The following is a 129,319-nucleotide window of genomic DNA, read 5'->3' on the forward strand; positions in this document are numbered from 1 at the left end:
TCCAAAGTATGTGAGACAAAGTCTCGCCACCCTAGCTTCTAATGAGCATTCCAGCTGTATTTCTTCCAAGACAGATTTGTTTGTTCTTCTGGCAGTCCATGGTATATTCAATATTCTTTGCCAACACCATAATGCAAAGGGTATCAGTTCTTTGGAATTTTTATTCATTGTCCAGCTTTCACATGCATATGAGGTGATTGAAAACACTATGGCTTGGGTCAGTCAACCTTAGTCCTCAAAGTGACATCTTTGCTTTTTAACACTTTAGAGAGATCTTTTGCAGCAGATTTGCCCAATGCAATGCGTTGTTTGATTTCTTGACTGCTGCTTCCATGGGCGTTGATTATGGATTCAAGTAAAATGAGCTCCTTAACAACTTCAATCTTTTCTCCATTTATCATGATGTTGCTTATTGGTCCAATATAGATAGTTCTTAAAAGAGTATAACGCTCATGGCAAACCTTTTTTACTAGTTAAGCTAAACTATTGTTCCGTTTTAAGGTTACTTCAGGAGATATTTTTGGTTGAAGGTTTAAAGATTATCTCAGGGCAATAGTTTCAGGGGTTCATCCAGCCTCCATGGCTCTAGAAAGTCTAGAGTCCATGAGAATTTGAAATTCTGTTCTACATTTTCCCCCTTTTGATCAGGATTCTACTACAGAATCTTTGATCAAAATGTTGTTCAGAAATGGTAGCCAGACACCATCCAGTTCTTCTGGTCTCATGGCAAAAGACGTAGTTGTTCATGAAGGCAATTAGCCACAATTCCGTATTCTCCTCTTATTCCTGACTCTCCTTCTGACTCTGTTGCTCCAGGTGAATAGGTCATTGTGGTTTTGGTTTGCATTTCCCTAGTGACTAATAACGTGGAACATCTTTTCATGTGTTTATTAGCTATTTGTACATCTACTTTGGAAAAATGCTTATTCAAGTCCTTTGCCCATTTCTTAATTAGGTTGTTTGGCTTTTTGTTGTTGAGTTGTTGTTTATATATTTTGGATACAACACATTTTTTTAGAGGGTCACCCTGAGTCTTGTGTTGACAATACTGAATGCTATTGGGGTAAGAGCAGAAGCAGGGAGACCTGTTAGGAGGTTTTTGCAGCAATCCAGGCAAGAGATGTAGTGGCTCAACCAGTGTGGCATAAGAGGTGGTGAGAAGTGATTAGAGGCTGGATATACCTGAAGGTAGAGTTAACTGGGTTTCCTGGAGGACTGGTTGTGAAATGAGAAAGAGAGGAGTCAAGAATGACTTTAAGGGTCTTGACTTGAGCCACTGGAAGGATGGAGTTACCATCAACTGAGATGAGGAAGGCTTGCAAGAGGAGCAGTTTTGGGGTTGAGGGTGGGTAAAGGTCAGGAGTTCAGTTTTTGACCAATTTGTTTAAGATTACTATAATACATCCAAGAGGAAATGTCAAATAGGCAGTTGGATAGAGTGATTGGGGTTGGAGATACAAAATGGCGAGTTACAGGTATATTGACACTGTTTACGGCCACGGAAAGAGATGAGATCTGCAAGGGAGGAGAGACCTGAGGACTGAGTCTGGGCCACTCCCAGAATCAGGGGCAAGGGTAACCAGTTGCTGTCGAGTTGATTCTGACTCATGATAACTCCATGTATGTCAGTAGAACTGTGCTGCATAGAGGTTTCAATGGCTCATTTTTTGGAAGTAGGTCACCAGGCCTTTCTTCTGAGGCACCTCCGAGTGGACTGAAGCCTCCAACCTTTGGGTTAATAGTTGAGCATGTTAACTGTTTGTACCACCCAAGGACTCTGAGGGAAGAGGAGGGTCCAGCACAGGTGACTGAGAAAGAGCTCACAGTGAGGTCGGAGGAAGCCCTGGAGGGGGTGGTGTCCTGCAATCCAAGTGAAGAAACACACTCCAAGGAGGAGGGGTGGTCAGTTGTGTCAAACGCTGCTGTTAGGTCAAGTAGGACAAGGCCCAAGAAGCCATCACGGGATTTAACAACATGAGGGTCACTGTTTCTCTTGCTGTGAAGAGCAGATTATTCGGTGGAGTGGTGGGATGAAGTCCTGGTAGGAACTGGCATATAAGAGAGCAACTGTAAACTACTTATTTAAGGAGTTTTGGTACAGAGAAGTGGGGCAGTGTCTGGCAGAGGAATTGGGCTGAAGAAAAGGTTTTTGCTTGTTTGTTTAAGATTGGAGAATTAACAGCATATTTGTGTGTTGATGGGAATGATTAGAGATTGAAAAATTGATGATGGGGAGGAGAGAGGGGAGTTACTGGAGCGATATTTGGAGAAAGAATGAGATCTAGGGTACAAGTGTTGTTGTTAGGTGCCACCGAGTGGACTCTAACTCATGGCAACCCCATGCACAACAGAGTGAAATATTGCCTGGTTCTGTGCCATCTTCACAATGGCTGGTATGCTCGAGTCTATTGTTGTGACCACTGTACACTTTGAGTGCCTTCCAACCTAAGGAGCTCTTCTTCCAACACTGTAATGGGTAATGTTCTGTTGTGATCCATAAGGTTTTCACCAACTAGATTGCCAGGCATTTCTTCCCAGTCTGTCTTAGTCTGGAAGCTCCACTGAAACCTGTCCACTATGGGTGACCCTGCTGGTGTTTGAAATACTGCTGGCATAGCTTCCAGCATCACAGCAACACACAAGCCACCACAGTACGACAGACTGACAGATGGGTGGTGAATACAAGTGTAGGGGCTATTATTTTCCTTAATTTATAGAAAAGGAAAATTAAAACAGGGAGAATAAGGCCTTTGACCAAAGTCAGCCCAAGCGACTGGGCAGGACTGAAAGCCTGTCCCCTTGGCTGCAGAGCCCAGGGCCTTCACTCCTGAGCTGTGCTGGGTGTGAGGTATATTAGGGATAAAGGCTGGCATATTGCTCATTCTTTTTGAGCTGATAATCTCACTTCTGGGAACCAGTTCTAAGAAAATAATTTGAAATACGGAGGCCGCTTAGGCCCAACATTGTGTTTTTTAAGGACAAAAAGTAAACAGTCTTAATACCAAGGGGCAGTGGGATGGCAAGTTAAGCTGGTGCCACTCAGCCTCACTTGCTGGTGGGAAACAAACCCTGGAGGGAGGCAAACGGGGGATGACACACACTGAAATGGCCTCATCTTTTTGGGACTGATCCGGGCCCTTCTTCCATGGTTGGCTCATCCAGAGGTTTCGGTGAAGCAGACAGCCTGATGGAGCTCAGAACAATGAATTCTCTCACAGCTGCAGTTTCTCTGATGGGAAGAAGAGAATGTTTAAGATCTCTGGACACCCCCTCGGGAAGCTGGAAATGGTCAGATACCGCCACCTGCTGGCAGATTCCAGTTCTGCCCGGCATCCCTCAGGGAGAGACTGTGAAACGTTGTGCCTTCCCTTCCCAGAGATGATTCTCCCTTCAGTCACACAGGAGGAGGGAGCCACAGGGCTTATTGTTCACATGACTGCCAGGAAGATCCCCTTCCTCCACAAAAACTCCCCTTAAGTCCTGTCACAGTGCCTGATATTCCTCCATTAAGAGTTGAGGATTGCTCACATTTTAAAAAGCAAATATCCACAGGAAAGAAAACGAGCTTCTAATCCCTTGGTTTGCAGCAGATTATTTTCTGCTACGGGGTCTCAGAGGAGTCCTGGTTGCGCAGTGGTTAAAGCATTTGGCTGCTAACAGGTCAGTGGTTTGAACTGACCAGCTGCTCTGTGGGAGAAAGATGTGGCAGTCTGCTTCTGTAAAGATTAAAAAAAAAAAAAAAGATTACAGCCTTGGAAACCCTATGGGGCAGTTCTACTCTGTCCTATAGGGTCGCTACGGGTCGGAATTGACTCGACAGCACGGGGTATGGGGTCTTAGCAACGTGGGGACACTGGGTTTTGGACAAGAAGTTCACTTAGAAGGCAGAGATTAAGGAGCAGCATACAGGGGTTGGAGGGATGTACATGACAGATCGCAGAACCACTTTCTCATGATTTTTATTGTTCATTTTATTGCAAAAAATAGGTGTTTATTATAGGCAATTAAAATATGAAAAAAAATTAAACCTGTAATCCTACCATCCAGGGATAGCTTACATGAACACATGTTAATACATCATTGTTTTATATAATAATAATCAATAATGATGATAATAATAACAATATAAAGCAACATTTACTGAGCACTTATATGAGACATGCTTACACTTTTGTTTGCCAAAAAATTGTAATTTATTATAAATACTATTTTATCTTTTTCAAAACTTAATGATTGCCAACATCTATGTAATTAAATTCTTCTTTAAGACTTATTTTAAATACCTGCATCAAATCTCATTATATGGTAATAAAAAACAAGCTGCCATTGAGTAGATTCCAACTCATAGCAACTCTATACGACAAAGTAGAACTGCCCCAGAGAGGTTCCAAGGAGTGCCTGGTGGATTCGAATGCCAGTCTTTTGATTAGCAGGTGTAGCTCTTAACCACTATGCCACCAGGGTTTCCACCTGGTAGTAGTGTAATGTATTTATCTAATTACCTACTGTTGGACATTTAGATTGTTTCTAATTTTTGGAATTGTTGGCTTCAGGATCGTTGTCTAAAACTTGAATACCAAATTAAAGGGCAATCATATTTTTAAGGCTTTTGATAAATATTGCCAAATTACCCTCCACTGAGAGGAAATCAAGTCACATTCTCACTAGTAAAACCAAACCAAAAAAACCCGTTGCTGTTGAGTCAATTCCGACTCATAGCGACCCTGTAGAACAGAGCAGAACTGCCCCATAGGATTTCCAAGGAGCAGCTTGTTGGATTTGAACTGCTGACCTTTTTGGCTAGCAGCTGTAGCTCTTAACCCCTTTGCCACCAGGGTTTCCATATAGTAGTAGTGTAACGTATTTATCTAATTGCCTATTGTTGGACATTTAGATTCTAATTTTCGGGATTGTTGGTTTTGGGATTGTTTTCTAAAACTTGAATACCAGATTAAAATTAATGCATATTTTTAAGGCTCTTGATAAATATTACCAAATTACCCTCCACTGAGAGGAAATCAGCCACATCTTTACTAGTAAAACCAAAAGAAAAAAACCCGTTGCTATTGAGTCAATACCGACTCATAGTGATCCTAAAAGACAGAGTAGAACTGCCCCATAGAGTTTCCAAGGAGCAGCTTGTGAATTTGAACTGCTGACCTTTTTGGTTAGCAGCCGAGCTCTAGCAAGGTAGGAGGGAAATCACTGAATCTTAGAATTATCACATATACCTCACAAGTCACGAAACACTTTTGAATCCATTACCTCTTCACAAAGCAGGAACAATAATTACACCTAAAAGACATGGGACCCGAGACCCAGGCAGGCTCATGGCTTGCCCTGGATGAACATAGCTATTTAGTGCCTGAACTCAGACTGACTCCTAACACCAGGCTGTTTCCTTGACCCCACACTATCTCTTGGATCCCATAAACAAACTCACTTCTTTTAGGTTTAACAGCACTTTACAGTCTTCAGAAGACATCTTTGAAAGTATGTGAATTGCTGATCTCCCATGCAGCCCATTACCCACAGCAAAGCTGAGCCAAGACATTACTTTGACCCCTAAGGGGAAAGTTACAGGAAGACTGTGGTCACTGTGAAAACGGTAGGTCTAGAAACAGCTGTAATTGGAAAAACCAGTGTAGTACTGTGGTACTCTAAAAGGGGCGAGGTGGGCAAGCCCCACCTTTATCACTAACTGCGTGGCAAAGATGACATGAATCCAGTTCCCACCTAGAAGTGGTCCCAGGCTTCACCCTTCCACATCTCCATTTCTCACCACCAGCTGCCGCTTCTATTGCACTTCTCTCACTCTAACCTCCCAGAGTTAGATCAAAACGTCCCTGGCCACCTGGGGCTAGATCATCAGGTAACAGCCCCAGGCCTCAAAAGGTCAGTATTTCAAACCCACCAGCTGCTCAGAGGGAGGAAAGACCTGGAGATCTGCTTTCATAAAGATTACAGCCTTGGAGTCCCAATGAGGCTGTTCTAACTCTGTCCTATAGGGTTGCTATGAGTTGGAATCGACTTGAGAGCAACAGGTTTGGTTTTATTACCTATACTTACAGTTACCCATTTATCATAACCAGAAAGAATACAAGCAAAGAAACACATCAGGCAAGGTTTGGGAGAGTTCCCAGCGTGGGGTCCCTATTCACCCATTCAGGGATGGTCTCACCAACCCAGGAGGATGCATATGCATGAATCAATGAATATGTACAGTGACTGCATTATGTCCCCCCCCCCTTCCTGAAAGTAGTCTGCCAGGTGTGGGGCCTGTGCAGCCCTTACTTGCCTAGCTGTTCTGGAAAACAAACCCAAAACCCCTTAGAGCATCTTAATTCCTCAGGCTGTTTTCAGAGACCAGAGGGAAAGGCCAAACCAAGCTCTTTGTCCCACATAAGTACAGTGCTTTGGAAGGCAGTCTTTTAAAGTAACAAACAAACAAAAGACCAGGTTTCTGGTTCCTCACCTTCCAGCCCAGTGGCCTTGAGCCATTCAATTATTTTTGTCTGAGCTTCGGTTTTCTCAGTTATACTATATGGGGATTATAAAAGTATCTACCTCACAAGTTTGTTGTTGGAATTCACTGAGATAATGATATAAATTACTTAGCAGCATCTGGTGCATAGAAAGAGCACTCTATAACTGAGGTGCTTGACATAACTAAAATGGCCGACAGGTCTGAATCAGACTCTATTTTGTCCTAGGCCCTTGCTCCTGCTTTTTAGAGTTACCTATGACCACATTCTTGACCAAAATAACTTGGTCTGCAACATTCTGAGGTGGCCCACTTAGATGATTGCAGGAACCAGGTAAATGAGTATTACAGAGCATGTTGAATGCTGACCAATCAAATGTACCCATGTACTCTTTCTCCACCCTGTACAGAGTTCTGAGGGAAGACATATGCTTACGCTGTCTTTTCAGGATGCTGTTTTGAAATTTCATTTTGGTGCTTCCTAATATGCAAATCTTTGAATCTGAATAGAACTGTCCTTTTATTTTACAGAAACTCTGTTTCATTTTTAACAGTAGTTGAGAGTCAATACATGTAAGTACTGTTTTTTTACTGTTATTATTATTTATTAAGCAGTGTCCTAGTCTGTTAATAATAAGACATAGGAGTTAGTTCTGGCTGAGTATACAACCTTGGGCTTCCGTTTAGTTTTGTAGATGTACAGTAGGAGAGAGAAGATTGGAATGGATTATCTCTTAAGATTCCCTTTGTTTTCATATGTGAATACTTTTTAATGTCTCAAAAATTCTAAGATTCCATTTACTAGTTGAAGAGTCTATGAGCATTTGTTTCAAGATTCTATGAGCTTAAAAATCTATAACTCTGAGATTTCTCCTTCTGGGATCCCCAAATCCTATGTTTCACTTAAAATTCTTTTGAAAGATTCCATTTGTACAAGCTCTTCTGTATGGAGTGAAAGCTCTTCCTCAGGGCTTTCCCTGACTTGCTACTACTGTATTTGTAAGCTGGTTTCTCCTTAAATAGCACTTCCTCGGAAATTCCTTCCTGACCCCCTCCAATGCCCTTTATGCGCTCCTCCCCATTGCCTCTCCTAGAATCCTGTTCTTTCACATCAATACAGGAAGCCCAATTTATAATTATGTATTTAATTGTGTGCCTTTGGTTAATGTCTTCTTCATGTCTCCAGTGCTTGGCATGGGCCTGATAGATAGTAAGTATTCGTCAAAAGAATACATAAATTCCACAATTCAAAGATTCTGTAGGTGTTTATTCTAAGACCTACTATCCACACTCGCCCCACCTGAGGGTTGACACCTGGGGAGAGTGTCATGAGTTTCTCTGAACCATTCGTGTCCTGCTTCTTCAGCCCCACCCCTCCATTATTTATCTCTTTGGGAGCTCTAGGATTAGAAGAGAAGGCTGAGCTATTGGTGTTAGTTGCCTTAAAATCAGCTCTCACTCTTGGGGACCTTATGTATACCAGAATGAAACATTGCCCAATCCTGCGCCATCTTCATGATCGTTGGTATCTTTGTGTTCATTGTTGTGACTACTATGTCAATCCATCTCATTGAGGGCTTCCCTCATTTTCACTGACCCTCAATTTTATGAAACATGATGTCCTTTTCTAGCAATTGGTCTTCCTGGTGACATGTCCAAAGTAAGCAAGCCAAAGTCTTGTTATCCTTGCTTCCAAGGAGAATTCTGGTTGTATTTCTCCTATAACTAGTTTGTTTTTCCTTCTGGCAGTCCATGATATATTAAATATTCTTCACCAGCACCACAGTTCAAATGGATCAGTTCTTCTGCCTTCCTTTTTCACTGTCCAGCTTCTACATGCATATGAGGTATTAAAACAAAATCACATTAAGCCAATAATAGAAATTGATTGAAGTTATTTTATTGTGCTTTAAGTGAAAGTTTACAGTTAAAGTTAGTTTCTTATAAAAAGATTTATACACACATTGATATGTGACCCTAGTTGCTGTCCCTATAATGTGACAACACACTCATCCTTTTCACCCCGGATTTCCCATGTCCATTCAACCAGCTTCTGTCTCTTTTTGCCTTCTCATCTCTCCTCTGGACAGAAGCTGCCCATTTAGTGTCATGTATCTACTTGAGCTAAGAAGCACTCTCTTCACGAGTATCATTTTTATGTCTCATAGACCAGTCTGATCTTTGTCGGAAGAGTTGGATCCAGGAATGGCTTCAGTTCTGGGCTGACAGAGTCTGAGGGCCATGTCTTCTGCGGTCCCGCCAGTCTCAGTCAGACCATTAAGTCTGATTGAAGTTTGTTTAACATATGATTTGCAAGTTGGGGTACATTTCAACCAGGGAGTCAAAAATGTTGTGAAGATGAGTGAACCTCCAAAGAGTCTTACATCCCATCTTATCGACATTACCATGGAAGAAGGGCTGGAACAAAACTGAGAATATAATTTGAAATCAGGAAAGATTTCATACAACATTGTCTTGAAGAACAATTAAAAAATTACTGACTTGGGGGCCAAGATGACTGACTAGGTAGACGCTACCTTGGATCCGTCTTGCAACAAAGACTTGGAAAAACAAGTGAATCAATCACATATATAACAATCTACGAACCCTGAACATCAAACACAGATTTAAAGAGTTGACCTGAGTGACCAGTGAGCGAAAAGCTGTGCCTTGAACCAGCGACCACTTCTGGAACCAGTGACCCGCTCCACAGCCTTGAGCCCTTGTGGTTCCCTGGTGCCAAGTGGAGGGGCTGATAGTGGCTTGCTGAGGTGGGGCAGGCATGGGACACAGTCCTAACTCCTAGCCCCCTGGGGTAACCTCCATAGAGACTCAGCCAGCTCAAGCAGGCTGCACACTGACACGGCTAACGAGAGAACGAGCAACCACGGGGAAGCAGCGACTGTTTTCTGAGCCTGGAGCCAGGATCCCAGTCAGAAAACCTTGGCACCGGGCTTTGGAGTGGATGCAGGGGAGCTGAGCACGGCATCCTGAGACGACGCAAACACGGGATGCAGCCCTAACCCCCAGAAGTGACCTCAGGGGAAGCCTAGCCAGTGCACGCAGGCAGCGCAGCGACGCAGCTGACAGGAGGAGAAGTCACCGGGAGGCAGCGACTGGTTTTGGAGCCTGGAGTGTGGCATCCCAGCCGGGGAACCTTGGCGCTGGGCTTTGGACTGGGAGCGGAGGAACTGACCACGCTTCTGAGACAGCACAAGCAAGGGACGTGGGCCTGACCCTCGGGGGGCAATCTCTACCCAGCCAGCGCACACAGTCGACGTGCCCCTCAGGAATCTCAGATAAAACAGTCCTCACCAAGCAAGATAAGTAACTTTGTCTATATTCCTGGGTGCTACTCTCTCCTATCTATCTGATCCCTCCCCTCCCCTTCCCAGGTGGCTTCATTAACATTGGAATTTCCTGGGCCAGAGACTGAAGTTTGTTTGTTTGCTAGTTTTGTCTTTTCCTAACCCATTCTCCTGGCCTGAGAGAAGAAGCTACAAAAAAACCCAGGGACCAAGAATCCTTCTCTGACTTCCCAAAATTGGGCTAAAAATACAGAACCAGCTCCAGCAAAGCATATGAGATCCACAGTCTTGGGCTTTCATCCCTGCAGGGAACAAGGTGGCTATTATAATGCAAAGGCAATTCTGATAGTGATCTGACTGTAATTGTTTTAGGGGATTACTGGAAAGACAAGTTTCCCAGGTCTGACATCTCTACCTATTAAACAGAGCCCTCACTAACCCACAACAGGGAACTGAGGGCTGAAGCTCCACCCAAACCACCTAACCTCCTGCCACAGGGGTCTGAGGATAGTGACATCTAACAATCTGTAGAGGTACACGCATTGGGTGCCTAAGGTACAGAAGCAGAGCCCACCCACCAAAGTGCTTTAGGAATAGAGACACACCTACCTCACTGGCACTTGGGGGAAGCCTGTCAGCATCCTGCCCCCCCTGAAATGTGACCCCCTGCTGCTACCAGAATCTGGTGCACACAACTATCACCACTACTCCTCTAAATGAATAGGTGACAGCCTACCCCGCACACTTGGTGACCCGAAATCAGATTCTACTCAAGAATAGTGAATGGACTCTTAGGTTTATATTTCTGGTAACAGCCCAAACCAGCTGGTAATAGCACATAAGTGATTCAAAGGCTACAACAATCAAGATAGCGCAATCTAGTAGCCCATCTATGTATACTGAAAGAAAACAAAACAAGATAAGACTCAGTGAGCAAATATAAAACAAATCATTACAATATCTTATAGATGGCTCGGAGATAGCAGTCGATATCAAACTACATAAAGAAGCAGACCATGATTGCTTCTACAACTTCCCAAATTAAAGAATCAAAATCATTCCCAAATGAAGATACAATCCTGGAATTGCCAGATGCAGAATATAAAAAACTAATTTACAGAATGCTTCAAGACATCAGGGATGACCTCAAAAATGAAATAAGGCAATCTACAGAAAAAGCCAAGGAACACACTGATAAAGCAGGTGAAGAAATCAAAAAGATTATTCAAGAACATAGTGGAAAAATTAATAAGCTGCAGGAATCCATAGAGAGACAGCATTCAGAAATCCAAAAGATTAACAGTAAAATTACAGAATTAGACAACTCAATAGGAAGTCAGAGGAGCAGAATCGAGGACTTGGAATGCAGAGTGGGGGAGTTAGTGGATAAGGCAATGGACACCAATATAGTTAAAGAAAAATCAGATAAAAGAATTAAAAAAAATGAATAAACCCTAAGAATTATGTGGGACTCTATCAAGAAGAATAACTTGCATGTGATTGGAGTTCTAGAACAAGGAGCGATAACAGAAAACACGAGAGAATAGTTGAAGATCTGTTGGCAGAAAACTTCCCTGACATCATGAAAGATGAAAGGATATCTATCCAAGATGCTCATCGAACCCCATATAAGATTGATCCAAAAAGAAAGTCACCAAGACATATTATCATCAAACTTGCCAAAACCAAAGATAAAGTGAAAATTTTAAAAGCAGCCAGAGAAAAAAGAAAGGTCTCCTACAAGGGAGAATCAATAAGAATAAGTTCAGACTATTCAGCAGAAACCATGCAGTCAAGAAGGCAATGGGATGACATATACAGAGCACTGAAGGAGAAAAACTGCCAGCCAAGGATCATTTATCCAGCAAAACTCTCTCTCAAATATGAAGGTGAAATTAAAACATTTACAGATAAACACAAGCTTAGAGAATTTGCAAAAACCAAACCAAAGCTACAAGAAATACTAAAGGAAATTGGTCAGAAAATCAATAACATCAGATAACAACACAACACTAAGTCACAGAACAGAACATCCTGATATCAACTCAAATAAAGAAATCACAAAAACAAATTAAGATTAATTTTAAAAAGAAAAAAAATGCTCAAAACAGGGAATCATGAAGTCATTATGTAAGAGATTACAATAATCAAAAAGAGGAACTAAAAACAGGAGGCATAGAACTGCCACATGGAGAGGAAAACAAGGCAATATAGGACAATACAAGTTAGGTTTTTACTTAGAAAAATAGGGGTAAATATTAAGGTGACCAAAAGAGGTCTAACAATTCCATAACTCAAAATAAAAACCAAGAAAAACATAATGACTCAGCAAACATAAAGTCAACTGCTATGAAAATAAGGAACACACAATTTACAAAGAAAACCGTCTCAGCACAAAAAAGTCAGTGGAAAAATGAAATTGTCAACAACACACACAAAAAGGCATCAAAATGACAGCACTAAACATATACTTATCTATAATTACACTGAATGTAAATGGACTAAATGCACCAGTAAAGAGACAGAGCATCTCAGACTGGATAAAGAAACACGATCCGTCTATATGCTGCCTACAAGAGACACACCTTAGACTTAGAGACACAAACTAAAACTCAAAGGTTGGAAAAAAATGTATCAAGCAAAAAACAATCAAAAAAGAAGAGGAGTAGCAATATTAATTTCTGACAAAATAGACTTTAAAGTTAAATCCACCACAAAGGATAAAGAAGGACACTACATAATGATTAAAGGGACAATTAACAAGGAAGATATAACCATATTAAATATTTATGCACCCAATGACAGGGCTGCAAGATACATAAAACAAACTTTAACAGAATTGAAAAGTGAGATAGACACCTCCACAATTATAGTAGGAGACTTCAACACACCACTTTCAGAGAAGAATAGGACTTCTAATAAGAAGCTCAATAGAGACACGGAAGACCTAATGGCTACAATCAACCGACTTGACCTTATAGACCTATACAGAACACTCCACCCAATAGCTGCAAAGTATACTTTTTTTTCTAGTGCACATGGAACATTCTCTAGAATAGATCACATATTAGGTCATAAAACAAACCTTTGCAGAATCCAAAACATCGAAATAATACAAAGCATCTTCTCAGACCACAAGGCCATAAAAGTAGAAATCAATAAGAGAAAAATCAGGGAAAAGAAATCAAATACTTGGAAACTGAACAATACCCTGCTCAAAAGAGACTGGGTTATAGAAGACATTAAGGAGGGAATAAAGAAATTCATAGAATGCAACGACAATGAAAACACTTCCTATCAAAACCTCTGGGACACAGCAAAAGCAGTGCTCAGAGGTCAATTCATATCGATAAATGCACACATAAAGAAAGAGCCAAAATCAGAGAACTGTCCCTACAACTTGAACAAATAGAAAGCAGGCAACAAAAGAATCCATCAAGCATCAGAAGAAAACAAATAATAAAAATTAGAGCTGAACTAAATGAAATAGAGAACAGAAAAACAATTGAAAGAATTAACAAAGCCAAAAGCTGGTTCTTTGAAAAAATTAACAAAATTGATAAACCAACCATTAGCCAGACTGACTAAAGAAATACAGGAAAGGAAACAAATAACCCGAATAAGAAAAGAGTTGGGCCATATCTCAACAGACCCAACTAAAATTAAAAGAATCATATCAGATTATTATGAAAAATTGTACTCTAACAAATTTGCAAACCTAGAAGAAATGGACGAATTCCTAGAAAAACACTACCTACCTAAACTAACACAATCAGAAGTAGAACAACTAAATAGACTCATAACAAAAAAAGAGATAGAAAAGGTAATCAAAAAACTCCCAACAAAAAAATAGCCCTTGCCCAGACAGCTTCACTGTAGAGTTCTATCAAACTTTCAGAGAAGAGTTAACACCACTCTTGCTAAAGGTATTTCAAAGCATAGAAAATGATGGACTACTACCTAATTCATTCTATGACGCCACCATATCCCTGATACCAAAACCAGGTAAAGACATTACAAAAAAAGAAAATTACAGACCTATATCCCTCATGATCATAGATGCAAAAATCCTCAACAAAATTCTAGCCAATAGAATTCAACGACATATGAAAAAAAATAATCCACCATGACCAAGTGGGATTTATACCAGGTATGCAAGGTTGGTTTAATATTAGAAAAACCATTTTACCATATAAATAAAAAAAAGACAAAAACCACATGATCTTATCAATTGATGCAGAAAAGGCATTTGACAAAGTCCAACACCCATTCATGATAAAAACTGTGAGAAAAATAGGAATTAAAGGAAAATTCCTCAACATAATAAAGGGCATCTATACAAAGCCAACAGCCAGCATCATTCTAAATGGAGAGAGCCTGAAAGCATTTCCCTTGAGAACGGGAACCAGACAAGGATGCCCTTTATCACCGCTCTTATTCAACATTGTGGTAGAGGTCCTAGCCAGAGCAATTAGGCTAGACAAAGAAAGAAAGCCCATCTGGATTGGCAAGGAAGAAGTAAAATTATCTCTATTTGCAGATGACATGATCTTATACACAGAAAACCCTAAGGAATCCTCCAGAAAACTACTGACAGAGTCTCAGGTTACAAGGTAAACATACAAAAATCACTTGGATTCCTCTACATCAACAAAAAGAACATCGAAGAGGAAATCACCAAATCAGTACCATTCACAGTAGCCCCCAAGAAGATAAAATACTTAGGAATAAATCTTACCAAAGATGTAAAAGACCTATACAAAGAAAACTACAAAGTACTAGTGCAAGAAACTAAAAGGGGCCTACATAAGTGGAAAAACATAGCTTGCTCATGGATAGGAAGACTTAACATAGTAAAAATGTCTATTCTACCAAAAGCCATCTATACATACAATGCACTTCCAATCCAAATTCCAATGACATTTTTTAATGCCATGGAGAAACAAATCACCAACTTCATGTGGAAGGGAAAGAAGCCCTGCATAAGCAAAGCATTACTGAAAAAGAAGAAGAAAGTGGGAGGCCTCACTCTACCTGATTTTAGAACCTATTATACAGCCACAGTAGTCAAAACAGCCTGGCACTGGTACAATAACAGGCACATAGACCAATGGAACAGAATTGAGAACCCAGATATAAATCCATCCACATATGAGCAGCTGATATTTGACAAAGGCCCAGTGTCAGTTAACTGGGGAAAAGATAGTCTTTTTAACAAATGGTGCTGGCATAACTGGATATCCATTTGCAAAAAAAATGAAACAGGAGCCATACCTCACACCACGCACAAAAACTAACTCCAAGTGGACCAAAGACCTAAACATAAAGACTAAAACGATAAAGATCATGGAAGAAAAAATAGGGACAACGTTAGGAGCCCTAACACAAGGCATAAACAGAATACAAAACATTACTAAAAGTGACGGAGAGAAACCAGATAACTGGGAGCTCCTAAAAATCAAACACCTATGCTCATCTAAAGACTTCACCAAAAGAGTAAAAAGACCACCTACAGACTGGGAAAGAATTTCCAGCTATGACATCTCTGACCAGCGCCTGATCTCTAAAATCTATATGATTCTGTTAAAACTCAACCACAAAAAGACAAACAACCCAATCAAAAAGTAGGCAAAGGATATGAACACACACTTCACTAAAGAAGATATTCAGGCAGCTAACAGACACATGAGAAAATGCTCTCGATCGTTAGCCATTAGAGAAATGCAAATTAAAACTATGGTGAGATTCCATCTTACTCCAACAGGGCTGGCATTAATTCAAAAAACAAAATAATAACTGTTGGAGAGGCTGCGGAGAGATTGGAACTCTTATACACTGCTGGTGTGAATGTAAGATGGTACAACCACTTTGGAAATCTGTCTGGCGTTTTCTCTCTTTCTTTTTTTTTTTTTAAATAATTTTTATTGAGCTTTAAGTGAATGTTTACAAATCAAGTCAGTCTGTCATATATAAGCTTATATACACCTTACTCCATACTCCCACTTACTCTCCCCCTAATGAGTCAGCCCTTCCAGTCTCTCCTTTTGTGACAATTTTACCAGTTTCTAACCCTCTCTACCCTTCTATCTCCTCTATAGACAGGAGATGCCAACACAGCCTCAAGTGTCCACCTGATACAAGTAACTCACTCTTCATCAGCATCTCTCTCCTACCCACTGTCCAGTTCCTTTCATGTCTGATGAGTTGTCTTCGGGAATGGTTCCTGTCCTGGGCCAACAGAAGGTTTGGGGACCATGACTGCCGGGATTCCTCTAGTCTCAGTCAGACCATTAAGTGTGGTCTTTTTATGAGAATTTGGGGTCTGCATCCCACTGATCTCCTGCTCTCTCAGGGGTTCTCTGTTGAGCTCCCTGTCAGGGCAGTCATCGTTTGTGGCCGGGCACCATTTAGTTCCTCTGGTCTCAGGATGATGTAAGTCTCTGGTTCCTGTGGCCCTTTCTGGCGTTTTCTTAAAAAGTTAGAAATAGAACTACCATACAACCCAGAAATCCCACTCCTCGGAATATACCCTAGAGAAATAAGAGCCTTTACACAAACAGATATATGCACACCCATGTTTATTGCAGCTCTGTTTACAACAGCAAAAAGCTGGAAGCAACCAAGGTGTCCATCAACGCATGAATGGTTAAATAAATTGTGGTATATTCACACAATGGACTACTAAGCATCGATAAAGAACAGTGACGAATCTGTGAAACATTTCATAACATGGAGGAGCCTGGAAGACATTATGCTGAGTGAAATTAGTCAGATGCAAAAGGACAAATACTGTATAAGACCACTATTATAAGATCTTGAGAAATAGTATAAACTAAGAAGAACACATACTTTTGTGGTTACGAGGCGGGGAGGAAGGGAGGGTGGGAGAGGATTTTTTACTGATTAGTTAGTAGATAAGAACTACTTTAGGTGAAGAGAAGGACAATACTCAATACAGGGAAGGTCAGCTCAACTGGACTGGACCAAAAGCAAAGAAGTTTCCAGGATAAACTGAATGCTTCGAAGGTCAGCGGAGCAAGGGTGGGGGTTTGGGGACTATGGCTTGTATATTTTCACTGAATGGACACCACAGTGCAAATCCCTCCAAACACAGCCGTGAACCTCTTGCTCCCTAACACAGGGTTTTGTCTATATCCTAACTAGTGCTTGCAGCCACTAGAAACCCTCCTGGGCTCTGGTTAAAGCAGGCTTCTTGCTGTATAAAATCAATTGTCATTCATGGAGTGAGGGAGGTCTTGTGGTGGGGTTGAAAGCAGTGCAAAATTGGGGACCTTGGGGAAGCTGGGTTCCAGTTCGGGCTTTGTTGGTTGCTATGTGACCTTGAGCAGCCTCTTCTGCCTAGGCCCCAGTTCACCTGTTTGAAGAGGGTGTTGGCCGCCTAGGACTTTTGTCATTCAGGGCCTAACATTCTCTTTTCAGTGGATGAGTCTCTCAAGGAGGGAAAGTGTTCTGAGAGGTAACAGTTTATCTTCCAGCCTCATAGGCTCAGCACTCCCAAGGGAGGGTGCTGGGAGCTTGGCAGGTCACCACTTTGAACACAAGTTCTAGCTGATGATTTCCTAGTGGAGGGATTTCACAAGAAGAGTATACATGTGTCCCAGATAGTGGTGTATGGGCACAGCCCAAGACCCTGGAGAATGCCCCATGATGCTTCCTAGCCCAAGGCCCTGGGTCTAGACTGAAAGATGCTAAACACTCTCAGATCACTCTGTCACTCTCCTTCACTGCACCTACCACAGTTTGAAATTCTGTGAGAATTTGTGTGATTATGTCATGAAGGTCCAACTCTGCCTCCCTGGAATGTGAGCTTTCTGAAAGCTGAGGCCAGGTCTGCTTTATTCTCCCTTTACAAATATCTGCTGAATGAAGAACAGAATAAATGAATATATGAATGAGCTGCTCCAGCTTGTTTTCAATAGCAGAAACATAGCTCAGCTTTTTTCTCCTTGGAGAAGAAATTGTCAATGTTTTCATTCTACTTGGATCAACAATCAATGCCCACAGAAGCAGCGATCAAGAAGTCAAATAATGTATGGTATTGCATTGCCAAATCTGCTGCAAAAGATCTCCTCAAAGTTTTAAAAAGCAAAGGTATCACTCTGATGACTAAGGTGCACCTGACCCAAACCGTGGTCTTTTCAATCGCTTATGAGAAAGCTTTCATACTCCTGGAATCTAGATTTCTGGGGTCCATGGAATTGAGGTATCCCACCCAGACCATTGTCCTTAGATGTCCTTTTGAACCTCGAGCCTTGTAGAACCTCATTTCTAAAAGTCATCCTTGAGTGAAGCAATGGTCCAGATAAACTAGTAAAGACCATCTTGCCTTGGTTATTATGCTCTTTTGAAGAATTATCTATGTGTAGTCAGTTCCAAGAAACAGAGGCTCCAAAGGTCAGACTAGAGCTATGTTTTAGGGTAAGTCTGCATTGAATACCATTTTTTTGCTTAATAAACTTTCAAGGAAAATGTTGTCGTTATGGCTATGAAAGAAAAAAATTAAGAGCAGACACCTTACTTTGACTTTAAGAGATTTTTAAAACCAAAAATTAGCCATAAAAAAGCCTGGCCCACACTGCAAAAGTATTGACTTTTTTTTCCCCCCCACCAGAAACTGCTCTGCAGCATTGTAAAACTTACCTTTTCTGGCTAGGAAAAGTAGTCCATAATAAACCCATTACCTGTGACTTAATGAAAAAGATCATGTGCTTCCTTAATTTTAATTTTCAAATTTTCAGGAGTTAATTCTTAATGTTAATTCAGTAACCATTAAGTACTCAGTCACTATGGAAACTTGCATTCCTTAAGAAAAAAAAAAATTAAACTTCTGTGAAATTTCCAAACCTGGGGAACACTTTTCCCCCCTTTATTTCCTTCATGCAGGGAGACTCAAGCTCCTCTAATTTGCAAATTGTTTATTATGAAACAGCCAAATATTATGTTATTGTTTTGAGCTAATTCAAAAGTGTATTATTTTTTAACAGTTGTAACTAGCCTGCTTTGATTCACTCGTTTTTAGAAACAAAATGATCTCCCTGCATGCATTTATAATAACTGCTCAAAATAAGCCTTACGTTTTAACTTCTTTGTGTTTTGATTATTTTTAATAGGACCTTGGGATGCTAGTTCTTGCTTATTGCAGCATTGTTTCCAATAGCAAAAAGCTGGAAAAAACCTTTAGTAGGGGAATGGGTGAAATGTAGTAGAGTCAAACCATAGGATACTATCTAGCACTTAAAGAATAAAGGTAGGCCTCTGCAGGAGCCCTGATGGCACAGTGGTTAACTGTTCAGCTGCTAACCAAAAGGTCTGCAGTTCAAATCTACCAGCCACTCCTTAGAAACTCTGTGGGGCAGTTCTGCTCTCGTCCTGTAGGGTAGCTATGATTCTGAAATGGGTTTGTTTGTTTCGGTCATGGGTGGTTTAAAAAGTTTGTACTCAACTACTAACCAAAAGGTTGGCAATTTGGATCCACCCAGTAGAGCTGCAGAAGAAAGACCTGGAGATCTACTTCTTTAAGATTATCTGTTGCCATCAAGTGCACTCCAGTGGCTGTAATCTTATGGAAGTAGATCTCCAGGCCTTTCTTCTGTGGCCCCACTGGGTGTATTTGAACAGAAAACCTTTTGGTTAGTAGCCAAACACAAACCGTACCACCCAGGGAACGTTTCACAAGATTACAGACATTAAAACCCCATGGAGTGCAGTTCTACTCTGAAACAGGTGGGGTCACCATGAGTCGGAATCTACTTGACACCAACAGGTTTGGTTTTTTTAATATGTACTACCATGGACCCACAAAGCAGTATTGCACTTTTTCTATGGGTGTACATAAAAACCAAACCCATTGCTGTCAGGATGATTCTGACTCATAGCGACCCTATAGGACAGAGTAGTGCCTGGTGGTTTTTAACCACCTACCTTCTGCTTAGTGGTCTTAGCTCTTAACCACTATGCCACCAGGGTTTCCTGGGTATACATATACAAACACAGATGCAGAGAAAAGTCTGGAAAAATAACCCACAAAAGTGGTGGTTACCTCTGTCAAAGAGAAAAATTAATAACAGATATCTTACTTTGATTTTAGGGTTTTTCTTACCCATGAAACCAAGTATTAACTGTAAAAAAGTTCCTGACCAGAAATTAATCCCGCCAGTGGAGCGGCTGATGGGTTTGAACTGCCAATCTTTCTGTTAGCAGCCAAGCTTTCGGGGTGGATTATCCAATAGGCAAGGTAAGCACAGTGCTTACCTTGCTTACCAGATCACCTGTAGTGAACAATTTCACATTTTTTCACCACATCAAAGATTCTGCTTCTACCCAAAAGCAAAGAAGTTCCTTGAATAAACCGAATGCTTCAAAGGCCAGCATAGGGGACATCTAAGTCAATTGGCATAATAAAATCTATTATGAAAACACTCTGCATCCCACTTTGAAATGTGGCGTCTGGGGTCTTAAACGCTAACAAGTGGCCATCTAAGATGCATCAATTGGTCTCGACCCACCTGGATCAAAGGAGAATGAAGAACACCAAGGTCACACGATAACTACAAGCCCGAGGCAGAAAGGGCCACATGAACTAGAGACTTACATCATCCTGAGATCAGAAGAACTAGATGGTCCCCGGCCACAAACGATGGCTGCCCTGACAGGGAGCACAACAGAGAGCCCCTGAGGGAGCAGGAGAACAGTGGGACGCAGACCCCAAATTCTCATAAAAAGACCACACTTAATGGACTGACCGAGACTGGAAGAATCCCAGTGGTCATGGTCCCCAAACTTTCTGTTGGCCCAGGACAGGAACCATTCCCAAAGACAACTCATCAGACATGGAAGGGACTGGACAATGTGTTGGAGAGAGATACTGATGAAGGGTGAGCTACTTGTATCAGGTGGACACTTGAGACTGTGTTGGCATCTCCTGCCTGGAGGGGAGATGGGAGGGTAGAGAGGGTTAGAAACTGGCAAAATGGTCACGAAAGGAGAGAGCGGAGGGAGGGAGCAGGCTGTCTCATTAGGGGGAGAGTAATTGGGAGTATGTAACAAGGTGTATATGTTTTTGTGTGACAGACTGACTTGATTTGTAAAATTTCACTTAAAGCACAATAAAAATTATTTTAAAGAAAAGAAAAAAAAAGATTCTGCTTCTAGGTATGGGTGCTATCTGTCTCTCTCCCAACCTGTGAAAATGGTGTGGGGGTGGCATCTTACCTCCTCTAACTTCAGAAGGGGGAAGGAAAATCAAGATCAACAGCCCAGGGATGATCTGTACAAGGCAGATGTCAGATATGTCTCCTCTCTCCGCCACATTTACCAATTCTGATACCAACTGTCCCTCTCATGGCACTGTTTCTCTGCTGGGTTTGATAATTCATTGCAATGACCCCACAGAACTCACAGACAATACTCATGATTCTGGGGTTAATTAGGAAAGTAACAGGTTACAATTCAGGTTGAGGAACACTCAGGATACAATTCTTCCATCAGGACAGCTGCTTCCCAGCCACGCTGCCGCAGGCACACCTTTCTGCGGCCCTTGGCCTCTGACCTGCTCAGGCAAATGTTACGAAGCTCTTTTAGCTCTGCCAGTAAGTGCTCAGAGGCACCCTACTCCGCGGGTAAGCCTCCACCCAAAGGCACTCAGCTTTCTTGCCCCGTGGGCTGGAAGGCCTACTCTACCATCCCTTGCTGATCTCTCCTGCTGCCATTTCTCTGCCACTACTTCTTGCTGTCTTCAGTGTTACAGCTCAGTCTCCTGGTTCCAGGAGCTACTCAGTGCAGGGATCCTGGGCCCATAGGACAAGTTCCACTCTAGGCTATCCTTCCTCTGTGATGGTGGGATCCTCTCTTTCCTGACTCTGGGGTGGCTCATTTTAGGCCCAGAGGGTTGGCAAAGCTGGCCAGTCTCTTTGGTGGACCACAGTTACCCTATCCGCACAGTCCCACCCAATCACCTGGGTGGCACAACCTGCACAACCTCACAGCAACTTCCTGTCTCTTTTCAAATTTACAGTCCCTGACAGAGACGGATTACCCAGTGAGAAAGGTAAGCATGCGTTTACCTGTGCTTACTTACTAATCTGTAGTGAACAATATCATATGTTTTTCACCACATCAAAGATCAACCCTGTCATGGTATCACAAAGGCAATCATGAACAACATATAAACAAATGAGTGTGGCTGTGTTCCAATAAAACTTTATGGACACTGAAGTTCAACTTCCATGTGTCACCAAATATTATTTAAAAATTTTTTTTCAATCATTTACAAAAGCCATTCTTAGCTTGTGGGCTATGCAAAAACAGGCAGGTGGCCAGATTTGGCCCACAGACAGTAGCTGACCCCTGCTCCCTCCTAGCCACGTTCACCTATTTTGTCCTCAGATACTCCTGTCCCTCAACACCCCCACCCATGACCCTCTAATGGCCTCTCTAGCTGCCTCCCAGACCCACCTGTCTACCCTCGAGGACCCTCCTCCCCTGGTCACAGGACTGGTTTTTCCTGAGCGGGGCTCTGAATAGCTCCATTCACCTTGGCAGGAGGAACCCAGAGAAAGGAATTTTGTTTGGAGTCCTGGAGATGCCAGGACTCAGGACTGTGATTTACTTTTGGACTCAAGCCCTACCTCCCATCCCATTCCTGGTGGTCCCCATCACTTTCTTGCTCACTGTGTGCAACCCCTGCAGTCTCTCCCCTGTGGCCCCTGCCATAGCTGCAGCAGCATCTCAGCTCCAGGTCATTCTATCATGGACCCCAGAGCCCTCTGCTTCTTGGCCCATTGTCTGCTCATCTGTGTCATTTCAGGTATGGGCCTCTACTTACCTCTCTGGGGCAGTCCTGAGATCCCTCATCCCTGCCTCTCCCAGAAGTGCCCCGTTGATGACTAGGGGAAGGGTAATGGGTGCTGGGTTCTGAGCTCAGCTCCTTTGCTCTCTGTGTCTCTGGCTGAGACTTGTTGCCTCTCTGAACTCAGCTCCTCATCTGTACAATGACAAGGATGCACTGTATAATCTAAGCCCCTTCCATACCTAACTGGTCTCTCTGATCTGAAATTCAGAGGCTATCATTCTAAGTCTGCCAAGCTAGAATTCATGTTGTGGGTCAAAGTGTGTGGAACTCTGAGTCTGATAGAACAAACCCTGGCTCCTCCATTCACTGCCAAGATATAACAAAATGAGGACTCAGTTTATTCAGGGGTAAAATGGGGATAGCTATAGTCTCAAAATAATAGGGTGGTTTCAAAGATTAGATTTTGTAATGTATATGAATGTTTAGCTTACAGCCTGATACATAAACACTCAATAAATTGTGGCTGTTGTTGTTAGCTGTTGTTGAGTTGATTCCAACTCATGGCGACCCCATGTGTGTCAGAGTAGAACTGCTCCATAGCGTTTTCAAGGTTGTGACTTTTCAGAAGCAGATCACCAGGCCTTTCTTCCAAGGTGCCTCTGGGTGGGTTCAAACCACCAACCTTTTGGCAAGTGGTTGAGCACTTAACCATTTGCACCACCCAGGGACACCTCAATAAATCAAAGCAATGTTATTTTAATTTTAAAGTCTTGAGTTCATCATACCGAGATTATATCATGATCAGAGTTGGAATGTTTATTCCTAGATTCTTAGAATCTAAGAGTCTGATTTTTCTCACAAAGATCAACCATCTCAGGGCTCCATCAGGGGCAGGGCCTTTGAAGGATTTCCAGCCCAGTACTTGACAGGAGGCTGATCCCTGGAGAGGCTGAGATCCAGCTTCCCCTCCCTCCCAGGAAGAGGTGGGGCCACAATAATCTTTGCAGGAGCATGGGTAGTGTTTGGACCAGGATTTAGAGATTTGTTGTCATCCCAGCCTTCTTTCAGATACTGTCAGGCCATTGGCAGTATTGCCATTTGGTGCTATGAGATTGTCTTAAAACCCATTGCTGTCAAGTTGATTCCAACTCATAGTGACCATATAGGACAGAGTAGAACTGTCCTAAAGGGTTTCCAAGGCTGTAATCTTTATGGATGCAGACTGCTGCATCTTCCTCCTGTGGAGCAGTTGGTGGGCTTGAACCACTGGCCTTTCACTTATCACTAAGTGCTTAACCACTGTGTTACCAGAGCTCGTTGCACAGTGCCTGGGTGCCCAATAAGTTTTAGCTGTGACCATAATAATAACCATCACGGTCTGAAATCAAACCTGATACTACTCAAAAGTTTGCATAGAGGTCACAGGATAACTATGAGCCCAAGAGACAGAAAGGGCCACGTGAACTAGAGACTTACATCATCCTGAGATCAGAAGAACTAGATGGTGCCCGGCCACAACTGATGACTGCCCTGACGGGGAGCACAACAGAGAACCCCCAAGGGAGCAGGAGAACAGTGGGATGCAGACCCCAAATTCTCATAAAAAGACCACACTTAATGGTCTGACTGAGACTAGAAGAATCCCGGCAGTCATGGTCCCCAAATCTTCTGTTGGCCCAGGACAGGAACCATTCCCGAAGACAACTCATCAGACATGGAAGGGACTGGACAATGGGTTGGAGAGAGATGCTGATGAAGAGTGAGCTACTTGTATCAGGTGGACACTTGAGACTGTGTTGGCATCTCCTGTCTGGAGGGGAGATGGGAGGGTAGAGGGGGTTAGAAATTGGCAAAACGGTCATGAAAGGAGAGACTGGAAGGAGGGAGCAGGCTGACTCATTAGGGGGAGAGTAAATGGTAGTATATAGTAAGGTCTATATAAGTTTTTTTTTTTTTTATATATAGTAAGGTCTATATAAGTTTTTTTTTTTATATATAAGTTTATATGTGACAGACTGACTTGATTTGTAAACTTTCACTTAAAGCACAATAAAAATTATTAAAAAAAAAAAAGTTTGCATAGGTGACTTGTTAATTTGGCAGACTCAGAAAAACTTCAAGGCTGCAGGCATCTCATAATGGCTCCCAAAGAGGCCCCTTCCCCCAAAGCCTGGCAGCCACTCAGTCCCAGGAGGCAGAGCGTCCACTAATTAAGATGTATTTGCAGCCACCCTGTTATCAAGACTTGTTGAGGGCCCTGTCACAATCCACCAGCACAGCCCCAGTTCTGGGAGCCACAGACCCAAACAGGAAGGTGGCCAGAATCCAGAGACTTCCTCCTGTCAGCTGCTCTGACAACAGCCTTTCAATTACAGCAATCAAAAAACCAGTGGGGACTCCTGACCTCTCTCTTATCCTGTCCTCTGATTGGCTTGCTTCTGCTTGGTAGAAGGCTCCTATCCCTGAAAATCTGGCTACTAAAGCATAAGCTTTATATTTGGATTAAAAAAAAAAAAACCAAACACTATGATAGACAAATAAAAATGTCTCCCAAAGATGTCCACTTCCTAGTCCCCGAAATCTGTGAATATGTTAATTTACAGTGGCAAAGGGAGGTTAAGATTGCTAATTGATTAACATTAAAATGGGAGAGATTATCCTGGATCACCTGGGTAGCCCAATATCATCACAAGGGTGCCAAAAAGTGGAATTGGGAAACGGAAGAGAGAGCCAGAGAGATGGCAGCATGAGGAAGACTCAGCTTGATACTGGGGTTTTGAGGGCGGAGAAATGGAGCCATGAGCCGAGGCATGTGGGCAGCCCCTAGAAGCTGGAAAGAACAAGGAACTAGACTGCCCCTTAGAACCTCCAGAAGGAATACAGCTTTTCTGATAACCTTTATTTTTAGCCTAGGGAGACCTATTTTGGACTTTTGACTTCCAAACCACCCCCCGCGCCCTCAAAAAAAAAAAAAAAAAAAAAAAACCCCATTGCCATCAATGCTAACTCATAGCAGACCCTATAGGACAGAGTAGATCTGCCCAATGCGGTTTCCAGGGAATGCCTGGTGGATTAGAACTGCTGACCTTTTTGTTAGCAGCTGTAGCTCTTAATCACTATGCCACCAGGGTTTCCTTTGACTTCCAGGAGTGTAAAATAATAAATTTGTGTTGTTTTAAGCCACTAATTTGGTCGTAATTTGTTACAGCAGCCATCTTGTTGTTGTTAGGTGCCATCGAGTTGGTTCCGACTCATAGCGACCCTATATACAACAGAACGAAACACTCCTGGTCCGGCACCATCCCCATGATCCTTGTTATGCTTGAGCCGGTTGTTGCAGCCACTGTGTCAATCCATCTCATTGAGGGTGTTCCTCTTTTTTGCTGACCTTCTGCTTTACCAAATACGATGTCCTTTTTCAGGGATAGATCTCTCCTGATAACATGTCCTAAGAGTGTGAGACATAGTTTCGCCATCCTTGCATTCTGGTTGTACTTCTTCCAAGACAGATTTGTTCATTCTGGCAGTCCATGGTATATTTAGTATTCTTCACCAACACCACAATTCAAAGGAGTAAACTCTTCTTCCGTCTTCCTTATTCACTGTCCAGCTTTCATGTGCGTATGAGGAGATTGAAAACATCATGGATTTATTCAGGAGCACCTTAGTCTTCAAGGTGACATCTTCTTTTTAACACTTTAAAGAAGTCTTTTGCAGAAGATTTGCCCACTGCAATGCGTCCTTTGATTTCTTGGCTGCTGCTTCCATGGGTGTTGTGGATCCAAGTAAAATGAAATCCTCGACAACTCTCTTTATCATGATGTTACTTATTGGTCCAGTTGTGAGGATTTTTGTTTTCTCTATATTGAGGTGTAATCCATACTGAAGGCTGTGGTCTTTGATCTTCATCAGTAAGTGCTTCAAGTCCACTTTCAGCAAGCAAGGTTGTGTCATTTGCATAAAGCAGATTGTTAGAGTCTTCCTCCAATCCTGATGCTGCATTCTTTTCATATAGTCCAGCTTCTCAGATTATTTGCTCAGCATACAGATTGAATAAATATAGCGAAAGGATACAACTCCTGACTTTAAACCATGCAGTATTCCCTTGTTCTGTGCGAACAACTACCTCTTGGTCTATGTGCAGGTTCCTCATGAGCACAATTAAGTGTTCCGGAGTTCCCTTTCTTTGCAATGTTATCCATAATTTGTTATGATCCACACAGTCAAAAGCCTTGCATAGTCAGTAAAACACAGGTAAACCTCTTCCTGGTATTCTCTGCTTTCAGCCAGGATCCATCCAACATCACCATTGACATCCCTCATTCCACCTTCCCTTCTGAATTCAGTTGGATTTCCGGTGGTTCCCTGTCGACATACTGCTGCCGGTTGCTTTCGAATGATCTTTAGCAAAATTTTACTTGTGTGTGATATTAATGATATTGTTCAATAATTTCTGCATTTGGTTGGATCACTTTTCTTGGGAATAGGCATAAATAGGGATCTCTTCCAGTCGGTTGGCCAGGTAGCTGTCTTCCAAATTTCTTGGCATAGATGAGTGAGCACTTGGAGTGCTGCATCCGTTTGTTGGAGCCTTGCTTTTCATCAATGCCTTCAGTGCAGCTTGGACTTCTTCCTTCAGCACCATTGGTTCCAGCAGTAATAGGAAACTAATACACTATTTATAAGGACAACTGCTATTTATTGAGCTTCTATTACATATGGGGCACTGTGCTAAGTACATTATCTCATTTAATATTCATATTAGACTTGCACGGAAAGTACTCTCTTTCACATTTTCTAAATGAAGAAAATGAGGCTCGAGGAAATTAAATGATTTGGCCAATGTCACAAAACTAGTTTGTAGTAGAGCAAAGATCCGAAACCTAGCACATCTGGCTCTAAAATCCATATTCCTTTCACGGCCCCAGGCTCACCACCCCTTCTCAGGAACTGCCCGGCTGCCTCCTCAGAGTGTCCTTGTTTTTAATATTAGGCTGTGGTGTTCTAGGTCATGTTGTTAACACAGTAAGCCTAGCTGTTCTCTCTGCAGCTTAGTTTCTTGTCCTATAAAAAGAGGATAACTATGCTTGCTGGGCACCTTTTTTGGGGTTGTGGCAAGGATTGAACTGGAATGTAGATGGGAAAATTCTTTGTGAACTGTTAAGTGCTCTCCTCATGTAAGAGATTCACAATAAACTTCCCCAAACTACCCAAACCTCCCCAAATCCTACCATACCCTTTTCTTCCAAGGCCAGAGAGGGTCCCCAGGATAGATGACCCCAACAGGATGCTGGGGGAATCTTTTAGGGCATGAAAAACAGAGGATTAAGGTCTGAAGGTGGTGGCTTGGATGCTTTTTAAAATTTTTGTTTTGTTTTTGCTGATTTGGTACCTGTAGTTGTGGACTAGAGGGAATTGTGTGTGGGGGTGATAATGATTTGGGCCATAAAAAAAAAAAAATAGCTGCTAAATTCCATTGGGGCCTTTTCTATTACTGTTGACCAAACACTATACCAGCCCCCTTACTCCAATTGGCCTCTACTAACCCCACCAATAACGGGGTGGTCCAAGGTTTTTCTAACTGGAATTAACATGGCGTTTTAAGAAGTTGTATCTGATGCTGTGTGTTAGATAGGTTGAAGGTGAGAAGACTAGTCAGGGGCTACTACAATAGTCCAGAAATGATCTGATCAGGGCTTGGAGTCAGCGGTGTTGGCAGTGGGGGTGGAGAGAGAGTGGGAACTATTAGGAAAGAAAAGAGCCTCAAAGTTTGCTACAAATTGTGCTACCTTCTCTCTATGAAGAGAAGATTTGGAGCTGGAGTGGCTCGGAGGGACATGAAACAAATCTGTTCCCTCCTCCACAGGGAAGAAAAATTATATCAGTGGGTAATAGTTAAAGATAGCGGGGTCAATATCTGAAAGGACTTTCTATCAGTCAGAGCCATTCTGCACTGAGAACAGCTACTGGGGAATTCCCACAGGCTCTGGAGTCAGGCTGGCCTGGGTTTGAGTTCTGAGTCTCCTACTCCTTGGCACAGTATCTTGGGGAAGTTAACCTCTGGGGTCCTCAAGTTCCTCATCTGTAAATCAGAATAATACTTATTCTGCACTCATTAAACCAAACCCCTTGCTGTCAGTTCCAGCTCCTGGCGACCTCATGTGTGTCAGAGTAGAACTGCACTCCTCAGGGTTTTCAATGGCTACCATCTTATGGAAGTAAATCACCAGGCTTTTCTTTCACGGTGCTGCTGGGTGGATTTGAACTGCCAACCTTTTGGTTAGTAGCTGAGAGCAAACTGGTGGCACCTCCCAGGGACCTTTTGCATTCATTAAGTGGATAAAATAAGAAAATGTATATAAAGGTGATAGTACTGCTCCAAGAAGCCCTGGTGAAGCAGTAATTTACGTGTTCAACTGTGAACTGAAAGGTCGGTAGTTCGAACCCACCAGCTTCTCCACAGGAGAAAGTATAGAAAGCAGTCTGCTTCTGTAAAGATTTACAGCCTTAGAAACCCTATGGGGGAAGTTCTGCTCTGTTCTATAGGGTTGCTATGAGTTGGAACCAGCTTGAAGGCAATGAGTACGGGAGTCCCGTTCCAGGTGGCCCAAGTGGCTTGTGCTTGACTAGTAACCCAAAGTTAGCGGTTTGAATACACCCAGCAGCACCATGGAAGAACGGCCTGGCAACTTACTTCCCTAAAGATTACAACCAAGAAAACCCTATGGAGCAGTTCTATTTTGTAACAGAAGGGGTCACCATGAGTTGGAATCAACTCAATAGCAACAGGTGTTTTGTTTTTTTTTTGGTTTACTTTTTCAGAAAGGGGGCAGATGGCACAGGGCTGGGATATGTTTTGTTCTGTTGTACGTGGGGTTGCTATGAGTTGGAGCTGACTTGAGAGCAACTAACAACACTTTTTCCAAAACACTGTAGGCTCAATAAATGATAGCTATTAATATCGCCAAGTAGTGAGCTCCCCATCACCAGACATATCTAAGTGCAGGTTAAATGACCTCTTCTGGAGTGTGCTCTAGAAAGTATTGAAATATTGGTGGCAACTCTGATAAGGCAATGTATAAGATCCCTTCCATAGCCTACTAGCAATTCTACCTCTAAGGAATCGCATCTTAGGAAGCAATCTGTTTTAAGGTGAGAATACGGAAGTGTTTATTTTGGCTAAGAATGTGAAACGATCTAAAGACCCAACAATGAAGGAATCAGTCATGATTCATCTCTACCATGAAATACCATGCAAGTCATTAAACATGTTGGCACATATGTGTTTGTTGACCTGGAATGACAATCACAATATTACTAAGAAGAAAATGTGGATTATAAAGAAATGTATTGAATTGAATTGCTTCGTTTTTAATTTTTTACATAAAATATTTACTTTAAACATTTGCATAGAAAAACCTTGGAAGAATATGCTTCAAAATATTAATAGTGGTTATCTCTAGATGGTAAGATTTGGGGTGATTTTAATCCTTTTTCCTGATTTGTCTTTATTTTAGAATTTTTCTCTAATGAATGAGAATTACTTGTGTGGTAGTAATAAACATAAAAGGTGACAGAACTCTGAGGACTTGTCAACTGCTGGGGTGAGAAGAGGACAGAATTTGAGGTGAACAGTGAATGGTGAAGCCTGGTAATCCCAGATTCAGGCTGTTTTCTCTGCAGTTGAAATCCAGGACTGTGGTAGAACTCCAAGGGCTCAGAAAAAGAGGGGTCTCAAAACAGCCAGCCCTGGTGAGGTGAAGCCCTCGGGAACCCCAGGCTGGAGAAAGCCCAAATCAGAGGGGAACCAGAAGCCCCTGAGGATGAAGACCCCTGTGGAGGCTGCAGCTTCTGCAACTCCAAGCCCCCCATCCCCTTCCATCCTGACCCAGGTGTTATGGAGGAGCTAATTCCAGAAGGTGGGGGACTTTCTGAGCCTTTGGGCTGGGGAGACTGTGGAGCTGCACTGCTGGGGTAATGTGGTCCGCTGGCGGGTGCCTGTGTACCTGGAGGAGGAGGATGAGGGACGCCTGAAGTATGGGGCAAAGGGACTTCTGGGATAGTCTGCTGAGTGGGTCCAGGGGTGGATCAGAGGATGTTGGGGAGAAGTTCACTGATGATTATTTTTATAGGGATTAAAATGACTCAGAACTCACAATGGGGTGGCATCCTATTATATACAACTACAGGCACCTAAAAGAAATAGTAAGATGGGCTCACAGGACCCATCAGAGTCATAGCGATTTAACAGAGTGGGTGAAGAGCCTTCCCACAACCCCAGGGTTGCTCAGCTCCTGCAGGCAGCAGGATGCCTTTAGGAGAAAGAGGTAGCAATGATAAGACAAAAAAGACTGATTGTCCAGCGTATCTGTACTTGCCAGGGATGCCATCATGGGGAAGCCAGAAATAAAGGGAAAATCAACCCACCAGCATCATCCACCCCAGTCCAGAATAAAATCAGGTCAAGGGTGGGCTCAGAAAATATGCCTTTTTCAATTCAGCCTCCTAGGCTGGAATTTCCTGGGACTCTGCCTCTCTTTTGGAGCACTGGTGGTGGATTGGTTAAGAGCTCAGCTGCTAACCAAAAGGTCAGCAGTTGGAATCCACCAGCCCCTCCTTGGGACCCCTATAGGGCAGTTCTACTCTGTCCTATAGGGTCTCTATGAGACAGAATTGACTCCATGGCAACGGGTTTGGTTTCGTTCTGCCTCTCTTGGTAGGTGGTAGTGCTTAGAGAGTATTTGCTGGTCTGAACAGAGAGAGACAAGAAGAGCCAAGGCGAGCAAAGGAGTTTGGGGGATAACAGCTCCAGTGTGTGGGAGGGAACTCCTGGGTCAAAGGGGAGTAAAGGGGCCAATCAGAAGCTGTACCTGAAACCAGAGGGTTTAGGTGAGCCAATTACAAACTGTGGGTGGGATCAATACAAATCCTGGCAGCTCCCTAGGGAAAGTGGGAGGGGGAAGCGGTGAGAGGAGGAGGGCTGAAGAACCCAAATGCTGCCTACCAGGTCATCCCCATCACCTGCCCGTCCCTACCCTGTCCCTACTGACTGTCTTTCAGAATCAAGCACCTCAGTCAGCACAGTCAGCTGCTGGTGGTGAACTCCACAAGCACAGACATTGGGGAATACAGCTGCTGGGTTTGACGCTGCCAGGACAGTGCGTGTGCGGAAGGCGAGGACCGCCAGGGAAACACGTTTGTCTTCTTCACAGGTGGTCTTGAGTCAGGGTCTCAAAGAGCCTAAGTCAGGGAAAGCCCTCCAAACATAACTCTTAAGTCTTTCCCCTTAGACCCATCTGTAAAATGAGTGGGTTGGCCTCATGGTTCTCCAAGATCCTTCCTGTGACATTGTGGAATTCTATGGTTAGTTTCATGTAGAGTTGTGTAGTCACAGAGTTCAACTTTGTCTAAATGAAGACATACATGACTCTTCTAGACTCAGGATTGTCTCACTTACACATATCTATCGACAACAGGATAATTGTCTAGTCTAAAGGCTCTTGACTCTATCTGGGAATCCGTAAAAACCAGATTCGTGGCCCCACTCCTGGGAATTGTGCCCTATTATGTCCGGAGGCTAACAAGTCCTATAGGTGATGCCAATCTTCACCCAGGTTTGGGAACCACTAGCCCTGCATTTTCCAACTTTGGCTGTACCTTAGAATCACCTGCAGAGCTTTAAAAAATACTGATACCAACCTTCCCCTCCAGGACAGATTCTGACTTAATTGGTTTAGGGGTTGTTTTTTAAGTTGTTGTTGAGTCAGCCCCCGACTCATGGTGACCCCACGTATGCAGAGTAGAACTGTGCTCTGCAGAGTTTTCAAGACTGTGAACTTTCAGAAGCAGATTACCAGGTCTGTCTTCCTAAGTGCCTCTGATTGAGTTTGAACAGCCAACCTTTCAGGCGGTAGTTGAGCACTTACCCAATTGCACCGCCTAGGAACTCTTGGTCTGTGGGTGGTGCCCAGGAACTGTAAATTTTTTTTTTTTTTTAAAGGGCACCTCAGATGATTCTAATGGGCAGCCAGGGCCAAGAACATCTGCATTTGCCCAACTCTAGAGGTATTCCAGCTGATAGGGAGAAAACTAACCAGGTATGGCTATTTCAAACTAAAATTAAATTAGAAGTTCACTTTAGTCACACTAGCCACATTCCAAGTGCTCAATAGCCACATGAAGTTAGGGGTTACCATATTGGTCAACACAAACACAGAACATTTCCATTGTCATGGAAAGTTCTTGTAGATAGCACTGCACTGGAGAGACCTGGTCCCCAGATAGTTCCTGCTCATTTCACCGTTGTGCACCCAAAAACCTGACATGAAATTATGTTTTTAAAAGTACCTTGAAAGGGTTTGATGAATGTTTGTCTTCTACAGACCTGGTGCTTCAGATCCAATGTCTCATTTCCTTCATATCAGCTCTGAAAAGTAGGCCAGGTATATGATTAGTGTTCTCCTTGATATATGAGAAGAATCAAGGCCCAGAGGAAGAAAGTGATTCACTTACGATTCTACAACTAGTGGGTGGCAGAATTGGGAATCAAGCCAGAAATCTTGGTGTTCAGTCCAGTACCCTCTATAATATTTTTCACATATGAGGGCCCTGTTATGGATTGAATTGTGTCCTCCAAAAATATGTGTTATAAATCCTAATCCCTATACCGGTGGATGTAATCCCACTCGAGAACTGTATTTTCATTATGTTAATGAGGCTGTATCAGTGTTGGGTGTGTCTTAAACCATCACTTTTGAGATATAAAAGGAACAGATTAGGCACAGAAGGAAGCAAGCAGAGGTCGGGGAAGATAGATGCCATATGAAGATCAAATAGGAAACGAGGAACAGAAGCTGAAAAGAGACAGGGACCCTCCCCTAGAGCCAACCGAGGGAGAAAGCCTTCTCCTAGGGACCACGCCCTGAATTTGGACTTCTAGCCTCTTGTGAGAAAAAAAAAAAAAAAAAAATTCTGTTCATTAAAGCCACCTGCTTGTGGTATTTCTATTATGGTAGCACTAGAAAACTATGACAGTTCCTGAGAGATCAAGCAATCTGAACCCTTCATGGTACAGAAGAAGACACTGAAGACCAGAGACGAAAAGGGATTTAAGACACATGGCAAGCTAATGACAGAGCTAGAACTCGCAGGCTGGTCTTCAGCACCTCAGGCCAGGACCCCTTACAAGAGAAAGAGCACAGAGAATGAGGATGGGCAGAAGAAGTAAAGTTTTAAGTTCCCTCAAGGGATCTCATGTTCCTGGGTGATACCTCAAGCTCATTCTTCTCTCTCCTTCCTTCCCAGACCCAGAGCAGCTCTATGTCCCCACAAAGGATTACTATGAGGCGGTGCAGCTGCACACCCATCAGCCAGCCCTGCTTCCCTGTGAGGTGACCAACCCCCTGGCCCAGGTGACACTACACCAGGAGTTCCCCCTTGAGGAGGTTCCAGTGGATGGGACAGCCATCTTCTTTAATGTGAAGAAGGGCTTCACCATCCACCAGCCCCAAGCTTCCTTGGCTGGCTCCCTCTTCTGCATGGCCAGCCTAGGCCACATGAGACAAATCTCTACTAAGTACATGCTGGTCAACATCAACTGCATGCGGGCCTAGGGCTCTGGGTGGGCAGGGAAGGGGGGTATATGAGGAGAGATGCCTCCTTTGGGAGCCTTAGGTTTGGGGGTCTGTGGATTATGGAGCTCTAAACAACCAGCCTGGTTGGTGGAAACGGTAAATGCGCTTGGCTGCTAACAAAAAGGTTGATGGTTCAAGTCCACAAGAGGCGTGTTGGAAGAAAAGTCCTGGCAACCTACTGCTGAAAAATCAGCCATTGAAAACCCTGTGGAGGGCAGTTCTGCTCTGACAAGGGGTCGCCATGGGTCAGAAATGACTCAATAGCAACTGGTTTGGTTTTCTGAAAACAATAAACTAGCTTTCAATAACACTCCGTATTTTCACTCATTCTCTCCTAACAGCCATCCAATCAGTTCAGTTAGCCAAGAGGCTCAACTTTTCTATCCACCACCTTCATTCAATCAAGTCAAACTATTTCATTCACCTATTCTCTTTCAAATCAGCCATTCCATCCAGCCATCCTCCAACAGGTCAAGCATTCTATCATTCATCCATATACCCACTCATCCTCCATTAATTCAGTACAGCCATTTATACATCCACATATCCTCTATCAATTTAACAATTCCACCCACTCATTCCACCCCTCTCTCTCCATCTACTAACAATTCAATCATTCTAACATTTGCCCCCATTTCCCTCTCCCCTGTTACCTATGACAGACCCATCTTCCTCCCCCAAACCCACCATTCTAGCTTCAGCACTATCGATCCAACTGGGGGAGAACTTCAGTGTGACCTGCACAGTTCTGGGTGAGCCAGAGATTGCTGTGGACTTTAGTTGGGAATATCCAGGGCAGAAGGTAAGCGGAGGGTAAGAGGAGGCTGTGTGTAAATGGGGGACGGGATAGAATGAGGGATTAAGATGAGGGCCAGGAATGATCATGCAAAGTGGAACCACTGCTTGACTGGGAATCTGATGAGCCTGAATTACAGTCCCAATTCTGACACTGCCTCTCTGACTGACCTTGGGCAAGTCATTTCCCTTTTCTGAGCCTTGGTTTTCCCATTTGTCAAATAGAGCTACTTCTCATGTTACTGCACAAGAATGTCTAATTTATTCCTTTATTAATTTATCCAAAAGTAACTGAGCACCCACCATGTGCCAGGCACTGTACTAAGTGATAAGCCAAAGTTATGACTTCTGGTCTCTGCAAGCTTACAGACTAAGTGGGGAGGAGAAAGTGGGAAGGGGACATATATGATAATTTAGAGAATGTCATGTGCTACAGAGAGGACAAAACAAGGCAAAGTGACAGAGTCTACTTAAGATAGAGTGGTTGGGGAGTCATCTCTGAGGTGACATTCAAGCCAAGACCACATTGGCCCAAGCACACAAAAATGGAGCTTGAGCAAGTGTTCAGGCTCTATGGCATGTTAGAGAGAGAGAGAGAGAGAGAGGAAGAGAGAAAGAATACGATGAATGCATGGATATGAATGGATAGACCAAATACATAATACATTAGCAACTGTTTCCTGAGCATCCTCTGAGCCTAGCCCTTCCCTAGGTGTTGGAGAGATGGTGTTTGTTATGTTCTTTCCTCTCAAAGAATCTTACCCTCATAAACCTCAAGCATCTATAAAACAGCAGTGCCAAATAGTATGGTACCAACATTGAAGGCTTTAGGAATTCTGAAAAGGGCTTCCTGGAAAAGTTGGAATTTGAATTGAGCGTGGAGGGTAGGACTGAGGTGAGTGGAAGTCATTCCAGGCAAATCACAGCAGGAGTGACAACAAGGGTGGACACGTTACACACAGGAGCCACAAAGACTTACCTTCCCCGACTGCCACCTGCCCAGAATGCAGGGGAGCACTGGGCACAAAGGAACCCAAGAATCATTCTCCAGACTCCAGGGAGCCACCGAAGAAGTCTGAGCAGGGGAGCTGAGTTTGTGTAGATTGAAGGGGAAAGAGTTGGGCTAGAAAGACTCAGGAGGTGCTACTGCCCAGATGGGGAAAATGAGATGCTCTGTAGGTGCCATGACCTGTTGACGATATCCCCATTTCCTGCAGCCCAGGAGGGAGGCCTGTGGAACCTAGCCAATGTGTTCTGCTTCTTTCTGAATTTGAAGCACTCCGGGGCCACTTTGCACCAGTTATTTGGGTGGGTGGGACCAGTAGAGGAGCCCTGGTGGCACAGTGGTTAAGAGCTTGGCTGCTAAGCAAAAGGTAGGTACATGGCGATCTCCTTGAGCTCATCTCTGTATTCCCTGCATGGGCTAGCTGAGGGTTGGACCCAGCAAAGGAGTGATAAAGGTGAACCCTACAGAGGCCTCAGCAGGTAGAAATGGTGGGTGGTCATTCTCCCACTTGTCCAATGAGGAAACTGAGACCCAAGCCAGGGAAAGGATCACACAGATGGTTGGGCAACGTTGACTTTGCTAGCATTCCCCAAGACATGTCTTTCGATGTGGTAGAGTACCAACCCCCCACCCTGGCCCTAAAAAAGTGTTCTCGGGGAAATTCTGCCTCTTATAACCACTGCCCACCTTGGAGATTCAAATGCACTTCACACCACAGACTCAATGGTCTAAGCTTCACCAATTTAACTTTGCTTGACTCAGCTTCCCAAATATTTTTGATAATGCAATTCCCAAGTTTCCTTGCTTTGGGAAAGTGGTTTACCCCTACTAATATCCACAGAGAGCCAGTGTGCCACAGAATACACATTGGGAATGCTGCTCTGGATGGGTTGCTCTTGAACATTCCTTGAGTAGGAGAGACTCCAGTGTCTCACTTCTGACTTGAGAACCTTAAAGTTCTCCATAAAGAACTTGGCCTTTAAGGTGCTCTGACATTCAGCTGAAGTGTGACCTTGGATAAGTCACTTCCCTTTTCCATCTGTTGAAGGGATAATTGGTGCCCTCTTACCTACCCCCGGAAACCCTAGTGGTGTATCGGTTAAGAGCTACGGCTGCTAACTAAAAGATCAGCAGTTCAAATCCACCAGGTGCTCCTTGGAAACCCTATGGGGCAGTTCCACTCTGTCCTTTAGGGTCACTATGAGCCAGAATCAACTTGAGAGCAGCAGTTTGGAGTTTTTTTTTTTTTACCTACCCCCTGGTGCCTGAGTCAGAGGCAGCACTCAGGGAAGCTGGTAGTTATGTTTTTTGTCCCCTGCAGCTGGAGTGACCCCCATATATCAGCAAATGGGTCAGTGTGGTGCACCATGAAGGCCAGGTACAGCAGAAGGCAGAAAGTATCCTTCACATAGGGGAGACCTGGGTGGGGGATGCTGGTGTCTACACCAGCCGGGCCACCAACCTCCAGGGCACGGGGACTGCCACCACCCACATCCTAGTGATCTGAAGCCCTTGTATCTCCCCTGCCCCTTCCTAGCTCCCCCCCAGACTGTAGGTATCTGGGTATGGGGCAATTGGCAGAAACAGGTAGGTACCTGTGTGACCCTCAGTGTTTTTATGCAAAGGCGGGGGGCCCTGGCAGAACAAAGCACCTTCTCATTTACCCCTTACATGCCCCCACATCCTTAACACTGTTTTCTCCTCTCGCTTTACCCTCACAGCCTCGCTCCGAGGCCTGACATATTTTGAGGGCCTGCTTTCACCCCTAACCCCAGGCCCCACCTCTGAAGCTGGGGCAAGACTAGGGCCAGTCAGACTCCAGTCCCTGCAGAGGGAGCTCTGCCCACTTGTGAGTCACCAGGCTCCAGGGCTTATCCTTCAAAGACCCTTCTCCTCCCTCTCCCAGAAAGACACAGAGGCTAAATAAATAAGATACCGTGTGTTCTTTTTAGTTCCATAGCTTGTCCACCCAGGGATGGGGGTGTGATTAGTTCGTCTCCTCACATCCACCACAGACTATATGAGAGAACATGCCCTCACCCCGTACAACTTGCCCATTCTCAAGCCCTGCCCCTCACAATTAAAAAATGCTTCTAAAGTGCATTCTGCAGCCTGAAGTGCTCTCTGAGGGTGGGAGTAGAAACTTGGTCAAGGAAGGTTGGAAAACTCTAGATACTTTGTCTCCTTCTTGGACATTTGCAACTCCCCATATCATATAAAAGGTTCTGGGCCAACTCAAGGGAAGGCGCTTCTGGGACTTCAAGGCCCCATGGGTGGTTCCACTCAACCCAAGCCCCCCAGGGCTCACTGGGCACACACCCTGACTCCCCGTTCACTCCCACTGGCATTCCACCCTGGGAAAGGAACATGGAGAGGCTCCCACTGTCTTCTCAGGAAAGTCCTGAGCAGGAAGTGTGACCACGGGTGTCACAGCAGGCCCTGAGCCCTATGTGGCGAGGAAAGAGACCTCGGTGGGGGTGACAGAGGCCAGCGGGAACGCAGGGGAGGCATCAGCCCCGAGGACCCGGTACAGCAGCTCCTCCTTCTCCTGCTGGAGCTGTCGCCGTAACTGCAACTCCTTCTCCAGGGCCTCTCGGGCGAGCAGCAGATCCTCAGAGAGCTGCCTGTGGAATGCACACAGAGCTCAGGGCTGCCTACTGGGAGCAGCACCAGGGGGCCTCCAGCCAGGCCACAAACCCCTTCCTCCAGGAAGCCTTCCCTGGGTTGTACCAGCCTACTCCAGGGTCCCCACGGCCCTCTCCTTTGCCTGTATGCAAGAGACAGTTGGCTCTTTGACCAAGGAGCATAGCCTCGCAGACAGACAGCTCTGGGTTCAAATCTCTGACCCACTACTTAGCTGTATAATTTTAGACTAGTTATTAACTTTTGCTGAATTTCAGTAAATGGTCAAGTGCTCAGCTACTAACCAAAAGATTGGTGGTTCAAATCCACCCACGTGAGCCTCAAAAAAAAAAAAAAAAGCCCTGGTGATCTACTTCCAAAAGGTCACAGCCATGGAAAACCCTATAGAGTGCAATTTTATTATGACACACATGGGGTCACCACGAACCGGAATTGACTTAGTGGCAACTGGCTTTTTTTTTTTGTAAAATGAGAATAATAATAAATTATAGCATCCATCTCTTAGGGTAAGGATTAGATAATATGTATTCCATAAATTGGAAACCCCGGTGGTGTAGTGGTTAAATGCCACGGTTGCTAACCAAAGGGACGGCAGTTCGAATTCACCAGGCGCTCCTTGGAAACTCTGTGGGGGCAGTTCTACTCTGTTCAATAGGGACGCTATGAGTCGGAATCGACTCAACTGCACTGGGTTTGGTTTTTTGGTTTGGTGTTCAATAAATTATGTCTGACACATGATAACAGCTCTCATTTATTAAGCTCTCAGAACTGATTCATTCTACTCAGGCCTTGTGAGCTGTAAGTTTCCTGGTTTCCTGTTTGCTCTTCCCTGTATTGGGGTTTCTCAGGGAACCTACTCCGCCTGGGCCCCAGGGGATGGGAGAAAATAGATACTGGCCAGGGCCTTGGGACCCAGGGTTCTGGGCAAAGCTGGTCCCTAGGGATTCCTGACTCCCAAAGCAAGAGGAGCCATATTCCCAGGCAGACTCTGGTCTGCATGTCCATTCATTCCCCCAGGCTCCTCTGAGCCTCTCCCAACTGGACATAATGGCTAAAAGGGTGGGGACGGGAGGACAGGAGGCTGGGGGTGGCTACCTGGACATAACCACCTGGTTGCGGCCTCGGACGTGGAGGTCCTCATTCTCCTGTTGCAGGGTGGTGATTTTCTCCTCCAACATCAGGTTTTTTTCTTTCTGTAACAAATCAGGATGAGCTCAGCAAGCTGCTAGGCTCAACACAGCACAATGTGGACCTCACCTCCCCTTATCTGTGGTAACTGAAAGCACATTCTAGACCAGATGTTACAGTTCACGGAGCAATAAGATTACTTCAGAAAATAAAACGAAGACGTTAACATAGGGCTGCCAACTTTTAATTTTGCCGTGTGAGAGCATGAAAGGATAGCCACTACTGTCTAACATCACCAGCAGTTCATAAAAGAACGGATATTTTCTGTTCCCCAAAAGTCAGAGAATACGATCTATATAAATAAAATTAAGTTTGTTTCCTACCCTGTTCCATAAAAATGGGTGAACAAAATTTTATAGAGAACATTAGAGATGGTCAGATTAAAATACAGGTTCTATGACACACAGAGTTTATTCTGAAGAAGGCCAGGGAGGCTTCTGAGAGATTAGAGAGCAATGTAATCTCTGTTTGCATCAACTCTAGTCTTCTGAGGCCTCTGTTCTGCTGGAGACAAAGCTATCAGTGGTCTCACTGACCAGAGCTCACAGCCCTACCCTTGCTGACTCTGGCTCCCATTTTTGTTCAACCTTTCAGCCTGGCCTCCTTCCTCAGCCCCTGCCTGACCTGTGACATCTGCCAGCCCTTCCTTGTTAACCAGTCTCCTTGTACCATTGTCATGCAAGTTCCAGCAACATGAGTAGCCAAGAAAAGCACAGGACCCAGATGACCAGGAGCCCCTGCTTGGCCCAGAATGGCCACTGTGGGCATATGCCCACTGGTCAAATGCCAGCATGGGCAACAGATTAGAGCTGGTGTGGACCAGGCTGGGGCCTCCCCAAAGCACCTCCCTTCTCCACGCTTTAGAAAGGCAATGCCCAAGGAGCAGCAGCTTGAGGCTGTGTCTGCCACGCCACTCCCAGCCACAGACCACTGTTTCCATGTGGATCAGCCGCTTGTCCAGCTCACGAATACGCTCATTTTTCATCTCGATGACAAAGTGCAAGCTCTCCAGCTCCTGCTCCCAGAATGGGCTGGGACTCCCGTAATCCTATACAGGGACATAGAGTGACCTTGTGAGACCAGCAAGTAGAGAGGGGCATGGTCTCCTTCCTCCCCATTCTGCCACGAACTCACTACTGGACTTTCACAAGTCACCTGCCTCCCTCTCTTGGCACATAAAAAAATAATCAAATCAGTTGCTGTTGAGCTGATTTCGACTCATGGCGACCCATGTGTGTCAGAGTAGAACTACTCCATAGGGTTTTCAATGGCTGATTTTTATTTTTTGGAAGCAGATCACCAGGCCTTGCTTGGCACATGGTGAGTCCTTAATATGCTTTATTTCTTTTCACCCTAACAACACCCTTTGAGGCATGTACTAGTGCCATCACATGAGGAAATGGAGGTTCAGATGGGTGAAGTCACTTGCGGCAAGTGTAAGTTTGCAATTTGCACCTATTTCTCTTTGAATTCAGGGCCTGAGCACTTCACTACTATGCCATAGGCCTCTCTCTGAGCCTTGCGTCCCCTCAGTGAAATTGGACCCTGCTGCTTCCAGGGCCTGTGATGGTTAAGAGTGTCAGGTCTGAGCCCTACCTTTGGAGAGGTGCTAAGTTTTGCCTCAATGTCCTGGGTAGTACAAATGGTTTCCACTTGACTACTAACCTAAAGGAGCCCTAGTGGCACAATGGTTAAGAATTATGGCTGCTAGAGACTACATTAACCTGAGACCAGAATAACTAGATGGTGCCTGGCTTCAACTGATGACTGTCCTGACAGGGAACACAACAGAGAACCCCTGAGGGAGCAGGAGAGCAGTGGGATGCAGACCCCAAATTCTCAGAAAAAAGACCAGACATAATGGTCTGTCTGAGACTAGAATGACCCCGGAGGTCATGGTCCCCAGACTGTCTGTTAGCCCAAGACAGGAACCATACCCAAAGCCAACTCTTCAGACAGGGATTGGACTGGACTATGGGATAGACAATGATACTGGTGAAGGATGAGCTTCTTGGATCAAGTAGACACATGAGACTATATTGGCATCTTCTGTTTGAACGGGAGATGAGAGGGCAGAGGGGGTCAGAAGCTGGCCGAATGGACAGGAAAAGAGAGAGTAGAGGGAGGGAGTGTGCTGTCTCACTGCGGGAAGAGCAGTTGGGAGTATATGGCAAGGAGTTTATAAATTTTTGAATGAGAGTCCGATTTGATTTGTAAACTTTAAAGCACCAAAAAAAAAAAAAGAAGAAGAGTTATGGCCGCTAACCAAAAGGTCAGCAATTCGAATCTATCAGTCACTCCCTGGAAACCCTATGGGGCAGGTGTGCTTTGTCCTATAGGGTCCCTATGAGTTGGAATTGACCTGATGGCAACAGGCTTGGATTTTACTGGTTTACTAACCTAAAGGTTGGTGCTTTGAACCTACCCAGTGGTACCATGGAAGAAAGGCCTTGTAATCCACTTCTGTAAAGATTATAGCCAAGAAAACCCTATGGAGCATGGTCAAAATCAACTCAATGACAATGGGTATGTTTTGCCTCAAGGGACTGGCCTTTCCTGTTGCCCAGACCTGGTCTCCCTGGCTACTCTGGAAATTCAAGGAGAAAAAGCTTCCAGGTATACTGTCACCTACCTGGATGTGCTTCTTATAGTTTCGGCTCAGAATGGACTCTTCCACCCTTTTCATCTTGGCTTGGAAGGCCTGCAGCTGTGAGGTCAGTTCATCTATGGTCTCCTGGAGAAGGAAGCAGAAAGGAGACACTCAAAACCTGCTTCATCAAGGTTATCAGTGAAGTTCACACATCCCAGAGGGTGAACAGCTTTGGGTTCTTCCTGTTTATTTTTTGTCTGCCCTACACAACAACACGAGCTTAATCTACTTCAACCACTGCTTGAAGCATACCAGCCCCACTCTCTTGCTATAAAGTCTTCAATGAAAATGTCCTAGGATTCAAGGCCAGTTTTAGTCAGGCATTCAAAGCCTCAAAAACCAGGCTCAATGGACTTGCCCAGTCTCCTCACCCATTGCTCCCCTCCACATACCTCCTTCAGCCAAACAGGTCTCTTTATGTCACATTACTCTCCAAAGTGTAGTATCTCCATACTTTCCCCTACCAAGAATTTCCTTTACCTAAACCTTGGCAGTTGTCTCTAAGAGCATAGCCCCTTAACATGTCCCATGGGCTCCCACCTGCTCACCCCTTCCTACTTCTCCAGCCTCAGTCCTCTCTACCTCTCTCCCACTCATACCCTCTACCTCAGGCATCTTGGGCTTCTTTCAGTTTCTCAGGTCTTCCATGTTCTCCTCCTTTCTTCCATGCTTTTGCACATGCTGGTTTTTTCTGCCTAGAGCATCCTTCCTACTCTTCTTCAGCTGAAGAATTCCAGCCCATCCTTTAGGTTCTAGCTTCGATATCACTCCCTCTGGAAAATCTTCTTTGAGCAGGCAAATTGGGCGAGATTCCTTCTCACACGCTTCCACAGGTACATGTGTATCCATCTACCAGTTTAGTCACACTGTGACACCCAGCCCATGTAGTCTCCAAGGCTGTCCCAACAGTCCCTGGAAGAATGGGCTAAGCCCAATCTCAGACAAGGTCCTCTTGAGCTAATAGCCTGGCCGCTACACATGGAAGACAATTACTTCCAGCATACACCTACACAGAGGCTGTCAACTTTGGCTGCTTAGGACTCCATGCTGTTTTCATGCAGGCCGTCCCTTCCCTCCCCTCACCAGAGACTGACACAGCCCAGCCTCTCTCACCTGCAGGGCTGCCTTGGCCTCCTGGGAGGAGTGGATAAGGGCTTCTTTCTCTTGCTCATGTGAGGCTCGGAGGACTGTAGGGAAAGGAGACTTCTATAAGCTCAGGCACCCAGACACTTCTCCTAAAACCTTCTTCATCTAGAAGGCTTGACGCCAAGGCAGGCCCCACAGGGGCCAGAGAGGCCCAGGTGGTCACCTGGGGCCCACAGGAGCCAGAAATCTGGGAATGGTCTTAGTGGTCCTTCCATCTCCTGGGCTTGAGGCGGTGCCAGAGATATAGTAGGTATTTAATAAAAGCTCATAGAAATGAGAGCAAATTAGATCCTTGGAGGAACTGAGAACCCTACCAGATTGGGAGAGCTATTCACTTGCTAAGGCTAGGATCCAAAGATTGCCGTGTGGTAAGCTTGCTCATCTCAGACCACATCAAAGCATGAAAAAAATGCATTAGGACAAGTACTCTGTAAGTTGGGTCAGCCAAATCACTAGCTGTCTAATCATGGTGTGAAATTGTGGCAAGGACTTGGATTTGGTGCCAATCTACTTGGTCCTGGATTTGTTTCTTCAAGACTGAGAGACCCTGAGGTCACTTAAACCATCCAGAAGTTCTGTTGCCTCAACTGTAAAATGGGGTCAATAAGCCTGGTCTGGTTGTCTCAAAGGTGAGTGTTGAGGATTACATAAAAAAGGGATATGCAAGATCTTTCCAGACTGGGCAGTGGTGTACAGAGCTGGACTTGTTATCATTCTCCAAATCAACACAGTTATATTTATCATCCCGACTGCCCTGAAAAGGTCCTTTTGGAAAATTCCAACCTTGTCTTAGCTGAAAGAAGGCAAAAGGGAAATGAACAATCAATGGGAAGGATAAAAATAGAAGAGCGAAGACAGGAAAGTAAAGTTTAACACAGCTGAAGGGCCATGTATATGGCAGTGATGCACGCATTTCTGAGAATGTTCAGAATTATAGGTGTGTTAGAGTTGTCAAAAGCTGGTAAGTTCAGCTATATAAAAATCGCAGCATTAATCTTCTAAATTATGAGCCTAATTTGCCTACCAAGACAGGTTCTGGTTCCAGGTGAGATGGAGTAGAAGAACTGAACAACACTATCAACCGACTAGATCTAATCGATTTATTTATAAAATACTCCACCGGCAACAACATCATACACATTCTTTTCAAGTGCATGTGAAACATTCACCAAGATAGACCATATACTCTGGGTCATAAAACAAACCTTCACAAATTCAAAAGAATCAAAATACAAACTATGTTATCTGACCATAATGGAACCAGACTACAAGTCAGTAATAGAAAGATAACAGAAAAATCCCCCAAACACTTGGAAAGATACTGCTAAACATTCAAGGGATCAAAGACGAAGTCTCAAGGGACACTAGAATATTTTCAACTGAACAAAAATAAAATACAAAATGTCACCTTGTAGGATGCAGCTAAAGCAGTGCTTAGGAGGAGATTTATAGCAATAAATACTTATATAAGAAGAGAAGAAAGGTCTCCAAGCAATAATCTGAGCTTCTAGTTTAAGAAATTAGAAAAATAAGGGCTAAACACAAACAAGCAAGCAGAAGGAATGGAATAAAAGAAACAGAAATCAATGAGACTGAAAATGAAAAAAATAAGAAGTCAATGGAACAAAAATCTGATTCTTTGAAAAGACTAATTGGTAAACCTCTAGCAACACAACTTGGGGAAAAAAAAAAGAGAAGACACGAGTTACCAAAAACAGGAATGGACAAGTGGATATCATGACTGATGCAGCTGACATTTAAAATGATTTTAAGAGAATACTATGAACAAGTACCTGCACATACATTTGACAGTTTAGGTAAAATGCACCAATTCCTCAAAACCCACAAACTACCAAAATTAACCAAAGGTGAAATACGTAACTTGAACATTCCTGTAACTATTTTTTAAAAAATTGAATTTGTACTTAAACACTTTCTCTTCTGGAAAGAAATGTCCAAGCCCAGGCTGTTTCACTGGTAAATTTTACTAAATATTTAAAAAAGACATAACACCAATGGTATATGGTCTCTTCCAGGAACTGGAAAAGGAGGGAACACTTCCCAACTCATTCCATGAGGTACATTTTACCCTGATACCAAAATCAGACAAACAGTACAAGAAAAGAAAACTACAGACCAGTATCCTTCATGAACATAGACACAAACATCCTCAGCAAAATACTAGCAAAACAAATTCAGCAATATATAAAAAGAATAATATACCATGACCCAGGGCATACCCCAGGAATACAAGGCTAGTTCAATATTTGAAACTCAAATCAATGCAATCTACTATATTAACAGTCTGAAGAAGAAAATGACATGATTGCATAGGTCATAGACCTAAACGTAAAAACCTAACACCATAAGACTTTTCAAAGAAAACACAGGAGAACATGTTTGTGACCTGGAGTTTGGCAGAGAGTCCTGAGGCATGATGTAAAAAGCATGATCAATACAAGAAGAAAATAATAAATTGGGCTTTATCAAAATTAAACTTTTGATTTGTGGAAAACATTGTTAAGAGAATGAAAAACAGAGAGGGGAAGAAAATATTTGCATATACGAAGGGCTTGTGTTGAGATTATATAAAGATCTCTTAAAGCTCAACAGTAAAAATAAATAAGCCAGTTAAAAAATAGGCCCAAAAGATTTGAACAGACATTTGGACCAAAGAGGATAGACAGATGGTAAATATACATGGAAAGATGTCCAGTATCTCAGACATTAGTGAAATGCAAATTCAAACCACAGTGAGATATCACTACACATGCATTAGAACAGCTAAAATAAAAAATAGTGACAATAACAAGTGTTGAGAATACAGAACCACCGAACCTCTCATGCATTGCTGATTGGAATGTAAGATGGTAAAGTCACTCTGGAAAGTAGTTCAGCCATTTCTCATAAAGTTAAGCATACTTTTACTATATGACCTAGCAATCCCACTCCTATGTATTTCCCCCAGAGAAATAAAACCTACGTCCACACAAATACTTGTAACACGGATGTCTATAGCAGCTTTATTCATAATTGCCCCAAACTGGAAACAATTCAACTGTTCTTTCAACAGGTGAATGGATACATAATGAAATACAATTCAGCTATAAAAAAGAATGAACTCTTAATACACACAAGAACTTGGATGAATCACGAAGGCATCATGATGAAGGAAGCCAGTCTAGACGTCTTATCTTATGATCTCATTTATGACAACCTCGGAAAGACAAAACTATAGTGATGAAGAATAGATCAGTTGTTACCAAGGGTTGGGTTTGGAGAGGGTGTGAGCACAACGGGGTAGCCTGAGGGAGTTTTTTTTTGTGGGGCGGGGGAGGAGGGTGATGGAACTGTCATATATCCTGATTGTGGTGATGGTTACACCAATCTATACATACTTTAGCTCTCATGGAATTGTATACTCAAAAAGTCGCCTTTACTGTATAATAATTACAAAATGAAATACAAATAAAAAAACAGAAAATAAAAGACAAGCAAAGGTCATCCAAAGTGGGAACCCACCACTAGTCTCTCCCAGTTATCGTTGTACATCCCTTCCAACAAACAAAAAAACCCCGTATATTCCCTCCCATGCTACGCTTTCATTAACCCATTTAATAAACACTTATGTAGCTTTTTTTTTTATGTAGCACTTAATATGTGCAAGCAATTTAAAAATAACGGAAAGAATTCTGACTGGTAGGGAAGAACTCTAGACAGGGCAATTCCTTCCCCTCTGGGGTTTTTATAGTAAGAAATTTTTCTTATCATTATACTTTATTTATAATGCTAAAAATAGTATCAAAGCAAGGCTGGAGTATGAAGCTGCTTTTCCCTGTGAGACAGGGGAGGTAGATTTTACAGACATAGAAATGAAACCGAGGCTCAAGGACAGTAAGTGAGCAGCCCAGTTTAACAGCGTATATTAGGATTAAACCCCAGATTGCCAAATTCCCAGGCCAGGGCTTTAATTCCAGTTCAAAACAGACTGTGCTAGTGTTGTAATATGTTTCAAGGTACTTAAAATCGTTCAGATCTTTGTTCTAATGATTCAGTTTCTGGGAACCTAAGGACGTAATGTGAAATGTGGGCAGATCTTTATGTGAAAGATGTTTAGTGCAGTGTTATTTACAAACAGCTAAAATCCAGACGGCTGGATTCATAGGAAATAAGAAAAACCATGTACTCTATGGAGTATTAGCCATTTTAGAGGCCACATAATTACTTGGAAACATGTTAGATACAAGGTTCATGGAAGAGAACAGGATATAACTTTTTATATGTAAAATAATCATAACTGTGTTTTTAAAAGATAAATAATTCTGGGGCAAGGTCATGCAAACACTGATATGAAAGGAAAAACTGGCATAGTGGTCTGGAGGTCAACTCCAATTGCCTTGAAAATGTATGTAACCCTTGCCACACCAATTCAACAAGGATGTTATTCTATTTTTTCTTTTTTAATTGTGCTTTAGGTGAAGGTTTATGAGCAAATTAGTTCCCCATTCAAAATAGTTTATATACAAATTTTCCCATGACGTAGGTTGAATTCCCTGCCGTGTGTCAGCACTCTTCCCATTGCCACCCTGAGTCCCCCATTTCCATTCATCTGGTTTTCCTGCCCCTTCCTGCTTTCTTGTCTTGGGTTTTGGGTACGTATTGCCCTTTTGGTCTCACGTAGATGATCTAAGGAGCACTTTTCTCACGTGTTTTGTTTATTTATAGGTCTGTTATTTTTTTGTTATTTGGCTGAAAGGTGATCTCCAGGAACGGCTTTAGTTCCAAATTAGAAGGATGTCTAAGGGCTGTAGTCTTGGGGGTTTCTCCAGTCTATCAGACCAGTAAGTCTGGTCTTTTTTATGAATTTGAGCTTTGTTCTATATGTATACATTTTTTTTTCCCCACCCTAACTAGGACCTTCTATTATGATCCTGGTCAGAGCCATCAGAAGTGGTAGCTGGGTACCATCTAGTTCTTCTGATCTCAGGCTGTGGATGCTGTTGTTCCTGTGGTCCATTAAGTCTTTGGACTAATTGTTTCCTTGAGTCGTTACTTTTTTTTACACTCTTCTTTGCTCCGGACAGAAATAGACAAATAGTTGTATCTTACATGGCTACTCATGAGGTTTTAAGACCCCAGACATTACTCATCAAAGTAGGATGTAGAATGTTTTCTTTTTTTTCTGGACTTATACATTTTTTTATTATGGGAAATTTCACACATATACAAAAGTAGAAGGGATAGCATGACAAGCCCCCTGGTGCCTGGTACCTGCTTCAACAATGATTAATTCATGGCTGAGCTTTACTCTGAGGTGACTCCTGAATCATTCCATCTGTAAAGATTTCACTGCATATTTCTTTTTTTTTTATTATTAACTTTTCTGAGCTTCAAGTGAACGTTTACAAATCAAGTCAGACTGTCACATATAAGTTTATATACACCTTACTCTGTTCTCCCACTTGCTCTCCCCCTAATGAGTCAGCCCTTCCAGTCTCTCCTTTCGTGACAATTTTGCCAGCTTCCAACTCTGTCTATCCTCCCATCCCCCCTCCAGGCAGGAGATGCCAACACAGTCTCAAGTGTCCGCCTGATATCATTAGCTCACTCTTCATCAGCATCTCTCTACTACCCACTGTCCAGTCCCTTTCAAGTCTGCTGAGTTGTCTTCGGGAATGGTTCCTGTTCTGGGCCAACAGAAGGTTTGGGGACCATGACCACCGGGATTCCTCTAGTCTCAGTCAGACCATTAAGTATGGTCTTTTTGTGAGAATTTGGGGTCTGCATCCCACTGATCTCCTGCTCCCTCAGGGGTTCTCTGATGTGCTCCCTGCCAGGGCAGTCATCGGTTGTAGCCGGGCACCATCTAGTTCTTCTGGTCTCAGGATGATGTAAGTCTCTAGTTCATGTGGCCCTTTCTGTCTCTTGGGCTCTTAGTTATCGTGTGACCTTGGTGTTCTTCATTCTTCTTTGATCCTGGTGGGTTGAGACCAATTGATGCATCTTAGATGGCCGCTTGTTAGCATTTAAGACCCCAGACACCACATTTCAAAGTGGGATGCAGAATGTTTTCATAATAGAATTATTTTGCCAATTGACTTAGAAGTCCCCTTAAGCCATAGTCCCCAAACCCCCGCCCTTGCTCCGCTGACCTTTGAAGTATTCAGTTTATCCCGGAAACATCTTTGCTTCTGGTCCAGACCAGTCCAGTAGAGCTGACCTTCCATGTATTGAGTATTGTCCTTCCCTTCACCTAAAGCAGTTCTTATCTACTAATTAATCAGTAAAAAACCCCTCCCACCCTCCCTCCCTCCCCTCCTCGTAACCACAAAAGTATGTGTTCTTCTCAGTTTATACTCTTTCTCAAGATCTTATAATAGTGGTCTTATACAATATTTGTCCATTTGCCTCTGACTAATTTCGCTCAGCATAATGCCTTCCAGGTTCCTCCATGTTATGAAATGTTTCACAGATTCGTCACCGTTCTTTATCGATGCGTAGTATTCCATTGTGTGAATGTACCACAATTTATTTAACCATTCATCCGTTGATGGACACCTTGGTTGCTTCCAGCTTTTTGCTATTGTAAACAGAGCTGCAATAAACATGGGCGTGCATATATCTGTTTGTGTGAAGGCTCTTATTTCACTAGGGTATATTCCGAGGAGTAGGATTTCTGGGTTGTATGGCAGTTCTATTTCTAACTGTTTAAGATAACGCCAGATAGATTTCCAAAGTGGTTGTACCATTTTACATTCCCACCAGCAGTGTATAAGAGTTCCAATCTCTCCGCAACCTCTCCAACATTTATTATTAGAATGTTTTCTTTATGAACTGTTATACCAATTGACCTAGATGTCCCCTGGGACTATGGTCCTTAGCCTTCAAGCCCAGTAACTGAGTCCTGTGAGGTGTTTGGTTATGTCTAGGTTGTTTCCATGACTGTACCCCCTGTGTGCTCTATTATATATGTGAATACACATGCAGCACATATGAATACATGTGTAGAAATATCCACAGCCAACATATATATGCATGTGGCTGTACTCCCATACAGCCTCCCACACTATTCAGCATACCAACTAGGATGTTATTCTAAAGATAAATCACAAACATTGCAAAGATTTAACAAAATGGGGTTCACTGTAGAAGTATCATTGCTCTTATAAACAATGTCAGGTTTAAAATTACCTAAATGTCTAACCAAAGGGGCTCAGTTAGATAAATCTATAGTTATTAAAACTTTAATTAATAGAAGCATTTAATGACAAGATGTTAATGCAATTGAAAGTGAAAAAAATCAATTTACCTCCCTTCCCAAGTATGTGTGTATAGATGCATAGTCTATGTATATATAAAGACAAAGAAATTAAAAAGCCCTATGAAAATGAGGAAACCCTTAATGAGATGGATTGACACAAAAGCCACAGCAATGGACTCAAACATACCAATGATCATGAAGATGGTGCAGGACCAGGCAATGCTTTGTTTTATTATATACATAAGGCAGTCATGAGTCAGAGCCAACTCAATGGCAATTAACAAAAATAACGATAATATCAAAGGGGTAACAGTGGCTATCTCTGGGTGGAATTACACATGATTTTAATTTTCTCAATAATAAAATATCAAGTGCTAATAATTATTTGCTACGTGTCAGGTACTGTTTACACACACACACACACATTAAAACACTTAATTCTTAAAAGGAGTCTTTGAGGAACGTTAAGCAACTTTTTCAAGGTAACACACACAGTTGGTAAGTGGTAGAGCTCAGATTCAAACCCAGGGACTGTGACTCCAGAGTCTGAAATCAACCACTATGCTATACATTTTTTTTTTTAACTCACAGATTTTAAATATCTTATGATGATCACACTTGGTGATGTAAGAAGAAACGAAGTTTTATTTTAAAAACAATTCACCTCATCATAAATTTTAAGAATGGTCGTCATTGTGGGGAAGGAATATGAATATTGAAAAAATTCTATTTGTCTAGATTTTCCAATTTTCCTTTTAAAAATATGCATTGCTTTCAGAATGCAGAGAAAAGAAAAAAAAAGAAAACCTTTCAAATATGGCAAAACGAAGCATGTGCCAGACACGTAGAGCCATGCCCCAAAGGAAGAGCCTATCACCTTTCTGGGGCCAAAGAGCCTGTAGACTCCAACTCTAATGTGGGCAACTGCTTGAGTATCAGAGAAGCAGGGAGCGACCAGTGAGAGTCCCTGAGTGGATTCTGCAGGTGGGACCAGAAGGAAGAAACCCCTGCCTCCCTCCCCTGTGCAGCAGCTCCATCCTTACCTCTCAGGGCCTCCTCATGTTCTCCCTCCAGGACTAGGCGCTGCTCAGCCAGTTTCTCTCGAAGCTCCAGCTCCCTTTCCTTCTCCACCTGGGGGAAGGTTCAGGACAACATCACTTATCCACTCACTAGACCCTGGAGCTTTGCGGAGCTTGGTGGTCAGAGTCCCACCCTCTCATCTGAGTGATGGGAAATGACACAGGTACAAGGCCTCCAAGTCACACAGCAGTGTGGTGGACTCTGCCATCTTCAGGGCTTAGAAGGGGTTCTCAGGGACATCAGGTGGAAACGGTCCTTAGAGGTTGTCCTCTAGTCCTCATGTGGCTGTGTTTTCTCTGCTTGCATATAATGAACGAAAGCTCCTTAACTCTCAAGACTGCTTATTCTAACATGTGTAAGGCTTATTGTTACAAGTAGACTCTTTAACCTCTACCATCAGGTCCTAGCTCTGTCCTCTGGGGCCACACAGAACCAGTCTCTCCCTCAGCCCAGGCAGCCCTCAGAGTAGCTGTGTCCCCATAGTTATGCTTCTGAAGGTTGAACATGCCCAGCCATTTTCACGGTCCCCCACTTGAGATGTTTTCCAGTCCCTTTGCTACCTGTGAGGGTACAGCTGATGGGCACGCCCACTGGCAAGGTACATTTTAAAGAGGGTTCTAGCCCTAGCCTGCCACTGAGTACTTGTGTACTCTTGGACCACCCCGTTCTCTGCAGTGATGCTTAATTTATGGGTCAATTTGGTGAGGCTATTGTTACTAGGTGTTTGGCCAAACACTAGTTGCTGTTATGGAGTAGTTATATATGATTAAATCAATTGGCTTTAAGTAGATTACCTTTCACAATATAATATACTGTAATGCAATATAATGTAATTCAATTACCTTCCATAATCTAATACAATGTAATCAATCAATTAATCAGTCAAAGGCCTTAAGAGCAAAAAGTGAGCTTCTCCAGGCTGCACACTATAAATATCTTGGTAAACTCTCATCTTACTCTTCCTGCCCCCTGACCTATGGAGCTGGCAACATGAGCCTACAGGAGTCTCCAGCCTGTTGCCTGATCTATGGATTTTGGACTTGCCAGCCCCCACAACTTCATGAGCCAATTCCTTGGAGTAAAATCAATCAATTTCTTTCTCTCTCTCTCCCTATGTATCTATAATCACTGATTCTGTTTTTCTAGAGAACCCCGACTGACACCTCCCTCTGCACAATTAAGAGACTCAATTTGATGATCCCTAAGGCCCCTTACAGGAAACCCTGGTGGTGTAGTGGTTAAGTTCTACGGCTGCTAACCAAAAGGTCAGCAGTTCAAATCCACCAGGTGCTCCTTGGAAACTCTATGGGGCAGTTCTACTCTGTCCTATAGGGTCGCTATGAGTCAGAATCGACTCGATGGCAGTGGGTTTGGTTTTTTTGGTTTTAAGGCCCCTTACAGAGCCCTGGCAGAGCAGTGGTTAAGCGCTTGGCTGCTAATGGAAAGGTTGGTAATTTGAACCCACCAGCTGCCCTGTAGGAGAAGATGTGGCAGTCTGTTTCCGTAAAGATTACAGTCTTGGATACCCTATAGGGCAAACCTACTCTGTCCTATAGAGTTGCTATGAGTTAGAATCTACTCAACAGCAATGTTTTTGTTTTGTTTTGTTTTGTTTTGGTTTTAAGACCCCTTACGAGTCTCATCATTAAGGACTCCCCAGGTAAACATCAGGACCAGATGATATCAACACAGTTACTCTACCAAAACAGACTAGAGACCCACAGACATAATTAACCTACCTGTCATAAGAGGGGAAATCCTGGTGGTGTAGTGGTTAAGGGCCATGGCTGTAAACCAAAAGGTTGTCAGTTCGAATTCACCAGGCGCTCCTTGGAAACCCTGTGGGGCAGTTCTACTCCGTCCTATAGGGTCGCTAGAGTCGGACCTCGCTTGACGGCAGTGGGTTTGAATTATTTTATTTTTTTTTTTTTGGTCATAAGAAGTATGTTTCTGAAAAATGTGTCTAAGCAAAAAATGTTTTAAATGCGTTTAGGGTGCTCATTGCAGCCTACCATCTAATGAAGGCCTTGAGGACAGGCTCTGGATTTGATTCTTCCCTAGAGCTACGGCTGCCAACCAAAAGGTCAGCAGTTTGAATCCACCAGCCTCTCCTTGGAAACCCTATGGGGCAGTTCTACTCTGTCCTGTGGGATCGCTATGAGTCAGAATTGACTCGATGGCAGTGAATTTTTTTGGTTTTATGCTCCTCATAGCACCCCAGGCAGCACCCTGCACGCCGTGAGCCCTCAGCAAGTCTACAGAATGAACAGGATCCTTAGCAAAATCTTTTAGTAACAAACAGTCCAAAAATTTAATAGGCCAATTAGTTTATAGCTAGAGAGCACTTTTTTTTGGAAAAAAAAAAATTCAGAATTTTGAATATTTTATATTGTTTCAAAAAAAAATTTTTGTTTTTAAGTTTCATAGTTGCATTTTATAATAACCAATCAAAATTATTTAGAAAAAGCTTTTGGACATTCTTGTAGGAACTTTCAACTGCGCTGTAAGGGGAAAACTCCTCTCACAAGGAAGGAAACTGTGTCAGAGAGTGGGGAAGGGTTAGGCACCAAGGAGGAATCAGAAAAAGGAAATCCTGGGCCATGAGCTCCGTTCAGTTGTCATAGCTCTCTAGTTCCTTTACTCTGGATAGTTCCTCAGTCTTTCCCCATCTTTCATGACCTTGACATTTGATGAGTTCAGATCAGTCATTTTGCAAGCTGTTCTTCAATTTTCATTACCAATTAATTTTTAAAGCCTTGTCTTGAGTGTTCCTTCCTCAGAGAGGCCTTTTCTGGTTCCACAGACTTAGTTAAGAGCTTCTATCATGCATTTTCATTGCATTCTAGACTTTTTGGAGCACTTGGAACAGCTGATTCTGTGGAATTGTGTTTAACATCTAACTTCCTGTTTCAGTCAGAATACGTGAAATTATGCTGCGGCAACAACCAACCATAAAGTCTTAAAACGAAAAGTTTCTTTCTTGCTCACTACATGACCACCTTGTGTTGGCAGGCGGCTCTGCTTGTTGCAATCAGTCATGGGGCCCAGGGGAGTGGAATGGCTGTCGTTTTGAGCAAAGCCAGTCACTTCACTAGAAAGACTCTCCAGGTCCCCACTCTGGGATTTATCAAAGTTAGCTGACCAGGAAGAAAAGAGAGGGGTCTCCTGGTTTACCTGTTGTTGCCATTGTTTTTTTTCTTCTTCATGTTGCTGGAGAATTCTGGTTATATCCTTCTGCTGCTGCTCAGTCTCCTCACACTCACAGAGGTGGACAGTTGTGGCTATAGATGGGAAAACAAAACAATCACAGAGAGCAGAGGTGGGGCCTGGGCTCTGCAGAGAGGATGTGGGAGGACAGAAGGGGTGAGAACCCTGGCCTCCACTGCAAGAAGTATTTCAGTTGGGGAACAACCTCTAGAGGCAACAACCCAAATCTCGCTGGCTTTGGAGACCCTCCTTCAAGGCAGGAGCCAGGGGTCTGATATTGTCCCCTAGTATCTAAAGCAGAGCAGGTGGCTCACAGGACAGATGAAGCCCGTAGAAGTGTCCTACTTGCTCCATCCAATATTTAAATTAAAAAAAATTAGTTGCTGGTATTTAATAACTGGAAAACTTTTGCATAACAGTAGAGATTTCCAACTGTTCTAAAAGAACTGGCCCCTGAGCCAGTATGCCTTCAAGTCTACCAGAAGCCGGAGCTAAGGGGCAGCTGCTTCCTTTGGCCAGAGCATGGCTCTGCCATTTGCCACACTGCCCACCCCCCCGCCCCCACTGAGGGCACGGTGTAAGGGGCCACATCATCATCGGCTTTGCCAGCTGGGCCCCGTGAGCATCTGAGTGTGTGATTCCCTGAACTGCAGCATCTCCTCACCTAGAGGTGGAGAGGCTGCTTGTGAGCAGGAAGGCGACCCAGTGTGACCCATCCTCTCTGTACACCCAGTTACCCCAGGATAATAAAGGGACCTACCTCATGGGGCTATTGAAAGGATTCCATCAGAAAACAACGGCAATAATAATAATAAAAACAGGTAAAAAAAAAAAAAAAACAGGTAAAGAGCACTGAGAGCTTACCACATGGTCATGACTCACTTGATCCTCACAACAACTCATTGTGGTGGATACTATAACTATCGCCATCTCACAGATGAGGAAACTGAGGCACAGAGAAGTTATGCAACTTGCCCAAGATCACCCAGATCACCACTGGGAGAGCAGGGATATGAACCCACGCCATCTAATTCCACAGCAAACACTCCTAATGACCACCTTATTCTGCTTCCTTGTGCACAAAAATCAGTAAGTAGAATGCCAGGCACTTCGGAGGTGCTCCATATATGTCAGCTCTCAGTGCTCATGACAAGCGTTAGAGGTTAATACTAGTATTGTCAGCGTTATTATTACAGAACTCCATAGGCAGGGGCTAGCAGAGGTATGGCTAGAAATGTGAGGACCCTGAAAGGGGGCTGGTGAGGGAGAAGACAGCACTGTTGTCAGTTCCATTAGGATAGGACGAGGAGTGACCTGGTGCCCCTGAGTCCTGGACTCCCAAAAGCTGTGAGCAGGTAGGCAAGAGGTTACAAAATAGAGAAGAGGTTACAAGATAGCAACAGTCAAGGTCAGAGCACCTCAGACTCTCATGCATGATTTGGCTCAGGGTCCCAAACACTGGTCCATGAGACCAGCAGCAGGTTAAGACCAGCAGGAAAGAAGCTAATTAAAAAGATACGTTACTAAAAATGCAGATTCTTCATCCTCCCTCCTAGAGATTCTTATTCAGTTGGACTGGGGTCCGAGAATCTGTATCTGAAATTCTCTAGGCAATTATGTATGTATGGCCAAGTTGAAGAGCCTCTGAATTCTGGTCCATTTGCTTATCTGGTGCTTGCTCTTTATATATAATATCCCCAATACCTGGTGTTCCAACCTGTGCTTAAACACCTTTGGAGGTGGAGAACTCATTCTATTACTATGGGAGCTCAGATGGTTTTAAATCAACTAGCACACAAAAATCCTTTGAGATTGAATTGAATTCTGCCTGCCAGTTCCTGCTACCTTGAGGCCCTAGTTCTGCACTCTGAGTCACACAAACAAGGCTCATCTTTCTTCTCCATGAGTGCACTTCAGACACTTGGAGAGAACTGTCATGTTTTATTATGACATCTTCTTTCTAGGTGGAGCATTCTCTGTTCCTATAATCACTCCTTACAGGACATGGTTTCCAGATTTCTCACCAGCCTGAGCTTTCAACACTGCATACCTTCCAATGTTTCTGGATCCCTCTGAAAATGTACTTCACAGAAATAAACCCTTCATTCTAGATGTGGTATTGGCAGCCCAGAACAGGGAAGCACAGGTCAGGATTGTCACCTCCCTGATTTCACACATGATACTCCTGTTAATGTAACCTCCCTAATATCTCATGCAAATATCTATATTACCTTTGTTGATTATTTATAAGGTAAGAAATCTCATGGGTGTCACATCTCACGGGCATTTATGAGGCCGACCACTCACCTGTGTCCTCATTGAGGGGGCCTGGTTCTTGGGGTACTGAACTGCGTGGCTGTTCTTGTTCTTGGTGTCTCTGGAAGAAGTGAGACATCAATGAGGTGAGGGTAGAGGGGGGTGGATGCTAAGGTATGACTCTTCCAAAGGCAAGGTAGGACTTCTAGTTATGCCAGACCCTGCTCCATACCTGGTCCTGTAGCCCAAGGCAGCACTCCCTCTGCCTAGGGAAGGATTCCCAGAGACAAGGGGATTCCCTGAGCAGGTTTTTTTGTTTTTGTGCTTTAGGTGAAAGTTTACAGAGTACTCTGTCATTCAAAAGTTTATACATAAATTGTTTTGTGACATCGGTTGCAATTCCCACAATGTGGCAGCACTCTCTCTGTTTATACCCCAGGTTCTCTGTTTCCATTCATCTAGTTTTCCTGTCCCTTCCTGCCTTCTTGTCTTTGCTTTTGGGCAGGTGTTGTCCACTCAGTCTCGTATCTAAGAAGCATGTTTCTCACGTGTGTCATTGTTTCATAGGGCTGTCTAATCTTTGGCTGAAAGGTGGGCTTCGGGAGTGGCTTCAGTTCTGAGTTAGCAGGGTGTTCAGGGGTCATAGTCTTGGAGGTTCTTTGGTCCCTTTTAGACCAGAAAGTCTGGTCTTTTTTTGTGAATTTGAATTTTGTTCTAAATTTTTCTCCTGCTCTGTTCACAGCCCTGTTATTGTGATCCCTGTCAGAGCCGTCGGTGGTGGTAGTCGGGCCCCATCTAGTTCTTCTGGGCTCAAGCTGGTGGAGGCTGTGATTCATGTGGTGCGTTAGTCCTTTGGACTAATCTTTCTCTTGTGTCTTTGGTTTTATTTATTCTCCCTTGCTCGAGACAGTGTGGGACTAGTGGAGTATCTTAGATGGTCACTCACTATCTTTTAAGACCCCAGACACTACTTACCAAAGTAGGATGTAGAACATTTTCTTTATAAGCTATGTTATGCTGATTGAGCTAGATATCCCCTGAGACTATGGTCACTAGCCCTCAGCCCAATAATTCTGTCCCTCATGGAGTCTGGATGTGTCTATGAAGCTTCCATGACCTTGCCTTGGACAAGTTGTGCTGACTTCCCCAGTATTATGTACTGTCTTACCCTTCACCAAGGTTACCATTTATCTATTGTCTATTTAGTGTTTTTCCCTCCCCAACCATTCCCTCCCTAGTAACCATCGAAGATTTTTTCTTTCTGTGTGTAAACCTTTTCATGAGTTTTTATTTTTTCCTTTTTTTTTATTGTGCTTTAGGTGAAAGTTTATAGCTCAAGTTAATTTCTCATACAAAAATTTATACACATACTGTTATGTGACATTAGTTGCAATCCCTATAATGCGAAAGCACACTCCCCCTTTCTACCCAGGGTTTCTTGTGTCTGTTCAACCAGTTCCAGTCCCTTCCTGCCTTCTCATCCTGCCTCCAGACAGGAACCACCCAATTGGTCTCATGTATCTGCTTGAACTAAGAAACATACTCTTCATGAGTATTATTTTGTGTTCTATAGTCCAGTCTAATTTTTATCTAAAGAGTGGGCTTCGGGAATGGTTTTAGTTCTGGGCTAACAGAATGTCCGGGGCCATGGCTTTGGGGTTCCTCCAGTCTCAGTCAGACCATTAAGTCTGGTCTTTTTATTAGAATTTGAGTTCTGCACCCTACTTTTCTCCTGTTCTGTCAGGGACTCTCTGTTGTGTTCCCTCTCTGGGTGGTCATTGATGGTAGAAGAGCACCATCTAGTTCTTCTCGTCTTTTCCTTGTGTTTTTGGTGTTCTTCATTCTCCTTTGCTCCAAGTGGGTTGGGACCAATGGATGTATCCTAGGTGGCCTCTCGCAAGATTTTAAGACCCCAGACGCCACCCACCAAAGTGGGATGCAGAACATTTTCTTAATAAATTTTGTTATGCCAATTGACCTACATGTTCCCCAAAACCATGGTCCCCAGATCCCCACCCCTGCCACTCTGTCCCTCAAAGTGTTTGGCTGTGTTCAGGAAACTTCTTAGCTTTTGGTTTAGTCCAGTTGTGTGCTGACTTCCCCTGTATTTGTGTGTTGTCCTTCCCTTCACCTAAGATGACTCTTGTCTACTATCTAGTTAGTGAATTCCCCTCTCCCTCCCTCCTTACCCTCGCAACCGTCAAAGAATGTTTTCTTCTTTGTTTAAACCTCTCATTGAGGTCTTAAAATAGTGGTCTCATACAATATTTGTCCTTCTGTGACTGACTTATTTCACTCAGCATAATGCCCTCCAGATTCATCCATGTTGTAAGATGTTTCGAAGATTTAACATTGTTCTTTATTGTTATACAGTATGACATTGTGTGTACGTACCATAGTTTGTTTATCCATTTATCTGTTGATGGGCACTTGGTTTGTTTCCATCTTTTTGCTATTGTGAATAATGCTGCAGTGAACATGGGTGTGCATATGTCTATTTGTGTGATGGCTCTTATTTCTCTAGGATATATTCCTAGGAGTGGGATTGCTGGATCCTATGGTATTTCTTTTTCTAGCTTTTTAAGGAAGCGCCATATCATTTTACAAAGTGGTTGTACCACTTTGCGTTCCCACCAGCAGCGCATGAGAGCTCTGATCTCCCCGCAGCCTCTCCAACATTTGTTATTTTCTGTTTTTTGATTCATGCCAGTAATGTTGGGTGAGATGGTATTTCATTGTTGTTTTGATTTACATTTCTCTTTTTTTAATGGCCAGTGACCTTGAGCATTTCATCAAGTGTCTGTTAGCTGCTTGAATGTCTTCTTTGGTAAAGTGCCTATTCATGTCCTTTGCCTATTTTTTCATTGGATTATTTGTCTTTTTTGTCATAGAGGTGTTGGATTTCCCTATAGATTTTACAGATTAGATCTTTGTCGGATTTGTCATAGCCAAACCACAGACATAGGTTGCCTTTTTACTTTTTTGGTGAAGTCTTTTGATGAGCATAGGGTTTAATTTTTAGAAAATCCCAGTTATCTGGCTTATCTCCTGGTGTTTGTGGATTGTTAGTTATGGTTTGTATGCTATTTATGCCATGTATTAGGGCCTCTAATGTTGACCCTATTATGACTATTATTTCACAAAAGAAAGGGCATTTTGACTTTTCAAAACACAGTAAGGAGAAGTTCAAGAACAGTTCCTCCAGAAAAGAGTAACTGACAGACATCCTTACTCAAGATTACACTCACACCTGTATTTTTCTCATTTCACCCCAGATAGGTGGAAAGTTGGTCAAGGTCTAGCACTGGTTACTGGACCAGAATTTGTGGTGGAACAAAAAATTTAAGTCCTTTGTTCACTTTTCAAGATGCTCTAGACCCCAGTTTAAGAAACACTTAAGAAAATAAGTCAGCCTATGAAAATGCCGAAGAAATATCTGACTGTGAATGAAAAAAGAGAACTTTAGTTTTTACCATGGTGACAGATTTTTAAAAGGTAACTATTGAAATAAAATATATTAAAATTGTGCTGAACTCAAGAACCACTGAAATACTGTAGACAGCATACTTCTGACTGGGGAGGGAAGATGAGTCAGGGAAGTCTCCCAGGAGGAGTCTGCTCCTCCCCCACCGTGCCCAGCACAGAGCCTGACATACGTTAAGCCTCCCTGGTATCAGTAGCCTCCCCCAGGCCCTGTGCCCCATATCTGCTCAGGGGAGCTGGGCAAGCCTGACAATTTAGCTCTCCAAGCACCCTTCTGAAGACTCAGCCCTCCCTTCCCAGGGGAGAGGAGGAAGCCGGGGCCTGGCACAGTCCAGAGAAACTGTCAACACAGGAATCTAAGGAAGTGACAGGAGCCAGCCTCACTCCTGGGCTGGAGGCGGGACGGAGATAAAAAGCAAATGGATGTCTCTTCCCTGTTGCCAACACTGGTTACACTGAACCTGGGCAGTGTGGTTACGGGAAGGAGAATTCCTGGATCCCGGCCCTAGCTCTGCTGTAAACTTGGACAAGTCACTCCCCGCTAAGGGCTTCAGCTTCCTCCTCTGTGAGGTGGAAGGGGGAGGCCTGGGAGACCACCTCGATGATCCCATAGCATTCAACTTCTTAGCATCAGATCTCAGCTCCTCTCAACAGTGCTTGGAGGCAAGGCTTAGTATAGGCGAGGAAACAAACTCAGAGGGAACAACATGATCACACTCTTGCCCTAATGCCTAGTCAGCGTTAGAACTCAGGTCTCAGAACATTAGAGGCTGTAGAGCACTGTGGTTCAGACTCTGGAGTTCTAGAATCACTCAGATCTAAGTTCCAATCCTGGATCCAACACTGTGTGACTTTGTGATCTCTCCAAGCCTTCGTTCCCTCATCGGGTTGTTTTACCGGTTAAATGAGATAATGCACCTACACTGTCTGCCCTCACTAAGAGCTCAAATACTGCATAAGGTCATTATTGTATCTCTGAAGATCACGGCAAGAACAGAGATTCCACAGCACTTTGGTAGACCTCTGAGGCTGCCATGGGCTTCAGGTTTTGTCCTCTGAAATAAGATCATAAGCTCATGAAAAACTGTCTTCCCCCAAATAATAACAACTATAAACCAGTAGCCAGTTGCTGTTGAGTGAACTGACTCATGATGTCCCCAGGTGAATCAGAGTAGAACTGGGCTCCAAAGGGTTTTCAGTGTCTGATTTTTCAGAAGGAGATCTCCAGGACTCGCTTTTGAGGCACCTCTGGGTGGACTCAAACCTCCAACCTTTGGGTTAGCAGCTGAGCATGTTAACCATTTGTACTACCCAGGGACGCCAATAACCAAACCCAAACTCTCTGCCATCGAGTCCATTCCAATTCATAGTGGCCCTATAGGACAAAGTAGAACTGTCCCGCAGGGTCTCCCAGAAGCAGGTGGTAGATTTGAACTGCCAATCTTTTGGTTACCAGTGGTTTTCTTAACCACCGTGCCACCAGGGCTCCAGAGACTCCAATTGAAAGGTGGAAAACTCTTTTCCACTAACAGCTTCCAGGCCACCGGCAGAAATATAACCTTGCGCTTGAGTTCCCAGACTCTGACAAAACCATCCCCAGGATAACTCCTTTAGGATGACACTCAAGGCTCCTCACCATCTATTCCCAGTCTATTTTTTCCTCCATTTTCTTAACATTTAAATATCTGTAAACATCCTTTCCCACTTACGATAGTAGACAGCATCCACATGTATGGAAAATACAGGAAAGCATGAAAAGAAAACCCCGAAACCTAAAGATAACCTCTAGAATGTGGTGGTATATATTGTTCACATACATATACATGCTCAGTATCAGAAAGTTACACACACTTCCATATATATATATATATATATATATATATATATATATATATATATATATAATGAGCATTTACTACATGGCATTAGCCATTCTGTAAATATGTTCACTTTAATGACTCTAGAGAGGAACATCCCTATGGATGAATTCAATCATTTAATCAACAATCTATTGTTGAGTATTTTGATTGTTTTCTATGTTTTATTTCCAAGTTATGCTTTAATGACTACCCTGATAGATAGAAATGTTTGCACATCTAAAATGACTCTACTTTCCAAAAGAGACTCTGAGTGGCACAAATGGTTAAGCACTCAGCTGCTAACTGAAAGGTTAGAGATTCAAGTCCACCCGGAGGTACCTCAGAAGAAAGGCCTGGCTATCTAAAAAAAAAAAAATCTACTTCCCAAAAAATAAGCCATTGAAAATCCTGTGGAGCACAGTTCTACTCTGACATTCATGGGGTAGCCATGAGTCAGAGTGAACTTGACGGCAACTGGTTTGGTTTGGGTTTTTTGGTCCTCTCCAGAAAGGTTGTACCAATTTTTTCAACCACACACAGCACACAAGAAGGTCAATTTCCCTGCAACCTTGCCATCATGGAATATTATCACTTTTGTTGTCATTAATGCTGGCAAATTTGCTAGGCCAAAACAAAATCCAAATGACCTGGTGTTGCCTATTGTATTCCTGGCTTCAACACACACATCCATGTGTTCATAGGACATCCCAGGCTGCTCCAGACCATGCCAACATGATATACCCTCAACTCCTCCTCAGGCCTCTAGGCCCAGCTAGCACATTATTTCTCCTCTGACTCCCCCAGCCTTCCCCATGGTTGCCTTCTTCAGCCTCCAATGCCTGTTAGACACCCAAGAGAGTAACTACCTGGTTAGCTGTCCATTTTTTCTGCTAGCCTAAGGGGTTGCTTGAGGACAAGGACCAGTTCTGAAATTCCATTCGGATCTGCCCAGTATGTTACAATGCCCAGAACTGTGCTTCTAGGAATGCGCTCTCCACGGGCCTTCTATATTAGAACCACCTGGAGTGCTGCTTAACACAAATTCCAGGCCCAATTCTAGACCTACAGAATCTAAGGAGGTAGGAAGGCTGGGAATCTCCTTTTTTACCAAGCTATCCCTGGAATTTAGATGCTAACAGCCTGAGGACAAACGGGCCAGAGTGAAGCAGGAATTGATAAGCAACGAACGCATGGAAAATCCCCAGGTTAGGTCCTGTCTACTTCCTCCTCAGAGGTCATGGTGCAGAGTTCACCCTGCAATGGGGTAGGGGGGGAGGTAGGAGGGGGACACAGGAATTTCCCCTTCCAAAAGCAGAGAGGGTGGCTGAGGCTGGGGCGGGGCATCCGGACTGAGCTCTGGAATAGGGATGACGCTTCCTGAGTCCAACGGAAACTTGGGAGCAAGAAAGCTACAGAGGAGGAAGCTGCCAGCACAGGATGCAGGGAGAACCCAGGACCGGGTTAACTAAAAAAAAAAAAAAAACAAAAAAAGAAAAACCGTTGCCATAGAGTCGATTCTGAATCATAGCGACCCTGTAGGACAGAGTAGAACTGCCCCATAGGGTTTCCAAGGAGCAGCTCGTGGATTTGAACTGCCAACCTTTTGGTTAGCAGCCAAGCTCTTAGTCACTGTGCCACCAGGGCTCCAGGGCTGGGTTAGAGGCCAGAAAACCCGGGTCTGGCTTTACTGTGTGTTATGGATTGAATTATGTCCTCAAAAAATATCTGTCAACTTGGCTAGACCATGATTCCCAGTAGTGTGTGGTTGTCCAACATTTTGTGATCTGATGTGATTTTCCTACGTGTTGCAAATTCTACCTCTATGATGTTAATGAGGCAGGATTGTTGTGGTTGTTAGGTGCTGTGGAGTTGGTTCTGACTTATAGTGACCCTATGTACAACAGAAGGAAACACTACCCAGTCCTGCGTCATCTTCATGGTCTTTGTTATGCTTGAGCCCATTGTTGCAGCCACCGTGTCAATCTATCTCGTTGAGGGTCTTCCTCTTTTTCACTGACCCTCTACTTTACCAAGCATGTTGTCTTTTTCCAGGGACTGATTCCTCCTGATCACATGTCCAAAGTATGTGAGACGAAGTCTCACCATCCTTGCTTCTAAGGAGCATTCTGGCTTTATTTCTTCCAAGATAGATTTGTTCATTCTTTTGACAGTCCATGGTATATTCAATATTCTTTGCCAACACCATAATTCAAAGTCATTAATTCTTCTTCGATCTTCTTTATTCATTGTCCAGCTTTCACATGTGTATGAGATGATTGAAAACACCATGGCATGGGTCAGGCGCACCTTAGTCCTTAAAGTGACATCTTTGTTTTTTAACACTTTAAAGAGGTCTCTTCCTGCAGATTTGCCCAGTGCAATGTGTCATTTGATGTCTTGACTGCTGCTTCCATGGGTGTTGATTGTGAATCCAAGTAAAATGAAATCCTTGATGGTTCCAATCTTTTCTCCATTTATTGGTCCACTTGGGAGGATTTTTGTTTTCTTTATGTTGAGGTGTAATCCATACTGAAGGCTGTAGTCTTTGATCTTCATCAGTAAATGCTTCAAGTCCTCTTCACTTTCAGAAAGCAAGGTTGTGTCATCTGCATAACGCAGGTTGTTAATGAGTCTTCCTCCAAACCTGATGCCCAGTTCTTCTTCATGTAGTCCAGCTTCTCAGATTATTTGCTCAGCATACAGATTGAATAGGTATGGTGAAAGGATACAACCCTGACGCACACTTTCCTGACTTTAAACCATGCAGTGTCCACTTGTTCTGTTCAAACAACTGTCTCTTGATCTATGTACAGGTTCCTCGTGAGCACAGTTAAGTGTTCCGGAATTAGGTAGGATTAGAGGCAGTTATGTTAATGAAAAGAAAAAAAATTTTTTTTTTAATGTTAATGAGGCAGGACTTAATCCATAGGATTAGGTTGTATGTAGAATAAATCTCTTTTGAGATATAAAAAAGAGGAGCAAGCAGAGAGGAAAGGGACCTCCTACCACCAAGGAATCAGAGCCAGTAGCAGAGTGTGTCCTTTGGACCCAGGGTCCCTGTGCTGAGAAGCTCCTCGATCAGGCGAAAATTGATGACAAGGACCTTCCCCCAAAGCCAACAGAGAGAGAAAGCTTTCCCCTGGAGCTGGCACCCTGAAATTGGACTTCTAGCCTCCTAGACTAGGAGAGAATAAATTTCTGTTTGTTAAAGCCATCCACATGTGATGTGTCTGTTATAGCAGTAGTAAATAACTAAGATACTGTGGGACTTAGGTAAGTCCCTTCCCCTCTTTGGACCTCAATTTTCCCATCTGCAAAGGGTCAGGGTGGGACCAGATGCTCTCCTCAGTCTGGCTTCCAGGGCAGCCTTTCTTCTGAGAAGGCTGGACATAGGGCCTTTATACCCACCCAGTAACAGAGTCTTTGGGTGGTACAAATGGTTAACATGTTTGGCTGCTAACTGAAAGTTGGAGGTTTGAGTCCACTCAGAGTTGCCTTGAAAGAAAGACCTGGTGATCTATTTCTGAAATATCAGCCACAGAAAATCCTATGAAGCCCAGTTTTACTCTGACATACATGGGGCAACATGAGCTGGAATCGACTCAACGGCAACTGAGAAAAAAACAAAAACAGAAACACAAAACAACCTATACAAAAATACTATACATAGCTCTGGGGTCCAGCTCCTCATTGTCAAGCAGACATGAGCCCTACTCTAAGTACAACCTGAAGCAAACTTGGTCTGCAGTAGGATGTGGCTGCCCAAAGCTGACAGAGAGTCAGGGTAGAGTGGGAGGACAGTGCCCAGAGCTGTGGAGAAGTCAGGCCAGTTCCGACTGGGGCTTGTGAGACCCCTAGAATATGCTCCCATTTTGGAGGGGAAACTGACAAACTGGAAAGTATCCAAAATGAACTGACAGATGGGGGAAGGGACTGAAGACCATATTATAGGAGGGACTGCTAACGGAACAACAGTTGGTCAGCTTCAAGAACAGGCCAGAAAACCTGACCACTGTCTTCAGATCTCCACAGGACTGTCATGGGGGCAGAAACAGTCAGTATGTGATCCACAGCCTTAGAGGGCAGGGCTGTGGCCAAGAACAGAAGTTACAAGGAGAAGTTTCAGTTCAATATGAAGAAGAATTTCAGAACTGCCCCTAACAGAGATAGGCTGGCTTGTGGGAGGATGAGGCGTGGTAGTGATGGTGAGCTCCCTGTCATTGTTGTTGTTGTTGTCAGGTGCCATCAAGTTGGTTCTGACTCACAATGACCCTATGTACAACAGCATGAAACACTGCCTGGTCCTGCACCATCCTCGCAATCGTTACTCTTAATCCCACTGTTGCAGCCGCTGTGTCAATCCATCTCGTTAAGGGTCTTCCTCTTCTTTGCTGCCCTCTACTTTACCAAGCATGATGCCCTTCTTCAGGGACTGATCCCTCCTGATAACATGTCCAAAGTATGTGAGATGCAGTCTCACCATCCTCGCTTCTAAGGAGCATTTTGGTCGTACTTCTGAGACAGGTTTGTTTGTTCTTTTGGCAGTCCATAGTGTAGTTAATATTCTTCTCCAAACCACAATTTAAGGTGTCAATTCTTGGATCCTCCTTATTCATCGTACAGCTTTCACACGCATATGAGGCAATTGAAAACACCATGGCTTGGGTCAGGCCACCTGTCATTAGCAGCACGCAAAAGGCGCCTGTAAAGCAAACTTTATATGGCAGGTTGGACGGAGTGTTCTCTAAGGACCCTGAACTCCAAGAGTCTGTATTTCCATAAAATGTCCCTGATATTTGACAAGGAATGACCTCAAGAGCTTAAAGTGTTTAGCTAATGTAGTTGGTACTTAAAAAGCACCATCTCAAAGGGTTCAGAGGGCTCTGCTGAGCACTCTTCCCCTCACATACCTTTGGGGTGAATGGCCACAGTCCCATTCTAAAGCCTTTGGGACAGGCTTCTCAACTTCCCTCAAAGCCTGAGCCCAACCAGGCAAAAGTGAGTGAGGCAGGACAACTTTGATAGATGCTCCCAACTGTTCCCTATCTTGGGAATCCTACTAGGATGGAAGCCAAGAATAGCCCTGAGGAGGGCTCAATCTTCCAGGAGACACTTCGTCTAACCCCTCTTTAGTCAAACCATCATTCCATGATGTTTGTGGGCCTTCAAGACTTTGTGAATTTCTGATCAAGTACATTGACTTGTGTCCTTGTTATTCCTTTTTAGAGAGTTTGGTAAAACAAAGGCCCTTAAGGGTTCACCTAGCTTCTCCCTCTGTCCCTATAAACCACAGTCCTGGCTTCCCTTGGCCACCCAGTTCTTTCACACTCATCTTGGCTGAAGAAGGCTTACTGAGACCCCGAAGACAAAGTTGGAAGGTCCCCTGGAGACAGCATTTTCTAATCCCCACCTCCTTCTTCAAGAGGCCACAAAGCAGGGGAGCAGAGCCCTAAGGACAATTCAGATTCCTGACTGAACCTGGAATCCCTTGCTTTTCCCTTCAGCACATATCAGATTTACCCGAGTAGCTGAGCCTTTAGGGGAGGGCTGCCTCTGAGCCTCAAGGGACTCAGGTCACACTCCTCCCCAGCATCAGAGTGCCTCACTCCTTTTCCGGTGTCTGGACTCAGTGTGGGTGGGGCCCCAGTATCATTAGTTTCAGGATCTGAGCAACCACAAGTAGAACCCATTGGCTGAGGGTACAGGCAGGAAGCAGGTGGGGGTGGAAGCCAAGGGGCCCTCCCCAGGGGCTTCAGATGAAGGAAGGGCAGGGTTGTTGAGAAATTTTAGCGTTCACGACAAAAGTACAAAGGCTCAGATGGAAGAATACCATAAATACAGGCCTCAGGTTCCCCATCTCTAAGATGGGCAGAAATATTTGATTTAATTTCACATTGCCAGAAGCAGGGATTATCTAGCTCAACTCTTGCATCTTAGGCTATATGGAGTCAACAAGGCCTACTGCCCGCCCCTGCACCCCTTGGCTGCACTTGGGTACTTATTATTCTCTGAACATCTGTAATGTCTCCAGAGTTCCACAAGTTGGAGAGGATGTGGTCTCCACTGCACCTATCTGACTGACAGATGGAAAGGTCTCAGGGGAGGACAGAATCACTTCCCTTTTCAACACCCCTGCACCTGGCAGCCACCACTCACCTGTCAGTTTTTTGTACTGTGGTGGCTTGCGTGTTGCTATGACGCTGGAAGCTATGCCACCAGTATTTCAAATACCAGCAGGGTCACCCATGGTGGACAGGTTTCAGCAGAGTTTCCAGACTAAGATAGACTAGGAAGAAAGGCCTGGTGACCTGCTTCCAAAAATCGGTCAAGGAAAATCCTATGGATCAGAACAGAATATTGCCCAACTGGACTCAAACATGCCAACGATCATCAAGATGGCACAGGAAGCAGTAAGTTTCTGTTTATGGTAATGGAAAATGTGGCAAAAATTATGAGTACGATATCACTAAATTGCACATGTGAAAAATGTTGAATTGGCAAATGTAGTGTTTATATATACATATATAATTTTTAAAAAAGGATGGCGTAGGACTAGGCAACGTTTCGTTCTATTACACGTGAGGTCACCATGAGTAGGAGTCAACTGGACAGCAGTTAACAGGCACCTGGCAGAGCCAGGCTGAGGCAGACACTCAGAGTCAGAGAGGCCTTGACTGCAGGCTCAACCCCTTGTTTCACAGACATCGAGGCTGAGGCTTCAGAAAGGTCTTCCAGTAGACACTATTTCTTTTCTTTCTCCCTAGAGCCCACTTTTTCTGGTCCCATATCAGCTTCCCAGGGTTGCTTTAGAGGATTGGAGCTGGCAAAAGAACTAGATGCCATTTCTGGCACTTAGGCCAGTTATACAGGCAGGAGGACCCTGAAGGAGCTAGACAGAAAGTGGTGTTGGTGGCTGGGGTGGGGCTGAGTAGGAAAAAGAGGCCCAAGACCCAAGTATCCATCTGTCTCCCCAACCAGATAGAAAACTGGGAGCCCCCAGTTGAAATCTGGCTTGCTACTTGTTTGCTGTGTGACTTGGGCAAGCACCTTCCCCTCTCTGGGCTCCTGTTTCTTCCTCTCTATGTCATGGAGTTGGGCAATAGGATATGTCTGTGCCCTTCTGGTGTTGACATGCTGTGAATGGGGAAGAAGGGGGTGGAGTGAAGTCACCCCGATAGCTTATCCTCCATCAATCCTGTCATGCTTGTTTGCTCCAGGCAGGGCAGGGCCTGGAGGTTTGACACACTCAGCTGTCAGCCCTGGTCATGGCTCCTCTGGAGGACTGGAAAGGAGGGGCTCTGCTCGGTAGGGTCTGGGTGGGGATCCTGAGCCTTTTGCACCATCCTATGCTCTAGAAGAGCCTGTGTAAGGGAGGTGGAAGTTAAGGGGAGAACAGGATTGCCTGGAAGAGGAGGATGACAGAGAGCTTAGCAGCTGCCTCCCAAATTATGTGCGGCACACTCTGTGAACCTCAGTAACACGTCCAGTGCAGAGGAGCACCCATTAGCGAGGACGAGGAGGCACCTACAGGATGCTCAGGGCAGAATCACTTGTAAGAGGAAACACCGGGAACAGGCGAGCCTCATATCCATCAGTTGATGACTTGCTGAACACACTAAGCTACATAATACTATGGAATATCATTCGTATGTTTAAAAGAATGAAGTAGATTTTTGCGTTCAAAGATGGAAAGTCGTTTGGTAGAACAATAATATGAAAATTAACTATTTTTATTGGTACATAAATGCACATAAATTATCTAGAAAAATATAAAAATGCAAATTGATGGCAGCATCATCTCTAGAGACCCCAAACCAGAAGGGACTAAAATTGCGGTGGTCGGGTGGGGGGAGGGGGTTTAGCTTCACCTGAATTCATACAATTTTTTCTAACAATAGTGTTTTTAAGTATTACTTATGTACATAGTAATAAACAACAACGACAAGAGTAAATATTTCTCTTGGGACCTAAAAGCAGCTAAGCCAGTCATTTAACATATGGAGAAATCGAGGGGCCCAGAAAGAGAATCGCCTGTTTGAAGTCACAAAGCAAGTGAGTGAAAGAGTCCAAAGTAAGACCCTTCTTGACTCCCGTTCCACTGCTTTTTCTTCTGCAGATGCTGCAGCCGGCACCCAAAAGTACATGAGGCCTTGTTCAAGCACCACCTTGTTTGCAATGCCCCCTACTCTGCTGCCATGTTATGGCTCCATATGGGAGGCTGCCATTTTTGACTGGTGACAAAGCAGGGATGGGGGTGAGAGGGTGGGTGGGGAGCCATTAACCTTAGGATACCAACTTTTCTGAGGAGAGAACAGATGTGAGGGCTGGTTTCTTAGGAAAGGGCAGGGGTCGGGTAGCATGCGGGCAGTGGAGAAATGGCAAGGTGGTCCACAAAGTTCATGGTACACTCAGTGAAAAAGAGCTCTACTGTTGAAGGAGAGAGAAAGGTGGAAGTAGGTCAGTTTGTACTTCACTTGTCTGGGGAGAAAGCTTGGGCATGGGATGGATGTTTATGTATTCTAACGTGACTGGTCTAGATGTTCTGGAAGGTTCAGGTTTGAAAGTAAAGTGATACAAGATAAACTATTTTGAGGGATTTTAGGGGTTAAAATTCACCTGGGGAGAGAAGTAGGATGGCCTGTCTTCAGCTAATGGATGGAATCAGATCTGCTGAAGGTGGCGGACTTTTTTCTAGTTCCTTCTCTTTGCCCAAGATGGGCTCACAGGAGCCTCCCCCTCCCCACCCGCCAGTCTTGCTGTGGAGAGGCTCCCAGTCTGGTCCTCTCCCCTGGTCATCTGAGACGGCTCCCAGTGTTCTGAGCATGGAGGGGCACAGACAGGACAAGGTGCAGGCCTTGAAGATGGAAACCCAAGCGTACCCTGAAATGTCAGAGCCAGAGCTAGGACCATCTGTCAGATTACTCCCTTTATAGGAGGCCCCTATTGTTTTCCAAGTTTTTTTTTTTTTAAACATGAAACTTCTATAAATTTGTACTGAGGCCCTTAAAGATCCTTTCCAGGCAGATACGAGACTGGTTCACTAGCTGATCTATGAGCCTTGAGATGTCAGGTGGCAGCTCCTTCTACCAAGAGTTCAGTTTTGAGAGTCACCATCTTCACTTACACAGCAGCATCCTTCCATGCAATTAATTTGAAATTTTAATTTTCTGCCCTTTTTTATAACAAAAAACAGAACTGCTGACATAAAGCCTAGGCCCCAGACTTAACACCGAGCTAAAGCAAAGATGGACGTCCCTACGTGGCTGAGAGCTCAGCACTTTCAGGGGGACCTACGCTAGCCACCTGGGAATCCAACTAGAAAGTAAAAGGATGAAACTAAAAAACATGTCCATACGTAGAAAATATGTCACCAAAGGCTGTGTCTAGAAGGCAAGGCTGATTAGGATGTTTTCTAATGTGTTTTAGGTTGCAGTGTACAGATGTCCCTTTCTAACAGAGAAACCCAGTGTTCAGGTTCACAGGTTTTATGGCATGCCTTATGCATGGAAGCCTGTATCGGCTTTACCTGGGATGATTCTTTTGTGGGGCATTATTTGCCAGACTGGAAAAAACAGCCACTAGCCCAGAGGCCATATACAAGCCAACATCGCCATGATACTTGGGGCAGAGGACTTGTGCTACTTCTGCCAGACAGAAGAGGCAGCTTCCTTTCACACCCCCTGACTGTCCCACCCTTGGCAAACTGAGATAAAAGGTTAGATTTGTTCCCCTACTGACGAGGTGTCCTGCACCCTGCTCGCATATCCTTCTGCCCAGGATAGCCTCTTGCATATTCCACTCCTATAAAAAAAAAAAAAATAGCCTCCTGCATATCCCACTCATCCCACCTCAACTGTCTAACTCCTATGCATCCTGCAAAACCCAGCCAAGATGACTTTTCTCTCATAGCCTCCTATAATCCCCTTCTCAAGGAGTCCTGGTGGTACAACAGTTAAGCATTCAGGTGCCAACTGAAAAGTTGGCAGTTGGAAACGACCGAGCGGCTCTGTGGAGTAAAGACTTGGTGATTTGCTCCTATAAAGATTACAGCCCAGAAAACCCTGTGGGGCAGTTCTACTTTGTCACCTGGGGTCGCTTAGGGTTAAAATAGACTCGAGGGCGTCTAACAACAACAACAACAATCCAACAATCTCCTTCTCTCCCCTCTGAACTCCAAGTCACACTCACTCTGGGCTAGGAGGAAAACATGATATGCTCATCACTAATAAGGATAATAAGGATGGGGTGGGGAACGTAAACAACCAAGTGCCCAAGCTGGTTAAAGAAGCTACGAAAACAAAAACAAAAAAAACCCCAAACCCCTTGCCATGGAGTCATTTCAAAGAAGCTACAGAAAAAAAACAAAAACAAAAAAACCCCACTGCCGTGGTGTCAATTCCAACACATAGAATCCTATAGGACACAGCAGAACTGCCCCATAGGACTTACAACACTGTAAATCTTTCGTGGAAGCAGACTGCAACATTTTTCTCCTGCGGAGCAGCTGGTTGGTTCAAACCGCTGACTTTTTTTGGTTAGCAGGTGAGCACTTTAACCACTGTGCCACAGAACATTAGGCAGGCATTAAAAATCATGTGTCCACGGACTATTTAACATTAGAAAATGCCTCTGGCAGACTATTAAGTAAAAAACTAGAATATAACCACTTTATAGTGTTAGTTTTGTATGAAGAGTCACAGTGTTGCATATTACATACAGAGGAAAAAGAACAGAAGGATTGACATTGAAAGATACACAGTGGTTCTCTCTTGACAGTGGGATTAAACGCGATTTTTAAACTTCTTTATGCTTTTCCAAATTTTGAAATTTTGCCTCAACGTTCTAATAAGTTGAATAACTATGTTTCTTAAATCCTAAATATTTGCTAGTCTTAGGCTAATATTCTTGTCAAAATGTCACCTGACCTCTGCTTGACCCCTCTAGTGATGGAGAACTCACTATCTTAAGAGGTTTTTTTCGAATACTTCTTCCTCATGACATGAAGAAATCTGCCTCCCTTTTGCTCCCCCCCTCCTCTCCCCCCTCCCACTTGACTCAGTTCTGCCTTCTGGAACGGTGGCCAGGCTCCAGGCTGAATTCAAGTGTACCTGCATCAGCCTCTCAAGGATATTAATACCCCCTACCACATCCCTGCTTGCTTTGAATACAATTCAGGCATGATGTCCTTAAAGTATAACTTTTCTGTGTCTCCCTATGACAGCACTCACATTACCTCTTATTAAGGGCGTATCACTTGCCAGTCAGTGTTTCAGGGACTCTATTACACACATTCTTCCATTTAACCCTAAGAACAACCCTATGACACAGGAGCTTTTATCTTACAGATGAGGAAACTGAGGCATGGAGACGCCAAGTCACTTTTAAGGTCACTTAATGGATCCGTGACGAAGCCAGGACTGAACCAGCACCTAGTCAGAACCTGGTGTTGTCGACACTCAAATGTTTGCTGAGATAACAAATGAGTGAGGAGACTGGGTGGAACAAGTGGTTTGTGATCAATTGGCTGCTAACCTAAAGGTTGACAGTTCAAAGCCACCCAGCTGCTCCGTGGAGGAAGGGCTTGGCAAAATGCTTCTGTAAAGACTACCTCCAAGAAAACCCCATGGAGTAGTTCTACACTGTAATGCACAGGGTTGCCATGAGTTGGAATCAACTTGACGGCAAAGGTTTACATGAACCTGATTCTGAAGCCTAAGCCCTTAGCCTGTATGGTCCTATTTCAGAATGATTTATGGCTATGCCTGTCTCTTCCGCATCATTCACCTCTGCATCTCTCTCACCTTACCTGGTACCTGGAGTAGCTCATGAGGAGTCCCTGAGTGTCCGACCCACTGAACAACCGCGGCCTGAGGCCCGGCTTTGGGTGCAGTGTTGAGACAGGTTCTCTGATGCCCTGTTCAGGGCTGTGGTTGCAGCTGAAGCCCTGGGTGCTAGAGAGATCAGACATCACTGTGGAAACACTGTAGGATGACACACAGGGACTGGCCATGAGGTACAGGTGCCTCCCCTTTGCCAGGAGGAAGCTGAGAGCTTGATGGGGATGGACTTGGGAGCTCAGGCCTTCCGGGGTTGACACCTAAATCAAGAACTGGGCAGGAGCACATTCTGGAGGGATGGAAACAGGCATGAACTTTGCCAGGAACCCTCTCCAGAAACTTCCCCATGTCACCCCTACAGGCAAGCCCCTGGGAGATTTGTTTCCTTGGCCCCTACCTTCTCTGCCAGCCTTCTCCCAAGTCCTCCTGCAGGGACATGGCCATGGGCACTTCCAAGGAGAAGGGTTTAGGAAGGGCCACACAATGCAGATGGCTCCTCAGCCTGGATCCCCATTCATTCATTCACTGGGATTCCAGCTTGTCCCAACATGGCAGGGGCGAGGCCTATGCTGGGCCTTTAGTGGTCAGCTAAGGTCACAGGCACTGAAGACCACAGAACTTAGCAAATCCACAGGTTCTTGAACCTGGAGGGGCCTTAAGAGGTCCTAGCAGTTATCATCTTGTCCCTAGCCAGGGTAGCCCCCTGGGTAAGCACGACTCTCCACAATGAACCCCATCAGACTGTGCTTTCTTTGGCTCAGTCTTTGATCAGGCTATTCCTTCCCCCCTTGGCTGGGTAACTCCTACCGAACCCTCAACACTCAGTCAAGGCTCACCTCTTCCAAGAAGCTGTCCTGTAGCTCTCAAGGCTGGATGTGGCACTCCTGTTTCACCCAGGCTAACGCCTAGCATGGTTCTTATCCAGTCCTCATTCATTCACTCAAATATTCACTTACTTTGTGCTCTGCAGAAGGCACTAGGTGTGGAGTGCCAAAAACCAGCCTCCAACACACAGTTTTGGCACTGACTAGCTATATGACTTTGGACACCGCATTCCTCATCCAGCCTCAGTTTCCTCACCTGAAAAGTAGTGAGGGCTCCATAGCTCAACCTGACCCCCACGGCTTGTGTAAGACTTGACAAAGATAAGGATGTGAAAATACTCTTTAAGCTGCCAGTCAGAGTGAGTCATTGCTACCATGACCTGACCCTCGTTTTCATACTCCCATCCTCAGGGCACCACCCTCCAAACCCAAACCGAAAACCAAACCCACTGCTGTCGAGTCAGTTCCATCTCACAGTGATCTTATAGTTCAGAGTAGAACTGCTCCACAGGGATTTCAAGACCATAATCTTTATGGAAGCAGGCTGCCACATCTTTCTCCTGTGGGGCAGCTATTGAGTTTGAACCACCGACCTTTTGATCAGCAACTGAATGCCTTAACCTCAGTGCCACCAGGGCTCTGGGCAGAAGCACAATCTGGAGGGAAGGAAACAGGCATGAACTTTAAACAAAACCAGCCATGTAGGGGCAGGGGCCCAGCACTGCTGCGGCAGAGAAGACATGCCAGGCAGCTCTGAGGCAACAGGGGTGAAGGCTTTTGTGCCAAAGGGCTTTATAGTCAGCAAGAAGCCACTAGCAGCATGGGGCAAGGGTGAAGAGAAAGACAACAGGCTAGGGGAATGATGCCTAGATTTTACTTGAAGTTGCTCTGTAGCCTCAGCCAAGACCCTTTCTTTTTCTAGGCTTTAGCCCCCATCTGTACATTGAGTGAGTCAGCCCAAGTGGCGTCCAAGGTCCAGTCCAACTCAGTCTGGGCCGACTTTACTTGCTCTTCACAGTTTGGGTCAGAGGGGTCCAATTCAGGCTGTGCCAGGGAGAGACAGAGGAAGCTGATGAGGTTTTCAGAAGGGCCAGGAGGCACGGGGACCAAGGCTCACTGTGGTCTCCTCTTCCGGCCTCTTGAAGGGTTGGGCCTGGAGTGTGCTCCTCCCCCAGTTTCCTCTGGGTAGATGGAATCTCTACCCTTGGCCCACTTTGCAGAGTGAGAGCTTAGCACAGGTGTAGAGAACACAGCCTCTAAGGTCCTTAGAGACCATCCTGCTTATCCCCCTCCCATACGAGGGGGAAACTGAGGCTAGAGAGGGGTAAGAGATTACAATCATCATGTAGCATGTTTGTGGCAGAGCCAGGACTTTAACCCAGGATTGCTGTCCTTCTGTCACCAGCTTGATTTCAAGTCTCAGGCCAGGCTCTGGGCTTATCCTCCCCATCTTTCTCAGCCATGGGCTCAAGCATCAGTTTCCCTGTTGGAGCCAGGGAAGACATGATGTTTCCTGGGTATGAGCTTAGTGTGGTTTTTGAACTGGGAATAAAGAAGGAGCAATGGAAGTCAAGGGGGGTGGGGTAGGGGAAGAGGGACACTATACTTCACACCAAAGCTTATCTTCTTGGGTGAGGCACAGAACAGGGAGTAGAATCGTCTAGGTTGGGGACGATACTGGATATCCAATAATCAGAAAAGCTCGTGCTTAGGGCATCAGCTAAGCAGGAGCAGAGAGAGACAGAGATTCAATTTCAATACACAATTATTAAATATTGCCACAATATAGAGCTCTCAGGTCTTGAAGGGGACCGATCATAAAGTTGTGAAACCATCTAATCCTACCTGCTGGCAGGCAGCAGGTGTAGGGAAAAGGGCCAAGAGTCCGGGAATCTGCCTTAGCTCCTCGAGGACTTGTGGGTTTGCCCTTCCCCTCTCTGGGCCTCAGGCTACCCCCTGAGGAGGTTGTCCTCCTGGCTCCAGGTTCTGACCTTCTGGGCTTGTCAGACCCCAAGGGGCAGCTGGTCCCCCTGCAAGAAACCTGAGTACAGTCCCCTGGGCCCTAACCCAGCTCTGAGGCCCCTTGGGGGAGGAACGGGGAGTGGAAGGCAGCAGAAGGCGATACACCTCCTCCTTCACTGACCCCTCCCAGCTACCCCCAGGACAGCCACAAAGCGCCCCTCGCTGAGGCCTGGGAGAGGCCCTAAAACAGTGCTTCTCAAACTTTAAAGCTTATAGAAATCATCTGGACATCTTGTTAAAAGACAGGCTCTGTTTTAGCAGGTCTGGGGCACAGCCTGAGATTCTGCATTTCTAACAAGTCCCAGTGGACGCCGATGCTGCAGTCCGTGGAGCATCTGTGAGTAGCAGGGCCCTAGAGAATATCTGCCTTTGACCCAGTGGGAAAGCCGAAGGACGACCCAGAGAGGTCAAGTCACTTGTCCACGGCCACACAGCGAACAGCCCCAGGCTGAAGGAAGAGGGCACCTGCCATAGACACTAGACATTCCCCTACCCGCGGCGGCCGGTATCAGAGGTCCTTTGCCGGCCCGGGAGCCGTGTTTGTCAAGTCGGTGCCCCGCGCGGCTCAGCTGGGAGCCGGGCAAGGAGCGCCGCCGGGCTCACTCTCCCCTGCTTCTGTGCCCGCCTCTCGCTGTTTTCGGTTCGAGACGCCGAGGGGCCCCAGGCGCGGAGCCGCTCCGTACCCCGCCTCCCCCCGAAGGCAAACTTCTCCGCCGGCGCCCTTTACCTTTTTGGGGGGTTTGCAGCAGATCAGCTTGCTGCGTCCGCAGCCCATCCTCCTCTGGGGGCTCCCGGACGCCGCCTCCCAACTCCGGGGCCCCCAGGGGACCCTGCCGTCCCCGCCCCGCTGCCCGTTCCGCGCCCGCCGGCTGGGGCTGCCGGCCAGACCCTGAAACTGAACCTGGAAGCGCTGACTTAAGCCCTAGCTAGGGCGGCCGCGCGCCGTAAATACACTAAGAGCAGGGCCTCCGATAAGCCTGCGGGGCTCGCAGCGCCCCAGCCCTGAGCAGGTGACCCGAATCTCTCTAAATGATAGGAACCTCAGGCCTGGGCAGAAAAAGAGAGCATGGGCAACAGCTGCTTTTCCAGGCCCTTAGCAGAGAAGGGGAGGGGGGAAAAATAATAAAAACAATTAAAAAACACAGCAGCTATTATTTATTGAGGGCTGTTTCTGACCCCACTGTTTTACACGTATTATTTCTATCTCTTGCCATATCCTTGCAACAAAGTTTTTTTTTTCCTTTATTTTACAAGTGAGGAAAATGAGACTCAGAGATGTGAAATCATTTGCCTAAGTTCAGACAGCTAGTAAGTACCAGAGCCCAGAGAGAAACCCAGCTCTAACTCCAGAACCAAATGAAGCTTCGAACAACTAACTTCCCTAGAAATGAAATAATAATTCTAAGCTGAATCATAACGCCTCCTCGCTCCTGGGTAGACAGTTCTTCCCAGCTTACAAGCATCTGCAAAATCCAACTGTATATCCATTACAGATAGAAGTTTTCCATCATAACAACCTTGTGAAGCAGCCAGCTAGATGCGATGGCAGTAAGAGACAGCAAAATGCCAGTGTCTGGGGAAAGGAACTTTTAGGTATCCTCACTTTGTTACTAGCTGAGGTTTCTGGGAGAGAAATGCAGGAAAAAGACACCTACTGTTGACAGTGTGTGTTCGTATCTGTGTGTGTATTAGGAACTTAAAGCAAAGCCCAGAAACACTTGGAAAGGTGTGTTGATGCAAGGGATTGTATTGGTTTCCTCCGGTTGCCAAGGTACCACAAACTGGGTGGTTTAAAACAACAGAAATTAATTTTCTCATGGCTCTGAAGGTTAGAAGTTCAAATTTAGGGTGTTGGCAGGGCCACGCTCTCACTGAAGGCTCTCAGGGAGAATCCTCCCTTGTCTCTTCCGGCTTCTGTGGCCCCAGGTGTTCCTTGGCTTATGGCAGCATAACTCCAGTCTCTGCCTCTGTCTTTAGATGCCTGTCTTCCTCTGTGTCTCTTCTGCTCTTCTTACAAGGACACCCTAATCATGTTGGATTAGGGTCCACGGTACTCCAAGGAAAACCTGGTGGTGTAGTGGTTAAGTGCTACGGCTGCTAACCAAAAAGGTCAGGAGCTCAAATCTATCAGGCGCCCCTTGGAAACTCTATGGGGCAGTTCTACTCTGTTCCACAGAGTCGCTATGAATCGACTCGATGGCAACTGGTTTGGTTTTGGTTTTTGGTTCTCCACTGTGACTACTTGTTAACTACAATTACATCTGCAAAAATGATATTTCCAAATAAGTTCACATGCACAACTACTGGGTGCTAGGACTTGAATATATCTTTTGCGGGGACTAAACCCAACCCATAACAAGGATTTGCAGTCATGAATGGGGAAAGAATAATAGGCTACAGAGGAAATTTCCCCATCCCCAGAGTATAAGACCAACTGCAAAAGATTCTAAGAAAGGAAACTGAAGAAACAGATGTTATTAGTTCTTAGAAGGAAAGCTAATGTAGGACTGTGGGTTTACGAAGTGTGGCCCCCAAACTGGCAATATCAAGGCAGCATGTTAGAAATGCAAATTCTCAGGCCCCACGTCAGACCTACAGATGTGAACTCCAGGGGTGGGGCTCAGGGATCTATAGCTTAACGAGCCCTCCTGGTGATTCTGATGCACAGTAAAGTCTGAGAACCAGGGCTGTAGGATTGCTGGACGGGTAACAGGAAAAGTTCCTACTTTCTACAGTGCTCATAATTAAAATGAAAATGCCCAAATATTCAAGAAAAGAAAATTGGTTAAATAAAGTATGATGCATCCGTAAAAATAGAGTGCCGCAAAACCAAAATGCTCATGAGGAAAAATATTTTTTTTAGAAAATGTTACAAAGTCTTCTTGGATCAGGTGGACACTTGAGACTATGTTGGCATCTCCTGCCTGGAGGGGAGATGAGAGGGTGGAGGGGGTTTGAAGCTGGCGAAATGGACACAAAAAGAGAGAGCGGAGGGAGAGAGCGGGCTGTCTCCTTAGGGGGAGAGTAACTGGGAGTGTGTAGCAAGGTGTATATAAGTTTCTGTGTGAGAGACTGACTTGATTTGTAAACTTTCACTTAAAGCACAATAAAAATTATTTAAAAAATGTTACAAAGTAACTGTCTTAGTCATCCAGTGCTGCTGTAACAGAAATACCACAAGCAGGTGGCTTTAACAAAGAGCAGTTTATTCTCTCACACTCTAGTAGGCTAGAAGTCCAAATTCAGGGTGCCAGCTCCAGGGGAAGACTTTCTCTCTCTTTTGGCTCTGGGGCAAGGTCCTTGGCATCAGTCTTGCCTTGGCCTGGAAGCATCTCAGCACAGGAACCTCAGGTCCAAAGGATGTGCTCTGCTCCCGGCACTGCTTTCTTGGTGGTATGAGGTCCCCACTCTCTGCTTGCTTCCCTTTCCTTGTATCTCTTGTAAGATAAAAGGTGGTGCAGGCCACGCCCCAGGGAAACTCCCTTTACATTGGATCGGAGAGATGACCTGAGGAACAGTGTTACATCCCATCCTAATCCTTTTAACCACAGGAGAAGATTATGGTTTATAACACATAGGAAAACCAGAAAATGGAGGACAACCCCACATGGCCTAACCAAATTAATACACACATTTTTTGGGGGGCATAATTCACTCCATGACAGTAACACATCCATTTTATTTATTTATTAAAAAAGATATCAGTAATGATTACCTCTAGAAATGGAATATGTGGCTAATTGCCTCCACAAACAACTGCTTTGTTTACCATGAGACTAGAAGAACTGATTGGTGCCTCGCTACCATTACTGCATGTTTTGATCAAATATTCTATAGAAGAATCCCAATAAAAAGGGGGGAAAAAGCAGAACAGAATTTCAAATTCTCCATAGAATCCAGGCTGGATGAGTTAAACTTTAAACCTAAAACCAAAACTAACCCCTGAAATCGTCTTTGAACCAAAACACAGTTTATCTTAATTAGTAAAGTACATCAGCCTTGAGCATTGTGCTCAAAGCTGGGTGAGATCAAATTTACAACAACAACTCGAAAGCCTGGATGAGAAGCTTAGGAGGCGGGGATTTTACGTTAATGGGGAGGAAGAGTTTGGAAAAGAGGGGTGAGAATGGCTGCACAACTTGAAGAATATAACCAGTGTCACTGAATTGTACGTGTAGACACTGTTGAATTGGTGTATGTGTTGCTATGTAAATTCTCAACAACAAAAAAAATTAAAATAAATTCTTTCAAAATAGTGATTACTTCTAGATGAGTGGGATTTTAGCTTTTTAAAATTATTTTTCATTTTTCTAATCTTTTTTTTTTTTTTTTTTTTAATGAGTATGTTTGTCTTGAGACCAGAAGAACTGGACGGTGCCCGGCTACCACTACCAAACATTCTAATCAGAGTCAGAATAGAAAGGGAGAAAAATGTGGAATGAAACTTAAAATTCTCAGAGAATTCTCTCAGACTTACTGGGCCCTTTGAGACTGGAGGAATCCCTAAGACGGTTGCCCTGAGATACTTTTTAAACCTTGAACTGAAACTATCTCTTGAAGTTACCTTTTCACTAAATACCAGGTTAGATCAAAAAGTAAAGAATGTTACTCTTGAGATCTGCACTTTTAAAAAATATTATCTATATGGGACCAAATGGATAACAGATACTCTAAAGCATAGATGGGAAGGTTTGGGGGCAGTGAGACTAAGTTAGTGGGAATTAAACAACTAGAATAAAAACAATGAGAATGTAATGTTGACACAACGTGAAAAGTGTAACCAATGTCACTGAAAAATACATGTAGAAATTGTTGAGTTGGAACCTGTTTTGCTCTGTCTACTTTTTCCAAAAATGCAATAAAATATTCAAAAAATAAAATAATCACACAACGGAATACTATGCAATGATAAAGAGCAGTGATGAATCAGTGAAACATCTCACAACATGGATGAATCAGGAAGACATTATGATGAGTGAAATTGGTCAGTCACAAAATGACAAATATCATATAAGACTACTACTATAAGAACTCAAAAAAAGGTTTAAACATAGAAGAAAACATTCTTTGATGGTTACGAGGGTGGGGAGGGAGGCAGAGAGGAATTCGCTAACTAGATAGTAGACAAGAATTATCTTAGGTGAAGGAAAGGACAACACACAATACAAGGGAACTCAGCACAACTGGACTAAACCAAAAGCTAAGAAGTTTCCTGAATACAACCAAAAACTTTGAGGGACAGAGTAGCAGGGGTGGGGATCTGGGGACCGTGGTTTCAGGGGACATGTAGGTCAATTGGCATAACAAAATTTATTAAGAAAGTGTTCTGCATCCCACTTTGGTGAGTAGCGTCTGGGGTTTTAAAAGCTTGCGAGTGGCTGTCTAAGATGCATCAAGTGGTCCTAACCCACTCGGAGCAAAGGAGAATGCAGAATGCCAAAGACACAAGGAAAATATTAGCCCAAGAGACAAAAGGGCCACATATACCAGAGACTCCATCAGCCTGAGATCGGAAGAACTAGATGATACCTGGCTACCACCAATGACCACCCTGACAGGGAACACAACAGAGAATCAAAGCAGGAGAAAAGTGAGGTGCAGAACTCAAACTCACGTAAAACGACCTGGCATTATGGTCTGACTGAGACTGGAGGAACCCCAGAAGACATTGCTCCCGGACTCTCTGTTAAACCAGAACTAAAACCGTTCCTGAAGCCAACTCATCAGACAAAGATTAGTTCAAGTAGATACAAGAGACTAAATGGGCAGTTCCTGTCCAGAGGCAGGATGAGAAGGCAGAAAGGAATAGGAACTTGTTGAATAGACATGGGAAACGTGGGGTGGAAAGGGGGAGTGTGCTGCCACACAACAGAGATTGCAGCTAGAGTCACATAACAATACGTGTATAAAGTTTTGTATGAGAAACTAACTTGAGTTGTAAACTTTCACCTAAAACACAATAAAAAAAAGTTAAAAAGGTAAATTAAAATTAAAAACCTATATTACAACTGAAAACGATGCACTTATTGCTATTGTAATAAGAAAAAGAAAATTAAAAAAAATATATGGTTTTAAACCCATTCGTGAAACTAAGACTAGTTTTTTAATCCATGGGCAAGTCTGTGGAATACCAAAGAAATGGACAATGACTGAATTAACTAGGTGAAAAAGCAACATAAAGGGCAAAGATGGTTAAAATGGGTGGGGAGTTTGTACCCAGAAATGCCTTGTGTGATCCTGACCCAGCTGTTTCTCCCTTCTGAGAGTTTCCCCATCTGTATATTGAAGAGTTGAACTTTCTAAAATTGATCTCAAATTTCAATGTCAACAGTTAAAATCAATAACTTGGGGTGGTGGGTAGGAACTAAATCAAACTAAACCTATTGTTATTGAGTTGATTTTGACTTATAGTGACCCTGTAAGGACAGAGTAGAACTGCCCCATAAGGTTTCTAAGGCTGTAAATCCTCATGGAAGCAGACTGCCACATCTTTTGGTTAGCAGCCGAGCGCTTTAACCAATGTGCCACCAGGGCTCCTCGTGTAGGAACTGGGAAGGGAAATTCTGTCCCTGGAGCCTCTGGTCCCAAGAGAGCTTGTCTCCCCCCGTCTCCAAACCTCCTGGGAGACCAGATTTCCCACTGTTCCACAACTGGGTTTTTGGTTATGTGCTTTGAAATTCCTCCCTGAAAAAAAAATTTTAAAGCTCTAAGTTTCTTTGTTTTGTATTTTGTTGTTGTTTTCTTGTTTATTTTTGCTTTGGTAATTTGAGTTTGAGAAAGTTGCCAATGAAATATTTTGGTGGCTGGTATACCTGTCAGATTAGGTTAGGTTTTGCTGCAGTAATGAAAATCATAAAAATCTCAGTGGTTTAACACTAGAGGAGTCAATACTTATACTACATGTCTTTTTGTTATGATCCACACAGTCAAATGCCTTTGCATAGTCAATGAAACACAGGTAGACGTCTAATGCAAAGGCATTTGACTGTGTGGATCATAACAAATTATGGATAACATTGCAAAGAATGGCAATTCCAGAACACTTAATTGTGCTCTTGAGGAACCTGTACATAGATCAAGAGGCAGTTGTTTGAACAGAACAAGGAGACACTGCATGGTTTAAAATCAGGTTTGAGTTAGGGTTGTATCTTTTCACCATACTTATTCAATCTGTATGCTGAGCAAACAATCCAGGAAGCTGGACTATATGAAGAAGAACAGGATATCAGGATTGGAGGGAGACTCATTAACAACATGCAATACGCAGATAACACAACCTTGCTTGCTGAAATTGAAGAGGGCTTAAAGCACCTGCTGATAAAGATCAAAGTCTACAGCCTTCAGTATGGATTACACCTCGACATGAAGAAAACAAAAATTCTCCCCACTGGACCAATGAGCAACATCATGATAAATGGAGAAAATATCGAAGTTGTCAAGGATCTCATTTTACTTGGATTCACAATCAACACCTACGGAAACCGCAGTCAAGAAATCAAATGGTGCATACCCAGAAACCCATTTGCACCGGACAAATTTGCTGCAAAAGACCTCTTTAAAGCGTTAAAAACCAAACATGTCACTTCAAGGACTAAGGTGAGCCTGACCCAAGCCGTGGTATTTTCAATTGCCTCATATGCATGTGAAAGCTGGACATTGAATAAGGAAGATCGAAGAATTGACGCCTTTGAATTATGGTGTTGGTGAAGAATATTGAATATACCATGGATTGACAAAAGAATGAACAAATCTTTCTTGGAAGAAGTACAGCCAGAATGCTGCTTTGAAGCAAGGATGGCGAGACTTCGTCTCACATACTTTGGACATGTTATCAGGAGGGATCAGTCCCTGGGGAAGAACATCATGCTTGGTAACGTAGGGGGTCAGCGAAAGAGAGGAAGACCCTCAATGAGATGGACTGACACCGTGGCTGCAACAATGTGCTCAAGTATAACAACAATCACGAGGATGATGCAGGACCCGGCAGTATTTTGTCCTGTTGTACACAGGGTCGTTATGAGTTGGAACCGACCCAACAGCACCTAACAACAACAACAACAACATGTCTATTATGGGATCATGGGTAGGCAGAGGGCTCTGCTTCACCTCTGTGAAGCACCATCCCATGATGTAACCAACTCAACATGATATTTCAGGGTTTGCCACGGTGAGAAAAGTGCATGGAGTCCTACATGCTTCCACTCAGAACTGAAACATATGAAGTGCACTCACATTTCATCAGCCAAAGCAAGTCACATGATCATGTCTAACTTCAAGGGGATGAGGAGTGCACATTATGTGCCCAAAAGGTGAAGAGAACCAGAAATATCGGTGAACAGCGGTAATGTTTACTGTAGTTAGCAATCAACAAGCAGGGACTACTACATACCCATTTCCTGGGCAAGTAAGGTGACTAACTCATCCTGGTTTGCCCAGGTCTTTCTGAGTTTTAGCACTGAGAGCCCCCTGTCCTAAGAAAATCCTCATGCTCAGGCAAACTGGGATGGTTGATCACCCTGTGTTTAAGGCATAGTGGAGGTACAAGAGAATAAGATTTAATCCTGTCCTTGAATTAGCTATAATCTGGTTTGTGACATGAGATTTATATGTAATATAAGATAGGTTTAAAAACTAATGCCAAGTTGTATTATTCTTGCAGAAAACATTACCATTAAAGGAAGATAAGACACCAAGGTGGGTGGGGTTGGTCAAGGAAGACTTCCTGGAGGAACACTAAAGCCAAAGAACATTCATGCCAAAAGAAATCCTAGAATCTCAGGTTGGTGTGGGATCTGGTTGCTGAGCTCATGTTTCTTGCAGCTAAGATCTGACAAATTCGAATGTCTTTTCTAAAGTACCTTCTAGGTGATTATGCAGCCTATGTTTGAATACTTCTAGTGATGGGAACATCATTACCTATCTTCCCATACTTAGGGGGAATAGGAGAAACAGGGAGGCATAATTACAAGGAGGAACAGCATGAGTCAAGTCAGGGTAGATTTGGAGGTTTGGGATTTAGGGAATGAAGAATTAGTGCCCATAGCTAGGCTGTGCATAAAGGGACCAAGTTTGAGGATGGGGTGGGCTCTTTTGGGAAGGATTGGAAATAACAATACGGGGATTATTCTGAGAATATTTCATTAGAAAAGTACAGTATACCCAACCATAAAAAGTTTCACATAGAATTTTGGGAAGTTCAGGGACCTCTTGCAGCCCAGGCAGTGGGGCTATGTATGGACCCCAGGTTAAAATCAGTTGCCGTTGAGTCATGGTAGCCCCATGTGTGTTAGAGTAGAATTGTGCTCCATAGGATTTTCAAAGGCTGATTTTTTTCTGAAGTGGATCACCAGGCTTTTCTTCTGAGGCAGCTCTGTGTGGACTTGAACCTCCAACCTTTCAGTTAACAGCCAAGGGCATTAACTGTTCATACAACCCAGGTACTCTGGATCCCAGGTTAAGAACCTCTCAACTCGGTGGTTGTTAAATGTCTATCTAGCCCCCAAATTGTCTTCTGTTCAGGTTTTTCTAATTGGGTCCAACTGATCCCCAAATATATGCCCCCTACCCAGGTTGTCTTTCCTCACAGTCTATCTCTGTGGGTTATAATTCTATCTGTACATCAAGGGGCAGCTCAAACTCACTCTCCTTCCAGAAGCCCTCCATGAATCCAAAGCAGAGAAGACCCCTCCTCTCGAAAGTCATCCTCACAGCACTTGTTCTGCAGCTCTCTTAGCACACTTGGCAGATTTCCTGGGAGTTACAGGTGTTTGCGTGCGCTGCGTGTCCTCCCTATGGGCTCTGTCTCCTACCCCACGACCTCATCCCACCCCACCTGGCACTTGGTACTGTGGTGAGGCTGCCAGTCATCTTACCCAGTTCCCATTCTTCCCTCTTCCTTATTTACAGAATTCTGATATTCTTTGTGACAGTGTTAAGCCTACATTCTCAGCTTCCCTTGGACCTAGGGATGACCAGGGATATGTAATGGAAATTACAGCCCAGGACTTCCAGGAAATCTTCTAATGACTCAGCTGGGAGCAGGGCTCCCCTTTCCCCACCCTCTTTTCCCTGCCTGGAATACACACATGATGGCTGAATTTCAGCAGCCATCTTAATACCTTGAGCAAAAAGATGGAAGGGACCTTGATTTCTGATGAATTTAGGGAGCCTCCACATAGCCTTGATCACCTACTTTTAAGCTTTTTCACATAATAGAATAAACAATTTGTTTAAGCCACTGTCATTGAGATTCTGTCTACTAGAAGCAATTTCTTTTTTTGGATAGAGTGAGTAATCAGGACACTCATATTGTCTCTAACTAGTGCTTCTTCTTTTTTTTTTAATTTATTTATTGTACTTTATAGGAAGGTTTACAGAGCAAGCCAGTTTCTCATTAAACAATACATACATTGCCCTGCAACATTGGCCACCAACCCCACAACATGTTAACATTCTCCCCTTCTCAACCTCGGGTTTCCCATTACCAGCTTTCCTGTCCCCTCCTGCCTTCTTATCCTTGCCCTTGGGGTGGTGTGTCCATTTAGACTCATTTTGTTTTATGGGTCTGTGTAATCTTGGATTGAAGGGTAAACCTCAGGAATGACTTCAGTACTGAGCTAAAAGGGTGTCCACAGGCCTTGCTCTCAGGGTTTCTCCAGTCTCTATTAGACCAGTAAATCTGGTCTTTTTTTTTTTTTTTGTAAGTTAAAATTTTGTTCTGCATTTTTCTCCACCTCTGTCTGGGAACTTTTATTGTGATTCCTGTCAGGGCAGTCAGTAGTTGTATAGCCAGGTACCATCCAGTTGTGCTGGACTCAGTTTGGTGGAGGCTATGGTAGTTGTGGTCCATTAGTCCTTTGGACTAATTTTTCCCTTATGCCTTTGGCTTTGTTCATTCTCCCTTGCTCCAGATGGGGTGAGATCAGTGGAGTATCACAGACAGCCTCTTGCAAGCTTTTAAAACCCCAGAAGCTACTCACCAAAGTAGGATGTAGAACATTTTCTTTATAAACTGTGTTATGCCAGTTGAGCTGGGTATTCACCAAGACCATGGTCCCCACAGCTCTCAGCCCAGTAACTTGGTCCCTCAGGGAGTTTGGATGTGTCTATGAAGCTTCCATGACCTTGCTTTTGACAAGTTGTGCTGGTTTCCCCAGTATTGTGAGCTGTCTTACCCTACTACTAACCAGAACGTTGGTGGTTCAGATCCATCCAGAAGTGCCTTGGAAGAAAGGCCTGGCGAGCTACATCCAAAAAATCAGCCACTGAAAACCCTATGAAGCACAGTTCTACTCTGACACACATGGAGTTGCCATGAGTTAGAATATCCAGCAACTGGACTGGATGTTGGCAACCCTGGTTGCATAGTGGTTAAGAGTTAAGGCTGCTAGCCAAAAAAACGTCAGCAGTTCAAATCCATCAGGCTCTGCTTGGAAACCCTATGGGGCAGTTCTCCTCTCTCCTATGGGGTAGATATGAGTCAGGAGTGACTTGATGGCAGCGGGTTTGGGTTTTTTTTTTTTTTTTTTGGACTGGTTATTGAATCGAATTAGAACAATTTACTCTCAGGAACACTGTGTGAAGCCCCAGTTTCGGTTCCAGAGGTGGGAAAAGAGGCTGTGCTAAGAAAGGTACCCTGGGTTTGCCAGAATCTTGATGGAAATGTTGGTTTTAACAGCTTTACCTTGGGGTATACTTAAGGGAAGAAATGAGAGGGATACCTAAACTTGTTGGGTCCTTAGGTGTCCGTTGGGATGTTTCTCAAGGTATGTGGAGATTCATTTGCCTCAGAATCACTTGGGGTTTGTTGGTTAAAATGCGGATTCCCTGGAACACTCTTTTTCCCCCATCTACTAAGTCATCTACTGAGTTATTATTTTTTTTTTTTTTTACTAAGTCAGGACCTGAAGAATTGAGTCTGAGGAATCTTTACCCTAAAGTTTGAGTCTTACTACTCGAGTGGTTGTAGTGGGCCACCTCACAAGGGAAACAAATTGCTATATTAATTGTGTTGCATTGAGTTGAATTGAATTAAGGGGAAGTCCTTGGAAAGGAGAATTTAGTCTGAGTAATGCTAATTAGCAAGAAGCCATCTCCGCCTATTTCTCAGGAGGCCTGTGGTTTGGGATTTTGGGTTGCCTTGGGAGGAGTGGCAAGATCTACTTTCTAGCTTTCCCTAACAAAACCCAAACCCAGTGCCTTCGAGTCGATTCTGACTCATAGCGACCCTATAGGACAGAGTAGAACTGCCCCATAGAGTTTCCAAGGAGCGCCTGGCAGATTGGAACCGCTGACCCTTTGGTTAGCAGCCCTAGCACTTAACCATTACGCCACCAGGGTTTCCCTAGCAAGTCTCAAATTGTGTTAATAATCATTGGTTAACACTTTCTCCGTTCAACAAAGTATACATCAAGGTCCCTGCCTCAAGGAATGTATAGGTAATACAGAGCTGGAGAGGCGAAGGATATCACCTAGGGATTTTCTGTAGGGAAAACTGCACGTGATCTCTTTAAGGGAGCTCCAGGGTGTGAAGGGAGCCCTGGTGGTGCAGTGGTTAGGAGGTGCTGCTGCTGCTAACCAAAACGTCTGCAGTTCAAATCCACCAGCAGCCCTTTGGAAACTATATGGGGCAGTTCTATTCTGTCCTGTAGAGTCACTATGAGTTGGAATTGACTCGAGGGCAATGGGTTTGGAATTTTTTTTGGTTAGGGCATGAAGGATTCTAGTAATGAACTGGAGTGGATATTTCTTTAGACCAGTAGTTCTCGAAGTGTGGCCTGAGGACCAGCAGCATCAGCATCTCTTGTTGTTAGGGCTGTCCAGTGATTTAGACTCATAGCAATGTCATGTGACAGAGTAGAATTACCCCAGAGGATTATCTTTACGGGAGCAGATCGCCAGGCTTTCACCTTGGAGCCACTGGGTGGGATGGAACTGCTGACTAGACCCTTGGGTTGGCAGCAGAGCACTTAACCATTGCACCACCAGGGCTGCTTATGAAACTTGATAGAAATGCAAATTCTAGGGCCTCATCCAGACCTGGTGAATCAGAAACTCTGGGAGTGGGGCCCAGCAATCTCCGTTCTAACAAGTGCTCCAGGTAATTTTCATGTATGCTTGTGTTTGAAAACCATTGCTTTAGATATTTATTTCCTTCTCATGCCTGATAGCCTTTTTTTTTTTTTTTTTCCAATGGGCATAGAAATAAGGGACAGAGTAGGGTCTAGGGCTCAGTAAGTCTGGGGGAGAGAGCTCGTTTTCCATGTTTGAGACACCCTTGGCTGGGTTGAGTGGTGACACCAGGGAAAACTGTTAGGCTAAAAGACAGGCCCTCAGCCCAAGGCCATGCCTACCCGTACCATCCATGTGAAGCTCAGGGTTCTGTTCCACAAGCCATGAGCCAGGGCCCCAAGCCATTGAACATCTAGGGACTAGGAGCATGTCCTTTCCACTCAGGAGATCCTCACGCTTCCTTCTGGATAGAGTCCTCCAATGAGTGGCTTGTCAATTTATATAATTGAATAAGCAGGACTTCCACACTACCTTGAGTCTTTCCAAGTTCAGATCTGAGCTGGATATTCATTTGTCCGGCTGCACCTAAGTCAATAATCTACTTACCCCCTCCCATTCCCCTCCACACATGAATGTCTTTTCAGGGGACCTTGGTGCATTTTCCTACCTGACACCATGTGCTCAATTCCATTCAATCCCAAACGCATTTACTGTGTGGCCTTCCTCAGTGGGAAAACCAGTTTCCAGGCTCCCGCATCATTCTTTCATCTGAAACATGAAATTTTTTTTTTTAACCTTAAGTAAGCGGCTATGCACTTACAACTTAAACAACCCTTTTCCAACAAATATCCACTCCTAAAGTCCTCTCCTCTGGAACACCTGGTGTTCCCTGGCCCTGGTGCCATCTGCCTTGCTCCCCTTGAATGGGAGAGTCTTATTTCCGTAAAACTAACTGGAGTGCAAGTCAGAGGGCGAAGAAGAGTACAAGGACTGTAGTTTCCAAATAAAAAATAGAAACACATGATTTGGCAAAGGAGTTTTGTGACATATATATTTTTTATTGATCTGATTCTATTCATTCAACTACTCTTTGCCAAAATATTGGAATTTCTGGTACATCTAAATCATTTACGGGGATAAGGAGGTAGGATATTTGAACATGGGAGTAACCCAGCACATATAAGAGGTATGGTCTGAGGCTTAAAACCACAATGTCTCCAGGGCTGGGTAGGTTCATAAATGAGGAGGGATGGGGAGGGCAGGGGGAGGAGTACAAACTGGGAAACACATCGGCATTTAAAAGGAGCACAGGTGAAGGAGCCCTGGTGGCCCAACACTTAAGCGCTGGGGTGCTAACCAAAAGGTTGGTGGTTCGAACTCACCCAGTGGCTCCAGGGGAGACAGGCCTGGTGATGTGCTTCTGTAAAGCTTACAGCCAAGAAAACCCTATGAGGTAGTTCTGCCCTGTCACGTGGGGTCACCATGAGTTGGAATTGACTGGATGGCACCCAACAACAACATTAAAATGTATTAAGAGATTATAAAATATATATGTATGTATACATATATATTATGTTGAAAAATGCATTAAAAGGAGCACAAGTGGATCCAGTATACAAAAAAAAAGAAAGAAAGAAAGAAAGAAAGAAAGAAACCCAAGCCCATTGCCGTCGATTCCAACTCGTAGCGACCCTACAGGACAGAGTATAACTGCCCTGTAGGATGTCTAAGAAGAAGCTGGTGGATTCGAACTTTTTCCTTAGCAGCTGTAGCTTAACCACTACACCACCAGGCCTCCTTATCTACTACAGAGCATTGGTATCAGGAGGAAATGAGGGTCCAGACTCACCTGACCTTCCTTTTCTCCAGAGAAACTGGAAATCTGTTCCTTTTTGGTTTTGCTTTGTTTTTAAATGTAAAATCACACACACACACAAATGCACGCATGCATGCGCGCGTGCGTGTGCACACACACACACTACCACCACCATGCAGGATAAACAAAATCCGTCTGCGGGAGGTTCCATCACCTCTGGTCTAGGTAGACAAATAAGATAATGAAGGTATGGAACAGTTCTAGGGAAGTAAACCCTCCCAAAAAGGAGTGACCAATTCTATCCGGGAGAGGGAAGGGCAGGGCAGGCTTCTTCAAAGCTGTGCTGTTTAAGCTGGGCTGTGTAGATAAGTAGGTGCCCTTCTCCTTGAAATAGTGGGGAGGAACATTTCATACCCAGAACAGGGTGGCATTTTCAGGGGCTCAAATGGCTCAGTGTGAGTGGAGGACTGGGTGCGTGTGGGAGGTGAGAGGATCCAGATAGGGCGAGGCCTCAAAGGCCTCGCCGGAAGTTTTTGCTTTATCTTGTAGGTCACGGAGAGGGACATTACCAGATTGGTGTCACACAAGGTCACTCTGCAGCTCAAGTGAAGGACAGACAGAAAATGCTGACCAGGAGTCTTCAACAATCTCCTGGAAGGATTCTCCAAAGAGCTGGTGAGGATCCAGAGGCACTTCAGTCTAGAAGCGTTGCCACCGAGGAGGTCAAGTTCAAGCCTGGTACACACTGAGCTACTAGCCTGATATAATATGGTAACTACGGTGCCTGGGCAGAGTGTGGGGTGCTGTGGGGTAGGCGGAGAGCAGTTTCCTCTACTCTCAACCTGGAAGACTGTAGCAAGCAGCCGGCAGTGTTGTGGTTACCAGGGCCTTGGGTTACAACACATGTTTGTTTTTTAAAAAACGTTGCAATACCTTTTAAATCAGGGCCCTGGACTGAATCCAAGGACAGTAGCAAGGACCAGCCCCCATGGCGCTTCTTAAAGAAGCAGCTGCAGAGGGAGCCTTAGACTGGTAACCTGGGTTACTGGGGGGCTTGGAAGCAGGGCAAACCTGGAAGGAGAGTCAATTCTCCAGGTCACCCCATTTTCCCTTTTCAGAATCTCCTTCTTCAAGGCACTTTTGAATCAGAAGCACTTGGAGGAGATCAACAGTCTTCTGAGTTACCTTGTGAAGCCAACAGCGGTGGGTAGAGACCACCACGAAAGTGGGGTCCAGCTCCTTGGAAGGAAGAAAGACCTTCTAACCAGTCAAAGAGCCGGGGGCCTGGCTTAACAGTGTGAGTGCCCCATTGCAGGATGGTCATGAGGAGAGGCTAACATTGGTCAGGAATGTTGGCGAAGGCATGTGAGTGTCTGCTGGGGGAATAGGACACTCACATCCAGTTTGACTGGGAGTGTAAGGGATCTTTGTGGAGGCCCCTTTCAGAGGCAGAAGTTATTTCTTAAAGGAGTTAAATTAGGGATTATGGAGACCCCCCTTCTGGCTCTTAGTTTGCTATCGATTTGCAGTGTGGCCCTGGGTAATTCACATGTATTCATGTCTCCTGTCTCTCACCCTACACGTTGCCCAGTGACTGGAATTGAATCAGCTCTAGCAGAGACTTGTTGAGCGAATGAGTGAAGTAACTTGATTGGGTCCGAAGTTCGATTGGCATCAGAGGGCTTCAGACCATAGACAAACTTTCTGAAATTACATTCACAATTGTGTGTGTATAAGCAATTCCGTTTTTTTCTGGGTAGAGTGCCTACAGGTTTAATCACCATCATTTATTAAGGGTTTATTATGATGTTGGAGCCTTGGTGGCACAGCGGTTAAGAGCTCGGCTCCTAACCAAAAGGTTGGCAGTTGGCATCCACCAGCTGCTCCTTGGAAACCCAAAGGGGCAGTTCTACTCTGTCCTATTGGGTTGCTATGAGTCGGAATCGACTTGAGGGCAATGGGTTTGGTTTTTTTTATGTTAAGGTCTTTACATACTTTATCATATTTAGTCCTCAGGACCCTGAGAGGAAGACTGCATAGGTTACGATCTCCACTGTACAAATGAGGAACTCAGGTCCCTGGAGTTCAAGTCACTTGCTCTGGGTCATAAGCAGGGATTTGAACCCAAGTCTAAAGGACTTCACAGTCTGAGCTGTAAACCACCATGATAAATTACCTCGGTTTCTCAAAGAGGTCTGTAACCTCAGAGGGGGAAGATAAAACATTCTGTGTCCTAGAGTTCTATTTCTCTGCGTGACTGTGGAGGAGTGGGGAGAAAGGGGTGGAGGCAGAGGAGAAAGAAAGCCAGCCAGAGCACAACAGAGCCCAGGCCGCCAGGGCTGCTATTTACAGTGGGCCCCAGGGCCCCCATAAAGGATGATCAGGGGCAGGCAAAGATGAGCAGTTGTAAGAAGAGCTCCGGGAGGGGGAGGGTGCTATCTCCTCCCCAGCCCCTGCTGCCTCCAGCTCACCCTGTCGCCTGATGTCTAAATAAGGCTTAGAGACACGCTCCAGGCGGCTAAAAATAAACTCTCGCTCCCCCTTCTGCCCTTGGGCTCTAGCGACCTCCCCAGCCCCATCGGGGCTCCCCTTGGCTGGGCCAGCTCCCTCACCTCCCAAGCTGTAGAATCGTGTCTCTCGCGGGGAGGGAGGGGTCCCGGGGCGGGGGGACAAAGGTCCTAGTGGAAGTGTTTCCTACTGCAAGATCTGGGCCAGAAGTCAGGACTCCTGGGTCCTGCTCTTGGTTCAGCCCTATCAAAATCAGGCAACTCTCTCTCTTCTCTGACTCTGTCTCCCCACATGTAGAATGAGGTGTTGGAATAATGATGTGAAGCTCTGGCATTGAAAAAAAAGTAAATATATATAATACAACGTTGGGAAGCTCTGTCGTTTTTGGATGAAGCTCACTGGGCTCCTTAGGGTGCATCTGTCCTGCGGACCCAGTTTTATCCCAGGCAGGGTTTTGTTTTTTTGGGTAGAGTCTTTTATAAAAATCTGAATTAAAGATTTAGAAAATTCACATACAGATCTGGGTTCCCAATTTCTCTTGAAAAATCGGATCTGGCCTCACTGGGCCAGTGTGTCTGGCAACTGGGAGAGGGAGCTGGGTAGCGGCTGCCCCCTGCTGACAGGACGAGTGTACTACAGGTGGCTCTGGCATAGGCACTCAGGTTTTGGCCAATGCCTGCAGAAATAGCATGTGAGGCGCCTGGAGCGACTGCAGTGAGGACTGAGTTCAGGTAGACTCTGTTTGCATCCCAGAGCCCGGGATGCCATTACTGTCTGGCAAATGTTCGCTGAATGAATGAATGAGACAGCTAATAGAATGCTTTGGAAACTGTAAGGGGCTGGTGCAGTGTAGCTGAAATTTGGTGTACTGCCGGCCCCTTCCTGGAAACTCTGTGGGGCAGTTCAGAGCCTAAGAAAGGGCAAGATCCTGAGCTTCATACTGCAACTCCTATCTCTAGTTGGGAGTCATGAAGACAGTTAAGGTTCTCTTGCGATAGGCTGCTAACCTAAAAGTTGGTGGTTTGAACCCACTCAATGGCTCTGTGGAAGAAAAGCCTGGCAAACTGCTTCTGTAAAGATTACAGCCAAGAAAACCCTATGGAGAATTTCTACTCTGTAACATATGGGGTCGCTAACTTGATGGCAGCTAACAACAACAGACATTGCCTTGGCCTCGCATGAGATCAGTGGCATTGTGTTTGGTTGGAAAATTATTGGCAGAAACAATCAGGATCTATTTATCCCAAATAATTCTTGAGAGCCACTCTAGAAGGTAACAGAGGGCAGGAAAGGAAGTGGGGAGAGATGCGGGGTAGGAAGAATAAAACAGAGGTGTTCAGACAACAGGCCTCTGGTCAGCCAGCTTGCGTTCACCCAGCTCCTCTTGGGTAACTCATAAGAGCAGGGCAGTGCACAGAGTTAAGAATAATGAGTCTGGACTGGTCCTAGGACATCATGCAATACACCCTCACCTCAGTGTACAACAGGGTGACAAGGCATATCTAGGATACCTTGGGAAGAACAGAGGCATTGTCCTTAATGTCCTGTTTCAGTAAGGGTAGGGGGAGGAGAAAGTTCACCAGTTGCCTTCCTTGCAAAGAAATAGTGACTGCATCTGTATCCTACTCATACTGCCCATGGTGAAGAAAGTCCAATCTAGACCCTTGCTACTCAAACTGTAGTCTGAAGACCAGCAGCATTGGCCTCCTAGGGAGCTTATGAGAAATGCGAATTCTTGGACCCATCCTAGGTCTGCTGAGTCAGAATCCACATTCTAGCAAGATCCAAGGTGTTTTGCACGCACACTGTAGTTTGAGAAACTACTGTTTTAGACCAATGGCTCTCAACATTTGTTCCACATTGAAATCACTTGGGGAACTTTAAAAATGCTCATGCCTGGGTCCCACTCTGGGGCGCAGCTTGGACATGGGGGTTATTTAAAGCTCCTCATGGAAACCGTGGTAGCATAGTGGTTAAGAGCTACGGCTGCTAACCAAAAGGTTGGCAGTTTGGATCCACCAGGAGCTCCTTGGAAACCGTATGGGGCAATTCTACTCTGTCCTATAGGGTCGCTACGAGTCGAAACTGACTCAATGGCAATGGGTTTGGTTTTTTTTTTTTGTCCATGTGATTTCAGTTGTAGCTAGTATTAAGAATCATAGCTCTAGGCAAAGGGCCTAATGAAATGAAAATCTTTGAGAATAAAGGCTATCTTATTTAGGTCCTCCCATTCTGGGCCCTGAGACTTGAGGCTGGTTGGGGAGACTGCTCCCAAGTCACCGTTCCCAGTCCTGCCTGGCCTGCCTGATTAGTCCAACCCCTGCTCTCCAAGGCATTGTCAGGCCTCCAGGTGCTTTCAGGTTTCTGACTGGTGAGGTAAGAAGGGGCGTTGCTCCTCTCAGCTCTACAATCCTGCAGAGAAGCATGGCTCTGGGCTGGAGACCACAGACCTGGCCCTCATCTCACCTCTGCTGGATGATCTTTGGGCAAGGCAATTTTTGTCCTTCTCTGGGCTTCAGTTTCTTTCTCTCTAAAATGGGCTGGGAAGAGGGGATTGAAATAACTTCCAGTGTTTCTTCCAGTTTTATACACATACACACAACCTCTGAAAATTGAAAGGAATCTGGAGATCATCTAATTTGACCCTAATTTTTTTTTCTTACAAAGGGAGAAATGGAGGCCCAGTGAAGTGAAAGGGTTTGCCTAGGGTTGGAAACATCATTACTTATTCACTAATGACAGTTTTGCTTGTTGTCGTTAGGTGCCGTCTGAGTCATAATAACCCCACATACAACAGAACGAAACACTGCCCAGTCCTGCACCATCCTCACAATAGTTGCTATGTTTGAGCCCATTTTTGCAGCCACTGTGTCAATCCATCTCATTGAGGGTCTTCCTCTTTTTTGCTGACCCTCTACTTTACCAAGCGTGATGTCCTTCTCCAGGGACTGGTCCCTACTGATAACATATCCAAAGTATGTGAGACAAAGTCTTGCCATCCTTGCTTCTAAGTAGCATTCTTGCTGTACTTCTTCTAAGACAGATTTCTTTGTTCTTCTGTAGTCCGTGGTATATTCAATATTTTTTACCAACACCATAATTCAATTTTGCCTGTAGACACGTAAATTTTTGTTATGTGGAACTTAAATATAGGGTCACTATGAGTTGGAATCAACTCAATGACACTGGGTTTGGGTTTTTTTTTTTTTGGTTGGAGCTTAAATTAACTTCCTCACTATGGACTGGACCAATTTTGCCTCCATTTGCATGTTTACCTCAATATTCCTGATCTATACATGTGTTGCTTCTTTGGATTCTCCTTTGAACTGGTTGTAACATCTTACAGGTTCCCTCACAAATGAGTTGAATAAAATCTTTAACGTGTTCATTTTATAGCTGTATGAAAGTTGATTTGACCTCCTTTTGAAAATTATCTTTTAGTAACAAGTATAGCCAAGATTTAAATGAGGTGTCATGACTTAATTTGGGGATGAAACCTCACAGAAACCAGGTAACAAAAGTGAGAGATGCATATCCTGTAGGGGCTGCTGAGGCTGGAGAGCACAGGCCCTACCTAAAGGGTCAGAGACAGCTCAGCTTCAAATGATTCGTGCCCTGTGGGAATACAGGCTGGTATTTCCATATTCTTCAACTTTGCGGGAAAAGCTAGAAATTCATAATTTAATGAGAAATAGTTTTTTTTTTTTTTGCAGTTTTATAACTTTATTTGATAATTGGCTGTTAGTTTTCATCCACATTGACTGTAGGCTTTTGAAAGTGGTGACAGGTACATAGGTAACCCGAGTATAGAGCTTGTTGGATGAATCTTTATCCTCATTTTGTTTTCTGAACAACCAGGCATGGATAGGGTATGGGACATTCCTTACTCCTTTGGCCCAGACAACTTTGCTGAGTCTGGCGTCTATGTGTACATCTGGCATTCCCATCCCTGGCATGGCAAATTTCTGAATCTCCTTGAGTGCCCATGGGGCATGCTTCTTAAAGCCCACTCCATGGGCGTGCTTGTGAGTGTCAATGGGGCACTCTCTGGTCACCACTTCATTGATAGCAGAATGACCCATCATATTCTCGCCACCTTTCTTTGCAGAAGACATTGTGCCAGGACAAGGTTGTTGTTGTTGTTAGGTGCCATCGAGTCGGTTCAGACTCATAATGTGACCCTATGTACTACAGAATGAAACACCGCCCTGTCCTTCGCCATGCTCACAACCATTGTTATGCTTAAGCCCATTGTTGCAGCCACTGTGTCAATCCATCTTGTTGAGGGTCTTCCTCTTTTTCCCTGACCCTGTACTCTACCAAGTATGAGGTCTTTCTCCAGGGACTTATCCCTCTTGATAACATGTCCAAAGTATGTAAGATGCAGTCTCGCCATCCTTGCTTCTAAGGAGCATTCTGGTTATACTTCTTACAAAGGACAATATTGGAAAGGAGAAATAGTTTGTTTTTATCACACATTGGCAATTGTTAAAAATAATCAAGACTCAAAGAAATTGAGGCACACCCATGTTCATTGCAGCATTGTTCACAATAGCAAAAAGATGGAACAACCTAGGTACCCATCAATAGATGAATGGATAAACAAACTATGGTACATACACACAGTGGAGTGCTACACAAAGATAAAGAACAATGATGAATCTGTGAAGCACCACACAGCATGGATGAATCTGGAGGGAATCATGCTGAGTGAAATAAGTCAATCATAAAAGGACAAATATTGTATGAGACCACTACTATGAAAATGTTTACACACAAAAGAAATAATCTTTGATAGTTATGAGGTAGGGGAGTGGTGGAGATGGAAAAACACTAAATAGAAAATAGATAGGTGGTAACTTTGGTTAAGGGTAAGACAGTACACAGTGCTGGGGAAGCCAGCACAACTTGTCCAAGACAAGGTCATGGAAGCTCCATAGACACATCAAACTCCTTGAAAGACTGAATTACTGGGGTGGGGGCTGTGGGGACCATGGTCTCAGGGAACATCTAGCTCAATTGGCATAACATAATTTATAAAGAAAATGTTCTACATTCTACTTTGGTAAGTAGTGTCTGGGGTCTTGAAAATTTGTCAGCAGCCACCTAAGATACACCACTGTTTTCAGCTCATCAGGAGCAAGGGAGAATGAAGAAAACCAAAGACACAAAGGAAGAATTAGTTCAAAGGACACAGCTACCACAGCCTCCACCAGACCGAGTCCAGCACAACTAGATGGTGCCCGGCAACTACGTGGATGGCTCTGACAGCAATCACAGTAGAGGATCCCAGACAGAGCTGGAGAAAAATGTAGAACAAAAATCTAACTTAAAAAAATGACCAGACTTACTGGCCTGACAGAGACTGGATATACCTGAAGAGTATGGTCTGCAAACACTCTTGTAGCTGAGTAATAAAGTCACTCCTGAGGTTCACCCTTCAGCCAAAGATTAGATAGGCCCATGAAACAAAAGAAGGCTACATGGGCACAGCAGCCCAGGAACAAGGACTAGAAGACAGAAGGGAACAGGAAAGCTAGGAACCCAAGGTCCAGAAGGGCAGAGTGTTGACAGGTGGTGTGGTTGGCAACCAGTGTCACAAAACAGTATGTGTACTAGCTATTTAATGAGAAGCTAGTTTGCTCTGTAAACCTTCATCTAAAGTACAATAAAAATAAATGATTAAAAAAAAAAAGATTTTCAGCTTTGGAAACTCTACCTGTAGTTCTCCTCCGTCTTACAGGATTGCTATGAACTGGAATAGACTGAACAGCGGTGGATTTGGGTTTTTTGGGTAGAAGTGGGTAATGGAGCTTAAGGGAATATGTCAGCTACTAGGATGGATTAGGAATGATGCTGGAAGGGAGGCTACATGTGCTCTTTTCCTATTTCTCAGTGAGGCTTCAGGGCATTAGGGTGTTGGCATCTAGTTTTGCCACCCACCACCTACACATCCACTAAGAACTACATGACCATCTCTGGTACAGCCAGTGATGATGATGAGTTTCAGGAAAAGTGAGTTCTAGTCTCATCTCTGCTGCAAGACATTAATGCAAATCCTCTTCCTCTCTGGGCCTCCACTTACACGTATATAAAATGGATTGGACTAGATGAGAGAGGTGAGAGCTTATCAGAATGGGAACAAGGTGTGCAATCTGAGAAGGCATATTAAAAGATGATGAGGTGAAGTAATGTCCAATGTCAGTTTCTCAGTCTTGGTAAAAGTTACTGTGACATCCCAGCACAACTAGTTGGTGCCTGGCGACCACCACCAACTGCTCTAACAGGGATCACAATAGGGGGTCCTGGACAGAGCGGGAGAAAAATGTAGAACAAAATTCCAACTCACACACATACACACAAAATCAGACTTACTGCTCTGACAGAGACTGGAAAAAACCTGAGAGTATGGCACCTGAATACCCTTATAGTTCAGTAATGAAGTCACTCCTGAGGTTCACCCTTCAGCCAAAGATTAGACAGGCTCATAAAACAAACAATAACACACATAGCTCAACCATGTATACGAGACTAAGTGGGCACACCAGCCCAGGGACAAGGACGAGAAGGCAGGAGGTTCAGGAAAGCTGGTGATTGGGAACCCAAGGTCAAGAAGGGGCGAGTGTTTACATGTTGTAGGGTTGGCAACCAACGTCATAAAACAGTATGCGTATTAATTGTTTAATGAGAAACTTGTTTGCTCTGTACACCTTTGTCTAAAGTACAATAAAAAAAAAAGTACCATGACATCTTTATGTTAACAACAAAAAAATAAAAAGTACCGTGACATCTTTATGTTAACAATGGAGGAAACTGAGTGAGGGCTACACAGGAGTGTACAGAGAGTTCTGTACTGTTTGTGCAACTTTTCTCTAAATCTAAAATTATGCCAAAATAAAAAGTTTACTTAAGCAAAATCATTAGGTAAGTTTTAAATTTTGCTTATAATCCATTTATTCAGCAAAGATTTATGGAATGTCTAATACATGTTGGGCACTAGATGTACATTGCTAAGAACCATGGTCCCAGCCATTGTGGGGTTTACAATCCAGTGATAATTCAGTGGGACTAACACCCCTATTGCTTTTTTTGTTTGTTTTTAATTTTTTTTTGTGCATTAGGTAAACGCTTGGAGCCCTGGTGGCACAGTGGTTAAAACTATGGTTGCTAACCAAAAGGTTGGCAGTTCGAATCCACCAGCCTCTCCTGACTCCCCATTGGGCAGTTCTACTCTGTCCTATAGGGTTGCCATGAGTCAGAAATGCCTCCACAGCAATGGGTTTGGTTTAGGTGAATATTTACAGAGCAAATTAATTTCCCATTTGATAGTTTGTATATAAAGTATTACATGACATTGGTTTCATTGTATCAGCACTTTCCCCATTTCCGTCCTAGGTTCCCATTTCCTTTTGTCCTGATTTTCTACCCCTTCCTGCCTTCTCATCTTTGCTTTTGGGCATATGTTGCCCTTCTGGTCTTGCATAATTGATTGTTCTAAGAAGCACATTCCTCTTGGGTGTTATTGTTTATTTTATGGGCCTGTCTATGGTTTGGCTGAAAGGTGGTCTCTGGGAATGGCTTCAGTTCCAGGTCGGAAGGGTATCTTAAGGGCCATAGTTTCTGGGATTTCTCCAGTCTCTGTTAGACCTATAAGTCTGGCCTTTTTTGTGAATTTGATTTTTTATTCTACTGCCAAGAAACCTCTATGGAGCAGGTCTACTCTGTAACACATGTGGTTGCCATGAGTTGGAATCAATCCAATGGCAGTGGGTTTGGCTTGGTTTTTCCTTTTTAAAGTAAATTGAAAATATAAAATGTAGTAGCTCAAACAACTCTTCACTGGTGGGGTATCTGAGCAGAATCCTCCTAGCTCTATCACTTGGTGGCTGTGTGACTCTGCCAAAGCCAACCTCTCTGTGCATCGTTTTCCTCGGTGGTAAGATGGGACAAAAAAAAAAAAAAAAACTGATGGATTCATGTTTTTGTAAGGTGCTGAAGTATGGACTCCAACTCACGGTGATCTTATGTACAACAGAATGAAATGTTCCTCAGTCCTGTGTCATTGTCACAATTGCAGGAATGCTTGAGTTCAGTGTCACAGCTATTGCGCTAGTCCATCTCACCAAGGGTCTCCCTTGCCCTTGCTGGCCTTCTGCTTCACCAAAGATGATGTCCTTCTCCATCAGTTATTACTTCTGATGATGGGTCCACAGCAATTGAATTGAACAATGTTCTATTGTGATCCATAAGGTTTTCATTGGCTTATTTTCAGAAAGAGTTTGCCAGGCCTTTCTTCCTAGCCCATCCTAGTCTGGAAGCTTTGCTGAAACTTATTCATCATGGGTGACCCTGTTGGTATGTGAAATGCTGGTGTCATAGCTTCCAGCACCACAGCAATGTGCAAGCCACCACAGCATGACAGGATTCCCTGGCAGATTTATTAAAATTAAATGATCTAATAATACAAAGTGCCTAACAGTGCTTCCCTTCCCCTCCAAAAAAAGAAAAACAACCCATTGTCTTTTAAGGATCCTATAGGATATACAGAGTAAAACTGCCAGATAGGGCTTCCAAGGAGCGGCTGCTGGTTTTGAACTGCCAACTTTTTGGTTAGCAGCTAAGCTCTTAACCACTGTGCCACCAGGGCTCCCAGCTGTGCTCAGTGTGCCTTGAAACACTTACTAAATGTTCGTTGCTATTATCATTATTACTATAATTATTGATAAAACACAGTGATGCGAAACACGGATATGGGGAAGGGTGCTATTGGCAGGGAACGTGACATTTTTCTTAAGAAGGAGATTGGTGAAAACACTGGATCTTTGAGTTCCTAAAAGTCCTTCCTGCGGTGACAGTCACAGCGAGAGTCCGGAAACAACAGCTTCGCCCCTCCCTTCCACTTAGCTCTGTCCCGCCCCTGGCGCCCATTCGGGTCCCTTTTCTCCCCCTCCTACCTCCGGCTCCCGCCCCGCCCCCAGCAGGGAGGGCTTGACAGGCCGCAAAGGAGGGGCCGGAGGAGGAAGTGTTGAGGGGAGGAGCCGGGCGAGATCCGTCCTACTCAGGCCTGGAAATCTGGGCCCGGGCGGGGCGAACCTGGAAGTGGCTAGGCTCCGCTTTGCATAGCAATACGCAGCTGTGCATAACCAATACAGGTAGGCATTTAAAGGCGCCACCGCCGCCAAAGCCAGACTTTCTAGTTAACCCTGCGCGGAGTCACCCTTCACTATGACCTTCCTGATCGCCCTGGCTTTGCTTCTCGTTGGCCCTGCGGCCCCCACGCGAGTCCTTCCGACCCAGGTGAGCGCCCCTTCCTTTAGGGCACTGCTTCCAGCATTCCAGTCCAGCTGCCGGTGTGCGGGGCGTGGTGGGTTGTGGGGGTGGCCACTCCGGTCTCTAGAATTCCTTTTCTTGCAGCGGAGGCTTCCAGAGTCACGAGCTACGGGACTCTGAGTGGGTCCCATTCTCTCTGTGGGTTTCAGCTTCCCGATCTGTACAATGAGAGTCTGCGCTAAAGCCTTGTTCTCCTCCAGGCTTTTTTGGAGGCGTCCATCTAACTCATATCAGTACATTTTCTGCCATCTTTCCAAGCGCCTAAGTGAAATTGCACCAGAAAACCAAAAACCAAACCCATTGCTGTCGATTAGATTTCAACTCATCGTGACCCTATAGGACAGAGTAGAACTGCCCCCAGGGTTTCCAAGGAGCGTCTGGAGAATTTGAACTGCCAACCTTTTAGTTAGCAACTGACCTCTTAAGCGCTAGCCAGTAGGGCTCTAAGGAACTGAAAAGCTATGGCCTGCCCCCAGGCCCAGAGACAGGCCCAGCTTCCCCACCCCTCCCTAATAAAGCCTGTTGCCCATCCCTTTCACTGCTATGAGGTTGGTCCTGAGGAATGGGTGGGTTTGAGAAGCCCTCCAGGCCAGCAGGTCCAGAGCTGCCCAGCTGGTGATACAGATCCAGCCCTGTGAGCACCTGGCTTGTGAGCTCCTGAGAGGGCAGGTCCCCACCCTCCAAGCTGCTCCCTTAGCTTCTCATTCACACAGGGCTGCAGACACCTCATAAAGAGAAGTTCTGTCATTCTGAAAACTAGAGAAGCCCAGTTCCATTCCTCTTTGCTACTTGGCTCTGGGCAAGACACATCTCTGGCTGCAGCCAGAGGCAGGTCCACCTCAGATCCTCTTCCTCCTACCACCTTGGAAATCTTGGTCTGGGATTGAGGAATAGTGTGGAGTAGGGAAGAGTGAACAGGACTGAGGGCTGGAGACTTGGTTTCTGATCCCTCCTCTGTTTCTTGTCCATGGACATGGCATTTGGGCTCCCTGAGCCTTGATCTCTTCTTCTGTATAGTGAGTGTGATGATGGGTGAATGAAAATGCTTTCATGGAACGAAAAGCTCTGAAATAGTAAACAAATGAAGTGATGTAAATGGTTTGACTTGGCCTCACTCTGCCCCGCTCTTGCCTGTTGAAGGAGCAAGGCCCTCTTGGCCTCACTTGCCCTGAGGATTTGCACCTTGTTCCTGAGTGTAGGTTGAGAATGCTTCTCTTGGCTCCAGGGATGGCCGCTATGAGGTGGAATCACGTTAGAGGCTCCGAGGTTGCCCTACATCCCTGTCTTCCTACATGTCATAGCTAGGATGCCATCCCAGCCCAGAGGGTCTGGAGAGGCCCTGAGACATCCAGTCACCCCCCCTTCCACAGAGGCCCAGAGAGGATAGGGACTCACCCAAGATCACATAGCAAGTGGCACTTTCAATCCTTACCTGTTATCATCCAGGCCTTCTCTGGGCTCATGTAGTTCAGAGCCCTGAACCTGAGACCACAGGCCAGTTGAGGGCTGTGGGGAGATAGTACTTACTATCTGAGGCTGAGTTTCCAGAAGCCTGCGTTCCATTTCCTCTTCTAGCATTAACCAGTCTTGTGACTCTGGGCTATGTCGGTCTTTAGATAACAGGGGAGACTATCTAGCCCCATGCTGGGCATCTTGTTATTAGCCGCTGTCTAGTCAGCCCCAATTCATGGCAGCCCCATGCATGATGGATCAAAATGCTGCCCCGTCCTGTGCCATCCCCATGATCAGCTACAGACTAGACCATTGTGAAGCCAATGCATCGTACCTTCTCGCCACATAAGCCAGGCCACAGTCACAGAATTCATTGCCACAGGGGTCTCTGGCCAGGTACTCCTGTCCAGAAATCGCTTTGTTATTCCTGGCTGGAGCCCTGGTTGAGCAGTGGTTAGAGCTCAAGCTGCTAACCAAAAGGTTGGCAGTTCAGTGGGGCAGTTCTACTCTGCCCTATGGGGTCACTGTGAGTAGAAATCGATTCGACGGCAACAAGTTTCTTTCTTTTTCTTTCTTTATGCCTCGCTTAGGGCCTGGTGTGTGTGTGTGTGTGTGTGGCAGAGAGGACGGTGGAGGAGGGGCATGCTTAGGGGAGAGGAGGGAATTCTTCAGTTCCAGCTGTGCTATCTGGATGCTTTCTCTGTCTAGAACTAATCCTCAATCTGAAGTAAGCTGCTTCCCGAAACAAACCAAACCCAGTGCCGTCAAGTCGATTCCAACTCATAATGACCCCATAGCACAGAGTAGAACTGCCCCATAGAGTTTCTAAGGAGCACCTATCGGATTCAAACTGCCGACTCTTTGGTTAGCAGCCGTAGCATTTAACCACTACGCCACCAGGGTTTCTGTAGGCTGCTTAGAATCTGTGAAAACAGCCTCAGAAAATGGCTCGTCCTACTCTCCAGCTCAGCGCTTAATTCCAGGCATTCTTTCATTTGACAGTGGCCTCCTAACTGGTCTTCCCCTTCTAATCTTGCCTCTCTCCATATGTTCTCAACCATACTTCAGAGCAGGGCACTTTCCTTCCATGGGGTTCCATTGTACATATAGTAAACCCAGTCTCCAGACTATGACCCCTGAGGTCCTGCATTAAATGACCCTGCCCACTCCTCCAACCTCAGGGTCCCTCATTCACTACATCTAGCCCACTGACTTTCTTGTGGTACCCAGAGCAGCTAAGATCATTCCTAGCTATCTCAAAGCCTTTGCCTGTTCTGTCTCTCTGCATTTCACATGGTTGTCTCTCATCCTGCCAGAGCCCAGCTTACGTATGACTTCCTCACTACCCTTTGTTACTCTAAGATCACCTTCTGTTTATTTCCTTGACAGCACCCACAAGTCATTATGGATGATATTTTTTTACATTAGACTGTAAGCTCCATTAGGGAGGGCAGGAACCATATCTAATTGGTTATCATTATTGACACAGTGCTTAGCCCAGGGCCTGTAATTGTTGCTTCATAAATATTTATGAGATGAATGTTGAATGAAACATTTATTAACACCTACCCTGAGTGAGGGCCTGTGGGGAATGCAGGGATGAATCAGACCCTCCTCCTGCCTTTTTTAGTGACAGCAGGCATCATTCCAAGGAACAGAAACCCATTCCAAGGAGCTCAAGTAGGGGGGAAGTTTATTAGAGGTATACAAGAAATCTCGTGGGGCTAATGGCAGGAAGTGGAGGCTGGAAAGTCCCTGAAATGTTGAATGCTATGAGTTGGAATTGACTTGATGGCAACAGGTTTGGTTTTTGTTTTTGGTCACTTAGTGCCTTAGTTATCTAGTGCTGCTATAACAGAAATATCACAAATGGGTGGCTTTAATAAACAGAAATTTATTTTCTCACGGTTTAGGAAGCTAGAAGTCCGAATTCAGGGTGCTGGCTCTAGGGGAAGGCTTTCTCTCTCTGTTGGCTCTGGAGGAAGGTCCTTGTCTCTTTTAGCTTCAGCTCCTGGGTGATCTTCATGTGGTGTGGCATCTCTCTTTCCCCACCTCTGCTTCTCTGGCTTGCTTGCTTGCTTAATCTCTTTTATATCTCAAAAGAGATTGACTTAGGGCACATCCTATACTAATCCTGCCTCATTAACATAAAAAAGACAACCCATTCCCAAATAGGATTATAACCACATGTGTAGAGGTTAGCGGTTAAACACATGTTTTGGGGGGACACAATTCAATCCATAGCAGTGAGCGAGCTCATGCTTTTTGCCTGGCTTTGTGCTGCAAGCTTCACCTACATCCTATCACCCTCACAACACCCCTGAGAGGAAGGTATAAAGGCCTCCATGTAAAAGATGTCAAAATTGAGGCTCTAAAGGGCTTAATTTGCCTATAGAACCACATGGTAAATGTGGCTGAGCTATGATTTCAACTCAGGTCTATTTGACTGAAGCCTTGATTTACCACACGTCTCACTCCTAAGCCATGTTCTTCCTGCTACCCTGTACTGCCTCTTCAGAAAAGGTGTTCCCTCTACCGTAGACCAGCAGAGCCCTTGAGTTCCAACCTTAGCTTGCTCACAAATCCAAGTGCTCTGGCCCCACCCCAAAACTTATGACCCAATGATAGTGCAAAGGTCAATGTCCTCTGAGTGATCTCAGACTCTGTGTCTCAACTCCAAAACTAGGCACAGAGAGACCTGTCTGTGTAGCTTGGGTTAGGTGTTCCTAGTCAGCCCAGTTAGCTGTTGGTATGTTGAAAATGGGGGTCAGGGACTGGCAGGATTTCTTTCTAAAACAGGGTATGGATGGTAGGAGGGCTGAGTGTAGGCTGCCTTTGAGGGTGTGGAAAGGCGTATATAGGGGCAGAGTCTACACGCTGTGGGAAGTTTTGGTCATGAGACAGGCAGACAGGAGCCATGGAAGTGGGAAGTGGGTGGTCACATGTAGTTGGACAAGATGATGGTGGAATCAGCAGACTTCCTGGGGATGTGGTAGGAGATCAGGAGAAACGGCTCAACAGAGCAAGGAAGGGTGATTCACATAGGAACACGGCATGAGCAATGGCTTGGGATTTGGAAGGTCTAGGAGCGGGAAAGTTCACTCACTGGGAATTGTTCATCACATGCCCCACGGGGCATCTTTTCATGAGCATCCTATTCCCTTCCAGGGTTAATTGCATGCCCTTGAGGGAGGGGTTTTGAACGCTGTTCTGTTTCCCACTGTGTTTTCATTTCCCCGTGTTCCTGGCCCTGGATTGGGTATAGAGTATGATGTGAACAGGTTTCTCGGCATGGGCTACAAAGTTGAATCCCCCAAGAGCTTGCTTTCTAATGGGACCTTAAGACTGGCAGGTTGGAGAGGGACAGGGGATAGTGAGGTAGGAGATCAGAAAAGGAACCAAAGGTGGTTAAGGTCAGTCTCCTGTTTTGTTTGACTCAAAGTCTTATCACATTGTGCTTTATAGTTTACAGTCTTGCTGTTGGGAGATTATGTCTTTTGAGTTTTTTACTCTTGTCCTGCCTATACAATGGTAGGACATGTGTTAACCTGGGTTTACAGATAGGGAAACTAAGGCCCAGAGAGGGGAGGTACCTTGCCTAAGATACAATCCCAGTAGCCCATTCTGTTGATTTTTCTGGCCTGTAAGCATTGTTTTTGTCAATGTTTCTTTCCTTTCTGCCTGATTGTCCCTGGCCATCTCAGCAAGGTAACTTTTCCTGGGAAAACTGTGATGAGAAGGACCCTGCCGTGATCAAAAGCCTGACACTGGAACCCGACCCCATTGTCATTCCTGGGAAAGTGGCTGTCAGTGTTGAGGTCAAGACCAGTGATCCCCTTGAGACTCCACTGAAGGTGAGCTTGGGGTGGGTGGGGATGGGGGAAGGTGCCATGGGCCAGCTGTCGGAAGCCCTGGGGGGAGTATACTCTGGGAACTGTGAAGAATTTTGGAAACCTGGAGTCCCACAGCAGCAAAGGGACGTAGATTCATAGACTCTTACATAGGTTCTTAGAATCTCAGGGTCATAGGGTTGAAAGGAATCTCTGATGTCAGCCCCGACAACTCCCTGACGACAGCATGAATGACTGAAACATCACACCTGGCAGGTCGTGACGGCACAGTGCTCACTGTTGGGCAGCTCTGGTTGGGCAATTTGGTTGTTTTGTTGTTAATTACAAAATAGACCTATCAATTAGTGAGTACTGTATAGTTACTTGGAAACCCTGATGGTGTAGCGGTTAAGAGCTATGTCTGCTAACCAAAAGGTCGGCAGTTCGAATCCACCAGGTACTCCTTGGAAACTTTATGGGGCAATTCTACTCTGTTCTATAGGGTCGCTATGAGTTGGAATCAACTCGACGGCTGTGGGTTTGGGTTTATATAGTCATTTTAGAAAACAGTTTTTTACTGGGTTTAGAAAACACAAGTGGTCAAAATGGGGAAAAGTTAAAAGAAATCACTTGAAATCCCACTACCCATTTATAAGGAATAAGCAGACATACCTCCACTCTCTAACCTTTTACCAGGTCTGAAACCAGCGCTCCCTCTCACAGCACTTCATACTTCTCTGTTAGGTTTGGTAATTGTTGTAATGGCCACGAAGAACTCACAGATCCTATTCATGATTAATGGGATTTATTAGGGAAGTAACAGGTTATGATTCGGGATCAGGATCAACTTGGAATTAACAAGAACAACTCAGGATACAGTTCTTCGACCAGACTGCTTCTTCTAGGCCATGTCTGCTCAGGCTTAGCCCCCTGCTTGGGGAAGGGTCACAGCTCTTTAGCTCTGTTGGTAAGTATCTGAAGGCACCCCAGTCTGCCAGTGAACCTCCTGCTTGAAGTTGCTGTCAGCTCTCTTGCTCCATGGGTCAGTAAGCCCATTGTATCCCCCTTGCTCTGTGGGCTAGGAAGCCTACCACACGATCTCACACCAGTATCCTGGTTCTGCTGCTCCTGTTTCTCTGCTGTACTTGGCCATTGCTTCTTGCTGTCTCCAGTGTTACAACTCTCTCTGTCTTCTGGATCTAGGAGGTTCTCAACACAGGGACCCCGGGTCCAAAGGACACACTCCACTCCTGGCTCTTCTTGATGGTAGTGAGGTCCCCTCCCAATCTCTGTGGGATTGGTCCTTTTAACCCTACCAGAATGGTAAAACTGACCAATCCCCTGCAAGGGTTCCATGCACCTTATTTATACGGTCCTACACCTGCTAGGGTTCTATGCACCTTATGTGTATTAGCAAAACCATCCAATCCCCTTGACAGGTGACAGGCACCTTATTTGCCTAGTCCCACCCAATCATTTTGTGGGAGTTACAAGACCATGGCTAGGAAAGGTCATATAAAAGCGATTCATCGCACCACAAGCCACACCCTGGATTTTCTAGCCACGGTTCTTTCATACTTGGAGGATAACTTCCTCCTCCCAGTTATTTCACCAGTCCAAATCAGAAATTAAAAATTAGTCCTTCAGTTAGGGCAAAAAGTCCTCAGGGTGAGTTCGTTCAGGTACCAGCCACTCAGGTCTGCTGCAGGTGTCCATCTAATCTGGTGAGGTTCTCCAAAAGTCATTTTGGCTTCAGTCTTTCTGGCGTCTGATAAAATTTAACTGAGAGAATATTATTTCCTTGCTCTGAGCCTCACGAGGTATAAGCATAGCAAAACCTTTTTAAGAGACTTTAAGTTTGGCCACAGTACTCCAGTCCAGCAGCGTCTCCTTCTTAGTCCACTCTTTCATAGTTTTCAACTTCTACAATTAACAGTTTTTACAATCACCATTAACCCTGTTAACAGTCAACATTCACAACTGAATCATATAATCATATCAGCATCTTACCCCATCCTATCTTCCCCAGACCCATTAGGAAAAGAGGAATCTATTTAGTGGGGATCCTTCCTTGTTCTCCTGATGCTGAATGTGAGCAGACATTAATGAAAGCATGTAAGTGAGCCACTTCATGCCTTTATCTCCCAGTGTTTTAGACAGCCAGTGTGTAAATTGCCTGTCTCTATCAAACCAGCACTCTGAGGAGATAATCATGTTCCTTGGTGGGAAGAATCTCCTGTTCTGGTTAGAACTCTGAGCATCAGCATTCATAAGCAAAGTCCAGTCCAGGGCAAACCATCAAATTGCAGCAATCTACTCCATGGTGTCAAACATCTCTCTGTCCCTCCTTTACCCAGGGGACCAGGTTATTTTGTTCCCATTCAAACGGGGTCAGCTCACCTTCATCCCAATTCAACTGAGGTCAGCTCATCCCCTAGCCATCCAAGCTAGGCCAGTGGATACCAGCCATAGGCTCAGGAGTCTACACACCTCCCTGCATTTCAGACCAGCCAGCCCCCTTCCCCTCTTTCTCTCATTCCTGGCCCCCATGGACTAGATGAAATGGGTGCCAATGGAACACGTCCAAAGTCAGCCCATCTCTTCATTGCTGTGCTTCCCCTACTTCCACTTCTCTAGTGGACCCAAGTGGCCACCTGACATTAGCATACTAGGCTGTCTACTTGTTGACTCCCTTTAACTTCCAGCCCTGGAAGGGAGTTCTTCTGATGGGTACAGACTTTTCCTGCTTCAATGCCTCCAATGGCAAACCACTTACAGTTGAAAAAACAAAACAGTCATTTTTTATTTCTGTGTAGGTCCTTCCTTCAAATGCAAATCTGCTCTCCCATCAGTTCTGGGTAGGTCTGCATGTCTTTCCAATGGAATTTCCTGACTCCAGAGATTCTGAGTGGGGCTCAGGTTTTGGACCTAACCCCAATACTCTATACACAGACCTACTGCATTGAAATGAACAGCCCATGTTTCTTTCAGGCAAATCTTAGTTCCCCCTTTTAGCATATTCAGTCAAGTATTGACTGAAGGCAGAGTTAACATGCTCTCTGTTTTATGATCTGTAGTACCCAATATTCATTTCCATCATACATTTAGGTCTGTTTTACAACACTAGGTAGGAGAAACATTCAATATCCACAGTATAGTCAGATAAACACATAGCCTTTGTTAACATTCTGGTTCCTCTCCTCTATACCCCATGACTATCTTCCCATTCCTGTGCATATGTCCTTGGGATTGTGCATGGTTGTAACCAGAAGATCCTGACCTCCTGTCAATTATCTTGCTTTTGTCCCAAGCCACTCCACATGTGGCTTTCTTCTCCTCTGTTTCCCTATCTGCTGTTCCAGCATAAGATCTCTTACTTTCCTTTTAGCCATTACAGATGACAACAACCAAAGTAACCATCCAGGAATCAAAAGTTCCATTTCCCACACCTCTTCATCCTTTCTCTTCCAGAGCCCCATACTTCCATGAATCAGGAGCCATTGTAATGAATTCCACTTCTGATGCCAACTATAAAAATGGTGTGGCATCAGAGGTCCTCTAACTTCACCAGAGGGGAGAAGAATAATGATAAGCATTGACTCAAAGCCCAAGGCTGATTTCTGTGGGCTGAAGGTCAGACATACCTCCACTCTGCAACCTTTTTATCAGTTCTGGCACCAGCCATCCCTCCCACAACAGTTTCTACTTCTCTGTTGGGTTTGATAATTTGTTTCATTGGCCACACAGAACTCACAGACCATATTAATGGGGTTTATTAAGGAAGTAACAGGTTATGATTTGGGATCAGGATAAAGTTGGAAGTAACATGAACAACTCAGGATGCAGCTCTTTGATCAGACAGCTTCTTCTAAGCCATATCCACAGGCAGGCCTCTGCCACCAGGCCCTCGCTCTCGGCCTGGGCCCTTACTCTAGGCCTGCGCCAGTGCACTTGGCCTGGACGCCTGCTCTTGGCCTTGGACCCCAATCTTGGCCTTGGCCCTGCTCGTCAAGTGTTACAGCTCTTTACTTCTGCCAACAAGTGTCCAGAAGTACTCTACTTTGCCGGTGATACTCCTGCCTGAGGGTGCTCTGTGAGTTCACAAGCCCACTGTGGCTGCTTTGCTCCATGGGCCGGGAAGCCCACCATACAATCTTAAGCTAGTCTCCTGGTTCTGCTGCTGCTGTTTTTGTACCACTGGACTCTGCTGTGCTTGCCGCCACTGTTCACTGTCTCCAGTGTTATAACTCTCTGTATCCTGGGTCTAGGAGGTTCTCAGCACAGGAACCCTGGGTCCACTCCTGGCTGCTCTTCTGATGGTAGTGAGGTTTCCCCCAGCCTCTGTGGGATTGGTCCTTTTAAGCCTCGCAGGACAGCTAAACTGACCAATCCCCTGCAAGGGTTCCTTGTACCTTATATGCATGGTCCCACCCCCTGCAAGCGTTCTGTGCACCTCATGTGCATTAGCAAAACTGTCCAATCCCCTTGGTGGACCACAAGCACCTTATTTGCTTAGTCCCACCTAACCGTTTTGTGGGAGTTATAAGACCTTGGCTAGAAAAAAACATATAAAAGCAATTCATTGCACCCCACCTTTCCTCACTAGTATGAAATGTTACCTTTATACCGTGTTCTAATGCCCTTCACAGCATTCCTGATCTATATCTATTCTGGCACCAATTTTGTTTTGATTAATCAAAAGGTTCTTGGTTTGGAATCTGTGTCCCTCTAGCCACCCTTAAACTCGTTGCCATTAAATTAATTACAACTCATGGCAACCTCATATATGTCAGAATAGAGCTGTTCCATAGAGTTGTCAGTGGCTGATTTTTTGGAAGTAGATTGCCAGGCCTTCCTTCTGAGGTGCCTCTGGGTGTATTTGAAGCTCCAACCTTTTGGTTAGCAGGTGAGCGTGTTACTGTTGGCACCCCTTAGGCCTGGGCTAATCATAGCCCCTACCTCATAGGTTTCTTGTGAGCAATAAATGAGTTAATAACATAGAAAGTACTTTGCACAATACTTGGCACACAGGACATGCTCAGTACGTATTAGCTGTTAGTAATATTTCAGTTAGTATCAGTCTTTTCCTGTGGCCCATCTGACCAGCTGGAACTCCTATACAAGTAGGCAGCACTCGGGTCATACTTCCCCTGCACCTCTTCCCACAGCTTCTCCAGGTAAAGTTATTCCATTTTCTTCAGCTGTTCCTCTAGTGATAGCGGTCAAGCCCCTCTCAAATCTGGGCAGAGTTGGGCAGAATTGTTCTCTGTGTATGGGCACTGTAGTATTCATCTGCTGGGGTCACACAGATGCCATTGTGGTGCTCCTCTGCTGTGTCTGGCATGTAGCCTGTAAGGCAGGCTGTGTGCTTGTTCTCCCACCATTGCCATGCAAACCACTGGTGTTTCCAAGAACAATGATGCTGCGAAGTTAACTGGAAGGGAAAGACTGGCTAACTCCCTCTTCTGCCCCCAGCCTACTTTTTCTGCCTTCTTCACAAGCCATTGGGATAGCTTTCTCCCCTACTTTTTGTTGTGGTCGATAGGGTTTTCATTGGCTAGTTTTTAGAAGTAGATTACCAGACCTTTCTTCCTAGTCTGTCTTAGTCTGGAAAAATCTGCTGAAACCTATTCACCACGGGTGTCCTGCTGGCAAGTGAAATAGCTTCCAGCATTAGAGCAACATGCAAGCCACCTCAGTATGACAAACTGACAGAGAGTCTTAGAAGAAATTACAGCCAGAATGCTCCTTAGGTGTGAGGATGGCGAGACTTTGGCTCACTTACTTTGGACATGTCTTTGGGAAAGACCACTTGCTGGAAAAGAGCATCCTGTTTGGTAAGGTAGAGTGTCAGCAAAAATGAGGGAAACCCTCAAGGTGATGGATTGACACAATAGTTACAACAATGGACTCAAACATACCTATGATCATGAAAATGGTGGAGCACCCGGCAACGTTTTGTTCTGTTTTCCATAAGGGCGCCATGAGTTGGAGCCAACTCGGGGGCAACTAACAGCAGCTCCTTTTCTATTACTTTATTACCTGTTACCCTTTACTTGTGTTTTGTAAAAATGGGCCTCATCCCCTCTGTCCCTTCCCTCCCCCAACATTACTCTTGTGTATCTATGTTTGGTTTTAGTTCTTTTATCTTTTCAGAGAATGTGCATATCGGCTGTTAAATGAAAGCCTTTCTGACCACTTGGGAGGGGAGGAGGGATGATTCGCCCGATTTTACAGATAAGGGACACTGAGGCTCAGAGAACCTGTGCGTATAGCTCGTCATTAGCACTTGCAAAACCGGTGTCCTTGTCCTGTGATTCCTGTCTCTGTGCTGTTTCCAGTGGGGAGGTAGATTTAGTACTTTTGGTGTGTTTGTAGGGGCATCGCTGGGTGGTGCAATTAACTTGCTTGGCTGCTAACTAAAAAGTTGGAGGTTGGAATCCACTCAGAGGTACCAAGGAAGAAAGGCCTGGTGATTACCTCTTTAAAAAAATCAGTCATTGAAAACCCTATGGAGCACAGTTCCACTCCGACACACGTGGGGTTGCCATGAGTTGAAACTGACTCCGCAGCAACAGGTTCTACCAGTGCTTGCAAGCGCCAGAGGCGTGTGCGGCATGTTCAGTCCCAGGGCTTTCCCCTTGCCCAGCTAAGACGCCCCAGGGAGCTGCCCAGACAGACACTGTATGAGCCTGGACGGCCTCTAAGACGCCCCTGGGGAGCTGCCCAGACAGACACTGTATGAGCCTGGACGGCCTCTTGAGATCACTGGCTTTAACCCCTTGTTATACTGAGTCCCAGAACAGAGTGTGACTGGTCCCAGCTCACATGGCCTGCTAGCAGTAGAGCCAGAAAGCCAACTGGAATCTTCTCTTCCTCTGACTCAGCTGATGTGAAAAACATCTCTATTCAAAAATCCCACCTGGGGCCTGGATGGATTTAATACCAGCTGCAATTTTTAGAAGTTTCATGACCCAGTTCCATGAGTCATGGACAGGATTGGGGCCCACCCAGGAGCTCACTTTGCCCCTTCCGATTTGCTCTACAGGGATTTGTCGTAATTTTTAACCTCCACTTGTCCAGCCCTCCCTCAGCTCCCAGCTCTGGGGCCCTCATTTTCCCATCCTCAGGAATTGTAAATTGTTGAATTTGGCATAGGCACTTAGTTAAGGCTTTCAGACACATGGTTTTCAGTCCTGATGGTGTGCCCCCCAACCCGCATGTCACGGACCTGCAGTGCCCCTCCCTGAGCCCTGTGACAGAGCTGTAAAGCCTCCATATCATCAGATGGCTACCCTTCACGTTGGGTGCTGTCAGCTGATCTTTATCTACAGTCATCAAAAACCAAACCCTTTGTCGTAGATTCATGGTGACCCCACGTGTTACCGAGTGACAGAGCTCCATGGGGTTTTCTTGGCTGTAAGTCTTTACAGAAGCAGGCCTTTCTTCCTCAAAGCTGCTGGGTGGGTTTGAACCGCCGAACTTTAGGTTCGTAGACAAGCACAAACAATTTGTGCCGCCTGGGGACACTCTAAGGAAGGTTGGTGATTCGAAACCACCAGGGGCTCCATGGGAGAAAGACTTGGGCGGTCTGCTTCTGTAGAGATTTACAGCCTTGGAAACCCTGTGGGGTTGCTAAGAGCCAAATCGACTAGACAGCAGTGGGTGGGTGGGAGGGATTCTCTAGAGTCATTAGTAGTAGACAGTTTCAGGATTCTGAGCACTTTGCTAAGTGTTTTACATGCATTGTCTCACTTAGTACTTAGAGCCTTGTGAGAGGGGTCCAGAGAAGAAGTCTTTTTTTTTTTTTCATCCTGCAAGAAACTTTGATTCCTAGGATATCAGAACTGGTAGGTGTTTTCAAGATCATGAGACCCAAATGCCTCATTTTTTTAAAGTTGTGGAGGAGCAGAGGTCTTGCAAGGGATACGTGCTGACCTCCGACTGGAGCCCAAGGTCCTAGCCCTGACCAGGCACCCTGTTGCACAGTAGTGCCATTATCAATCTAGTTGTTGAGAGCCAAGACCATGACACAGAAGAACTTAGGTCTTGCCATGGAAGTGCTATGGAAGTCACCTACCCTTCCTTGCTCTTCTGAGTAATATTAGCAAATGGACTGAGAGCAGGGATTAGGAAATGGGCCATAGTTTATATTCCTCAAATGATAGGCATGGCTGCTGTTGACTTAGGTTCTGTGCACTTTCACCGAGTGCCTTGTATGCTATGCTAGTGGTGGGGAAGATGAGGATGGTGATGAGGAAGGCACTGCTCCTTCTAGTGGATGCAGCCCCATAGGCTCCAGCTTGGTGGGAGGAGCCGTGGCTGGATTTGAACCCCCACTGGTGCCCTCAGCTGGGTGCTCTTGTTCAGGTAGCAGCTGCACAACCATTTTCAGTGGGGTGGTTTGGTGGTAGAATTCTTACCTTCCACATGGAGACGTGGGTTCTGTTCCTGGCCAATGTACCTCATGCGCAGCCACCACCTGTCTGTCATTGGAGGCTTGCCTGTTGCTATGATGCTGAACAGATTTTGGTGGAACTTCTAGACCAAGCTACTAGGAAGAAAGGCCTGGCGATCTATTTCTGAAATCAGCCAATGAAAACCCCACGGATCACAACGGCCCTATTCTCACCTACTCATGGGGATGGCTCAGGACTGGGCAGTGTTTCCTTCTGTTGTGCATGGGGTTGTCACAAGTCGGGCATTGACTCGACAGCAACCAACAACAAAGCTGGCAGAACAAGGAGAGAGTGTCAGCAAAGGGAGAAAGTAGGACAGAAATCAGGTAGTAGGCACTTTCAGGACTCCAGGCGCTGGGCTAAGTGTTTTACAAGTATTGTCTCACTCAGTACATAGGACTTTGTGAGAGAGGTAGGTCTATAAATTATCCCACTTTTGGAGATGAGGGGATGGAAGCTGAAAGACAGTAACTAACTTCCCCAGTGGCACAATACCAGGAAGTGGCAGAACTAGGATCCCAACCAGGTCCTCTGGCTCTTCTTGTAAGAGGGCTGCAGAAGGCACGGCAGGGGAGATTTAGGGCTGGCAGGGGAACTCAGCATGACTGCGGGGGGATGAGCAGGATGAGGCCTGTGAGGGAAGGCGTTTGAGCTTGTCCACTCGGTACAGGGTGTGCAACTTCTGCCTTCTTTCTGGGCCTGGGGGAAGTGACAAATATCCCAATATCTGGAGCAGTTGGAAGACTGAATCCACAGCTGGGGAACCAGCCTGAGCCCAGCAGGGTCTAATTCTAGGGCTGAAAAAAAAAATAGGATCTTAAATTGTGGTTTCCTGCCATAACATCCACAGTAATCAAATACTAGAGAGAGGGCTAACATCTTCAAAATTGACGTTTCCTCACAATTTTCCCTTGATGCCTTCGGTGGGACAAGATTGTGGCTCTAAGGGAGAACTTATATGGCTCTGTTGTTAGTTCCCATTGAGTTCATTCCAACTCATGGCAACCTCATGTGTTATAGAGTAGAACTGCTCCATAGGGTCTTCTGGGCTGTGATCTTAACAGGGAAACCCTGGTGGTGCAGTGGTTAAGTGCTATGGCTGCTAACCAAAAGGTCGGCAGTTTGAATCTACCAGGCGCTCTTTGGAAACTCTATGGGGGCAATTCTACTCTGTCCTATAGGGTCGCTATGAGTGGAAAGCAACTCAACGGCAACAGGTTTGGTTTTTGTTTTTAACCTTAACAGAAGCGGATCACCAGGCCTTCTCTTCTGCAGGTTTGAACTGCCAACCTGTAGGTTAGCAGTCAAGTGCAAATCAACTAGGACTGTTCACAACTGGAACTGTCCATAATGAATAAAGCCTTGGTCACTTTTTCCGGGTCAGTGCCAGCCTCCAGAACAGGAGCAGAATCATGACAGCTTGGAGGTGTTAGCACATTATAGATATTCTCATCCAGCTTCTATCTGTGCGCAGGGGTCCTTTTGCAGCTCCTGCAACTGAGATCAGTGTGCCCATCACATCTTGGGGTAGTTCATTCTGTTGTAAGGAAGCTGTGATTGAGATCTTTCTCATATTGATCCCAAAGTGACCTCCCTATAAATTCCTTTGGTCTTAATTCTGTCTTCTATAGCAGTCTGGAGAAAATATGATCCAAGAATAGCCAATAGGTTTCATCTTGATAACCACCTCCAATCAGTTGGTTGGAGCTACCTGAAGTCAAAGGGTTCCGAGGCCAAGTCTGGGCTCCCAAGAAAAGTCCAACGAACTATGACATAATTAGCAGGTGACAAGTGGGCTTCAACTTTTTTAAGTGTTAGCTCCAATCAATGGGTGATGACTACCTGAAGAGTCCTAAGGCTGTATGTGAGTTGGTGAGGTGGGGAAAGAAATCACAATTGATTATTAATGTCTGTCACAGGCACAGGAAAGGACAATATTGGTGCATGTGCCACAATATTGTCATTCCTAGATCAGATGATCTCTAAGGTCCCATCCAGTTAAAAATTCTGTGATTTAAAAAAAAAAAAAGCTGACCTTTTAAAGAAGCAGGAGAGCTGGAATGTTTGTCCCTGGAATTTCCACTTGTAACCTTTTTCAAACTTTTCCTCACTAGGTGGTATTAACTGTGGAGAAGGAAATAGCAGGCTTGTGGGTCAAGATCCCATGTGTGGATCAGATAGGCAGCTGTACCTATGAAGACTTCTGTAATGTGCTCGACAATTTCATTCCCCCTGGAGAGGACTGCCCTGAGCCCCTTCACTCCTATGGTCTTCCATGCCACTGTCCTTTCAAAGCAGTAAGTACTTGGGGAGGAATGGGCATTATCCCCGTGGCTGGAGTACAGAGATGGGGTTGCAGAGAAGGGCCCTGGCTTTCTTCTCCTGCAGATCTGGATGTCTGTGGTGTAAGTTGGTATGACCTATCCTGAACCACATATCTTTTTTTGGCTTCAGTTTATCCATCTGAGAAATGGGAGACTTGAACTTGGATGTGACCTCCAGGGCCCTTTAGCTATAACATTCCATGCTCTACAGTGCTGTAGCAATCTCTCATCTTGTGTGGCTCTTAGGCTGTAATCCTAGAGGTGGCTTCAGGAGAGGGTCCCATCAATAGGCTCCCACTGACTGGTGGTCCACTGTCTTTCCTGCAGGGCACCTACTCACTGCCCAAGTCTGATTTCACCTTGCCTGACCTGGAGCTGCCCAGCTGGCTCAGCAGCGGGAACTACCACATCGAGAGCATAGTGAGCAGCAAAGGCAAGCGTCTGGGCTGCGTCAAGATCACTGCCTCTCTCAAGGGCAAATAATGTGGTACCAGCCACAGCTGAATAATGGAATATGGCGAAGGTGTCTCTTTTCTCTGTTTTGCATTTGTCCAGGCTGAATTCTGACTCCGTCCCCGTTCAAGTCCTTTTCTGTACTGATTCTACTACCCTTGTTGAAAATCATTTTGTGCCTTTAGGCTGGGGCAAACCATGGCTACCAATCATTCTGATTTGAAGCCCTGCTGAGAATTCGCATGTCTAACAAGTTCCCAGGCGATGCTAATGCTGCAGATTAGGGACCAATTCTGAGAGCCACTAGTAGAGCAGTGGGTCTCAATGTTTATTATTCATAAGAATCACCTGGTGATCTTGTTAAAATATAGATTCTGATTCAGCATATTTGGGTGGAAATGCAAATTGTCAGCAGGGGTTAAAACCAGCACGAACCGGTTTGAAGCCCTGGAGCAAACAGCCCTGGCTGAAGAGAGGATGAGCCTGGCACTTTTTGAGAGCCCAGGACATCTGCTGGGCTGGCCACTTCCCTTTCCACCCCACCCCCAGGGCCTTCTCCCTGAGAGCTTTGCTCATTTCTTAAATAGTCCAGGAATGGGGACGCACATGCCATGGAACCCCAAGTTCAGACTGACCCAATCTCTTGAAGTCCTTTTATAGCTTTCTTATTTGTTTTTCATTTTTTGTCAGTGACTTAAAAGCAGAGCAAGAGTATTAACATTTTGCATTTTACTCTAAGCCCCTCTTATAACGAAACGGTTGATTCAGTCTGTTCTTTGACTAACTTCTGTGGTTCAGTAGCCTTTTCCAGGTTTGTCCAACTAATACTGGGCATGCTGTACCCTGGAGAGGCAGGGCATGTGTGGTGGAGGATCCCTTGGAGGAGATATTTAAAGATGCTCTATGTGTTTAAAGTAGAGTTTGCAATCTCAGGTGCCTGCAGGGCCAAGCGAGAGACATAAACAAGTGGCTAAGGCCATGAGAAACATGTCACTTTCCATGTGTGTCTTCCCTTCTCCAGTTTTGATAGAGACTTGGGAACAATAAACGTTTCTTAAACTATAGGAGAAATAACAGCACACATGCACTGATACCAGACAGCCAGCACCCAGTCTTGAGATGGGATATAATCAAGAATGGTAAGGGCTAGAGTAAGTTGGAGAGGACACGGTCAGTCCGTGGGGGCACCTGCTATCTAGCTATAAGCCAGTTAGTGCCACATGAGAATGTAGGCCCAGTTTAGCCAGACATTCTCAATTTTGTTCCCTAGAGAAGCCAAACATTTAGACTTTTATATGAAATCTTGAAATTTTAAAATATTGGCAGCTAATTATTTTTCTACACTCTGTAGGCCAATGGGGTCAAACAAACTTGTGAGTGGGGAAATCTGGCCCATGGATAGCAGTTTGCAACCTCTGATCTAACATCTTGAAGGCCTTGTCCCTTCAGTCTCAGGACAGCTCCATCTGGCACCATTTCTCCCTCCATAGGGCCAAACCCACAGTGTCTGGCCCCACGGAGAAGGCTGTTCCAGGGAGGTTGAGGCAACCTCCCTGAGAGCTGTGAGCTGCGGGATCACGGGGCTGCCTGCCCCAAACTTGAAGCCTTGTCAGAGTGAAGAAAGCAGAAGCTGAAGAATCAGACCTGTCAGCAGCTGCTTTGTGGAGCAAGGATCCAGTGAAGAGACATTTGTCCCTTCATCCCTCATCCCATGACAACTCTTAACTATGTTCTGAACCACGGACCAGCCCCAGGTCTGGGCTCATTTGAAAACAGGATGGCAATAAAACTTTTTAACTTGCTGCAAAGCCCTCTTTTGTCTTGGTTGTATATTTCACTTCTTATACCTCAGGGAATCCCAGCAACTGTTTGTGGTGGGTTGTTTCTGTTGGATTTGAGCTGTTTGTTGTGTCTGCTTCATCCTGCTCAGTTACCATCCAGCTTCCTCTGTTTGCTGATTCTGCTTCCGCTTCATGTCGTGATCTCCTAGCCTTACCCATCTCTGTGAGATCTTTCAGCCTTACCCTTGTGGACATTTCCTAGTTCACATTCTTGAATGGAATCTTGTTAGCTCAGTTAATCTTATTATGTCATGCCTTGTCTTAGAATGGGATGGTAGCCTTGGGTCAAGAGCTCTAGGTCTTCTCAGCTCTTGTGACTCTTGGATGCGTAGGCATTTCTTCCAAAATTTCGTATACACTTGTTTTTTTACCTAAGGAACACTCAAAGATTTCCCATACATATAATTCCAAAGAGGCCCTTGTCTTATACGATCTATTACCAAACAAACATATTCACTCCTGCAATGGGATGATATCTACAAAAGTTAGAATGTTTGTAGCTTTCAGGAACGGAATTCAGCTGAAAGTGGCTTAGATACCAGTTATCTCAAGTAACAAGTTGTTTTTGATTAATTGATGCCTCAGTGATATACTAAGGTCCCAGATTTCTTACATATATTTCTCCGCCATGCTTAGGGGGTTGGCAGTTTCCTCTGTGGCCCCATTATTTTGGAGTTCCAGGTGTCAGGTATAGGTGACAAGTCTACCCAGGAAATTCTTCCTAGAAGCTCCAATGGATTTGCCTTCATGTTACATTGGCCAGGATTGTGTCATATGGCTGTGACTAAACCAATCTCTTGGTGAGGGAAGTGGGGCCACCAGGACTATTGGTTAGACCAGTAGATTTATCCCTTGGTGTCAGGGAGGAGCCCAGCCACCTTGAAGGACATGCCACGTGGAGGAGGTGAGGTAGTGAGTGTTTGACACTAATTGCAAAGTCATGTCCGTCTAACATAGCCAGGAACGAGGCCAAGGAGTAGTATCGAACACTGCATACCAATCCCTTCGGTTTCAATTTCAATGACTTGGCCCACGTGTTACTTCTTGTAATTTTGTGATCATGTTCTAGAGCCTGGTGGCATAGTGGTTAAGTGTGATGGCTGCTAGCCAAGCAGTCATCAGTTCGAATCCGCCAGGCGCTCCCTGGAAAATATGGGGCAGTTCTACTCTGTCCTATAAGGTCGCTATGAGTCGGAATCGATTAGATGGCAGTGGGTTTGGTTTTGGTGGCTTTAATTCACCTGAGACGAGCAACCAGGCCCCTCTATTCATTGAAAAATATTGGTATTTAAGAATAGCCAGGAAAACTTTGAAAAGTGAAAAACTCTGAGGGGGAACTAGCCTTACCAGACATAAAAACCTACTAAAGCTCAGAAGTGGGTCCAAGGGCATGTGGAAATTTAGTATACATTAAGGACGGCATCCCAAATCAGAGGGCAGAGTGGACTTTTTAATAAATGGTGCCGAGACAACTGGGAAGCTATTTGGAAAAAGATGGCCTTAGCTCCATATTTCATACCATATGCAAGAATAAATTCCAAATGAATGGGGGTGGGAGTGGGGGCCTAAATATAACAAGAAAACATACAAATACTAAAAGAAAACATGGGTGAGAAATCTAGAGGCAATAAATGATTGGTATACTGGTTAAGCGCTTGGCTGATAACCTAAACGCTGGCGGTTAGAACCCACTAGCTGTGTGGGAGAAAGATGTGGCAGCCTACTTCCATAGAGATTAGAGCCTTGGAAACCCTATGGGACAGTTCTACTCTGTCCTTTAGGGTTACTATGAGTTGAAATCAACTCAGAGGCAATGGGTTTGGCTTTTTAAATTTGACATAAAAATAATAAAATTACAAACCAAAACTATAATGAGATACCATCTCACCCCTGCAAAAACGTCACTGATAAAACAAAACAAAACAAAAAATGCAGGCAAGGATGTGGGGAAATTGGAACACTTATCCACTGCTGGTGAGATTATAAAATGGTACAACCACTATGGAAAATGATATGTCACTTCTTTAGAAAGTTAGACATAGAAATACCTTAAGATCCAGCAATCCAACTCCTAGGTATATACCCTAGAGATCTAATAGTGTCACGGACAGACATACGCACACATATGTTTATTTCAACCTTATTCACAATAGCAAAAAGATGGAAATAACCTAAATACCTATCCATGCATCAAAGGGTAAACAAAATGTGGCATGTACATACAGTGGAATACAATGCAAGTATAAAGAATGAGGATGAGTCTGTGAAACATAACATGACTGAATCTGGAGGACATTTTGCTGAGAGAAATAAGTCAAGCACAAAAGGACGAATACTGTATGATAGCACTTTTATAAAAAGACAAAAATCAACATTCTTTGGTGGTTACCAAGGATGGGAATGGGAGGGAGGAGGAATCACTCTCTAGACAGTAAACCCATGGAGTCAATTCTGATTCACAGACACTTGTTAGTTTCGGTGATGGGAAAGGCAATACCGAATGTGGGTGAAGTGTGCCCAACTTAATCAAGGTAAATGATGACAATAAGAAACGAGATTAAGGGACCTTCTTGGTAAATGCTATAACATATACAATTTGGTGGTAATAGCCAAAAAATATGTGAGTGGTTATACAGGTCAATATATATGCACATATGTGTATAACAAGGTATAAGCATGTATAGCGTGCATATATAGGTGTATCTGTAGGCATAGATATATATATATATGTTGGTGTGTGCTGCACATATATTCATATATAACCCAAACCAAACCAAATATTGCCATCAAGTTGATTCCGACTCACAGTGACCCTATAGGACAGAGTAGAACTGCCCCATAGTTTCCAAGGAGTGCCTAGTAGATCTGAGCTGCCAACCTCTTGGTTAGCAGCCATAGCACTTAATCACTACACCACCAGAATTTCCATATAAATCAGACAGGCAACACAGTCATGGTTACTTCCCAGAAGTAACTAAACACCTCATGGAATTGATTTACTGGCTTTGAAGGCTTAAGACCCTAGTCTCATGGGACAATTCTGTCAATTGACATAACATAGTCTATAAAGTTTATGTTCTACATCCTAGTATGGTAAGTAGTGTCAGGAGTCTTAAAAGCTTGTGAGTAGCCATCTAACTATTGGTCTCTATTCATCTAGAACAAAAGAGAAAGAAGGAAATCAAAGACCCAAAGAAGAAACTAGTCTACAGGAGTAATTGCCTACATGAGCCACAGCCTCATGTATCCAGAGACCAGAGACCTAGATGGTGCTCAGCTACCCCACCGAGTGTTCTGACCAGGGATACAATAGATGTTCCCAGATAGAATGGGAGAAAACTATAGAACAAGCCTCTACTTATTTTAAAAAAAAAAAGGCCAGACTTAACCAGACCAATAGAGAGTAGAGGGATCCTCAAGACTATTGCCCTGAGATACCTTTTAAACTTTGAACTGAAACTACTCTCAGAGGTCACCTTTCAGCTAAAAAACAGATTTACTTATAAAATAAACAGTATCACCCATGAGTACTGTGCTCTTTTTTTATTTTTTAATCATCTATATGAGATCAAATGGTCATCATTTACCTTAAAGCATAGAGGAGAAGACCAGGAAGGGCAGGGAAGCTGGCTTAATGGAAGCGGAACAACCAGAATGGAAAAATAAAGAATGTTGACACAATGTGGAAAATGTAACGTATGTTACTGAACAATGTACATAGAAATTGTTAAACGGGAACCTAATTTGCTATATAAACTTTCACTGAAAACTCAATAAAATATATTTTTTAAAATTGTTTGGTAAAAAGTATAAAAATATTTTGAGAGAAAATATTTGCAACATATATCCTAGACAAAGGGCTATTATCTCTAATATAAAATGAACAAAAAATTAAGGAACAGAGGACACAAAACTTGCTAGAAAAGTAGAAAAAAGACACAGACAACTTACAAATATATAAAAATGGTTCTTAACATGAAAAAAATGTTCAAACTCACTCATAATAGAGAAATGCAAATTAAACAATATTGAGATACCATTTCTCATCTCTCAGGTTGGTGAAAAACAAAAAAGTATGAAAGCACATTCTATTAGACAAGGCTGTAGAGAGACAAAGGAGCCCTGGTGTTGCAGTGGTTAATCACACGGCTGCTAACCGAAAGGTTCATAATTTGAACCCAGGAGCTGCTCTGTAGGAGAAAGATGTGGCAGTTGCTTCCCTAAAGATTACAGCCTTGGAAACCCTATGGGACAGTTCTACTTTGTCCTATAGGGTCACTATGAATTGAAATTGACTCAGTGGGAAGGGGCTTGTAGAGAGCCAGGCACTTGCATATGTTGCTGGTAGGAATGCAAACTGTCATGTCCCTTCTGGAGGGGGACTTGAGGGAGCCCTGGTGGCACAATGATTAAGTGCTTGACTGCTAACTGAAAAGTCAGCATTTCCAACAAACCAGCCATTCTGCCTGGATCTGCTCCTGCAAAGATTACAGCCCAGGAAACCCAATGGGGGCAGTTATAATCTGTCCTAGAGGGTCACTATGAGTCAGAATCCACTCGGTGGCAATGGGTTTGTTTTTATAGGGTCACTATGAACCCTGGTGGCACAGTGGTTGAGAGCTATGGCTGCCAACCAAAAGGTCAGCAGTTCGAATCCACCAGGCACTCCTTGGAAACCCTATGGGGCAGTTCAACTCTGTCCAATAGGGTCACTATGAGTTGGAATCGACTCATCAACAACGTGTGTGTGTGTGTGTGTGAGTCAGAATTGACTCAATGACACACAACAACAACAAAACTACAAAATCACATACCCTTTAACCCAGCCATTCCACTTCTAGGAATTTCCTCTGAAGATAGCCTTCCAATAATATGAAAATATACAGGCACAAGATTATTCATTTGTGTATTGTTTGTAATTGCAGAATACTGCAAAGAACCTAAGTGCTCATATTTAGGAGAGGGGTTGAATAAACTGTGGTACATTCATGGTTAAGTACTATTAGCCGTGAAAAAAAAAAAAGAATGAGGATGAACTATATGAATTGATATGGAGTGATTTCCAGGCTATATTGTTAAGGACAAAAGCACTACTTTTCATGTAAGAAAGAAGGGGATATAAGAAAATATACATGTATCTGTTCATTTGTGAAAAAATAAATATAGGAAAGATTAGCCAGAAACTAGAGACAAGTTATCTCCAGGGGTGGTTGGGAATAGAGTGGAAAGAAGGAGAAAATAACTTGGCAAAAAGGGTAGTGGAGTGAGACAATTTTCTGAGTATACCTTTTTGTATAACTGACTCTCAGAGCCATAATGTTTCTCATACCTCTCCAAAAATAATGATTGCCTCCATGAACAACTGCCTTCTTTGCCATGAGGCTAGAAGAACGGAGTGGTGCCAGGCTACCATTACTGAACATTTTGATCAAAGATTCTATAGAAGAATTTTGATCAAAAGGTGGGGGGTGGGGAGGAGGGGTAGAAATGCAGAACAGAATTTCAAATTCTCGCAGACTCCAGACTTTCTGGAGCTGTGGAGGCTGGATGAACCCCTGAAACTATTACCTTGAGATAATCTTTAAAACTGAAGCCAAAAATATCCCCGGAAGTCTTCTTAAAACCAAACAAGAGTTTAGTTTAACTAGCAAAGAATGTCAGCCTTGAGCATTATGCCCTTTTAAAAGCTATCTGTACAGAATCAAATTGACGCAGCAACTTGAAAAATTACATAGAAACCTTAGGGGGCAGGAACAATTCAGAAAAGGAGGGTGAGAATGGTTGCACAACTTGAAGAATATAATCGATGTCACTGAATTTTATATGTAGACACGGTTGGATTGGTGTATGTTTTTCTGTGTATATTTTCAACAACAACAAAATAAAGAAAATTAAAAAAAAAAACAGATATGAGGGGAATTAAAAATGGAATACAAATAGTAACAAATGGACTAATTACATTTCTCATGAATACTATAATCACACTGGAAGTCAGTGGAGAAATAGAACTAATATAAGCTACTGTATTTTGATGGGATACTACAGAGACAAAAACAACTGTACACAAATGCTGTAGTCTAGTCAATTTTTTTTTCACAAGAGTAGGGGCTAGAGATTTTTTTTGTTTGTTCAAATGTATATGTATATTTTATTTATTGTGCTTTAGATGAAGGTTTATAGAACAAATTAGTTTCTCATTAAGCAATACACATATTGTTTTGTGACATAGGTTGCCAACCCCACGACATGTCAACACTCTCCCCTTCTCGAACTTGGGTTCTTCATTTCCATTCGTCCAGCTTTCCTGTCCCCTCCTGCCTTCTCCTCCTTGCCCCTGGGCTGGTGTGCACGCTTAGTCTTTTACACATGGTTGAGCTATGTGTATTATTGTTTGTTTTACGGGCCTGTCTAATCTTTGCCTGAAGGGTGAACTTCAGGTGTTACTTCAGTACTGAGCTAAAAGGGTGCCTGGGGGCCATACTCTTAGGGTTTCTCCAGTCTCTGTCACGCTAGTAAGTCTGGTCTTTTCTGGTGAGTTAGAATTTTGTTCTACATTTTTCTCCAGCTCTGTCTGGGACCCTCTATTGTGATCCCTGTCAGAGCAGTTGGTGGTGATAGCCAGTCACCATCTAGTTGTACTGGACTCAGCCCGGTGGAGGCTGTGGTAGTTGTGGTCCGTTAGTCCTTTGGACTAATCTTTGCCTTGTGTCTTTAGTTTTCTTCATTCTTCCTTGCTCCAGATGGGGTGAGAGCAGTGGAGTATCTTAGACGGCAACTCACAAGCTTTTAAGACCCCAGAGGC

At 44.5% G+C, this 129,319-nt stretch overlaps 3 protein-coding genes across 3 annotated transcripts; 1 reads left to right on the forward strand and 2 right to left on the reverse strand.

The window, feature by feature from the left end:
* Positions 1-16,353: 16,353 nt before the first annotated feature.
* CCDC69 (coiled-coil domain containing 69) lies at positions 16,354-87,195 on the reverse strand. Its single transcript, XM_049868895.1, has 10 exons — positions 87,112-87,195; positions 78,221-78,415; positions 57,520-57,589; positions 55,180-55,286; positions 51,969-52,056; positions 43,632-43,705; positions 42,501-42,602; positions 40,797-40,916; positions 39,776-39,873; positions 16,354-38,661 (listed from the first exon to the last, which is right to left on the reverse strand). The coding sequence occupies exons 1-10, from the start codon at positions 87,193-87,195 to the stop codon at positions 38,484-38,486; spliced, it is 1,116 nt and encodes a 371-aa protein (XP_049724852.1). The 3' UTR covers positions 16,354-38,483.
* A 7,358-nt stretch (positions 87,196-94,553) lies between these two features.
* LOC126067208 (60S ribosomal protein L31-like) lies at positions 94,554-98,943 on the reverse strand. Its single transcript, XM_049868908.1, has 2 exons — positions 98,551-98,943; positions 94,554-94,577 (listed from the first exon to the last, which is right to left on the reverse strand). The coding sequence occupies exons 1-2, from the start codon at positions 98,941-98,943 to the stop codon at positions 94,554-94,556; spliced, it is 417 nt and encodes a 138-aa protein (XP_049724865.1).
* A 4,921-nt stretch (positions 98,944-103,864) lies between these two features.
* On the forward strand, positions 103,865-122,478 carry GM2A (ganglioside GM2 activator). The gene is made up of 4 exons (XM_049874146.1): positions 103,865-104,125; positions 109,315-109,464; positions 120,014-120,196; positions 120,551-122,478. The coding sequence occupies exons 1-4, from the start codon at positions 104,054-104,056 to the stop codon at positions 120,704-120,706; spliced, it is 561 nt and encodes a 186-aa protein (XP_049730103.1). The 5' UTR covers positions 103,865-104,053; the 3' UTR covers positions 120,707-122,478.
* Positions 122,479-129,319: the final 6,841 nt, after the last annotated feature.

The sequence above is a fragment of the Elephas maximus genome, chromosome 2 (assembly GCF_024166365.1).
Source record: "Elephas maximus indicus isolate mEleMax1 chromosome 2, mEleMax1 primary haplotype, whole genome shotgun sequence".
In the NCBI taxonomy this organism is placed as follows: domain Eukaryota; kingdom Metazoa; phylum Chordata; class Mammalia; order Proboscidea; family Elephantidae; genus Elephas; species Elephas maximus.

Coding starts and splice junctions, on each gene's coding strand:
- CCDC69 (XM_049868895.1), bottom strand. CDS start 87,195: ATGACTTTCGAGAGGAGGGGTCTTCTCTGCTTTGGATTCATGGAGGGC. Junction 78,416..87,111: donor AGTTTGAGCTGCCCCTTGAT/GTACAGATAGAA, acceptor CGCCCTAGCTAG/GGCTTAAGTCAGCGCTTCCA. Junction 55,287..57,519: donor CCCCCTCAATGAGGACACAG/GTGAGTGGTCGG, acceptor TCCCATCTATAG/CCACAACTGTCCACCTCTGT.
- LOC126067208 (XM_049868908.1), bottom strand. CDS start 98,943: ATGTCTTCTGCAAAGAAAGGTGGCGAGAATATGATGGGTCATTCTGCT. Junction 94,578..98,550: donor ACAGCCAATTATCAAATAAA/GTTATAAAACTG, acceptor ACTCCTCCACAG/TCACGCAGAGAAATAGAACT.
- GM2A (XM_049874146.1), top strand. CDS start 104,054: ATGACCTTCCTGATCGCCCTGGCTTTGCTTCTCGTTGGCCCTGCGGCC. Junction 104,126..109,314: donor CGCGAGTCCTTCCGACCCAG/GTGAGCGCCCCT, acceptor TGGCCATCTCAG/CAAGGTAACTTTTCCTGGGA. Junction 109,465..120,013: donor CCCTTGAGACTCCACTGAAG/GTGAGCTTGGGG, acceptor TTTCCTCACTAG/GTGGTATTAACTGTGGAGAA.